At 43.0% G+C, this 110,413-nt stretch overlaps 5 protein-coding genes and 1 pseudogene across 6 annotated transcripts; 1 reads left to right on the plus strand and 5 right to left on the minus strand.

Annotated features, from left to right (window-relative positions):
* Positions 1-24,412: 24,412 nt before the first annotated feature.
* On the minus strand, positions 24,413-61,677 carry cdc73 (cell division cycle 73, Paf1/RNA polymerase II complex component, homolog). The gene is made up of 17 exons (XM_083658817.1): positions 61,544-61,677; positions 60,712-60,817; positions 59,732-59,801; positions 59,407-59,469; positions 58,497-58,549; positions 58,020-58,108; positions 57,189-57,402; positions 55,212-55,310; positions 53,434-53,512; positions 52,491-52,555; positions 33,146-33,203; positions 30,778-30,813; positions 30,451-30,538; positions 29,221-29,382; positions 26,643-26,743; positions 25,631-25,772; positions 24,413-25,446 (listed from the first exon to the last, which is right to left on the minus strand). Exons 1-17 carry the CDS (start codon positions 61,672-61,674, stop codon positions 25,410-25,412), a joined length of 1,593 nt encoding a protein of 530 aa, XP_083514943.1. The 5' UTR covers positions 61,675-61,677; the 3' UTR covers positions 24,413-25,409.
* On the plus strand, positions 41,731-46,358 carry LOC310797202 (beta-1,3-galactosyltransferase 2 pseudogene; annotated as a pseudogene). Its single transcript, XR_014553972.1, has 2 exons — positions 41,731-42,469; positions 44,621-46,358. The product of XR_014553972.1 is annotated as a beta-1,3-galactosyltransferase 2 pseudogene (transcript).
* Positions 61,678-63,257: 1,580 nt separating the features above from the next.
* Positions 63,258-72,317, minus strand: ro60 (Ro60, Y RNA binding protein; the record flags this gene model as incomplete). The annotated part of the gene is made up of 8 exons (XM_083659130.1): positions 63,258-64,897; positions 66,690-66,836; positions 67,455-67,571; positions 70,368-70,484; positions 70,599-70,736; positions 70,859-71,005; positions 71,258-71,478; positions 71,738-72,317. 8 exons carry the CDS (start codon positions 72,315-72,317, stop codon positions 64,745-64,747), a joined length of 1,620 nt encoding a protein of 539 aa, XP_083515256.1. The 3' UTR covers positions 63,258-64,744.
* A 3,330-nt stretch (positions 72,318-75,647) lies between these two features.
* LOC310796998 (regulator of G-protein signaling 21-like) lies at positions 75,648-78,539 on the minus strand. Its single transcript, XM_083659265.1, has 5 exons — positions 78,442-78,539; positions 78,268-78,330; positions 78,089-78,150; positions 77,827-77,993; positions 75,648-77,405 (listed from the first exon to the last, which is right to left on the minus strand). The coding sequence occupies exons 1-5, from the start codon at positions 78,477-78,479 to the stop codon at positions 77,118-77,120; spliced, it is 618 nt and encodes a 205-aa protein (XP_083515391.1). The 5' UTR covers positions 78,480-78,539; the 3' UTR covers positions 75,648-77,117.
* A 7,102-nt stretch (positions 78,540-85,641) lies between these two features.
* On the minus strand, positions 85,642-93,722 carry LOC310796766 (uncharacterized protein). Its single transcript, XM_083659002.1, has 9 exons — positions 93,652-93,722; positions 93,311-93,395; positions 93,045-93,211; positions 92,544-92,716; positions 87,371-87,541; positions 87,205-87,264; positions 87,044-87,105; positions 86,748-86,914; positions 85,642-86,638 (listed from the first exon to the last, which is right to left on the minus strand). The coding sequence occupies exons 1-9, from the start codon at positions 93,682-93,684 to the stop codon at positions 86,453-86,455; spliced, it is 1,104 nt and encodes a 367-aa protein (XP_083515128.1). The 5' UTR covers positions 93,685-93,722; the 3' UTR covers positions 85,642-86,452.
* Positions 93,723-98,317: 4,595 nt separating this feature from the next.
* rgs18 (regulator of G protein signaling 18) lies at positions 98,318-103,550 on the minus strand. Its single transcript, XM_083659112.1, has 5 exons — positions 103,419-103,550; positions 102,739-102,846; positions 102,460-102,521; positions 101,237-101,403; positions 98,318-100,038 (listed from the first exon to the last, which is right to left on the minus strand). Exons 1-5 carry the CDS (start codon positions 103,538-103,540, stop codon positions 99,781-99,783), a joined length of 717 nt encoding a protein of 238 aa, XP_083515238.1. The 5' UTR covers positions 103,541-103,550; the 3' UTR covers positions 98,318-99,780.
* Between the last annotated feature and the right edge of the window lie 6,863 nt (positions 103,551-110,413).

Below are 110,413 nucleotides of genomic sequence, written 5' to 3' on the forward strand. Positions count from 1 at the left end.
CTGCGGCCCACTAGATGGCACTCTGAGCCCACCAGTGGGCCACGACCCAGTGGTTGAGAAACACTGTTGTAGAATAACCTAATCGTGGTCATGTTAAACAAGAACTTCTTCTATTAAACATTATTTATTTGAGACATGGACTGCAGTTCAAATTGCTTTATATACACAGCATACAACAAAATTGCGAGAAACACTACAGAATTTAAGCGACCTTGGGTTCTGTGAAAGGTGCTATATAAATCCACAGCATTCTTATTATAAAAGGAATCCATTCTGATTAGAGGAATATAGCCTACGGTAAAACATTTAAAACACAAGTAACCATACATACAGGGGAGATTTTCAAGTGTTCCCCAATTTTAAACACTAAAGGGTGCACGAAAGAAAGGAAAAAGGGAAAAACACAAGAGGAACAGTGGACACAAGTATCTCCTTTTGCCTGACGCGGCTGGATCTGCCAGTGTTTCATCATTAAGAAGGTGTTAAGAATGCCCCAGACCCTTCTTACAAAACCTTCTTAACGAAAGATCATATTAGCGCTAAGAAGCTTTTGGGAAATGCAGCCTTCTTAACGGAAGATAATTTTAGGCCAAGAAGCAATCGGGAAACGCGTTGGCTTCGTTGGCTTCTTACGGGAGCCTTAAGAAGGGTCAAAGAAGCTTCTTAGCGCTAAGAAGCTTTTGGGAAACGCATGCCTAGGCTAAGAAGCAATTGGGAAGCGTGTTTGCTTCTTAAGGGGGCCTTAAGAAGGGTTAAAGAAGCTTCTTAGCACTAAGAAGCTTTTGGGAAACCCAGCCAAACACAGTGTTTATCCCTATCACATCTATATCTGTACTTCTCATGAGGGAGAGAAGTCTCCCTCAGGAAACCTGGGTTACATCGTAACCATCCGTTTATCTCTATGTAATCTAAACACAGTGTATCTCTATCACATCTATATCCCATAGAGATAAACTCAGTGTTTATTGGGGGGGGGGGGGTATACGCAGTGGAAGTGGTCCCTGGGAAATTTGGTTAATTGGTACATAGTGGTACTTGGTCAGAAAAGTTTGGGAACCCTGGTTTTTGAGTATATAAGGGCTTAGAACACGGGTGTCAAACTAATTTTAGTCCACGGGCCACATGCGACCCAATTTGGTGTCAAGTGGGCCAGACAAAGAAAATCAATAATAACCTCTAAATCAGTGGTTCCCAATCATTTTTGTGTTATGTACCCCTTGAGCTGTTTTACCATGCCGATAGTACCCCCTCACTCATGTGTGTCCATAATTCTCCTAAAGTTGTTATATTAAACTTATATTAAACTTTTAGTAGGCCTCTCTAACACATCTCATTAAATGAAAATAATTTGAATGACTCCTCTTTAACACAATTTTGACAGTTTTCAATTGGGAAAAAGTCGCTAGTTTTTTATCATTTTGGAAATACATTCTAATCCCAATCTTTCCAAGTACCCCCTTCAAGCTGCTCAAGTACCCCTAGGGGTACACGTACCCCTGGTTGGGAATCACTGCTCTAAATGACAAAACCTCCACATTTTTCTGTTTCTTTTAGTGTAAAGAATTACAGGTACATTTAATAACACGTTCTCACATAGGGTTATCTCAGCTACCATCATCATGATCAAATCTACTGTCTGTAACTGTGCATTACAATCAGGGGTGTAGTGAAGGGTAACCGCGGTTTACCCACCCCTTTGAAATGAGGCAGATAGTTTACTCACCTATTTTCAGATCAACTGTATCAATCAATGAGGGCAAACAAGGTGGGTAAACTACTCTTATCACTACACCCCTGATTACAATTGATGGCAACTGTGCAATTCTCTATAGTCAAGCAAAGGTAATGAAAATAGCTGACCTTTAGTGATTAATACAGATAACATAGATAGGCTACTTAATATTTAACTTGCTCCTGAAACCTGGTACCTCTTAGCCTTCACAAGTGCATCACATTGGATTGAGGGACTTCTCCGTGCAATGTTCACACTTTGCAAAGTCATCATTTGGGCCGGATTGGACCCTTTGGGGGGCCGGATCTGGCCCCCGGGCCGCATGTTTGACACCGCTGGCTTAGAACATTATGATGGAAATATGATGGCCACCCCCATGTCATACATCCCCTAGGTCTCTAGTTTGTGGTTGTAAAGTTTCACGAGGCTGTGATTATCCTAGAGGTCACAACAGGTCATTTTAGTGAGGCCAAATTTCAACGGCATGTTTTTGCAGGAAAACAATAATAAAATAAAAATAAATAAATGTCTGTAAAAGGAGACTTGTGGGTACCCATATAACCCATTCTCATTCAGATATCCTGAGATGAGAGGTCAAGGGACCCCTTTGAAAATGGCTATGCCCGTTTTTCCCTCGGCAAAATTTACCCCAAAAAGGCAAACAATATAACACTGTCAGTATTGTTTCAGGTGGCTTTATTTCCAAACTGGTGCAGCTGTTTTTCTATTCAGTTGGTGGTGAGTGGACCCAAAGATAGCCGTTTCTTAACCTCCATGCTGCAGCTAATAGCACCACTCTCCCTAGATACAACACATTGGTAAACTTTTAGAGAAAATTACAATAAAAAAAAATCTTCTTAACATGCATCTGCTACAAGCTGGTGATTTTATAGTTAATATGCCATTTTAGCAACTCTAGCAGGCTATGTATAACTAATAACTAAAATATAAAAATAAAATCCACAAAGTCATGACTTCAAGACCAACAAAGATGTAACCAAAGGTAAATGATGGAGTCATGGGTCTTTAATGTGGTAATTTGATTAAAACATGATTAACATCATATGTGTTAACGGTACTTTGAAAAGTAGATTCAAGAGCAACACTTACCCGAGTAATGTAAGACCGAGGACAACCTAAATGGAATCAGATGACAAAGTACAGCAGTGAATATTTGGAGCAGTTACTGCACTGAGTTTTGCAAGTGAGACCTGCCTCACTACATTTCGGTGCAGCCTGCACAGCTTTTTAAATCTTTTCATGTATTTAATCCTAATTGGAGAGGTAAAGTATCCATTTACAAAACAGGAGACAGCATTTTCATGTTTCGCTTTCATTTAGATCGTTTGTCCTTAATTGTTAACAAGTAGAGTTGCCAGTTGCCTATCCTTTTTCACCAACAGCCATTTTGTGTCTAAAAGGCAGGAAGGAAGTAACACAGGTGCAAGCAAAACACCCTTGGGGGAGGTTTGTTAGTTTGTTAACAGACTAAGAGACTGCATGGTCATGATTCCATCTCATTTAGACTTGACTAGACTAAAACTTTGTGAACCTATTCTCTGTCTGTTGTGGTGTGGTAGGCCTATGTGTTTAGTAAGGAGCTGAGTTATACTTACAGCGAGCCGTAACAGTTATTCTTCGATTAATGCATTGAGCAATAGCAAGATAACTCCCATCGCCGTCGTATAGAGGACACTCAAAATATTCCACCGATCCTTCCCTTACAAGCCGAACTCGAGGAAGTGTTTGTAAGTGGTGATACCGAGCAGTGTCCACAACACAAGACACTGCACCTAAGGATCAGAAATTAAGTTTGTTAAGCCTTTTCTTCAGGAAATCTGTTAAATCTGTTAAAAAATAAATATACTGATTTGCTCGTACTTTTGCAAGTGGGTAGTTCTGACCAAGAGCCATTGCTGTAACACACCACTTGTGCTCCACCCACAAGTTCAAAACTTCCATAGCATTGGTATTTCAAAAACATTATTTCAGTTTCCACAATAGCTCCGTTTATAAGTTTGGGGTGTTCTCCACATCTTTCAACTGAAAAGAAATGAAAAATGTTTTTTACAGTTTAATTTAGTCAGTTTAGGGAAGAAGAAATCACTGTACATTTTATTTGTATCAATGGGCATTTTTCAAATATGCTATATCTTGTTGCACCCTGGAAAATCAATGAAAGATTTGAATTAGGCTAGCTGTGGTATTGAATAACGGATGTAATGTAAAAGGAGCAATACATGTTATGAATTACTTGGTAGATCTGGTCCATTCACACTAGAATCTGAGGCAGAGCCAGTAGAACCTCCTGTAAGATACAGATCAGAAGAAGGTAAGTATAGATATCTGAGATAGTATCAAACTGCAACGGTCTTCAATTTGCATTTCTTCTTGATAATAACTGTCAATGTAATGATTTAGGTTTTCCCCATCGTGCCTTTTTTAAATCAAAGATGAAAGAGACTGTTCTTGCTAAAGGAATGACAAATTTAACTTGCAGTGACCCTGAAATTCATAATATTGTCTTTATCTACAACAATGATTCAAGATTCAAGATTCAAGATTTTTATTGTCACTCCGTAGTACAAGAATCACGTGTGAAATTCTTGTGCTGTAGGCTCCGTTACAACATAGTGCAAAAATTAAAAGATATATAAATAAAACAAGAGGCAACAAGCAATATGTCCAGTAAATGTGAATGACCAACCTCCACCACCAGCAGGTTGTGTCCCACTGCCTGTGGGTAATGCTCCAGCGTCATCTGTTCCCCCCACTTCAGATGTACCAGCACCAGGTCCAGCACTGGTTCCTGCACCAGGTCCAGCACTGGTTCCTGGAGTGAGAGAAAGCCAGCACACCAAATGTCCTTTCACAGGTTTTAACAAGTAATCTGGGCAGCAGCAGCAATGGACATTTCAGCCAACAGGCCTTCCTCAGCCTTTTGCCATCAATTTTATAACTTTTAATCCTAATGTTAATAGGCTATATCTTCACAACATTGTGTACTTACTGCTGCATGGTTGGACTGGGGTCCAGCTACCAGCTATGCAATAAAAGAATGTCTGTGTTCCTTGTACAGCATAGCCATCTTCACAGACATAGGACACTTTCGCAGATTCAACAAACAGGTCTTGGTGTCCATGAATGATTACTGCATGAGGGATTTTGGGGGGTTCATCACATGCAAAACTACTCTCTGTAAAGAAGCAAATCATATGTGAGGACAGGTAGAGGTGCCAAGATAACTTTGCGGTCGACTCAGACAGTAAACATTTGTCACACCGCCAACTAGAGGGCGGGAGTATAGAAGAAACATGGCTGCCACAGAAAAATGTAGAGCAACACATCTCACAGACTTACTCTCACAGATTGGAATTGATGTCCATGTTCCATTTTTGCATTCAGCTGTGGCATCTTTGTTTTTGTCTTCATATCCAGCGTCACATGTAATCCAAATCTTATCTGCGTCATTATACCAGGCACGCTGTCCTTTGTATTCTGCATTGGAGATACTTGGCGGGAGGCAGGACCTTTCATCTGAGAAACACAGAGATTAAAACCACAGTGTGACACAACTTGAATCACAATTTTCATGGACAATTAACACAACCTTTTATGTCCTTATGGACTCGTAGGCTATAGGTCATTTTATGAACTCTGACAATTAATGCCTACAATCTTTGCATACAAAAATGATTGCTGTCTGCTGCCTTCCTTCCTATTGAAATAAAGCAGAAGAGATATTTGTGAAACACTTACCTAAACACTGTGGTGTATGTGACCAGGTGCCATCCTGACATGTGCTTGTTGCCCACCAGCCCTCCACTGCTGGTTTATGTCCATGATCACAGCCATAAGTCAGGACTGTTCCATGAGAATAGCTCTCTTGCACAGGGACCAAAAATCCACCATCCAGACTGGGCGCCTCACAGGGCTCACTTTGTGCTGAAATTAAATGTTAAGCAATAGAATATTAAACATGCTTTTTTGGGACAATTAAAATGGTTCTATTCAATCACAAAAGAGAATTCAACGATCTTACTATTTACTGCTCCAGGAAGCCAAATCAGAAGAACAAACCCAAGGCATCTGAAGCACATTTTGTCAGGGATTAAATCATCCAACAGTCAAGCAGAGCGTCTGGCCGACTTCAGATCAGGACCAGTTAATCATTGAGGACCTTTCCCAAAAACGTTGAATGTAAAGGGTGTTATTGACATGCTGCTGCTTAGTTGCAACACAGAGTTAAAATGCAACATGTACATAAACACATACACACACACACACACACACACACACACACACACACACACACACACACACACACACACACACACACACACACACACAGAGAGAGAGAGAGAGAGAGAGAGAGAGAAGGGGAGGGAGATGCCTAAACTTTCAAAGTTACAGCAATTTTATTTTTTCCCTCTATGAATACTGAATTCAGTGCTTCACATGAGATAACACCTCACTATACAATGGTGATCTGAGAACTTGATCAAATTAGTTCTTAGCAATCCTACGACGTCGTATTGCATCACAGGTCAAACTTGTGTAGGACGGTTGCTTCCCTGTCCTCAGATGATGATACTCTATACCAGAGGTTTTCAAAATGGAGGGCGGGCCTCTCCAAAAGGAGATGACATAGAATAGCCTAAATGTGTGTGATTTGGTAAAAGATAGTTCAGAGATACTAACAGTAGTTTTGGAGAAACAAATAAATGTCTTCAGACAGACACTTTTCTATGTATTTGGTGTAGTCTGAAGTTATGTCAAACAGCAATATCAGGCTAGCTTCTTGACTCAATTGTTGCGGGACAATGAGCAGGACAGTGAGCACTCAATTCCTCACTCAAGGAATTGAGTGAGGGGGCCGTCCTTTTTCCAAGCTTTGTCAGACTTTGAACCCCCCTGTTCTTGGCTATAGGCCAATATATATAATATACATTTGCTGCCTCATTTTGTAGCAGTTGTATGTTTTAGACTCAACACAGTTTGGGTATGTTTTAGGGTGATCGCCTACTTTGGGACACATTGAATGTTGCACAGTGACAGAGCTGAAGGAATGTCTGCTCGAGCAGCGCATGGGAACAGGCAGCTCCATGATGCCGCCTACGCAGGAGACCTGGACAAGCTGAGGAGCCTGCTGCAGGAAGACCCCTACAGAAGGCTTCTCAATGAGTGGTGGTCATGGTGGAGGTGGGGCAAGGGCACCCCTCTGCTGCTCGCAGTCAAGGCGGGTCGTGCTGCCTCTGTGGCCTACCTGCTCAGCCAGGGAGCCCAGGTAGACCTAGCTGATGATGTAAACTGGACGCCTCTCTCCTGGGCTGTGTACCACGGTCACCTGGACTGCATCCGGATCCTCCTGGAAGGCGGGGCCAAACCCAACGGAAGCGTACGCAACCCAGACACCATCAGGTCCCTTGCCACTGTTCCTGTTGTCATGGACTCTCCTCTCTACATCAGCGCACTCGACCACAACCTGGACTGCTTCCGCCTCCTGCTCCAGGCCGCTGTCGTTCTGACCCACGATGTGGCTTCTCGCCTGCTGGGTGAGGTGCTGTGGCACAGATGTGACACGGCCTTCGTCCGGCTGCTCCTGGACCACGGCGCCGACCCGTCCCTGGTGACCACAGAGCAGGCACAGCTGGAGGAGACGGCGGATCCCGGGGAGCTCAGGGTCTTTCTGGAGGCCAAGAGATGTCTGTGATTGTCTGGTCCACAATGTGTCGGATCCGGATCCGAGAAGCGCTGGGCGGACATCGCCTGAGCCAAGTCCACTCTCTACCACTAACCAGGCCCGGCGCCACGAGGGGGGCGCCAGGGGGCTTTGCACCCTCAGTTCAATTTTCTGCCCCCTCACTTGAAAAAAAAAAAAAAAAAAAAATCTTTTTCATCTATGAAGGCCAGTTAGACAATGTTTGTACCTGACATGTTTCGGCTGCTGTTTCTGCAGTCTTCATCAAATTTAATCAGTTTAAGTTGATGTAGGCTACCCCTATAAACATAGCTCTGTTGTTTCAGAATTGGCAGGGAAGCGCTATTTGCTATGCTTTGGTTGTCACAAGGTGTCAGAGATGTAGCTATTTATTACATTTGAACCTCACTGCATCTTGTAGTGATCATGACGTGATTAAAACACACACACACACACACACACACACACACACACACACACACAGAGAGAGAGAGAGACAAATCAGCTGCACCCAAGCACACAGCATGCCTGAACCTGATACGGTCCTCATTCAACCCTCTGAGTCACCGCAGCCCTGCTGCTGAGGAGAGGCTGCATGGCTGCAACATGGACATCACACACATGGACTCTTCAGCTTACTAGACTAACTAGAAGCTCAATTATTACAGCCATTTCGGGTGATTGATTGCTCAAATTGTTCAACAACAGAGGAGAAACACAGCAGCAGTAGGGGTGCCTTGGTGGTACACTGTGTATGTCAGCTGCCTACTGAGGTAAGGCTCATGAGTTCAAGCCCGGGATGTGCACACATCCTTAGACAACAAAAAGGTATATATTACACTTCTAATTAATTGAAGATATTAAAGTGTTAAAATAAATGTTCTTGAATAAACTATACTGCAAGGAGGGTAAGGAGGGTTCCCACAGCAGGTTATGACCCCTGGTCTACCAGAACTGAGACGACTGCACTGACCACTCAGCCACACAGACAAACCCACAGACCTACCTGTCTGTTGTTGGAGGATTGTTTCTGATTGGCTGTTGAATGAAGTAATTACTTTAAAATTAAGGTCAGAAGAAGTGTCACTGTGGCTCACTGGGTTGAGTGTGTACTGCGTACCATGTAAGCTCAGTCCTTCACAGTGACCCAGGTTCAAATCTGGCCTGTGGTTATTTGTTACATGTTCTCTCTCTCCTACACGTCTGTGTCTTTCTCAAATCTCTCACTATACATCTGTATAGTGCCTGAAACAAATGTCTATGTACTTAGTTTTGTGCAGTGCAGTGTTTTTGTTTTTTCTATTCTTTTCCAAGTCTCTTGCTCGATTGAATATTCATGTTCATGGAAAATGTGTGCATTCTGCATGAAAATGTGTGCATTATTAGGGCAGTATGCCCTTGTATGACACTGTTGATGTTTATTATTTAGTTTATCTAACTTTATTTTTATTTTATTTTAACACAATCTTGTGGTTTTAATGTGAACATTGTTCACTGTTTTGTTGTGTGCAGTGTAATTGTTTTGTATTTTCTGTATGTTGCAGGGACCCCAGGAAGAATAGTCTGAGTAGTCAGACTAATGGGGATCCATAATAAACAATAAACAATAAACAATAAACAACACACACACACACACACACACACACACACACACACACACACACACACACACACACACACACACACACACACACACACACACACACACACACACACACAAACACACACCATATTAATGTTGATTTACAGCTAGATGTAACATTTTTTTAGCCTGGCTATGTATTAAAATATCAAGTGCACATTGATTGTTTTAACTGAATGATGGATAAATAAATATTGAAATTCAAGATTTTATTTAGGGCTGCCCATTGAATATTTGCAGCTCTGTGTGTAAAGATACAAACTGCATGAAAGAACAACCAGCTGTTTGTGTTTACAGCCATGTGCAACTAGTTACTAACACATCTTTTGTAATGGTGATTTTAATAATTGAATCCGTATAACATGGTCAGTATTTTCAGGTGGCTTTATTTCCAAACTGGTCCATCTGGTGTTTGTTTTTCTTGGTGAGTGGACCCAAAGATAGCAGTTCCTTATCATGCTGCAGACTTAGCACCTTTGCTGGATACAAGACGGTGGTTTTGGAGACAATTAACAGTTACATCTTTCTTTTAACATAGAAGTGCTGCAAACTGGTGGTTTTATAGTTAATAAGCCATTTTAGCAACTCTAGTATGTATAACTAAAATGTACAAATAAAATCTACAAATAAATGACTTCAAGACTTCATCAAAAAACAACAAAGATGTCCAAGCTAAATAATGGAGTCATGGGTCTTTAATGGGGTAAATTGATTAAAAAATAATTAACATGTGTATGTTATTCATAATTTCTGCCATATAAAATACCTGATAAGAGATATTGCAAGAGGGTAGAGAATGTCAATGTGAATACATGTCTCTTACATTGAAAAGATAGATTCAAGATCAACACTTACCTGATTAATGTCACGCCGATAACAACCTAAATGCAATCAGATGGCAAAGTACAGCAGTGAATATTTGGAGCAGTTTAATGCATTAAGTTTTGTAGTTAACTGAGACGTGACATTTCGGGGTAGCCTGCACAGTTTTTGAAATGTTTTCATGTATTGAATCCTAATTGAGAGGGAAAGTATCAATTTACAAAACAGGAGACAGCATTTTCATGTTTCACTTTAATTTTGATGTTTTGTCCTCAATTGTTAATACCGTAAATGGTGCAGGAGCTTAGTGAATCAGCTGGTTAGCAGATATGACTTGTTAAGAGGCTTTATGGTCCTTCCCCTGCATGATTCCAACCCATTTAGACTTGGTAAAACATTGTGAACCTAAAGTATTCTGTTTCTGTTGTGGGGTGGTATGTGTTAAGTAAGGAGCTGAGTTATACTTACAGTCATGAAGAAAGATTATTATTCCATTACTGCACTCAGCCAAAGCAAATCTGTCCCATTGAGCCTCCATGGGACACCATGAGCAGTGTCTGAGCTTAGGACACTCAAAATATTCAGTCTTTCCTTCCTTTAGATAATGAACTTGAGGAAGTGTTATTAACTGAGGAATACGAGCAGTGTCCACAACACAACGCTCTGCACAAAAGGAACAGAAAATACGTTTGTTAAGCTGTTTTTCTTCTGGAAACCTGTTTGATCTTTGAGGTAAAAAAAAAAAAAGAGTCATGCTTGTACCTTTGCAAGTGGGTAGTTCTGACCAATAGCCATTGCTGTGACACACAACTACTGCTGTACCCACTAGTTCATAACCTTCATTGCATTGGTATTTCAAAGACAGTCTTTTAATTTCCACAACGCCGTTTAAAAGTTCTGAGGTTTCTCCACATCTTTCAACTGAAATGAAATAAAAAATGGTTTTGTAATTAAAAGTCAGTTTCTGTGACTAAAATTAAATGAACTCATCATAGTACAATTTATTTCTATCAATGGACAGTGGTGGAGACAGAATTTAATAAAATGAATTCAAATGCCATCAGCATGTTTTCTATACTGAATTGTTTTTTCCCAAAAACGTCTTGTCGCACCCTGGAAAAATAAATAAAATATTTTAATTTGCTGTGGTATTGAATAACAGTGGAATATAAAATGAGCAATACAAATGTTATGAATTACTTGGTAGGAAAGGTGGTCCATTCACACTGGAATCTGAGGCTGAGCCAGAAGAAACCCCTGTAAGATACAGATCAGATGAAGCTAAGTACACTGTAGATGCCTGAAATAGTATCAAACTACAAATTTGCATTTCTTCTTGATAATAACTGTCAATGTAATGATTTAGGTTTTCCCCATCGTGCCTTTTTTAAATCAAAGATGAAAGAGACTGTTCTTGCTAAAGGAATGAAAATTTAACTCGCAGTGACCCTGAAATTCATAATATTGTCTTTATCTACAACAATGATGATAAATGTGAATGACCAACCTCCACCACCAGCAGGTTGTGTCCCACTGCCTGTGGGTAACGCTCCAGCGTCATCTGTTCCCCCCACTTCAGATGTACCAGCACCAGGTCCAGCACCAGGTCCAGCACCGGTTCCTGCACCAGGCCCAGCACTGGTTCCTGCACCAGGTCCAGCACCAGTTCCTGGAGTGAGAGAAAGTCAGCACACCAAATGTCCTTTCACAGGTTTTAAGAAGTCATCTGGGCAGCAGCAGCAATGGACATTTCAGCCAACAGGCCTTCCTCAGCCTTTTGCCATCAATTTTATAACTTTTAATCCTAATGTTAATAGGCTATATCTTCACAACATTGTGTACTTACTGCTGCATGGTTGGACTGGGGTCCAGCTACCAGCTATGCAATAAAAGAATGTCTGTGTTCCTTCTACAGCATAGCCATCTTCACAGACATAGGACACTTTCGTAGATTCAACAAACAGGTCTTGGTGTCCATGAATGATTACTGCATGAGGGATTTTGGGGGGTTCATCACATGCAGAAATACTCTCTGTAAAGAAGCAAATCAGGACAGGTAGAGGTGCCCAGATAACTTTGCGGTCGACTCAGACAGTAAAGATTTGTCACACCGCCAACTAGAGGGCGGGAGTATAGAAGAAACATGGCTGCCACAGAAAAACGTGGAGCAATACATCTCACAGACTTACTCTCACAGTTTGGCATTGATGTCCATGTTCCATTTTTACATTGAGCTGTGGCATCTTTGTTTTTGTCTTCATATCCAGCGTCACATGTAATCCAAATCTTATCTGTGTCATTATACCAGGCACGCTGTCCTTTGTATTCTGCATTGGAGATACTTGGCGGGAGGCAGGACCTTTCATCTGAGAAACACAGAGATTAAAACCACAGTGTGACACAACTTGAATCACAATTTTCATGGACAATTAACACAACCTTTTATGTCCTTATGGACTCGTAGGCTATAGGTCATTTTATGAACTCTGACAATTAATGCCTACAATCTTTGCATACAAAAATGATTGCTGTCTGCTGCCTTCCTTCCTATTGAAATAAAGCAGAAGAGATATTTGTGAAACACTTACCTAAACACTGTGGTGTATGTGACCAGGTGCCATCCTGACATGTGCTTGTTGCCCACCAGCCCTCCACTGCTGGTTTACGTCCATGATCACAGCCATAAGTCAGGACTGTTCCATGAGAATAGCTCTCTTGCACAGGGACCAAAAATCCACCGTCCAGACTGGGCGCCTCACAGGGCTCACTTTGTGCTGAAATCAAATGTTAAGCAATAGAATATTAAACATGCTTTTTTTGGACAATTAAAATGGTTCTATTCAATCACAAAAGAGAATTCAACAATCTTACTATTTACTGCTCCAGGAAGCCAAATCAGAAGAACAAACCCAAGGCATCTGAAGCACATTTTGTCAGGGATTAAATCATCCAACAGCCAAGCAGAGCGTCTGGCCGACTTCAGATCAGGACCAGTTAATCATTGAGGACCTTTCCCAAAAACGTTGAATGTAAAGTAAACACAGCAGGGTGTTATTGACATGCTGCTGCTTAGTTGCAACACAGAGTTAAAATGCAACATGTACATAAACACACACACACACACACACACACACACACACACACACACACACACACACACACACACACACACACACACACACACACACACACACACACACACACACACACACACACACACACACACACACACACAGAGAGAGAGAGAGAGAGAAGGGGAGAGAGATGCCTAAACTTTCAAAGTTACAGCAATTTTATTTTTTCCCTCTATGAATACTGAATTCAGTGCTTCACATGAGATAAGAACACCTCACTATACAATGGTGATCTGAGAACTTGATCCAATTAGTTCTTAGCAATCCTACGACGTCGTATTGCATCACAGGTCAAACTTGTGTAGGACGGTTGCTTCCCTGTCCTCAGATGATGATACTCTATACCAGAGGTTTTCAAAATGGAGGGCGGGCCTCTCCAAAAGGAGATGACATAGAATAGCCTAAATGTGTGTGATTTGGTAAAAGATAGTTCAGAGATACTAACAGTAGTTTTGGAGAAACAAATAAATGTCTTCAGACAGACACTTTTCTATGTATTTGGTGTAGTCTGAAGTTATGTCAAACAGCAGTATCAGGCTAGCTTCTTGACTCAATTGTTGCGGGACAATGAGCGGGACAGTGAGCACTCAATTCCTCACTCAAGGAATTGAGTGAGGGGGCCGTCCTTTTTCCAAGCTTTGTCAGACTTTGAACCCCCCTGTTCTTGACTATAGGCCAATATATATAATATACATTTGCTGCCTCATTTTGTAGCAGTTGTATGTTTTAGACTCAACACAGTTTGGGTATGTTTTAGGGTGATCGCCTACTTTGGGACACATTGAATGTTGCACAGTGACAGAGCTGAAGGAATGTCTGCTCGAGCAGCGCATGGGAACAGGCAGCTCCATGATGCCGCCTACGCAGGAGACCTGGACAAGCTGAGGAGCCTGCTGCAGGAAGACCCCTACAGAAGGCTTCTCAATGAGTGGTGGTCATGGTGGAGGTGGGGCAAGGGCACCCCTCTGCTGCTCGCAGTCAAGGCGGGTCGTGCTGCCTCTGTGGCCTACCTGCTCAGCCAGGGAGCCCAGGTAGACCTAGCTGATGATGTAAACTGGACGCCTCTCTCCTGGGCTGTGTACCACGGTCACCTGGACTGCATCCGGATCCTCCTAGAAGGCGGGGCCAAACCCAACGGAAGCGTACGCAACCCAGACACCATCAGGTCCCTTGCCACTGTTCCTGTTGTCATGGACTCTCCTCTCTACATCAGCGCACTCGACCGCCACCTGGACTGCTTCCGCCTCCTGCTCCAGGCCGCTGTCGTTCTGACCCACGATGTGGCTTCTCGCCTGCTGGGTGAGGTGCTGTGGCACAGATGTGACACGGCCTTCGTCCAGCTGCTCCTGGACCACGGCGCCGACCCGTCCCTGGTGACCACAGAGCAGGCACAGCTGGAGGAGACGGCGGATCCCGGGGAGCTCAGGGTCTTTCTGGAGGCCAAGAGATGTCTGTGATTGTCTGGTTCACAATGTGTCGGATCCGGATCCGAGAAGCGCTGGGCGGACATCGCCTGAGCCAAGTCCACTCTCTACCACTAACCAGGCCCGGCGCCACGAGGGGGGCGCCAGGGGGCTTTGCACCCTCAGTTCAATTTTCTGCCCCCTCACTTGAAAAAAAAAAAAAAAAAAAAATCTTTTTCATCTATGAAGGCCAGTTAGACAATGTTTGTACCTGACATGTTTCGGCTGCTGTTTCTGCAGTCTTCATCAAATTTGATCAGTTTAAGTTGATGTAGGCTACCCCTATAAACATAGCTCTGTTGTTTCAGAATTGGCAGGGAAGCGCTATTTGCTATGCTTTGGTTGTCACAAGGTGTCAGAGATGTAGCTATTTATTACATTTGAACCTCACTGCATCTTGTAGTGATCATGACGTGATTAAAACACACACACACACACACACACACACACACACACACACACACACACACACACACACACACACACACACACACACACACACACACACACACACACACACAGAGAGAGAGAGAGAGACAAATCAGCTGCACCCAAGCACACAGCATGCCATGAGCAGAAAGATGGAGACAACACATCTGATCACTTTATTTCTTTAATTTAATGAACCTGGCACTGACTGGCTATTATTTTGTTTAGTTTTTTGTCGATTTTTGCAGCAATTGTTTATTCTATGACTTTTCATATAGACATATATGTTCAGAGTGCTCCAGACAGGTCCCGCATTTCACGTTATGCAAAGCTCAGCTCTATTAATGCCTTAATCTGCTGCTGTGAAATAAATGTTTTATTTGATTTTGAATAGTAGTCTTTCTTGTGTTGTTATTGCGCTTTTCAGAGGTTATTATGGTTAAAAAGTCCAGAAATAGGCATAGCGGGTATATAACCTATGTTTTACGATATAAAAATATCATATAAAAAAAAAAAAATAATAAAAAAAAAATCAGCCCCCTCCCCAGTTATAACCGCCCCCTCAGTCATTTGATTCTGGCGCCGGCCCTGCCACTAACACAGGTGATGAGGTACTTCGTGCTCTACCAACACTGCCATGAAGGACTGTCAGTTTATGGCATTTGTGGATTTATTTACCATTGCGGTGCTCACAGAGCAGTGTACTTGGATTTTTGTCCCTGTGTTTTTTTCCCCTCTCATCTCCTGCAAACATTTTAACGTTACATTACCTCGCAATCCGGCTCGATAGATTGAACTATAAACCTCAAACCCATATGAGAGTTAATGATATTCCCGTAAACACTGCAGTGTTCATCCCATGTCTCTTAATTTGTTTGGGAAATGCCCGTGACCAGGGTGGGAATTACACAGAGGCCATGGAGGTCATGGCCTCCGTTGCCCCTCCCTCTGGCCGTGATGCCCTGAGATCCCTAAGGCCACCGTGGCAGTGCCCTGCTATCAGCCTGCTACTGTCAGTTGCTTTACAAGCATCAGTGGTCTCAGACACACATTTCAGACATTTCAGAAAAATCGCTCTTCAGGATGTCAATAGAGCCTTTGTGCTGAATAGCCTTGCCCCTAAAACGACGAAATTCCCACCCAGCCCGTGACAATGATTAACTTTCTTGATTAATGATTAACTACCTTCGATTACAGTCATAGTCATTAGTCATATGACTCTCTCTACAAAAATCTATTTGATTGCTTAGAGTCCACAAATGATTTCCCGAACAGATGGGATCAGAGGTCATGATTTTGAAATACCAAACTATGGTCAAGTCAAATTCAATAAAAATGTACAAAACAAAATAGCAGTTTCTGGTGTTTACCTATTTGATATTGTACTGTCTATGTCTTGGAGGTCCAAGTATCTGTCTCTGATTGCCATCTGCTGGATCCTCATATGCTCAGCATAGTTTTGTTCAGTCCTGTTCACAGATTACTGGACATTTCAGTGCAGCAGATCTACCAGCTCTGGCCTTGCTATCACGAGTACATCTGAAGGAGAGAAGCTACATACAGTAAAGATCTGTCACAAGATTTTACTTCCACAATTTCTCCAAAGTCGTGTCACAGAAGTCACCTCTAAAAGCAGCCTCATATAAATCCTCTCAGAATTGTAAATAGCGCGCTATCTGAGTGTAAATATGACACTATCTTGGCCTTCCACACGGACTGTTGTTGACTGCTTTGCATGTTTCTCCTCGTATCTCAAGGGACGTTCTTTGCTGTACAGATGGGCTGCATATCCATACACACAACATTTACATTTACAACATTTACATAAAGAATATAACATTTACATGTTTTATTCTTTATTGCTTGCGTAGCCTACTGACATGAATGAAAATTAAGAAATCTTCTTATCCACCCACGTTACTTGTATAAGACATGTGCATGGAAGGGATAGCTAGACGTTTTTCAGGACCCAAGTCCTGTAATTGAGAAAAGTTGATCCTGCATGTCAAGTGTTGCCCCCTTTTTCTCCCAATGCATGCTGGGTGAGATTGAATGCACAAAGAAGTTGCACCCTAAACAGGTTTACTACCCTCACTGATTAATGACCTAGAAAAATATTCCTTCACAATTGTACGTGCTTCTTTTTTTTATGTTTGCCCTACAAATTAATCGAAAAAGATTTACATAACTTACACTCAAATACCCTCTCTCATTCTTTATGGACATCTGTGGAGGGATAAGAGGAAAAGCATAGTAATGCTTTTTGATGCCCTCACATGCATCAGTGGCTGTTAATTTTCAGTGTTGGGCAAGTTACTTTCAAAATGTAATATACTACATATTACTAGTGGCTTTCATTTGAAAGTAATAAGTTATTTTACAATATTACTGTCTGTGTAGAGCATTGGTGTAGACTCTACACCAATGCACTGTAGAGTAACTCATTACACTACTTTTGCATTACTTTCACAAAAATAACTGCAGCAGCAGAATGATATCACCGGCCCGGAACCATCCCGAAAAAGAGTTTAAACCATCTTGAAGTCAGTATAAACCGTCCAAAATTATAAATGTTATTTTTTTCCTTTGTTGTTGTAAATTGTGTTACTTGACAGAGTAACTGGTATAATATTACTGAAATCCTATTGGTAATAAGTTATGTTACTGAGTTACTGCTAAAAGTAATATTACATGTAATATGTTCCTTTTGTAATGAGTTACCCCCAACACTGTACACTTTAGCGAAAGCAAAAAATGCGAACTACTTAACAGTTATTCCAAACAGGAATGCCTGAAAGCAGGTTGATGGGAACTGTTTTTTTTTAACTGCTCTGATATGGCTGTACTTTACACTCTGATCTGCTTCAGTCTGACCTGCATTTCAACACTTCCCTGTTAAAGTCACAACACTACAGAAGGATAACTTCCATAAAGTGAAGCAACGCTGGAATAGAACCACAGAAACGAGGCAGGGAACACGCTGTGGAGCAGAGGCTCGCATCAAATTAAAAACCTGGGCACATCTCTCACCAGCTGTCATACGTCTCCAGATAACAGTCCCACGAGGGATACAGTGCAAGTAATCCATCAACACCCACATGCACTCACATGCACACCTGTAACACCCACACAACCAATGATACAAATACACAAACCAGCCAAAACCCCCAATTTCTATGACTCTGACTTTCATGCAAAGGCATCTGTGGGTCTGTTCTGCTAGGAAGCAGGCTGCCTAACAAACATCAAGGGCCACCAGCTGTGGAGGCATCCTGGAAGTTCCATTGGCTAAATGGTCATGTACTTGTTATGGGTTTGAATCTGGACTGGGACCTTTGTCGCATGTCATCCTCTCTCTCCTGTCAGATTCAGCTGGAGGAGAGACTCCACACACCGGCTGACGGAACTTTACACAACTAGTGAGATGCAACTAATCAGATGAGACAGCGCTTTGGAATACAAGCTCCCATTTTGCAAATACAGTATCACTACTGGCTGAGCAAGCTGAGCCAATGCCATCTCTAATGAGAATCTACGTCAGGTTGTGCATTTCATCATCTGGAAGGGATTTGATTATAACTGCCTTGTTGTCGAGGTGCCCTTGTTGTTATTTAATTAAAGTTGAAATGTACTGAAGGCCGACACAGTGAGTCGCATCACCAGGACTGCTCAACCTTACTGTATGTGGTGATTTGAGCTCCGGGTCAGCGAGGCCTCTCTCAGTGGACTTTATCAAGCACAGACGGAGACCAATACCATCCACTGAGATGAACACTGGACCCACAGGACATACTGCATCACTGCCAAGGATGACTTTAGAAACTGACACTGGGTCACAGGGTCAGGTGTTAAACCAAACTCCCCACAGATACCCTGGCTGATAAGAGACCCAAGGATGTCTGGATGCAATCTGCCCTTCTCTCTGTAAGAGACCCCAGAGTCTCCAGAGGCTCACCTCTGTATCGATTTCTCCTTCCACTATCTACTTTACCAAAAGCAATTTGTTGCAATCTCATCCTGCCCTGGTTGATTGATGAGGGGGCTCAGTTGCCAGTTCCATCTACCCTTCGCCCTTGGTTTTCCTCTATCAGCGGATGATGCCTGGTTTTCCTCTATCAGCTGATGATGCCTGGTTTTCCTCTATCAGCTGATGATGCCTGGTTTTCCTCTATCAGCTGATGATGCCTGGTTTTCTTCTATCAGCTGATGATGCCTGCCTTATACAATCCTTCCATTCCCATTGAGTGGATGGAAAATGAGCCAGCTGATGGGAGGATTGCAGACTATGTGTTGTTCTTGTTGTCTGGGGAATGAAAGCCTTGTTCACATCATGATTTAATTTGTCTTGTTTAGCAGCAAAGTGAGAGTGAGGGAAACACGCTAGATTCACGATAATCTATTTGAGTTTGTACCATTGTATATCACTCTGATGTGAAATGGCAACAATGTATCAACTACAAAACAAAGTGTGTGACATGGTAGCACATATATAGAACATCGATCATTTCATCTTTGATCTTTCTGCTTTTTCTATTGAGCCATACAGCCTGGAGGTAACTAGCTTCTGTCTCTTCCACAGTGTGGGTTTAGCAGTGGTGATGAGGTGGTCATCACTCTTCAGCTTCTACAGCCTGTTTGCCGGAAAATACCTACTTTGGTTTAAACGCATACAACCAAGATAGATCGCTGTGCATTTGCTATAAAGTTCCTGTAGTCAGCATACATTTGCAATTTGTCAATGTCTCTATAACAGCTATAACAGCAAACAGTTTCCATATCAAAAATCCATCTGATCTCAGAGCAGATAGCTGTCAACCAAACTTTATAGAAAAGTTAAGAGTGGATTTTTCTACCCCTTTGAAAAGTTCTACTATTTTCATAATTAATCTCTGAGTAGTGGAATGGGAATATCAAGTTCTCTCAGTGGGCTGAGGTTGCCGAGATTAATATTTATTCTTATCAAATTTAGTGCGTATCATTTCTCAGGCACATTCCCTCCCTTCCCACGTTGGCTCCTGTTAACAGGCACAGAAACAAACACGCATAGACACAGTCACATGTCTTCCTGTGTGTTTGCTTCTGGCCGTGTGACTCGATTGTTGCTGTCTGGCAATGCGGTGCAGGAGATGTTGGGAAAGGGTGGCAGGGTGGAAAGGTGTGGGACTGAATCCCTGTGCGTCTCTTTGGACTAGAGATGGAACGATTAAAGTGACCAAAATGATCATGTTTATCAGTATTATCACGTTTTGTTCAAATGTGCCGAAAATGTTCAAAAAGTACTAATACACTCACAGCAATCATTTCACCAAGTTTTATATTGAAAACTCAGACCCAAAAAGGATTAATACACTCACTGAAAATCATTTCTCCAAGGCTGCACGTTTGCATCTGGGAGACGGTTGCCAAGTTTGGTTGATGATGGACAGTATTTACCATGTTTTTCAAAGCACTGTAATCATGGTAACACGGTAATCACGGTACCACGGTTTTAATGATAATGAAAATTTGAAACGGTATGGTTATCGTAAGGAATTTTATCACGGTTATCATTAAAATTGGTTATCGTTACATCCCAACTTTGGACTCTGGAAAGCAAGCAAGGGGCCAGGGGAACAGCCTGCCCCCTTCTGGAGAGCATGGATGCTGATCACAGCCCACAACAAAGTCTTCCCACAAATGCAAATCTGTGAAGTAGCTAACGCTAGACTTGTAGAAATGGTCCAGCTATATTACTGTCTATTTGTGGACAGACAAGTCACTGGAACGGGATGAGCACGATGTGAGGGAGGGAGGAGTGAGGCAGATATGCTCTCCCACCATGAAAGCATTACAAAGAGGAGACAGCTGTAGTTGAACAGCTGTAGTTTGTAGTTTGATAAAGCAGTGGAACATAAGGGTGATGGATGGGTGTATGCAGCTGGCCTTCAACTCTAGTGACCGGAGTTCAATCATTCCAAACTCATGCCAAGAAGGTGCCACCACACACTGTGAGTTTAGGTAGTGGTTCCCAATCTTTTTCTCCGTTAAGGACCCCTAAACTGACACAAATTAAGACCATGGACCACCATTTGGTAAGATTTTCCCCCATCTGATCTGATTTTTTGCTTGTAGATGTTTTATTACAGTAATATGTAACCCATGACAAAATAGTCATACATTCTATCATTGTGTTACTTTATGGTATTATAGTGAAAATGATTATCCCACTTTTGTCTGGGGACCACCTGGAACCACTCAAGGACCCCTGGGGGTCCCTGGACCCTACTTTGAGAACCCCTGAGTTAAAGTTTTAGTTTAGTTTTTTTTAAATGTAACTATGAGCAAAGAGTCGATTCATTTTCTGTTGATCGCCTAATCGATTAATCGTTGCAGCTCTATTTGTATTCCATTTTAACTCTTTGGTTTCTGTCAGTGTGAGATTCATTGCTGTAGTTTAGGTTTAGTTTAAGTGTGAGATTCATTGCTGTCGTTTAGGTTTAGTTTCCAAGGTGGAGAAATATTTCCTTTTCATTTCATTTGATTCAGCCCATGGGACAGAAAACCAATCAGCTGGCCTAAGTGTCATTTCATTGCTCTTAGGAAAGGACAATACTCTGGTGGCCAATGAGGAGGCTCTGCTCTGCACTAACCTTTCGCGGACCACAGCACAGAGATCTCCTCATTGCTTCTCTTGATACAGGAATGCAGAGCCTGAACATTCATGTCTTTCCTCCCATCCACCAAGCTTCATTAACTTGTATCATAGAGCAAATCGCCGTCCTTTAAAAAAAACTGTGTTTAGGAAGTTTGAGATGAGCATGAATATTTGAATTGTTTTATAAAATCACTAGAAACCATTAGAATCAGTTGTTTTGTCTGTGGTAGTAAGCAGATTTGTTTTTCTATGGTGATTTGGAGGTAAACGCTAAACGGGGGAAAAACTCATGCAGCATGTTCATATGCAAACTTCCCTCAAACATTTATTTTGCCACTGGTTTGCCTTAATTGTGTTCTGTGGATATTAACTAGGCCAGTGTTGGTGAGAATAGGGCTGGAATGGGAGGCAGAGCAAGAAAAGTCCTCACATTGTTTCAACTGGCCAAAATGTAGCCAGTATTTTATCCTTTCAAAGTTGCTGCTGCTGAGTATTGTCTTAAGTGACCTGTCTGAGGCAGAGCCGTATAATAGAAGAGTTCTGACATCTCCATTCACTCCAATGGACCAGTTTTTTTCCAGGAAGTAGAAAGTGGAACTCTTCAGTAAAAAAAGCAGCACTGTCGAGTTGCATCAAAATAGACAGTGTTGTACTTTGAAAGGGTTTTTCATCCCTTGAAATGAATCAAATTGTACATTATCTGCTTTATTTTAGCATGCAAAAGTAGCGCGAGACCCATTCCTGGCTGTTCATTGGCTAATGATTCTTGCATTTTGGTCCTCCGCTGACGCCACTCTCTTACTAGAGGACACTAGTCTGAGGGTGTGATTGTCTTTCTGTCAGGCTGACAGTCAAGTGGTATCCCTTTTCTTCATTGAAAGGGGGATCACACATTGATGCAACATTGTAATAGTGAGCTATTATTGGTGATTTGAGTTCATTTGTCACTTTTGTGCATTCACTTGCCAAGACACGCACAGCTGCCAATCCAGCGCTAAACACATTTTCATGTTTTCAATTTTGTTTGAAGTGGATAAATGGATAAAACAAAACCCATTATAAACACTGTAAGTGGGAAATGTCTCTTAAAAGAATTGTATATATACACATTATATACAGGAGTGTGTGTGTAATTTTAGAAAGTCCAAGCTAAGCAAAACATTTTAAAGTCTAAATGCCACATTTAGGTGTCCATTTAGGCAAAAGAGAAAAGAAACTGATCAGCCCTTTCCCCATGTGAACTTGCCGTGTGGCTTAGAGCGCACCTCTTAACCTGCAGCAGCCTTGACGATACGTCTGAACTCATCGCTATTATGGTTTACATTTATGCAAATGCTTACATCTTATCTAGAGCAAGAACAGGGGGAAAGCAATCAAATGCAAATTCCCGGTGCACAGTGAGTCTTCAGTTCAGTCCACTCCAGCCCAGAATATATCACTACTGTACTTCTCCAGTTCCAGCCTGTTTGATCCCGCCTGTATCCCAGATAAGCTCCTGAGTGCGAGCGCGTCCGGCCTGCTTGTCCAAACATTCAAGCAGGGGTGTTGCTGCCTTGCATTATGGTAAATAGTGGAACAATACTTGCTGTGTGCGATGAGGATCCCACTGAGAAATCATTATCAGGCATGACGGGGCTGCAGCTTGCTGCTCTAGCTTAGCTTGTGTTTTGTATGGTGTCACAAGATAAATGATGCACTAAAGGACCATAGACAAACATGTTCAATGTGATCTACATGCCCAGGGTCTATTTTTTATCTTTCTATTAGCAAGACCAAGTCACCAAACACCAGCATTTGACTCATCCTCATCAAATGTACAGAGCGCTTGGTAATATAAATAGCTTAGAGACAGACGTCGGGATACTGTGCGTTGATGGCGAAGTAGTGTTTCCACCCAGTGACTCAGTCTTGCAAAGAAAACAAAGAAACAGCCAACAGACCACAGGGCTGTAGCAGAAGAAAGGCCTCACAGACACTACAGACACTACTGAGCTGGAGAAGGTCAACCCACTGATGGGCCGAAGCTCCTCAAGGAAGACCCTTTCCATTGTAGGAAATGACATTGCCTGCCTTCATGTTTGATCACTGCACAACCACCCTGCTCATCCTAGGACAGTGGTTCCCAACCTTGGGGTCACCTGATTTTTTTTTTTTTTTTTAACACCACACACAACTTTAAACTACCGGAGAGGATTAGGGGCAAAATTATTCGAGTTCTGCGTTTAAATCAGGATTCTGAGAATAAAGTTAGAGGGAAAAAAGTCAGAATTCTGAGTTTAATGAGAATTTTTAAGAAAAAAAAGTCAGAATTCTGAGTTTACAGTCAGAATTAATTTTGACTTTAATCTCGGAATGGAGTACAGTAGTATTACGAAGCAGGACAAAATAGTATTACAAACTATTTACAAATTAATTTTGGGGGCCCTCGATTTTTGTGATGTCAAAATGGGGTCACAAGTCAAAAAAGGTTGGGAACCCCTGTTCTAGGATAGGGATAAGCACACTAATACTTATCCTAGGATAAGGATGTGAACAGTTCATCTTCGCGGTATATCTGACATGACTTCAATGCTGCACGAGTTTTAAATAACACATATCGTGAGAGCACGAGTGGTAACGGTTGACCTTTAGAAGCTCAAACCTCTCACGTCATTGTGAGTTTTCATTTTTAAGTGACTGTCCAGGTTCAATAAAGCAGAAATAAAATAAAAACAATTACATGCCATGCTGATGTGACAATTACAATGGGTGTAATGCACGCACTTATGTACATCAATTACCTGAAACTGGTAATATTACAGGGAATATAACCTTTTGTATTTATAAACCGTTTGCAATAGACAGTACACATTAATTTGTTTCTCTGAGGGTTTATTGTCTATTTTCATGTGAAGACTTAAAGCAATTCTTTCAATGATTTCTGTCAGTTAGCACAACACCGACAAACAACGAAAAAGACTGAACAAGGTCATTGCAGGACCATGACCAGGAGATGTGCTGATCTGGCAAAAAACATGTCAAGGCAAAAACTGAATTAGGACTGAGACGTGATCACAAGAGCATTTTTGTAGAACCAGAGAGTTTTCTAAAAGACCTTTGGCTCTGAGAAGTTTCACCATATTTACATTCGGACCACAAATCTTCAAATGTGGTTGGAACCCTTTTTTTTTTTTATAGATGTATATAACCCATATATATATGAATCAATCCCTATGCACTAAGTCCAAAAGAAAGAAAAGTCCAAAAGTCTTTTCGCACAAAGAAAGAAAACTGTGACAAGGTAGTTACAAAATGTCTGTTCAGCACGAAGGAAGAGAGCCTCATGCTTAGTGACCATATTGTTTGTACCAAGTGTTATTCTAATGTTTCTCTCCATCTAGCCAGTTCCAAGTGGAATTCACAATAATTCATTTTACAAGTGGAAAGAAACACCTCCTTTCCTTTGCCTCCCTCACCATTTCAGATGTTTTCCAGCCCATTATGTTGCTTAATATCTCAATTTGTCTCCATAGTAAGTTGCATTTTTTTTTTGTATAAAACATGGTTTTGGTATATTTAACTAAATGAAAACTTTTGAGGAGCGGGAGAAGAAAAATCCACTATGTGTCTTCTCCAGTGTCCGGAGCAACATATCCATGGCATAGCATCAGGAGTCCTTTGATAAGGGTTGGAAGGAGGAGGGATGGACATGGAGTCCACTGGCTGTCCCATCCTTCTGGTCCTCTGTTAAAATGGGGTTCATGATTGAAGATGGGGGGGCTTGGATGATGGGGGCAAGGGTGGAGCAAAGAGAGTTGGAGGGTAGAGGAATTCATCTGCGGGATCGTTGCAGACACGATGCCATGTCTGGGCTCAGAACCTGAGGTGAGCTTTGTGTTTGACCAAGTATCTGATGAAGAGAAGATAAGGGGGGGGGATGAATTGAGATTGGTGCATAAAGTTGCCATTTATCATTTCAATGACAATGCCATGTACAAAGTAGACTGTGATGTATAAAACCAACACAATCACACAGGCACACAGGCACACACACACACACACACACACACACACACACACACACACGCGCGCACCTGTCAAGGGTTTCCCAAAAGCGCAGGAAGACAGGCCGGTCCAGGTGGCGTCTGTGGTGGCTCAGCTCGAGGACGGTCACATCCCACTTCTGCACGTTGGGGTCTGTCTTTGCCTCGTCGTACTTCAGATGAAAGGCTCGAACTGCAGCGGGGGAAAGAGGCACGCACGCATTCGTAATGCTCTCTACGTTCGGCTAAGGTTCGCGAAGAGTCTGTACAGTCCTATGGGTGCATTCAGGGTTTGGCTCGTGAGCTACACTAGCAGCTCGTTTCAAAACACATTATGAACTGTGAGCAAATGTTCCTCCAATTTTGACATGAGTAGTCAAACAGACTACACAGATTGATTCTTTCTGACTTTACAAGTACAAACTGGTGCTACGCTTCCTACGTCCAAGATTAGTTAAAATGGGTTGGAAATGACACGGGGTGGACTTTTGTTCATTTCTTTCAGACAAGGTACATTTTGCTTGCTAAATAATCATCGGGGTAAGTTGTTAATTTGACAATGTGTGTCAGTTAACTACCGACCTACCAAATAACTCCTCTACAAACTTGATGTTGGGCGTGCAAAAGCAAACTTAAAAGAACTGCAGTGCCGCTTGAACGACCCGCCCCCGGTGGCAGGCTGCCAGTAAGCAGAGCACAAGATTCAGAATTTAATACAGCTTCACAGTAACAAATCGTTCACTGCCAAGTAGATACTGTGTCTGATGTCTGACAGACTAAGCAGAATTTCCCTCTTGACGAAAAATAACATGATATTAAAATAATAATTATGATTGTGACCGGTATAGAGGCAATCCAATAAGCGCCGATATCTCAGTATTATGTCCACATAAAACAACTAAACTGCCGTTTTCCCCGGGAAGTGCTGTCGTACACGTGCGCGCCTGTTCTGAGTAACGGCACTGTGGTTTCGCCCTTGTGCCCAAAACCTTGGTACAGCAATGACACTATGTCAGGTGGAGTCGCGCTCCCTCAGTGCCTTCCTGTTTACTTAACCACTTACTTTTGGCGAAAATGTCAACTGGGGACCCATCAGGCAGCAGCCAAGGCCAGCCCTTGAACTGCCAGGCAGGACCCTGCACAAAAACAGCCACCACACGATCCCTGCAAGAGACACACAGAGGTGATGTAATACTGAAAACAGCCACCACACGATCCCTGCAAGAGACACACAAGAGGTGATGTAATACTGAAGATAAAAGGGACTTGAGCTACAGTGTATCTGTCCCGCAAAACATCAGCATAATACAGTATATTAAACATTAAGTTATTGAAGCTATTTTAAGACAACTAATGCATACATTACTGCAAACATTACTATGTCAACAACATACTAGTCTCTCATAGCACGTGGCATTAATATGAACTGCATAAAGATGATCTTCAAGCGTTGAGGCGTTATAGAAGTTTCAGTTGGTATGCACTTTTAGGCAGCAAGGTTGGCTGGTGGAGTATATATATAAATCTATAAATCATGTATCGCAGTTGCTTTTTATGGAGAACAAGAAGAGTACAATTGACGGCTTCTTTCAACCTCTGAAGGAGCAATATGATTGATTGATTTTCTTTATTTAAGTGTCATGCTTCGAATGAAGCCCAGCCCACATGGGCTTACAGGACACTTTTACTGTTCATTTAAACAAACAATGATCAAAACATAAAACCAACAGAAACACCCAGAATACATACAGTAAAGTTGTACAGCATGAAAACCACCACCTGAACCTACTTAAAGAGCTGTGCTTGCCTTCTATTCCAGGCCCTAGAGATAAAGTTAGCAGTCTTAAATACCTCAGTCTTAAACAACCACTCCAACCTCTGGCCATCATCTGCCCAGAAGAGCTCAGGTCTTTGCTTTTGCATTTCGTCAAATAAGGAAATCCTCAAATCATCATATAAAGTACAATAAAATATGAAATGAAACTCATTTTCAAGATCCTTTAGATCACAGACATTGCATATCCTGTTCTCTTCTGGTATAGCTGTAAACCAATATGTGGTGAATGATGGCGGAGAGCCACGGCGATGTTGGAAGTTTATAACATTAGTAAAAAAAAAAAAAAAAAAAATAACATTTTGGAAAAATGTGTCAGTTTTGGTCCCCTTAGTCATGGGAATATGAATACAAATGTGTATTAAAAAGCTAAAGGATGACTCAACGAGAACAGTCAGCCTATGCAAAAAAACGTGTCTATAAAAGCATATAATTGAACAGAACTTGGCTCACTTGGCTGCAGTGAAAAAGCCAGACTGACCGTGCTGAGGAACCACCGAATCCTCTTTCTGATCCAGGAAAAACCCTGTCAAGTGGTCCAAGTATGACGTTTCCTTCATGTATTGTTCTGGAGTTAATGTGTTCCCAATGTGTTGAGCACATCATGTACCAAAGTGACAGAGCATAAATAAAATGGTAAAATATGGGAAGTGAAACTGAACTGATTCCCCACCCATGGGGCGTCGCAGCCGCGGGTGCTACGGGTGTCACGACACCCGCAATTTTCACAGAAACATGATTCAGTCCCCCCCTTTTCCTGTGGCAGTCACAAAATCGAATGAGCTCTGTGGTCATACACGAAAACCTATTGGTCAAGTTAGATTGATTGAACGGCCATCCAGCCAATCACAGCCATTTGATCAACCCACCAAGCCAGGGAAGAGTAAACAGTTTCGTACGTGCATAAACGTTGTTGGTTCTGTCACTCGCCGCTGGCTGGACAGAGACACATGCCATGAGGAGAGAGACACGCATGCCAACGGTCTGTCACAGTAAAATTATATTATTGTTATTTCTTTCTCCCCACAATAGTTTGATTGAGTTTCATATTTACCGATACTTTCATCCATTGAAATACTTGCAGCCTGTTCCGATGTGATGTCATTTTAAGCGCTATAAGATCCAATGACTTTTCACCCCCCCCCCTTCACTTCATGCTTCAGTCTAGTCTTTCTTTGCATTATGCACATACCAAACATAGCTGTTATTAACCATGTCAACTATGAATATGAAGGTATTTGTACTTCACTGAACTCTCACTGCAATCTTTTTAATTTGAGAATATTTGATGCAGCCCTGTTTATTTTAAATTCAAAAGATACTGATTAATTGCATCAAAGGCATTTTAAAGATGCACACATCATCATGTCTCCTTTCGTGCCAAGATTGTATTAAAAAACAACTTGACAACTGTCAAGCAGTTTTTGTTTATCAGTGCCATCAGCAGCACCTCAACAATACAGTGAGTCACACACACATTCCTGTGAATATAGTGTTGTGGGGTGAAGGGGGCGTGGCGTTACATTGTACTGTACATTTTCAAACTCAATATTATCTGCATATGGTGGTGAAGAAAATGCAGAAATGCACTACATTCATTTTGATTTGGCATGTTATGTCGTGGAGACTGGAACGGGGGCCAAAGTTGCGGTGCTCATGCCCCACCCCTAAAACCCCCACTTGTTTTAGGGGGTTTAGGTGGCTGCTCCACCCCTGTCTCCACCCACCACCCCTCCATCACCACTGCTCCACCCCTGTACCCACCCACCACCCCTCCCATCACCAGTGAGTCAAATGAAACGCTGACCAGTCCTGTGGAGCCAGTTTGAGAGGCTGGTCGATGACGCGGTACGGCACGGTGACGCTCAGTGTCGCCCCCCCAGGCTGGATCTGGTCTTTGCGCCTCTGCAGCAGCACCTCATTGTCCCGCTGGATGCCCTGCTTCTTCTTCTCGTCCGAAGTGACAAACCTGGTAGGGACGGAGTGACAGTCAGACGATCAGAGTAGTTGGGAGAGATATCGCGGCTCGTTCCCGTCCCCTCAGAACAATCCATTTGCCACCAATCATTTTGTACAGTATGAAAAACAACGTTCCACAGACTTGATATTTTGCTATTTTCTGTATCATCTCATTGCGCCCTAGTGGAGTGCTTTCATATCAGCGCGCATTACATTACGCTCTGCTTACTTGTCAATCACCTGACAGCCACAGGAATAAATGGAAGTCTCCACCAAAGATATATACCGTAATCCTTCTAAAACATGTCGCCTTGCACTGCAGACTTTATCGTCACATCCATATAGTATTATGTGACACATCTGTGAGCTGGGACAGCAGCTCCATTTCAAACTAGGGGTAAAACAACAACATTGTATGCAATGCCAAATTTGGGGGGAAATGTAAACTCAGTACAATGACATCGGTACAGTATTCTCCTAGCTACACAGCAAATGAGGAACAATCAGGCTACTCTTGAGTATCTCCTTGAATAAGGGAAATTACATTTAGAGAATATACTGCAAAGGTGCACATTCGGGGCCTTGGTGTGAGATCCTACTTGTTTTATCGTCCATTTCCAGCAGAGCTATTCAACGCTGAAGTCTTGAGTCTTCACTTCCAATTTGAATCTTTTCTGGCTCTGTTCGCCTCACTGGGTGACAAGTCCACAAGCTAAAATGGGACGTTCTTCCTTTGTCCCGACATCACACAGTAAAGCGTGGATAGTGTGGCTGCGAGGTCATGAGAGGTCAGGCTGTAGAATATGGCCATGCACCGTGACACCGCATGATTTACGATTCTAATTATAGAGTAAAAAGACAATTATACCACACAGTGCACCGTGTTGTCATCCATGAACACACACCCATTTATTTCACTCTGTGTGTTTGGGAGGGAATACAAACCGTCTTTTCGCTTTCAAAACCCCTTTGTGTTGTGTTTGCAGATTCTAATTAAATAAGGCATGCGTGTCACACACACGCACACACACAGGAGAAGATAGAGAGGGAAAGATAGGAGGTGATAGATAACACTTACTTGAGGTCCTGCAGAAGCTCCTTAGCGTTGAGCATGGTGATGAGGGAGGTGGTGCCGGCCGGGATGATGACGATGGGAGTCCGGGACCCTGCAAAGAGAAGATCATAGTACAAAGGTCAGTCAGACAGACGGACAGACAGGCAGACAGACAGACAGACAGACAGACAGACAGACACAGACGGACAGACAGACGGACAGACAGACAGACAGACAGACAGACAGACAGACAGACAGACAGACAGGGGATCAGAGAGACAGTCAAATAAAAGCTGTTAGGATGAGAGAGAACAGTAAGACATCGATCCAAGTGGATAAAAAGCAATGTACCTTTCTTCTGGTTTGGCGGAGGTCTGGCTTGTGAAACTGGAGGGGAAGAGAAAGATGCATGAATGCGTACAGACATACAGTATGTACAGGACATTAACAGTTGACAGTAGGGTTGGCACGATGGACGATGGCATCGACCATCGTCAATGGGCCGACCCCCATCGACCTCTGAGCCTTCTACATCGGACCAGCGTGATTAATTATCTGTTCAAATTAACATTTTGCAGTTTTAATCATAAAAAAAGGCCAAGTCCACTCAACCGCGACGCGTGGGCGGCATTAAACAATCGTTCCCTGTCCCCAGTTCAGAGAAGCAGTAACGTCACAAGTCTTCAACTGTGGATTAAACGCCTGTTTCCATGAAGTCGCTCCATTAGATAGGCTGCTGCTGCTGTGTTTCCATCTCTCCTTAACGTAATGTTAGATTCAAAACTGAGCCCACGCGAATCTAACGTTAGCCACCAGTAATTCTGTCCATTTTCTGCCAGCTAGTTAAAATCAACACACACACACACACACACACACACACACGTTTCAAGTTAATGTTATTCGTTTTGTGCCTTTCAATATAGTTTCAATATACTGTTTGAGTGGCCTGGCTCTGTGCTGTAGTAGTAGCCTATCCAAGCCCGCTTGGTCTCTCATGACATGTAGAGATCAGCTGTCCTGTTGTAAACATGAACGCATTGCAGCGGCACAGCCAAACGGCACTGCAACGACTTCATAAATCATTACATGTTTAACGGTGGAACCATGGCGATGGCTATTTGGTCGACATCGCACAACCCTAGTTGGCAGAATGACAGTTTTCAACCATTTTCCACACCAATCATGCTGAATGGCCCCCAATAATCATTGAATTGCAATGCTACTATTGAAGGTATGAACGATCCCTATATTCAATATGGTTTATTGATTTATTGGCGATATCTTGTGTGGAAAAGTGAAAATCCAATTGTGGAAAAAAAGAAATAAAACAGAATATCCACACGTAAAAGACAGCAGTGAGGAGACTAACGGGACAACCCACCAACCGTTTCAGAGAACATCATTTTGAGCAGAAGGTGGTTTTGCCCTGCAGGCTGTTTCCCCCCCGTTTAGTCTGTGAGCGCTCCATTCACCAGGGGGGAATGTCCGCATTCCTTTCCACTGACGATCTTCTCTGTTGACGATCTTTTCTGTAGGCTCGTTTATCAAAGTGAGCTCATCTATTCATCCACATCAGTGCTGTGGTGAAAATGTGCCACAGTCTGCCTGTCGGGCCATCACTCACGGCACAGAGTGATGGCTCACTCTCTCTCTAGCCGTCTCGCACACACGCACACACACACACACACACACACACACACACACACACACACACGCGCACACACCTTCACAAAGCTACAGAGGGTGGTGCAGTATTTCAGCCGGTGGATCGGAGTGGGCATGCGATTCATCACGCCGCACAAAGACTGCGATTGACGGCTTGGAGGGAGGACGCGACCTCCTGTTCTCTGCTCTCACAGTCCCGGTGGAGGCCACGGGCGGAGGCCACGGGCAGAGGCCACGGGCGGAGGCCACGGGCGGAGGCCACGGGCGGAGGCCACGGGCGGAGGCCACGGGCGGAGGCCACGGGCAGAGGCCACAGGCGGAGGCCACAGGCGGAGGCCACGGGCGGAGGCCACGGGCGGAGGCCACGGGCGGGAGCTGTGGATGACTGATACGCGCAGACAGCTGCCAAACATGAGCAGTCAGGCAGCGCTCGGCGGGAGCTCTCTCCGATACCGACGCGTGGGACAGAAATCCCATTTTCGAGCGGCCTCAAGTCAGGTCAAGGTTACGGACGGTAATGGCAGAATGAGTGAGAGTAGTATCCAGAGGCCAGAGCATATAGGGTATTGTAGTCTTTTTAGTAGAGCAACCCGTACCGATTTATAACCACTTCTTTTGAATGAGATGAAGGTACAGCCTGAGGACAGAAGGCAAACATGTGACAGTTTCATCTAATGAAAGTGGCTTAGGAATTTAATAATGAACTGATTAATAATCAGTGTATGCTGTGAAACCATGACTTTTTACAATCAGTGGTTTGAGGGATAAAATAGCACAAGCCTGACTGAGAAACTGTTCATCGGAAGAAAAACAGTGGCCTATTTAATTGGTCACGTTCATCCAGTGGAGCGATTATCTGTGAGGGGGGATGCCTTAAATAGAAAACATGATGGGAGTGGAATACGGATGACACAGTTGTGTTTTAGTCGATGGTAAAGTAAAGCTTCTACCATCATATGTGTGTGTGTGTGTGTGTGTGTGTGTGTGTGTGTGTGGGAAGCGTGTGTGTGTGTGTGTGGGAAGCGTGTGCAGTGCGCCGCACGGGGCTACTGACCTGGACGAGGGACGGGCTGCAGCGCCGGAGTCTGGGCCTTCCTGGCAGACGCTCCTTCCTAAGGAATGAATAGACCCACAGTATACACACACACACACACGGGTCATTACAGAAACATCACCTCCACCATCGCCCTCCAGGGCACTATCATCCTGCCCCATCTCCCTCCAGGGCACTATCACCCCCCCCCCCCCCCCCCCCTGAGTCCTCACGGTCGTAAAGTCACCTTCGAAGCATTTAGTTAGATTATAACGAACTAGTTGTGTGGCTTAGCCTTCCCAAATGTTGAGGGTCGTTTTTTAGAATTTAATACATAGAATTGGGAACGTTACATTCAATTTCATTCAGACTGCCTGTCACTTCCGCGGCGGCAGCCATGTTGACGAGTGAAAAGAACTACAAAGACCATGTACCCACTACTTGCCCAGACGAGCCTGAGCCCGCCTACGGCCGCCGCTGATTCGTCGAGCCGGCATGGCTCGACCAATCATCTTAACTGCCTGTGCGGGTCCAGACCGTCACGGAGAACCAAATGAAATGTGAGTTCACGTGACGGGCGGTTTACCAGGCTACTATCATTCCCCCCCCCCCCCCCCATCTCCCTCCAGGGCACTATCATCCCCCCCCCCCCCCATCTCCCTCCAGGGCACTATCATCCTCCCCCATCTCCCTCCAGGGCACCATCATCCTCCCCCATCTGTCTCCAGGGCACCATCATCCTCCCCCATCTCCCTCCAGGGCACTATCATCCTCCCCCATCTCTCTCCAGGGCACTATCATCCTCCCCCATCTCTCTCCACGGCACCATCATCCTCCCCCATCTCCCTCCAGGGCACCATCATCCTCCCCCATCTCTCTCCAGGGCACTATAGTTATATTTTCAATAGTAAACCGGGGGGTTAAAGGCAACCGCACTGAGGATCACAGTCTTAGTAGCCATCCATCATCCAATGACATTCATTCATTCCCACAGGCCGGGGGGCTCGGCTCACAGAGGAGCTTCAGAAACATGCAGACCTCGTTGGCCTACGGTCACGATGCTTTGCTCGACAATCGATACAGTCACACAAACAGAAGCAGCAACATAGCCGTCAGAAAGTACCACATGATACTTTAAATGGATAACATGTTGCCTCTTCTACAGACAAGAGTACATTTCATTATTCAACCCTAAAAACGTGGATTCCACTTTCAATACATTGTATCCATTTTCCAGCACAAAAAGTGTAAGGAAGGAAGTGCTCATACACACTGAGGAGCCTTCAGGCTCATGGCGTGCTTAGCGGTATGCTTACTTTGAAATGAATATTGGTAACGTATCGTTCCCTACAATACTTGAGGGCACCAACATTTTTCTTTGAATTGGTGGAAGTTTCAAAGCTCGCCGTAAGTGTTCAGCGCGTTTGGCTAGAGTGAAGATATTGCCAAAAATCCCAAAAGGGCAGGCTTAGATTACTATGCAAATATAAGAGACCTGTGGGCATTTTCTGTTATTATGCTCAAGAAGTCCCATGCAATAAATGATTCAACCCATGTTTCCTTAAGTCAAAATAATGAACGGTGTGTGAATATTTCATAAGATTCATTTAAACTGTCCTCCAGCATCAGCAGTTAAAATTCTTCTCGAGGAACCAGCAGGCCGAGTCTCCGTGCTGTCCACGGACACCAGCACACGTCTCTCCTGCCTGGCCAAACCAATGAGAGCAGAGCAGCTGTGTGCCAACGTAGAGTTTGAGCGGATCAGTTTTGAAGATGTCATTGTTTTTAACAATAAATATGAGTTACTTTTTTTAACAAAATAACCTTAACTACCAGGAGGTCTCCGGTCTTTTCCCTCCCCACTATCTGCAGGGAAGAGTCAGCAGTGGTGCAGGATCACTCTTTGTTGTAGTGCGAACTGCTTATCTGCAGCTCAGCAGCAGCATGGGAAGAGCCAGCTGTGCCACTATTACACACTCCACCAAGATATCCTGAGCCTTAGAATATACATATGTAGCTGCATGTATGGGATTGTGAGGTGAAAACAACCAGCATCGGGGCAGGGTAGGGTTGTTGGCACGATGGACGATGGCATCGACTCAAGTCTCAAGTCTCTTATGGATGAGCGTTCTATGATCTGCCGCATGCCATCCGGTCTGCTGAGAACACAGCATAGCTCAAACTAAGGAATTCAAAGCATGTACTGTATTATCCTCACTCCTTTATCTATTAGAATACTGCATCAGCATTGATTGGATGACATTAGTAGACATTTCCTTAATGTTAGTGTACCAAAACAATTAAAAAAATAAAGATTGTTCACAAGTCCCAAACCTCAAGTCCAAGTCAAGTCTCAAGTCTTTGAGGACAAGTCTCAAGTCACTGTGTGTGACTTAAGTGCGACTCAAGTCCAAGTCCCCACCTCTGCCCTGTATACTGCCTTTAAAGTCGCGGTGAACCCGTTCGTCACGTGCATCCGAGTCCGTTTCAGACTGAAAACAAATTGAGAGGCGGACCATATACGTCGTGTCGATGATTTGATAATTCTGAGGACTGGCTTTGGCATTGGCCAATCCTGGCGTGTTCCACCCCCAAATTGGGTGGGATTCAGCATGTTGTCGTGCTACGCGAGTGGGATCCGCGGAGTACCAGGCAGCCACCGGCTTCGTGTGGAACGAGCGGACAATCCGATGCATGGGTGCTCCCCGCCCGCCTGGAATCTCCGAGAGACGACCCCTGACAGCCAGGGAGGCTGTCAGGCTCGGAGGCGCGCGCCATTATCGTTATAAATGTAAATAATATTCCTGGAATGCGTGTTTTAACGAGCCAGTTACATTTCTTTGCATTCTTAGAAATTACCGTTTGATTTAGTTTGCATAATTGCTCAAGTTAGTACTTAGTTTATGGGCTAGAAACTCTGCCAGATGACCGGCACTAGGCGCCATTTTCCCCTTCATTTGGAAGAGGAAATGATCCTGAAATGAAGACTTGATTGACAGCTGCATGTCGTGAAATGATTGGTTGAAATGGGGTAGAAATTTGATAGTACTAGGTGACGTCAGCAAACTGTAAATTACTGTTATCAATGAAATCTTGAAAAATAAACTTTTGATGTGAAAAAAAGAGTGAAAAACTAAAGAAATTAGATTTTTGTGATTTGTTTGGCATACATCCTTAAATAGGTGCACTGCATAGCCAGGTATTTGAACTAAAAGGAAATAAGTCATTTTTGGGTTCAGCTCGACTTTAAGAACCCGCTCAGTTCACTCATTGTTGAGCGCTCAGCTGGCCTACCTACACCATCCTGTGTGTGACTTACTGAAAGTAAGTAGTAGTGGAGCTCAGCTGGCCTACCTACACCATCCTGTGTGTGAGTTACTGAAAGTAAGTAGTGGTGGTAGCAGACAGTGCTCATCGGTAGTGCTACAGTCTGTGTTCTCTGGTTCATTGATTGTAGTGCACTGGCTTAACAATATTCACAATCACCTCTTTTTATATTGATCGCTGTCTATTTCCTTTCCGTTTGTTACAGAAAACACGTGTGTACCTCGAGTACCACACACATCCTGCATTTCATCTTTCATCCTTGTTGTAACCATCTTCCATCATCGTCAAAATAGATGGTTAAACGCTCCTTGGATCCTCGTGTTTGAATGTGCACGACAGTCAGAAGCTCCAAGATCCATCAATTCCCATAATACTCCAAACATGCATTCCACTTCATGTGCACAGAGAGAGAGAGAGGGGGGTGTTCTCTGGTATTACGTTACGGTTACAGTCATCTGTTTGACAAATGGAACCATTTAAAATGGAGTAAATTAGATCATTTTTCAGCCACCCAGGTAATGGGATCCTTTATTGATATTAGCCTGTTATCGACAATATAAAGCGACCCACCTACCACCACCACCACCGCCACCGCCACCAATAGATTATACTGTAATTCTGTGGGGAACACTGCAGGGACTTTCCAAGCCAACTGTGTGAGTCAGATTTTCACAGTGCTGCAATAACACATCCACAGTCCACACTAGGGATGCAGCGGTTTCTGGTTTGAAGGTATACCACGGTTTGAAATAGTCACTCACGGTATCAAAACCACTAAGATTTGCCGTCATACCTTCCCCACGGTATCAGTTGTTTCCCCGAAACAAAGTGCCCAGGTCGCTCGCAGAGTGCAGCTTACTTATAAGAATAGTACTATATTAGTACACATATTTGCCACAGTTAACTGTCACAGTTAATTGTCTTTATATTTTCTCAGTCCATAATTCAGCAAACTATATGTTATTTAAAAATAAAATACATTTTGTTCAATTGCATTTTTTATGCCAACACATAAAGGTCCGCAATACCGCAATGTTTTTGTCCAAGGTTATCATACCGTCAAAAACTCCTACCGCTGCATCCCTAGTCCACACAACACAATAGTCAGCTTGGTTGCTCAATTTACTTCATCAACTTCCATTATGAATTTGGAGCTTGGAAGTAGTAGACACATACAGTACGGTAGATACTATATGTAGGATATATCTTTCACTTACATAAGCAAAAGTCTAATTCCGGATAGAAAAGTAAATGGAACTGGCACATCTGAAAGCTATAGTAATCATGCAGTATGTGAGAGACAGGCATTTTATTGATTTTATTTTATTCGTTTATTTGTCAGGGACAATGCAAGTAGGGATGCACCGATTGCGATTTTGTTGGCCGATTCCGATTTCCGAATAGTCTGACTTGCCGATACCGATTTTTGCCGATTCCGATTTTCTTTCTAAGAACAATAATTGACGGGTTATTTTTTGACGTTTTTTTTTACTTTGCTTTAATAGAAAATTAACATTCATGTCACATTTCTTATCATTTGCATGAGGTAGGACGATCTCACTCAAAAACATCTCAAAATAAAAGTGTTCCAGGTTACTGGACAGAGCTTTTCTTTTTTGTGTAAATACAATGAATATAAAACAATTAATTCCAGTATATCCCACAGCTATCATGCATTTACTTTTCCAAAAGAAAAAACGTGCAACAGAACAGGGGCTTCAGATGGAAAGTAGCCTATGGCTGAATCTGTTACAAAGCATTTCTTCCCCTATGGGGTTTAATGTTTTTTTTGTATATGTCCCTGCCAAATAAACGAATAAAATAAAATAAATAAACGTCAAAATGTTATCCATGGACAAGGAGTTTATAGCCTATAGGTCTGGAGCCCAGAGACCTTCGAAGCCATGCCCACTCTACAGTTGTGGATTTGGCTGTTATTGAGTAGCCTAGATGAGGAAATGAGTTTGAGTTGACTCAGTTTGAATATCGTAGTTTACACACAGTCCGTTTTTTTTAATCCGCCATTCGAAAAAAAATCATCTCGCACAGTAAACCTTGCACACTGGTCCGATGCGTTTTATTATTATGTTCGTCGTTCTATTCGCAATACGAAACAAAAGTCCTCTCCTGGCTGTATCCACGTTACAACGTGACTGGCAGATAGCAGCAGCAGCAGGCAGCGGTGATGTGGAGTGCAGCTGGTCGCGGAAGAGGGGTGAGGTGAAGCGAGCCCCACTCAGACTGGAGTGGACTCCAAACAACCTACCCGGCCCCTCCAGTCCGCGGCTCCACACTGACGAAGACATGCTGTGGCATGTGTGTAGTGGCAGCAACTCATCCGTCTCGGTCTCGCTGCTTTTGGGCGCGCGCACGTCACTTGAAAATCGGCTCACAGAATCGGCATTTTAGAGTGACCGGCGCAGATCACCGATCGAGGCCGATCACGTGGAAATCGGCCATTTCCGGTCACGTGCCGATCGATCGGTGCATCCCTAAATGCAAGGCAACATTGTAACCGGTTACAATAACATGAAACATAATGTGATGCATATAGGATTTCTAGCCTAGGCTCATTTGCAATCCCTGTCCCTGGTTAGGCTTTTCTAATGAAAATATAAACAAAGTATAAAGAAGATCAACTAGAACGACCGCACCGCGGCTATATGTCTCCACCAACAAGTGAGCAGTCGACATCCATGTCTGTCGAGACTTTGACGTTCGAGCCAAATGTGAAGAAATTTCGTCAAGGTGTTAGAGATATGCCGTTACCGAGCTTGAAAATGGCATTCGTGGGGTCACAGTGACCTTGACCTCTTTGACCACCAAAATGTAATCTGTTCATCCTTGAGTCCAAGTGGACGTTTGAGCCTTTGAGGCAAATTAGATGAAATTCCGTCAAGGCGTTCCTCAGATATTGCATTAGAGAACACACAGTTGCACGTTGCGTTTTTATTTCTGTTGCTAGGGAGTTCCAGAAATGTATCCTTTTAACTGAAAAGGATTTCTGACCGAAGGTTGTTTTACGTTGTGCCACTCTACAATTGCCTTTCGCTGATCCCCTTGTGGGAATTCTACTGTTGTTTATTTTTGTGACATATGGGAAAATTACAGTTGGGGCGAGGATATTCAAACATTTAAAAATCTATTTGACTTAACAAAGCTGTCAAATCTGAGCAGCTTGTACTTTTTCAAGATTATACTGTGGTGCCATTTCATTGGTTTTGGATCAATTATTTTGCGTGCTTGTTTGCACAGTGATGTGACAGACTTGACAGTTGACTGTGTCCATACAGTTACACAGTAGGAGACATGGGAGAATATCATGGCATGCATGAACAGTTGAGCTGCCTTGAGGGGTGTGTAGTGTCTTACCATTCTAAAGCAGTTCAAATTTATCTCGACTGTTTTGCATATCTTTTCAAATTTAAGTTGGGAGTCCAAAATGACACCTACACATTTAAAATAGCTGACTTCCTTTATTTCCTCTGGATTAGGGATGTCCGATATTATCGGCCTACCGATATTATCGGCCAATATTAGCATAAAAATTTCATATCGGAAAATATCGGTATCGGTTTTCATGCCGATATATATATTTTTTATTATACAGGGGGAGTCTCACTGAAAGCAATGCTCTGTTTTTCAGGAGTGCCCTGTTCACATTCACACACACATTCATACCTGGAAGCTGACCAGTACAACCACAGTCTGATCTATTAGAGTTTTCTTATTGAAAGACTGTGTATTTTTGTCATACCTGACAGTTTCGACTGCTGCTTCCTGCAGTCTTCCTCAGAGACGTCACGTGATGTTGTTGTGACGTGCTGTATGGCTGATTTATGAAGGGTTGATCTATTGGCCACTGAGCAGCTCCACTGGAGCGGTTGGGGTTAAGGGCCTTGCTCAAGGGCACCTCAGTGGTGGTAATGAGGGAGGGGCAAGCGCTGCCTTTTCCCTTTCTCCACCCAGATTTATCCTGCCGGTCCCGGGGATTGAACCGACGACCTTCTGGTCACAAGCTCGCTTCTCTAACCGTTGGGCCACCACTGCCCCAATAACACTCACAACTTTAACACAACATACCGGTACATATTATATATTAAACTCTTCAGCTACATTAAGCTACATTATGTAACTTGTTACCTGAAATTTTGGTGGAAAAAAAGCCCGCTTATCTGTATCGGTTGATATCGGTATCGGAAAAAATTAAGAGTTGGACATTATCGGATATCGGTAAAAAAGCCAATATCGAACATCCCTACTCTGGATCTATTTTTATCGTAAGCCTATCTTGTGGTTTCCTTCTTATGGGAAAAACACATTGATAGTCTTTTTGAGATTCAAGGTTAAATGGTTGTTTCTGAGCCATTGTGATACAGCCTTCATTTCACTAGTTAATATCTCTGCTGCTTCACAAGGGCTTTTAGCAGAGACATAAATGATTGTGTCATGTCCGTGTAAGAAATGATTGTGCATTAATGGCAACACAGAGATTATATGATCATTAAAAGATATTAGCAAAGGCGTGTTATACCACACCCAGCCTTGGACAATGGACTATAATAACACGTGGTGGTGGCAACGCTGAAAAACATGTGGCTCATGTGGTTTAGTGCAACTAAAGTGTTGCACAGCAACATTAGTTTCACAAAAACGAAACGGGAGCAGTACAGTATGTCTCTTTTGCAACGTACTACTCATTGGGCAATCAGCAGCTCTGCAGGCACAGACCTGTGCAAGTGCTGACCTGATGACTTCTTCCCCTGCACACAAAAAGCGAGATATCCGTTCTTCTTTCTGGAGGGTGGGTGTGAATACAAATAGGTCAGGAGCCCAACCCCCCCCCCCCCCCCCCCCCCTTGCGACAGAGCAGGCGGTGGCGGCAGAGACACAGCATGACGTGTTGGGAGGGAGCGTACTGCCACCGAGCCTGGAGCTGTCCATCACGAACGAACAAACACACAACACGCACACGCAGCGCTGCCTCGTGCCCCTCTTCCTCCTCTCCCACTGTCTTCTCCCCTCCAGCCCTGCCTCATAAAAGGCATAAACTCAGCGGTAGCGCACAGCAGAGTGGAGGGGAGGGGGAGAGAACAGAACAGAACAGCACAGGGGGAGGGAGGTTCATGTGAGAGAGAGCGTGTGAATCAAAGAGGAAGAGCGAGAGGAAGCGAGGTTCGACGAGGCAAACGGGAGGGAGACAAAAAAAAGAGGCTGGGAGCAAAAGAGCTGCTCAGAGAGAGAGAGAGAGAGAGAGAGAGAGAGAGAGAGATGTAACGCTGAAGCACGCACGGCCATCCATACATCAAGCCCATGTAGCCACAGTGCTGCTTTGATATAGGCGAAGAGGACAGGAGAGGACAGGGGAAAGAGAGCCAGGGCTGCAGCAGACTGTCAGCCACACACAGCACAGACTGGCTTCTCTCCTTCGCCTGGAGGCAGCAGCAGCGCGGCACCGCTAGCTGCCGAGCCTCGGGGGACAATGCGCTGAGGCAGGTGGAGAGAGACTGCTGAAAACGCTGGAGCTCTCTCTCTCTCTCCGACACACGTGCTACGCACGCACGCACGCACGCACAGGACGTGTGTCCCGCTCGAGCGCCTGGCAGAGGACCAGAATACATTTCCACCATGGCCAACAAACCAATCAAGAGCACCCTTCCTCTGAGTGACAGAGACAGATGCAGCTTGCTTACGCAGGGGAGGATTTGACACCCGCCGCCGTAGAGGATGAGGAGCCGAGCCGTGGAGACCGAGCTGGATATGAAAGCAGAACGTGGTCGGGCCAACAGCACAGTGGGGGAGAGGGGAGGAGAGAAGAGGTTACGCTGTATATAAACCAAGAGGGCCGTCAAGGTGTGAGGGATTGTAATGCACAGCCAAGGATGGGTGGCAGAAAGACAGACTGGATCTGAAACAGGTGTATATACGCTGTGACGGCTCAGAATACCGACACGCATCAGGAGGACGCTCGCCTACGTTACCGTCTGTGGTGTCGATATTAGTCACGCTACAGAACAGGTACAGTAACAGCAAGATAATGACTCAATATGAGACCCCGTTTTGATTTAGCATGCGAGAGGGGGTGTGCCTATTTATACAGCTTGGTGTATAGGAAACGCTGCTTTTGATTTCTGATGCGTCCGCAGGAGCCCAACATAAGTCTTTTCAGTGCTGCTGCTGTGTGTGTGTGTGTGTGTGTGTGTGTGTGTGGGCTCTCACAAACAGCTCTTTGTCTGCCGGGGGTCCTTTAGGAGGGGAGCGTGTAATTCAGTCGAAAGTGAGGGAACACACTCCACTCCAGGGGGGGGAGCGGCACACAAGCAGAACATAGGCTGATCATTCTACAGCCGCTCCTTATCTGGATTCTGCTCCGTTACCAAAGGAAACGCACAGTGGAGAATATAGGCACCGCTGCTGAATACAGTCTCATTCTAAATAGGGGGAATGGAGACAATACCCCTACATTAACCAAATCAATCTTAAGATTTTTGAGGCTTGAAACGAGTTTAGACAGTGGATGGATGGACAGTGGACACGATAGGCTAATTCACATTAGTTTAATTATATTTGTAATTTGCAAACATGCATTTCTCAAGTAAATGAGAAATGCACGTTCCTTGTTCCTTGAAGGAACAAGGAAGACAAATAAAAACTTTGCATGACTATGTTGGGTCACCAGCCTCCCACACAAATGTCTTAAAATGCAAATGCAAGAACAACTTTAACCCACTTGCTTGCGTTGACCCACGGCGCCAGTGGTTCTCAAAGTGGGGTCCGGGGACCCCCAGGCGTCCTTGAGGGGGTTTCCAGGACGTCCCCAGCAAAAAGCGTAATCATTTATTTTCACTAGAATTCCAACCATAAGTAACACAATGATATGACTATTTTGGTCATGGGTTTCATACACTTTATGTAATAAAATGTCTAAAAGTATGACAACCCTCCCACCAGTCTTGCAGGAGCCGGGTGTTGGGGTCGTTAGGCTGATTGGGTGCACCTGAGCAGAAGACCTTCAGACCATTCAGTCTCTGTCCCTCCTCGCCCATGCATCTTTTGTTCTGTTTAATATAAATTAGACTGTGGTGTCTAGTTATTTTCTCCTCGTTTTAGTTCATAAATTATTGTTTTAACTTTTACTGTGGTGCCCTCATATGTTACAACCCGGCTCAACGAAGGAAGTAGCAAATGAGCTAAGTTAAAACACTAATTTATTAACTCTTAAACAAATGAACAGAACAAAAGGTGCATTGTGGGGAGGGAGAGAGACTGAATGGTTTGAAGGTCTTCTTAAGCTCAATGAGTGCCCTGGGCCCAGGTGCACCCAATGGGGGTCCGTGGTCTAATTTGTGTCACTTTAGGGGTCCTTGACGTGAAAAGGCTTGAGAATCACTGTGCAGTAGAAATAATTCACCATGTCAAAACGTTTTTCCATCATTTTCTTACGTTCAAAACTATTGGTGTTCTAGCTATCGGCAAGCCATCTGTGGTCATTTGGTTAAAGGGATTCTCTCAACCACCTTGCTGCACCACCTTGATCATTTCAAGCAAGGTTTCCCATCAATCAATTACAAAATTGATAATTGATAAAGGTGCTAGATTGAGCACAGTACTAAAAATAAAAAAAATCCTGGGGAGAACAATCATGCTCTTCTAATTGTAGTTACTTTTTATACGGTTATCTTCACCCCTGTTCACACAGGACGCTGAAGCAACGCTCAACCTAAGCTCTACCTACGCTGAACCCACAAGTTTCATTTGGGCGTCCTCGTTAACAGGCGAAGCCGTTCACAGCACCCGCACGCGTGTCACACCGAAGCCATGCTCAAGCGATCGTCTATTCCAAGCGTGACGCGCGCTGAAGCCGAGCATTGATCTGTCAAGCCAGGCATGAAGGCAATGGGAGTCGTGGGCGGGTTCAAGGTGCAGAGTAGGCGCTGAGAGGAAAAGAGAAGGCTTCTTGTGTGAACGGCTCAGCGTGAGCCTGCCTCAAGCTTCAGTTCTGCTTACGTTTTAACATCCTGTGTGAACAAGGGCTTAATTTGACTTCTTCTTGCACACACCCAGTTGAGCTGCCAAAAGCAGTATTTATTTTTGTTGCTGCTGGAGTATACCGATGTAACTTGTGTGATATAATAGCATGTGACGTGTGTGTCCTCTCCTCTCTCCTAGACATATAGCATCGCTGGAGAGATTCAACATGAAAGCTGGCTCACACCTCAGTGGGCTCGTCAGACAACAAGGAAGTGAATTAAGAGTGACACACATGGAGGTGCAACACCAACACTGGGTATAAACTCTTCGGGAAGACCCACCACACACACACACATCACCTTGTCTCCAGGGATCGAGGATTGGTCGGAAGCTGCCAACGACCGACCCGACGAGTAAGACGACCGCTGTCTGACTGAATTAGTGGTGCCGTACTGCCCCTCAAGACACCATGCAGTGGAGGCGACGCCATTGCTGCACACACATGGCAGGACTCCTGTATCTCCTCTCACTGCTTGGGATCGTGGTCTTTCTGGTCCATCAGGAGTGGCTGCCGTGGCGGAGAGGGCATCCTGTGGTCTACGGGGGTGGAGAACCCCACTCCACCAAAGCCAAAGGGAACCTGACCTCCAGACAGTCTCTGTGGAGGTTTGTGATCGTCCCCCGGCCGACGTTCAAGACCGACGGCGCCAACGTCAGCTCCCGCACGGAGGACGACGACGACTCCTCCCCCCAGGGCGAGACGGGTCTTGAGAACTCTCTGGCAGCCAACGCCAGCCAAAGCGAAGAGGGAGGCGTTGGCGGCAAGCTGACGCAAGGGCCTCATCCCTATGTCATTAACGAGCCAGACAAATGTCCAGAGGGCCGACCGGCACCGTTCCTGGTGTTGCTGATAGCCACCGAGGCCCGGCAGGTGGAGGCGAGGAACGCCATACGGCAGACGTGGGGGAACGAGAGCGCCGCTGCAGGCCTAGGGTTCATCAGGCTCTTCCTGCTTGGGACTAATCAAGGGGAGCTGGGACACCTACAGCAAACGATGCTGGAAGCTGAGAGTCAGAGGCATCACGACATCATCCAGCAGGACTTTCTGGATGCCTACAAGAACCTGACCATAAAGACCTTGATGGGGATGAACTGGGTGGCGACGCACTGCCGGCGGGCCAGCTATGTCATGAAGACAGACAGCGACATGTTTGTCAACACAGAGTACCTCGTCCACAAGCTGCTCAGGCCGGAACTGAAGCCCAAGAGGAACTACTTCACGGGCAACAACATGAGGGGCTTCGCGCCCAACCGAAACGCAAACAGCAAGTGGTACATGTCGCCCGAGCTGTACCCGAGCGAGAAGTACCCCACCTTCTGCTCCGGGACGGGCTACGTGTTCTCCGGCGACCTGGCGGGGAAGATCTACGGAGCTTCTCTGAGCATCCGCCGCCTGCATTTGGAGGACGTGTACGTGGGAATATGTCTGGCCAAGCTGCGGATCGAGCCCACGCCGCCGCCCAACGAGTTCCTGTTCAACCACTGGCGGGTGTCTTACTCCAGCTGCAAGTACAGCCACCTGATCACCTCACACGGCTTCCATCCGAGCGAACTACTGAAATACTGGCATCACCTGCAAAGCAACAAGCACAACGCCTGCATCAACTCGGTTAAGGACAAGATAGCCAGGCTGCACACAAACACAGTGACCGGAGAGAAACCCCTTTGATTAAAGTCAAGTTGAAATAAGACTTACGACATTACAGTCAACTCCAAATGTATATATATATATATATATATATATTTGATACAACTGAGGATTTACATGTCTACACTTGTTCCTCTGCGCTTGATATCAAAGGCCTGATCCACACACTATCCACATGGGAGGCCAAAACAAACCTTAGTTTTGCACAAGTGCTGTGTAAAAACGAACAAGTGCTGAAGTGCTTGCAAACTCATACCAATTCTGTACAAACACGAATCAAATGTGTGTATAAGCCTGGATCAAGTCTCCGGAGAGTTTATGTATACAAGCTACTGTATATTAAAAAAACAACAAGAAAGAGCTGGTGTTTGACAGTGTAACGATGTAAGGTCCATCTCCTTCAGACATTTGTGCACAGACAGGCATGCTCAGAAAGGTACTCTTACTGCCAATAAACAGTCATACTTCTGTTATCACATGGTCAACGTTTTATGTCCGTTTCGACATGAAGTTAGCTGCTAGAGACAATAAAGCTTAATTTATACTTATTATAAAGTGTGCTCAGCACATGGTCGCAGACGAAAAAGAAAGTGTCGCTCATGGTGTTGCATTTATACTTCAGAGGACGTTCGCCTCAGTTCAACGGTCACGTGACACTCGAACGCTATAAGCAGCTGCAGAGGGAACCGAAATGCACAGTGAAACCACCTCGGAGGCAAGATGTAACGTACTTGGCTGCAGCCGCATATAAACAGCACACAACCACACAACTCACCTCCTCTCTCTCGGGGAAATTGGTCACAACGTTCTTTGTGATTTTCACGAAGTCATACATCAAGGGCTGATAAAAATAGCGGGGACACGTTCATTCATTTCAATCGAGTGAAAACTAGCAGGTGGACCCCAACCAAAACAAGGAAGTCAAGCGGGTGCCGTCTATATAGCCAATCAGACTTGCGCGATACTATGACGTAGTCAGCGACACTAGACATTTCACTAGGTAGCAGACACTGCTTGCCGACACTTGAAAGTGTCGACTCAAGTCCTCATTTCTGTCGGCGACCGTTTCAAAAGTGTCAGCAGACGAAGCATAAATTGGGCTTTAGACTTACCATAAATGTGGGCATAACCGTTTTCAATGTAATCTCTTTTTAAATGTGTCAAAATGTTAAGAAGAAATTGAGGGGGATGAGATGCTAATATTCAGACTCATATACACTTACAGTATATGTGTATTTAAACATAATAGTATATATCAGACAGTTAACCCGATTTGTAGGCTAGGGAGGGATTCAGCACAGCACCGCCATATTTATTAGACCTATTCGCCTTTGCTTTGAAGAAAGACTGCGGTCTTTTGAGATTCAGAAATGATAGTAGTCAATATTGCAATTGATATTTGATTAGTTCTGCAGTCCTAATAGATCCTTTAGCCCAATGGACTGTTGAGGGGGTAATGAGAATTCTGAGAGGCATTAGCCAACCTCACTTATTGAAAAGCAACCAATCAGTGTTAAGAACTCCTCCTGGATCTGGCAAATCCACTATGTCTACAGGAGAGGTCAGCTTGGCCTCAGTTGGAGCTACACCCTGAGGGGAGATTGATCAACCCTTGGACATGAATACAGTAGTGCAAATATCAGCGAATGGAAGGAGGAAAAGTTCCCACATGGTAGCTTTGCTAAATGTGTGGCTCTTCTGTAGACAGAGCCGGCGGGCATTACATGTGACCGTGGCGGGGGCATGATTTTCAACGTGCTGCAGCTGCAACCCCCCTCCTCCCACCCACCTCTCCCTCACACACACACACCAGGAAATAATAATAATAAATGTAATGGGAATTAGAGGCTACTGTAATATTGTTAAACAAGCAAAGAAGAAAGCGTCCAGTGCACGCAGTAGCCTAAAGCAGTCAATAAACCATCAACACATCAATACATAGCCTAACTTAAGGCCACACAGCTGCTACATTATTAAAAATGTGTTTTTCACTCACCAATGAGGAGGAAAGTGTTGGTATTAAACGTTACTCCGTGTAGCCGACTAGCCGTGGGCTCGTCTGCGATTACATCCAGGTTCAATGTGGTGACAAATTATTTGAGCAGTTCAGTACAGTACGGGGACATGCTTCGGTCTTGATTACCGACCGCAGATAAGCTGAAAACGAGATTTCTAACTCTGCAGGTTGTTGCCGGTACAGTCCGTGCAAGTTTCACTAGTTTGGCCAGCAATATGGTTATCAAGTCAAGTGGCATGCTTATTCATCATTTTTAGTACCAATTAGCCATTTATATTTTGGCAAATGATCTAATTTTGAAACCCTACATCTGAGCAAAACTGGACCAAATGACAATTTATGATTATGAATGAGCCCTGCCAGAAATTCTTGAAGGATATATAAGCAATCAATCAATAATTTTGCTCTCACAATATACAGAGTTGGCTTAGAAAAATCAATGACCTCAATCTAATCCTGGGCCAAAACAGTCTTTGGAAAGAAGAGAAAGAACATTTGGCTTTAACAACGGTAAGGGACAGTGAACATGCGCAGCACTGCACACACACCTGATCAACCTGCACCAGCAATTTGTGCTTAGCTTATTCACTTTCACATGTTGAAATGCTACATTTTAGCATTTTTATATGTCCTCCCCAAAACTTCCAAATACTATGTTCATGTCTGAATTGAAGGTTCCCAAACATTCTTAATCATCAAATGCAAATACTTTTCAAGGCGTTTCCAGGCCCGATTCCCTCAAATTCAAGGACCCAACATGACAGAGCTTGAGACAAAGATCAAGGTTAATTACCGTTACAACACAGATAATTTTTTATCATCAGAACTAGCAGGATAGAATTCACAAAATTTCTGGGATTTCCATGACCTGTGGGAACCCTGTGAATACTATTTTTAAATATAGATTGCGATTCTGCATTTCAGTCTACATTTTGCAAAGAGTGGAAGGGATGTGGCTTTACTCAGTGATAGTATGAGCAAGTGGAAAATTAGTATTACCTATTATCAGAAGAATGATCAATTTAGCTGACACTGACTCCACACTCGAAACTCCCATGACGTCAATAAAAACTGCAAAGATGTATATCGGCCAGTTGCATAAAGATTAGTCTCGCTGGCCAGCCTCTCTTCCTTTCCGTCAGAGAGTCTGGCGTCGCAGGTTTCCATTGTGGGATTGCGAAAAGAAATGGTGTGTTTGGGTTAACCAATCATCCTCGTCTTGGGCGGTGCTTAGCGTTAGTGCCCTTGGAAAATAGTTTCAGGGTGGAACTTGTGTCGGCGGAACATTTACACAGGAGGAGGAGAGCTCACAGGCATAAAGTCACTGTTAGACAGCAAATGTTCTAAACATATTCTCTGGATATCTTTACAACCATCCACCGAAAGTGCCGAGCAGGCCTTCTTTATTGCACAATCCAAATTTTCTTCAAAACTTGCCATTTTCAGCGTGTAGCAATGAGTTAGCCTGTAGGTTTCTGCCGTTAGCTTTCTACGCTAGCTAGTTAGCGTTCGGCGGGAGCATTACAGCGACACACATGGGAGCGGAAGCCGCTCTGATTGACATATGGTCGGAGCCAATGACAGAGCGTGACAGAGCTTGCAAGCGGGGGAGCGGATATCCTGCTGCCACCGAAACAGCCGCTCGAATGGGAGAGCAGCTTTAGAGCAGGGGCGGGCTGATCCCCGTTGCCTGTTTCCACGGCGCCAGACTCTCTGACGGAAAGGAAGAGAGGCTGGCTAGCGAGACTACATAAAGATAGACCTAGTCTCAGACTTAAATATAGACACTTAAACTTGCTGTAGACACTTGTAAATCATTTACCTGTTCCTACTACTTCTTGATTGTTGGAGATCTCTAATGGCTTGTGTTTAATAAGTGTGTTTAGTGACAGAGCACTAAACACACTTCCCTTCAGGCTCTTTCCAAATACAAATATTTATCATCTTGCATGAAACAGCTTCAGTATTTAAACTTCCCACTCGGACAGTTACACCGACTCATTGCCATAACAAAGTTCTTAATAAACTTTTCCTACCTGAAAATAAGTCAGTTGTAATATTTAAAGGAACACTCCGCCCATTTTCAACCAGCTTTGTATCATTAGAACATCAGTAGTATATCAGAAAACTGTAAACGGTTTTGAAGTCTGTCATTTAATTTGACAGTTATTGAGTGTTAAAAGTGTGGACCAGTGACATCACTGGTCCACACTAACTCAAATGAATAACTCATTAACTCAAATCAACTCTCAATAACTGTCAAACTAGATGAATGATGAATAGTTTGACAGTTATTGTAGCAAAGCTTGTTGGCTTGCTGGGGGCAAAGCTTCTGGGCTTGCCTCGTGAAGTGTGCTGGATCGTGGATGAAGGCTCACGGGCTGTGATCAATCAGAATCACGGAGATGGAGATAGGGACCGACATGTCGGTCCTGGGACGCGGTTGAATTACCACTGTTGACCGGTCTGGGTGTAAGGCAGTTAGTCACCAGGGCCTGGCTGGTTGTAAGACAGCAGGGGTTCAATTCGGGTTCAGGATTAGTTGTGCTAATGGTTGACATTATTAGGGTGTAGAGGTATGGAATCTCTGGAATCTCGAAGGAATCAAGCAGGAATCTCTCGGATGTGGTGTAGCGTCACGGAACACTTTGTTTATATGGTCGCGTTCCGGTGTATGACATCACGTCATTGGTGATGTCACAACATTCGAGGGAACTATGACATCATCGGTGTTATGTCTGACATCGCCGATGACCTCACAGGTGAACTCTATGCTATGACATCATTGTCATCGTTGATGATGTCATCATCATTACGTCGTTGGCGCGCCGGCTGGTAGGCATCGACTGCCCCAAGAACAGGCCTGACGGTGGGCCATTATGGACCGTTTCTACAGTTATTGAGAGTTGATTTGAGTTAATGAGTTATTAATTTGAGTTAGTGTGGACCAGTGATGTCACTGGTCCACACTTTAACACTCAATAACTGTCAAATTAAATGACAGACTTCAAAACCGTTTACAGATTTCTGATATACTACTGATGTTCTAATGATACAAAGCTGGTTGAAAATGGGCGGAGTGTTCCTTTAAGTAATCATAATAAGTAGTCTTAATTAGACTGGTTCGAGTCGGACTTGACTACAACACTGCACAATGTAACTTTCTAACCAGAAACCAGAGGTCTTTATGTGCTCAGCTGAGAATTGGTATCCTGCCTCTTGCCATTGAAGTAGGGCGGTTCACAGCTATACCAGAAGAGAACAGGATATGCAATGTCTGTGATCTAAAGGATGTTGAAAATGAGTTTCATTTCATGTTTTATTGTACTTTATATGATGATTTGAGGATTTCCTTATTTGACGAAATGCAAAAGCAAAGACCTGAGCTCTTCTGGGCAGATGATGGCCAGAGGTTGGAGTGGTTGTTTAAGACTGAGGTATTTAAGACTGCTAACTTTATCTCTAGGGCCTGGAATAGAAGGCAAGCACAGCTCTTTAAGTAGGTTCAGGTGGTGGTTTTCATGCTGTACAACTTTACTGTATGTATTCTGGGTGTTTCTGTTGGTTTTATGTTTTGATCATTGTTTGTTTAAATGATGAACAGTAAAAGTGTCCTGTAAGCCCATGTGGGCTGGGCTTCATTTGAAGCATGACACTTAAATAAAGAAAATCAATCAATCAATGTAAATGAAGGGATCATATCACTATGTAAATCTGGCTGAATAGTCAACCATCATTGTGACCCGCAGTGGGAATATCTAAGGGTATGCACTAACAGCATTCTAGCTGCTTATTCAATCTTGACTAGTCATCAAAACTTACGAAAAGTTAATTCTGGTCAACTTTGGACCAGAACACGGGGGGGGGGGGGACAAACACTGCAACTTTAATGTCTAATGTGGTGGGGAGTGGGGAGGAACCAAACGGCAAATGCAGAGCAGAGCCTCTGACACCTTAAGACTGCAGAGGGCACGCGGTCAAAATTACTCAATTGTAGCCAAAATGACTGGTCATGTGCGAGGCCATGCACCTGACATTTGGCGGTGAAAACGCAGATGGTACCACAGCGCCGACATCCAGCATTGCCTGAATGAAGAGGAGCCGAACTACTGGCCGATTCCGGTGGGATTGTTCTGTTCTTGTTGGAAAGCTGAATCGTCCTACCACGCCACATACAGTAAGTGCTGCCGGAGTTTCCAGGCACACGGTTGTCATGAGAAGTGTGAACAACACCAAGGTAAATAAACACTACGTCTGTGGCTCTTGAGTGAACATGTCGGCTCTAAGCCCTAAAGGCTCCCCCTCACACAAACAGCAGAAGAAGAGCAGAGCTTTGGTCTTACCGTCACTGACTTCAGCGTCATGCCGTGGTAGGTGCCCATGGTATCGATCTTGAAGCCCTCCGTTTCTAAGAAAACAACGCAAAATTATTGGCAAAAAGAAATGGTTTGAGTAGTATGTGTAATATTTAATAATAATAAATTGTGACACAACATCATGTTAAAACAAAGTTGTAGGAAAAGTCTTACTTTGTTGAGTGCTAAGTGATTAGCATTATCCACAGTGTATACTAAAGGATTTACATAAAGCAATGGAGTAAATGATCGACCAGGGACACTTGTGAGCAGTTGTAGTCAGCTCACTATATCTCGAGTCAAAGTCGAGTCTCAAGTCCCCAGTGTCCGAGTCCAAGTCACCAAAGAAGAGTCAAGTCCGAGTTCAGAGTTAATTAATGTGAATCGGCATTATCTCCGTGAAGTGAGCAACAATCTCGCACAATTTGACTTCCGGTTTAGCGATTTTAACCCTAACCCTGATCCTAATCGTAAACCTAACCCTAACCCTAAAACAACCTGAAACAACCGCACCCTAAAATTGTTGCTGGCTAAATCCTGCTATCCGCATTTAGGTGGAACACACGTGCCTGCCCTTGCACGAAAATGAATAATGTCACTGTATTAATATAATTTAGCTATCAATATCATATGCCAAATTATTAGGGTTAGGGCCTATTACAAAAAATAATAATGATAATAATACAAAGACAAAAAAAACATTCTTTATCAATTAACAAGTCCAGGTCCTCGTCTCCAACTTCCAAGTCCGAATGCGTGAATGCTCAAGTTCAAGTCATCAGTGCTCACGTCCCAAGTCGAGTCCCAAGTCCTGAAAAGGAGTCCAGGGCTCGGACTCGACTCCAACACTGCTTGTGAGGTGTATTGGATGATTTCGGTGTCAGTTGGTAAACAGCTAAGTGCGTACAGATGCACACATGATAAGACTCACCCTCTTTTCCTTTGAATCGCTCCTGATCGTATCTGTTGTAGGCAGCTGGGACGGGCTGTTTGTTCCTCATGGACGGGTCCTGGAGATGACATACGATGTCATTAAACACAAACAAGTGACTACATGTTGGCAAATGCACTCTCGTCAAACCTTAACAGCCCGTTAGACACTCACCGCTGCTTCAAGGGGTTAAATCATCATTGACCTTTTGCAGATATGCCTCAAGTTAATTTCAAGCTCCATTTCTTTGAGAAATGATACGAGCAAAACGAGGCATTCATAGACTCTATAGCCCTTTTTAGGCATATGGTACGACCAAGCCAGGTGCTTAAATGGGGTTTGTCATGGAGATCATTTAAATCTACAAAACACACCGCAGTCAATTCATTTTTGCAGCACCGGTCAAAGCTTTGAACAAATTCTTCCTTTAGAATATCTATGAAAAATGTATTTCTGCATAACATGATTGTTCTTTACTGGCCTTTTCTTTCCATAATGTATGTGTAAACGTGTAAAGTATTCATGAATGTGACCGAAGCATTATTTTTCCTTTTACAATTACTAGATTGTTTTAATCAAAAGGATATAATCTGAAATCCAACGTGGAGAATATGCATTTGCAGCAATGACCTTGCAGCAATAGCCTACAAACGGCTTGAAGAAACAAAGCAACGGAGAACGAAGCATTAGCCTATTAGCTATTGAACATAACTTTATCCTTAATAAGAAGAAGTATCTTCAAATGTGCAAGTAATGGATGAGGAAAGGCTTCATAGGGGTGCAGTTTGTTTAGGTCCAGGCAAGCAGCCATGAAGTGAGGCTGCGGCACTTATTTTGCGAACTCCTCGGCCTCCATCTGCTGCTGTGCTGGCAGATGAGTCTTTCAGTTAGTAGTTGTTGTGCGGCGGGACACTTACTGCTTACATACTGCCACTTTTCTTGCTCACGAATTTGCCAGTGACAGCAGAAAATGTGTTTTGTAGCACATCTGAAGTGACTCAGCAGTAAAATAATTTTCTCAGACGACTCAGCACAATCAGGTTTACTCGATTCCTATGTGGGAGCACCTCGGCTACAGCCGGGGTGTTTGTTGGTTCATTCACCAGTTTTGTCTTGGGCAACACTTAGGAGAATTACGGTATGCATCGTTTAGGCCAGTGTTTCCCAGAACTGTTTTCTGGGGACCCACTTAAAAGATAGACAAACCATGGCGACCCAATTCACAATAGGCCTTTTTATTCTTATTCGTATTGTTATTTTCTGATTTACCCCCCATTTACTCCAATTGTACTTGGCCAATTCCCCCTGCTGCCCTGGTCGCTAGTACCCCCTCTGCCGATCTGGGGAGAGCCATAGACCTGCTTCCTCCAATACATGTACAGTTGCCAGCCGCTTCTTTTCACCTGACGGCGGGGAGTTTCACCGGCAGGACGTAGCACGTGGGAGGATCACGCTATTCCTACCAGCTCCCTTCCGCCCCGAACAGGCGCCCCGACCGACCAGAGGAGGCGCTAGTGCAGCGACCAGGACACATACCCTCATTCTGGTTTCCCACCCGCGGACACAGCCAATCGTGCCTGTATGGACGCCCGACCAAGCCGGAGGTAACACGGGGGGCTACACTACCCGGACACCCAATTCACAACAAGCCTTATCTATAAATCGTGAGAGGAGCGAATTTGTGCATAAATGAACTGCCATCTCCGCATCACTTCTATCTGTTCAATCTTGAATAGCTAAGATGAGATGCTGAGATGGGCGAAGGATGCTGTCCTTACCACTTGAGTGGCGTTCTGTGCTGGTCTCTGCTCTGGTGCTCGCCCTTCTTCTCTGGCTTTCACCGACTGAAGAATGGCAAAGATGTTTTTGGAGAAGTTCTGCAATTGAGAAAGATGATGTGATAAGTTAAACATCTCAGCAAAAAAATAGGTTGTCTCTGGTTTCATCACCATTTGGTGTAACACAACAGGACAAACAAATACAAAAAAAAAATCTGTCTCTGGCAAAAGGTTGCATTGTAATCAGACAGTGAACACACAAAACTCTCATGCATGGAATACACCTGTTGTTCATTTTGGACATAAAAAAAACAAGAACATCCTTGACATTTATTACCAAGCACTTTCAACACACAGTATACTACAGCTGAGGACACCTTGATGCAACACTGCCATCTATAGGCACATCAGAGCTGTAACATGCCATGATGAGGTGAAGTTGGCAGGTAAAAGGGGGAGTGAAATATTAAAGAGGATAATTCACTCATACGGGGCACTCTATAATAATGTTTCCTCTTGTTGGAACTGCGAAGAATAAAGCACTGACCCAGAGCTGCGCTAGATAACTGTTTATTATACAAACTTCACCTACTGACATGAGGGCGAGTAGATAATAACCGGATGTTAATTTGTTGTAGAATTATCCCCATATGGGAATTCTCTGATCTCATATTTAGAGTGAATATAGGCCAATTTCCGTCCGGGGCCAATGGATTGGCACATCTCCAATTAAAAACGTGTCTTTTCAACAAGATGAGACTAGGTTCTGTGTCTGTACGTGGTTCTGCTCAGTTGGGATAAGTGAAAACTTGCTCTGAAAATATAAGCATTAATTAATCACCTCCCTATAGAGGGTATGCATGTGATGTCACAGAGGCAGAAGTCACTGTGGGGTCACGCCCACTGAGTCACAGCAAGACTGAGCTTGAATGCAGTAATCAGCCTAGATAACGGACACCTGCTGCTCAGGGAGGAATTTGACACTCATTTTGACACTCGTTCCCGATTGAGGGGGCGTGTTCCAGTGGGTGTGCATACCCTCTATATGGAATGCATTTATATAGCGCTTTTATTCAAAGTGCTTTACAATATGTCTACATTCAGCCATTCATGCACACATTCATACACTGATGGTGGCAAGCTGGCAGTGGCACAACCATTGAGAGTAACTTGGTGTTCATTATCTTGCCCCAAGGACACTTTGACATGCCGGGGATCGATCCACCGACCTTCGCTATTTGCACCTGTATGTCAATTACGTCGAATTTAAAATGTCTGAACACGTCTAACGTATGCACAATGCCTAATGTTTAATTGTATGTTTAATAAGGTACATGCTATTTGCACTGTATGTCAAATACGTCGAATTAAAATGTCCGAACACGTCTAACGTATGCACATGACATGTGCACCTATGTGCAATGAATATGCCACTGACTTGTCTTATCGCTATTCTGCCTCATTGCCTATTGCTGCTTAGTATTGCTTATTGATGCCTATTTCTTATTGCCTATTGCTCATTGCTTGTTGCCTATTTGTACTATGTCGTAAACGGAGTCCACAGCACAAGAATTTCACACGTGATACTTGTACCATGGAGTGACAATAAAAATCTTGAATCTTGAATCTTAAGTGATTAGTGGATGACCCGCTTTACCTCCTGACTGAGTCACAGCCCCCCCCCTTCGCTATGCAAAGAGTGATGTTAAAATAAACCATTTAAATTGGGGTGAGGGGGGGGGGCATTGGAACTGGATAACCTTGGCCTTCATAATAATGCGATGTAGTATGTTGCAACTGTCCTACAGCCATGTTAATACCCATGTCATTGACTTGCATGCTACATTATACAGTATTGTCAGTATGGACAGTACTGGAACATGATTTTGTACAGGACACGATCATGAATTAGAGTATGTTTTAGTAGGGAAAGAACATTGTGATTGGATATGATTGGCCTGGGGTTGACTGACTGACCTTTCCGGTGCTCTGGAGAATGGTGGTCCTGGTCCTCCAGACCCTCTCACGGCTGACGATATCCCTGGTGACATCCACCTCTGCGTCCACAAAGCTCCTCTGCTTCAGGGTGATGTCCTCATCCAAATCGGTTTTGATGGTGGAACGCTTCTTGGCCATGATCTTGGCCTTGATGGCAGCGATCTTCTCCACCGACATGGCTTCAGACAGTGATCTGGACACAGGAGGGATGGTTTGATCCTGTACACAGCTCAGTTCTACAGCAGTGGTTCTCAAACTTTTATCTTCAGTACCCCCTTTCCCTGATTTCTGAATTCAAGTACCCCCTTTACCCGACTACAACATTTTGCTTAGAAAACTGCACGAGAAAACTATAGCATATATGATGCAATGAATTAATGATAACCCACCTTTTGAAGAATATAACATTACAAAATAAGAAATTGAGTGAAAGAGTTGCAATTAGTGCCTCCTGTCCTGAGCATATTTATTTTAACATTACCGGTACATTTATTTCCATGATTTATTCTTACAATTTTCCATTTTCCCCATTCTCTCAAGTACCCCCTGTAGTACCTCCATGTAGCCCTAGGGGTACGCGTACCCCAGTATCGGAACCACTGTACTACAGGAACCCGTCTGTGGGTGCCAGTGTGCACTGTGCAGCAGTTCCACAAATAACTTTCAGTCCATTCTGGAACTGTGTGTGCTGCATGTTGGACGCCTACCAAGACTAATCCCAATGGTGAAATAATTTACTTTGAATACTGTGTTCATGAGGAAAGCATGTTATATATAGTATCAAATGATACTGGGGAAATTCTATTTTACCTGATCTGGTCAGTTTGCACACTGCCTTCTTTGTGGCCCTCCAGACGTGCAGCCAGACGCTCCTTGTCCAGACGCACTCGTTCTTCATCCTTTAAAAGAAATCGCAGTGCACATGCCGTTTAACAAATCTAGTCTAGATCAGTCAAAGATACACAGACTGCACATATAGCTAATCTGAAATTATTCATCATCTGATGTGAAATTGTGATAAGGTCCATAAGAACAAAACAAAAATCCCAATCATACCTTTGGATTGTTCACTTTACCGTCAGATTCTAAACTTTGTGCAATTTCAAGACATTAAATGAAGCATACATTAAATCTGCAATGCTCTGATTATTTCCTTGTCTTTGGGCTGATTGTGCTCTCACTTCTCACTAAATGCTGCATGGTACATGATGCAGCTGCACCGACAAGGAGGGGGAGAGAATGTGATTTCAAGTTATTGGGTGTTGAGAATATCCACAATCAATTTACCTCAAACCTCGGCTTTTTGGCTTCAGAAGAAACTTCATCAGCTGCTCTTTTGACTGAGGAGCAGAACAAAGCAAAACGACTATTTCACTCTGCAAAGTCCAAGATGGTTGAGTCAAAGCTTTTCTTTCTTTTCTTTAGAGAATGCTTTAACTGTGACAAAACAAACACTGCAGTGTAGCAGTGTAAAAGGCTTTTACAAGGCTGCACATCTTACGCCTGTTTTTGTTGTATTGTTAATACTAGAAAAGTAACCGCCAGGCACCGCTATGCCTAACGATGGCCAAACCCAAACCAAACTGCGAATGGAATCGCTTGTCAATAACAAGGCAACAAAACCGCCCCATTGTTTAAGAGTTTGGCATACAGCCAAGAGTGAACGGCCCGTATCGTGCTTATATTGTCTTACAGTAGCCTATATACTGTATCATATACAATAAAGATTTAATAGCTTGATCAATTCAGTTAACGTTGGAGAGAGGGTGGGGGGGAATAAAATAAAGCAAAAGACTGCAGCCCTCCCACGTTGATATATCCTGATTTTCATTCGTGTGAAATGAATTCATTACCACTGGGTCAGTAGTACATCAAAGGATGTGTTTCTGCGGCCCAGTGGGAATTCAAAGAAGAAGAAAAAAATTGATTTTGAGTGCTAGAAACTAGCAAAGATTTGCCCTTGCACTAAGACTTGGGCCTAAGATATGGCCCTGTCTTTGGTGTGCGAACGAGCTGCAGTGCCCAGCCCCGCCTCTCCGCATTGCTGTCTTCAGAGCAACAAGGAACACACACACATGACAGAAAATATGATATCCTGGCGGAGATCATAATTAATGATTGATCAATGCTCAAAAAATAATAAATTAAGGGGGTATGTCTGGTTCTTACAACCTCCTGTAACAAAGTTCAAACATACCTTGCGTTGGTCGTTGCAACCCGATTTCTATGGGGGCGCTTCTGTCGATACTTCCTGAAGTAGCTGTGAATGGAAAGGGAGTAGAGATTGCATTAATTAGTCGCCCATTGGTCCAACTACTAGTTGGTTCTTATTGATAAGGCTCCAGTCCATCAATGAAACCAGTCACCATCACAATGTTTTGACGCATATTATTGATTATTGATTATTGATGCATCAATAACTATAACTATGGGGACAACATGCAACAAACTACATTACTGCAATGACACACATTAAGCAAATACAATTCTAAAGACTCAAAATACTCCATAATAATACTTACGAGTCTCGCCATTGAGATACGACAGCAAGCCTTTTCGATCCGGTCTTCTGACAACTGGGATGTTCTCTGTCTATAGAGAATGTTAAATCATTAAATCATGTTTTAACCCAATACAATAGACAACATCAATTCATTTTTTTTACTCAATACAATTCCAGATATATTTAGAAAATACCATGAATTAGGCCAGTTCAGTCATTAACCATGGGCCAAAAAACAGGCAGATATACAAGTCTGTGCTCAAATTGATATGATGACAACAGTGAGTGCGTTTACATGGACATGAGTATCCCGGATATGATCGGGGCATTAAAGTATCACATTTTTGTGTTTACGCATGTAAACATCATATCCTGATTTCAGAAACTTGGATAAGCCTGGTTTTGAGAAACCCGATTATGCTAGCTTGAGTACTCCAAAAGAAACCAGGATACTGGTGCATGTATACATCTTATCTTGGTTTCTGACTGTTGCCGATGAGATTTCTCTTTTGGGTATGAAATAATCAAATATACTTGGCAGTTTAGATGGGAGAAAGCTATTCACGTCTGCAGTATACAGAGAGGATGAAGGTGTTGTGTGACTAATTGAAAGAAAAGAGCAGTGTGCCGCTGCGCACGAACGGGGACAGACCACCGTGAAGAGGGAATCCCACACAGTCTTGGGCAGAAAAAAGGTGTATGACGTGACGCAACGCACTGAATACGAGCGAGGTGCAGGTGATGCCTTTGTGTTGTACACGTTACAGGCACCTGCGCAAATAGCAGTAACGAGTAACCGGGATACTAGTACTTATCATGTATACGGGGATATTAATAACCCGATGTCTCAGTGTTCCGTGTAAATGCCATATCCCAGATATGATAAAAACCAGGATAACTCATAGCTGGGATACTCATATCAAAGTCCGTGAAAACTTTATGACACATTTACTGGCAGTGAAAAGGGCACGACAATGTGGATCATTCCAAGTCACTTACTGCAGCTCTCCGCACATAGGATGGATGAGGCAGATGCACATTGTTGAGCAAGAACAAGATAGAGTCGAGAGTGTAGTACTCTTTGGGCTGACCCTCTTTTCCAGTTCTGGGGATAGAAACACAAACAAAACAGGTCCTTAAACTTAATCAAATGTGTAGTTTAAGCGGTCGTCCTTGTACATAACACATAACGTTATACAAAATGCACACAGATTGATTGCAGGTTACAACATGTAACGTTATGTTTTAAACACATACTAATAGTAACGTTAATCACTAGCGTTAGTGGTCTAGTACCATAGGGGCTAGTCTAGTACTTGCGTGGTCAACTAATCATGACAGATCATCACGTAAACACGCAACTAGCATACCGTGCAGCTAAGGTACTAATCTAACTACATATAGATCAATGTAATAGCCGCTACGTGAGGAAAGTTGTCTTTATCCTAGCCATTAAGGGGCAAACAAGTATTTCCCGTGGAGCGAGCCACTGAACCCAAACTTACAGAGTTAGCTTGTATCACAACATGCCTGACTGTAGCAACTTACGCTACATTAACGGTTACACATATCACAAAGAAATACCATCAGCTAAAGTTACAAGGAGATATGTGATCTTCATAAAGACTAGCAAAACAAGCACTATGGCCTACAGCACAATGCCAAAGTACCATGTAAAAGCAAGCAGAAAGTTTTAAGTACAAGGAGAGAAATAAGATTAGCAATGTAGCATCTGCTAGCTAGCAAGCAGCCACTAGCAGCACCAGGCAGAGCAGCTTGAGTTGCGGGCCTACAGAAGCGATCTGTATATCCTCTCTCAACAGTGACATACCCCCAAATGATGTAGTTGGTCTTGACATTTTTTGGCCAGGAGAACTCTCCAAATATAACCTCATCTCCTTTAGCGACTATTTCCTTTTTCTGGATGTTGTACTGACGAAGAACACTCAACACGTCCGCCATCTTCACGCGTCTTCATGAAGTGTGTGTTTGCAAAGCCCCCAATTATCAACATCATGTGGACTCAAAGGATGCCTGATCACATTTTGACTTAGTTTGACCTGTTTCCCTTGAACCGATACCGTATGTCTATAACGTTAATTAATTGGTTCAAGAGGGCATATATTTATTTTATAGACGGTTTTCACAGAATTGTCGGTCCCTCCTGCTCTGCCTTAATGTTTGTAGATGATATTATAATGTATGAGATGTCGTGTAATAGCAACTGCAACAGGGAGTGAGCTGGGGTTCAATTTAGAATGTTTTTGTTGTCAAGTTAAAACCGTCTATATTCTACTTTGCATAAGGTCTATTTTAGTCTACTGAACTAGCAATCTCGCGCGCTATGCAGCCGGCGCAGCGCGTATAGTCAAGAGAAGGCGTTTTGGGATGATTCATTCATTCATTCATATTCATTCATTCATTCAGTTAGTCAGTCTGTCAGTCAGGATGGAATGGATAACGGTGATGTCATCATCAGTGATGATGTCATCAGGATCAGAAGTGCTAATTGGGCTGTTGAAACGGTGATGTCATCAGTGCCAAACTTGAGCTGTTGTTTCCTAGGGCTTGAGTTGCATGAGGTCGCCTACATGATGCACTTTGCACTTGGACTGTTTTTTTTTCCTTGTTAGAGAAAAATCTGTCTTTAATTGTGCCTCTTCCAAACTATACCAGAATCCTTACATTTTACGATTTAAAAAGTGAGACTGAGATAGAAAATATACATAAACTTTTTTTTTTAACAAATAACATATTTGCATTGGCGGAACCTGTCGAGTCGAGGTCTAAAGTTGTTTTTGTTTTGTGTTTTATACATCCCCCAATGAAAAACGAAAGTATCAAGGGACTTGATAATTTCATGTTTCATGTTTTATGACCCTAAATTCCCAGCATGTCTCCCCCCCTGAAATGCAAAATTATTTCAGTTTCCATCAAATAGCTGCGCTTGTTAAAATGAATCAAAACTGAAGGCACATAAACTTTGGTCCAACCGAGTAGCTCTTGAGTAAACTGTCACATGACAATGAAATCACACAACTCTGCTAATTGCTTTTCTTTACACCTGGTTTTTAAATGCAACCTGCATCTGGATAATGGCCACATACAAACCAGGTGTAAATGGGGTGTAAAAGATCTGAACACAATGTGAGCCAGATGTGGTGAGAAGATCTGATCACGATGGATTTACACCTTGCATTAGCATGCATTTCCCCTTATCCAGATAACTTATCTGGATACAGGTCACATTTAAAAAAACAGGTGTAAATGGGGTGTTTCTGATTCCAGAGTGACACTACCTATCGTAGGTTTTTTGCCAAGATTCCTTTACACATTCTTGCCACATTGAAAGAAAAGCTATTCAATACCAATGTGACTCAAATATGGGAAATGGGGAAAAAATACAATTGCAATATTCCAAGAGCGACAAAAAGTGTTTATTAGGGGTTTGGTTTACAACGCCACTACAGTCAAGTAGCCTACTGTACATGTTAAGCAAGATTGCATACGACAATAATGGGAATCAAATTGAAGCATCTCACACAATGTCAACCTTTGGACAACATAGCATTCAGGATCATAATTATATTTTCAGCTTTTGTTGCATTTGACCTTTATCAAAACACCCGAGGCAAAGCCTGGGAGCATGTAAACAATTTAAACATTTTATAACATTGCAAATAATACCATGTATGGACAAAGGATACCTCAGAGTAACATGGTCTGGATTTATATTTTCTTCATAAAGGGTCCAGAACTGATGAGGGACAAGTTCAGTAAACTAGTGCACCTCCCTATGTAATCATAAATACTGTTGTTCAATTAGACATGGAGCTATTCAGTTGTTTTTCCCTAACTTGAATTGACCCCCAACACTACACATATTTTAACATTGTGTATTCAGTATTTGAAGAAATATAAAGCACTGTAATTTAAATATCTGTAGTGTTACACATTACAAAATGTACATTCAGTTGTATCTATTACACTGGGAAGGTAGCAGTAGCAATATGTACAGTATGTTAAAATACAGAAACCTCACTATGCTAGCAGCTTCAGTCTTGGTAAACTGTTGTTAAATAGCTTTGATTTGGCCTTTCTGAACATAATACAGCGATAGAAAAAGTCTATTTGTGATGCATGATCAACTTAGTGAACTCTCACTTACAGTCCCAATATTGGCATCAGTTTCCAAATGAAAACCCAAAATAACCTTCATTCATCATCACATAGGAGCACTGAGGGTATTATTTTACTATATCATTTTAAAATTTCTCAATTTGAACAAATAGAAACACAATATCGGAATGGGGGAGGTGCTAATACATTAGCTAAGAATTTTGACAATGCCAAAGGCAAAAGCGATATCATTGGGGGTTTCTATTAGTCGCCTGTAAGCAATAGTTTTGTAAGAACTTTTCTGACCAAATCAAATCAAGGGTTTTTACAGAATACCCTAAAAGAAAAACAGTGGTTTGCTGTTGCCTCTTGGTGCTTTCCATTTTACTTTAACAACTCTGTACAATGGGACAGGCTTCAAAAGGTTCAAAAAGGCCTCTACCTTCACATCAAACTAAGTAAACCTACAGCTGTACCAAGCCTCCATTATTATACAGGTCTCCTACTACATACACCACTGCTCTTTGCTCAAAATGACTCCATCTGTCATTATACAGTGTGCTGCTACATTAAACCTCTTAACAGTGTTGTGATATGGCAGATCAGTTCCTTCCCAAATTTCTGGAAAATAAATGCACATAACATTTCCATTGTGTTGTCCAGCCCGCTGGACACTGCCAACTGATTTGCGACACACACACACACACACACACACACACACACACACACACACACACACACACACACACACACACACACACACACACACACACAAAATCATAATTGTAAATGATGTCAACATCTTTTGGATTAGTGCTGTTTTCGGGCACCCTACATGCTAAGTGAGCCAGGTTTGTCCACTTTGTGCCACACTGTATTTGATACTCCATCATCATGAATGTGGCTCAGTGTGTCAGATCAGATCCTGGGCCAGGCTACGGATGACGTTCACAGCTCCAAGGTCGAAGCCACAGATGCTCAGTAAGCCCCTGTCTTCTGTGTCTGCCAGGGCGTGGCCATTGGAAGTCAGCCCGCACATCACCAACTTAGAGCACACTCCTGACTTCTATGGGTGAAATACAAAGAAAGGGTTAATATTATGTTTCTAGCAAAAGCTGTCGTTGGGGGAGAGAGAGGGGAAAAAACGCACGCACACAAATAATAATGACCAAAAGAAAAAGAAAAACTAGAACGACCGCAACGCGGACTTATGCCTCCGCCATTAGTTCATTCTACAGTCCAAATCGCCATTTGAGGCAAATTGGAAGAAATTCCGTCAAGGCGCTCCTGAGATGTTGCGTTACAGAGTTTGAAAATTGGGTGTGAGAGGTCACAGTGACCTTGAACTTTGACCACCAAAATGTCCTTGTGTCCAAGTGGATGTTTGAGGCAAATTCGAAGAAATTCCATCAAGACATTCCTGAGATATCGCATTAACAAGCTTGAAAATGGCATTCGAGAGGTCACAGTGACCTTGACCTTTGATAACCAAAATGGAATCAGTTCATCCTTGCGTCCAAGTCGATGTTTGAGCCAAATCAGAAGAAATTCTATCAAGCCGTTCTTGAGATATTGCGTTAACGAACTTGGGAATGGCGTTCATGAGGTCATAGTGACCTTGAAGTTTGACCACCAAAATGTAATCAGTTCATCCTTGAGTCCAAGTCGATGTTTGAGACAAATTTGATGAAATTCCGTCAAGGCATTCCTGAGATTTCGCATTAACAAGCTTGAAAATGGCGTTCGAGAGGTCACAGTGACCTTGAAGTTTGACCACCAAAATGTAATCAGTTCATCCTTGAGTCCAAGTCGATGTTTGAGACAAATTTGATGAAATTCCGTCAAGGCATTCCTGAGATTTCGCGTTAACAAGCTTGAAAATGGCGTTCGAGAGGTCACAGTGACCTTGACCTTTGACCACCAACATCTAATCAGTTCATCCTTGAGTCCAAGTCGATGTTTGAGGCAAATGTGATGAAATACCGTCAAGGCATTCCTGAGATATCGCGTTAACAAGCTTGAAAATGGCGTTCGAGAGGTCACAGTGACCTTGACCTTTGACCATCAAAATCTAATCAGTTCATCCTTGAGTCCAAGTCGATGTTTGAGGCAAATTTGATTAAATTCCGCCAAGGCATTCCTGAGATATCGCGTTAACAAGCTTGAAAATGGCGTTCGAGAGGTCACAGTGACCTTGACCTTTGACCACCAACATCTAATCAGTTCATCCTGGAGTCCAAGTCGATGTTTGAGGCAAATTTGATAAAATTCTGCCAAGGCATTCCTGAGATATCGCGTTAACAATCGAGAGGTCACAGTGACCTTGACCTTTGACCACCAAAAACTAATCAGATCATCCTTGAGTCTAAGTGGATGTTTAAGGCAAATTTGATGAAATTCCGTCAAGGCGTTCCTCAGATATCGCGTTAACGAACCTCATACAGACATACAACCCGGATCCATAATGCCTCCGGCCTGGCTATCGCCGGCGGAGGCATAAAAAAATCCAGGTATTAGATTTGTCAATACATTTTAGAATCTCAAGATCAAGGCTTAAAAACATCTACTTTTCAATGGACTGGATAAAGAATATGACTTACACAAGAGTGAGAATAACAGTCCATTAACTCACTTATAACACATACCTTACGTTGTCATCAGAGAAGAGAATTCTATATCAAAAGTTGTGGTCTACCAGCATATTAGTCAAATGCTAAAGTCATTCAGGATATTGCGCCAGGGCACCAGCTTTCATATTAACTAAGTTTGAAAGGTAATTTTGTTCATCTTGCCTGAATAAATTAAATACCCTGCCCAAGGAGACATGAATGAATGAATGAATGAATGAATGAACCAACCTTTCTGTGCTTCTTTAGAGTCTCCACTGGGCTGGCAGTGCACGTCCAACACGGGTTGTTGGTCAATACGATGAACACATCCACCGCTTTCCCATTCTCTGTTGCCCATTTGATGGGCAGAGTGCAGTCTGTGCTCCCACTGGGGATCTGGAACACATGGTGGACATCATCAAAACTAGAGCTGCATCGATTAGTCGATCGACAGAAAATTAATAACAAACGTTTTTTAAATAATCGATTAATCGTTTAGAATCATTTTTAAGAATGGACTACAAAAATGATCTTGTTCCAGCTTCTTAAATGTGAATATTTTCTGGTTTCTTTAGTCTTCTATGACGGTAAACTGATTATCTTTGGGTTGTGGACTGTTGGTCAGGACAAAAAAAGACATTTGAGGATGTCGTCTTGGGCTTTGGGGAAAAAGTGATCGGCATTTTTCACCATTTTATAGACCAAACGACTAATTGATTAGTCAAGAAAATAATCGACAGATTAATCGATATTGAAAATAATCGTTTGTTGCAGCCCTACTAGAAACGGCAGTCATAGAGCAAAAGTGTTCAGTGAAGTCAATGGGAACATGGTCAGGTGGCCTAACCGCTACTTTTAAATGCATCAGCCTCAAACCGCTCGGTGTGTAATGGTTCCTAATGATGGGTTATAAAAACAAAAAGTGTGCCAGGACCTGTCAATCATTTCTCATTTTTTGATGCTCTAAGTCTAAGTAACATGCCTTACCGTAACCAGTTAAGTAACATGCCTTACCTTAACCAGTTCAATTGTGGCTTCAGCGAGAGTCATGCCAGCAGAGATGGTGCATGGGAACAACGCTCCTTCAGAATAGGCCAGGACCTGCGCGTCTGCTTCTGTCCTCGCAATAACCTGTGTCACACACACACAAAGTCCTACTGCAGTGCATGCATGACATAACCATTTTATAGTGTCACACAGCTTGCTTCACAACTACACTACTAGAAATTGTGCAAATCCTCCTGCGTGCTAGAATGATCATTCTAATGCCATGTCCCACAGCTAGGACTTCCTGGGCGGTCTGTGGACTCAGGATGATGATGGCACTGTGGAAGGAATGTTGCAGGAATCCACAGTATGTGTCAACAGGCTCATTCCTTGACCCTGGCTTTCTCCAGAGATGGCACGGCCCTTCTCATGCTTCCAGACACAGCTGTTCTGACTGCAACACCAGACAGTTACCCTCACACTGCGCCGTCATCTAGCACTAGTCTTGTGTTACCATGGTAATGTTATCTAGCACTATTGTCTTACCATGGTAATGTTATCTAGCACTATTGTCTTACCATGGTAATGTTATCTAGCACTATTGTCTTACCATGGTAATGTTATCTAGCACTAGTCTTGTCTTACCATGGTCATGTTATCTAGCACTATTGTCTTACCATGGTCATGTTATCTAGCACTAGTCTTGTCTTACCATGGTCATGTTATCTAGCACTATTGTCTTACCATGGTCATGTTATCTAGCACTATTGTCTTACCATGGTAATGTTATCTAGCACTAGTCTTGTCTTACCATGGTCATGTTATCTAGCACTATTGTCTTACCATGGTCATGTTATCTAGCACTATTGTCTTACCATGGTAATGTTATCTAGCACTAGTCTTGTCTTACCATGGTCATGTTATCTAGCACTATTGTCTTACCATGGTCATGTTATCTAGCACTATTGTCTTACCATGGTAATGTTATTTAGCACTAGTCTTGTCTTACCATGGTAATGTTATCTAGCACTAGTCTTGTCTTACCATGGTAATGTTATCTAGCACTATTGTCTTACCATGGTAATGTTATCTAGCACTAGTCTTGTCTTACCATGGTAATGTTATCTAGCACTATTGTCTTACCATGGTAATGTTATCTAGCACTATTGTCTTACCATGGTCATGTTATCTAGCACTATTGTCTTACCATGGTAATGTTATTTAGCACTAGTCTTGTCTTACCATGGTAATGTTATCTAGCACTAGTCTTGTCTTACCATGGTAATGTTATCTAGCACTATTGTCTTACCATGGTAATGTTATCTAGCACTAGTCTTGTCTTACCATGGTAATGTTATCTAGCACTATTGTCTTACCATGGTAATGTTATCTAGCACTATTGTCTTACCATGGTAATGTTATCTAGCACTAGTCTTGTCTTACCATGGTAATGTTATTTAGCACTAGTCTTGTCTTACCATGGTCATGTTATCTAGCACTATTGTCTTACCATGGTCATGTTATCTAGCACTATTGTCTTACCATGGTAATGTTATCTAGCACTAGTCTTGTCTTACCATGGTCATGTTATCTAGCACTATTGTCTTACCATGGTCATGTTATCTAGCACTATTGTCTTACCATGGTAATGTTATCTAGCACTAGTCTTGTCTTACCATGGTCATGTTATCTAGCACTATTGTCTTACCATGGTCATGTTATCTAGCACTATTGTCTTACCATGGTAATGTTATTTAGCACTAGTCTTGTCTTACCATGGTAATGTTATCTAGCACTAGTCTTGTCTTACCATGGTAATGTTATCTAGCACTATTGTCTTACCATGGTAATGTTATCTAGCACTAGTCTTGTCTTACCATGGTAATGTTATCTAGCACTATTGTCTTACCATGGTAATGTTATCTAGCACTATTGTCTTACCATGGTAATGTTATCTAGCACTAGTCTTGTCTTACCATGGTAATGTTATCTAGCACTAATGTCTTACCATGGTAATGTTATCTAGCACTATTGTCTTACCATGGTAATGTTATCTAGCACTATTGTCTTACCATGGTAATGTTATTTAGCACTAATGTCTTACCATGGTAATGTTATCTAGCACTATTGTCTTACCATGGTAATGTTATCTAGCACTATTGTCTTACCATGGTAATGTTATCTAGCAGTAGTCTTGTCTTACCATGGTAATGTTATTTAGCACTAGTCTTTTCTTACCATGGTAATGTTATATAGCACTATTGTCTTACCATGGTAATGTTATTTAGCACTAGTCTTGTCTTACCATGGTAATGTTATTTAGCACTATTGTCTTACCATGGTAATGTTATTTAGCACTATTGTCTTACCATGGTAATGTTATCTAGCAGTAGTCTTGTCTTACCATGGTAATGTTATTTAGCACTATTGTCTTACCATGGTAATGTTATCTAGCACTAGTCTTGTCTTACCATGGTAATGTTATTTAGCACTATTGTCTTACCATGGTAATGTTATCTAGCACTAGTCTTGTGTTACCATGGTAATGTTATTTAGCACTATTGTCTTACCATGGTAATGTTATCTAGCACTAGTCTTGTCTTACCATGGTAATGTTATTTAGCACTATTGTCTTACCATGGTAATGTTATCTAGCACTAGTCTTGTCTTACCATGGTAATGGTATTTAGCACTAGTCTTGTCTTACCATGGTAATGTTATCTAGCACTATTGTCTTACCATGGTAATGTTATCTAGCACTATTGTCTTACCATGGTAATGTTATCTAGCAGTAGTCTTGTCTTACCATGGTAATGTTATCTAGCAGTAGTCTTGTCTTACCATGGTAATGTTATCTAGCAGTAGTCTTGTCTTACCATGGTAATGTTATCTAGCACTATTGTCTTACCATGGTAATGTTATCTAGCACTATTGTCTTACCATGGTAATGGCCGCAGCAGCGACAGCGGTGCTAACCGATGTCCCCGGGACGACGCTGCTCAGCGATGTGCTGACGTCCACCGCCACTGCAAAGCGTTTACCCACAGGCTCCACGTTCTGCGGGCAAAACCACAAAGGAACAAGAGATCATTTGTGTTACAGTAGCACATGCTTTTCGGCGGTGGTCTTCTTTAATGGTCAGTCAGAAGTTCAAGAATCAAAAGAGCTTACCTTAAAACACTTGTAAAAGGCAGAGTCCAAGGCTTTGAGGATGCTGCTGTCTGCTTCCCATTTGGTTTTACCTCGATAGCCTTGGCCTCTTTTGTAGTTTTCAGAAGCCAGGAGGATGCTGTAAGGGTGGATCTTCGCCTGGAGATTTTAAAAGAGACGCCAAATACTTAAATGGTGACTACCATTTGATACGACACACTTTCATTCTGTTAACTGTAAACGATAGCACGTTTGAGTTGAATGAGCCAGACTTGACTTACCTTCTTTAATAAGGTCTCGTCATGGATTCTGTCACAAACAGCTGCCATCTCTGAGCTCCCTGGCTCCAGAATTTTGTCCGCCGTCATCTTGCCCAAGATATTTAACAGTGATCCGAGAGGCATTTCCTTCAACAAAGATCTCCATACCTAACAAAAGAAAGAAAGGAAGAAAGTAAACACATGAAATCCATTCCAATTTGGATAAAGTGCCACAATTAAATTGATACGTCAGATTGTGGCAATAAAAGACATTTCTAATCATATGGAATACCATCACATCATTTGAGTGTGGTGTAATTTTTATACTGGATAAATGCAGCTCAGAAAAGAATGGCAATATGCAGTAATTCATCACTTTATCCAAGTCTCGATGCTGAACGATGATAAAAGACAACGCACTTGTTTGGACTTCAGGTGGTCGGTCAGTAGCTGTTCCCTCTCCAGTTTGTGCTCCTCTATTAGATGGATGACCTCGGTTTCATCACAGCTGTGCTTGACCTTCTCCACCACTTCAAGATACGACAACAATTTGACGACCTCTTCTGAGTTCTCTTTGTCTGCGTATGCAACCTGGACTTCTTTCCACCCTTTCGTTACATATTTACTGATCAATGCAGTTGCTGAAAGCACAATAAATATGGACATTGTCATCTCACCCGAGCTGTGTCTCTTCAGCTTCCAAAATAATAAAAGGAACCAAAACAGCCAAGTCCTAACAGCTAAAAGTAGTTAATATGAGTGAATGTGCATCTTGAACAAGAGAACATTTAGCACACAAAAAAAGAAGAAAAAAATGCATGATCTCACAGCACATCAGTCTGGAGGACCAGCTGTTTGTAAAAGAAAACATCGATGTATACTGTCTGTGTGTAAGCTCACTTTCACAAGCTGGCTTGGTGTGGGAGAGCCGCAGCAGATCCTGGTGGGACCAGCCCTGTCTCTGCTTGCATTTGGTCACAGCCAGAGCCAGGCTCATGGGGTCCTGCTCATTGTACCAATCGGACACTGCTTTCCTCAGCGCACGTCCCCAAATCCCACACTTCATGCCCTCTTTCAGCTCCTTCTTGTACTGGATGAAGGAGAAGAGGTGGTCGGGGACCCGACAGACATACTTCAGGGCTTTGAACGCCGCCTGCCTGGTCTTCAGCTCAGAGTGCTGGGAGCACAGAGCCAGGGCAAACAGAGAGGGGTTGAGTCTGACGGCTCGCCCGTCCTGTGTGAACCTCCTGATCTCCTCCACCACCTCAGAGCCCCGGCCCTCCTGAAGCAGGGACATCAGGGCTTCGGCGCTCTCCATGCTGAGGCGGCACTCCTCTCTGGCAGTATAGATGTCTCCCTGCGAGCCGTAGCAGAGGAAACGGCACAGCTTGGCCTTGTCGCTCAGCTCCCACGGACAACCATCACCTGTTGAGTTCAGGTTGTGGTTGCCCGCTGCCGCAGTACTTCCCAAAGGCTCCATTTTTAACACTCAAGAAGAACTGTAACAGACATTGTAGATAGGACAAGTGAGTACTTCTTTCATCCACTGGCCACTGTGATTGGTAGATCTGCCATTAACCAACCCTTTAAACTTCCTCCACCAGGAGAACGCTGAGGACATGTGAAGGTGTGTCATCTTATGTCAATGGATCAGGCAATTAGCAAAAACGTTAAAGTTACCTTACAATAACCTAACAGTAGCCATGATGAGAGGTAATTTGAGTGCTTCAGTCAATTGTTGAAGGAAACGACTCACTACATACAAGCTCGCTGCTGTCTGTAAACCTGCAAGATGACGTTGAGCTGACAACGTTACTTGTTGGCTAACTCGACTGACAGAAATAGCTTCAAGCAGATTACAGCCGATGATACATAATGCAGATAATAATGGGACTAACTTGCAGCTGCATTGGGCTGTTCATTCATAGCATATGATCTTGTAGCAGGTGTAACAATCTACACCAACTTTAGACCACACAATGTGTGACATTAGAGCGGCCATGACAACCGTTGCGTTTCATTAAGAAACATGGACTGCTAATTGCTAACTTAGTTAGCTAACTAATTGGCACTCCAGGTTTGCTAACGAAACGCTAACATTAGCTAGCTTCAGCAAATCAAAGACAATCTGAGTAATGCAGGAGCGAAGAAACTTAGCAAACTAGCTTAGCTGATTCTAACATTAATATTAGCTGCAGTCGTCTAGCAAAAATATCCAGCCTACACTTAACATTTAGGCAGCAGAGAAGTGTTAGCTGGATGCTTGCTAACGTGATCATAAACCGCACAGCAACATCCTCGGCTGGGCTGATGCGGTGTCTTGGATGGGCAGCTGTTTCCTTAGCTAAAATGTGTTCGCTTTCTGCCAACGTAAATTTAGCGGTAAGTTATGATAAACGCATTTGACTTTAATAAATAATATAGTATTCTCATTTTGTTTTGTATTCAAACTTACGGCAATTTATGTGTACAGGAGACAGGAAGTTCTGTGGTGTTGATGTAGCATCACAGAAGTCCCCCCTGGAATCCGACGGTCAGGCGGGCGAGGTGGATGCTGGGATGCAGTGAGTGCCCCCCTCTGCAATCAGTAAGTAACACACTGCCACCACCTGGCCAATTTTGGTTGTTACTGTAATACGATTAATCTTCACTTGCTTTACATTTGGCTGATAATAAGTATAACATGTTAAAAAAAAAAAAAAAAAAAAAAAAAACCTAACCCTAACCCCTAACCCTAACCCTAACCCTAATAATACCACATCTGCACCTGGTGCCACTTCAAACTGGCAAACTGTTACTATTGATCTGTTGAGAGATAATTCAGTTTTTCTGAATTCTGAAGTTGATGGTTTGATGGTGCTGCTGAGTCATAATGCCAGCACTTTGAGGAATCCATAAATACCTTCAATCTAAATTATGTTAATTATGGTGATTATTTGTTGATAAGTAAAAACTTGCATACGGTAAACATCAAATGGGATAGTGACTTATTGTGAATACTTTAGCTGCAAGTAAATTATTGTGTTGGGCATGTCAGTTAACCTACTGTACTGTACCTGTTCTCATTGTGTCCAGACTGTGTCCTTTTCCTGAACTGTATGAATCCTATATTGTCCAAGACAAGTCCCTTTTCTCTATACACCCAGTCCAGCATGACAATGGATGGGAGGCATCAGTGTAAACTGTTGGGGAAAATCAATTTGGATCAATCATGGGGTAATAAAGTATCGATCCAAACAATCTACATGGTTTGCCTTTCAACCCCCCCCCCCCCCCCCCGAAGAGTATATGGATAACCCAAATACTATAGGCTACAGTAGCCTATAACTGAGCACTTAACTTAATTCATAAAACTGTAAAAACAACTGAATACATTGAGTGTATGTGCTCCCATCAGTTCCCCTGATGCTCACAGTGTTTGAAGGCTCATTGTTTCATTGTTTTAACTCCAAGTCAAGTCAAGTCAAGTCAAATTTATTTATATAGCACCTTTCATACACAAAGGCAATTCAAGGTGCTTTACAAAAAAATAATTGAAAAAACAAGCAGCAAAGCAATGCATATATAAAAAACACAGCCGACAGTTTTAGTTAGAATATATACTCAAATTAACAAACATGAAACATTATTTCTGTTTTAAATAAGTTACAAGGCATTCTTCAGTCTTATTTTTGGTTGTTTGTTTGTTACATGTTGTGGGAATTTCAAAAATGCATCAAACATTTTGAGCTTTACCAGTTACAATCGGCTAACTTGGTTCTGCACCAATTTGGTCTTGTTACAATGTGCCTAACATGGACCTCACTTTTGAACTCCAGACAATTCCTCCATCAGTGAGGACTAGCCTAGCTATCCTAGCCATCAGCCTCCATGGATGAGACTTATACTAATCATTTGGATCCTGAGTTGAAATTGTTTGTCAAGATCTACTTATTTTTGTAATTCTGGACTTTGTCCCCTCAGTTTGAATGGGCACAATGAAAGTGCCTGCTTTTCTTATTCCTCTCACCACCAGAGGACATTGCGGTTCAATCTATTAAATGCAGCAGTGTTGTGAAGCAATAGACTTCAGAAGCCCACCCTGAAGTACTGGCACAGTAATTGCCTGTATGCTTGTTTGTTTATTTCATCTTTTAGTTGAAGACATTTTTCCACTCTAAAAGGGACGGATGCAGTTACAGTTAGACTGCCGAAATTGTTTGTTTGTGGTTGAGTTTCTGGAGAAAATTGACTCAAAGAAGTTAATTTGAGACATACTGTGATTTCTCCTTCAAAGAGATTATTTTCCATCCTCCTACACATGAACTGTTATAGCCTCATTCTTGATGTTGAAGGATATTTACTAGCGTTCATGTCAGAGTCAAATGGTTCTTTGAGGCTAATCTAAGAATCATAATAACATACGGTTATTTTATCAGGAATGATAGAAGATGTTGTCTGTGATTCCAATTCATTCAGCACTACCGGTGGTTACAATTAATTTCCGTTTGTCTGGTGTCAGCATTGCAATTTCACCTGTTTCTTAGGCTATACTCTCTGGCCAAGAAGCAAGTCAGTATCACATGAAAATGAGACTAAAATTGAATTTTCCCCACACTCCATCAGGTGGCAGTAACACATCATGTGTAAGGATGCAAGCTGTGTTTTTGACACACGAGCGACACAGCCTTGAATCTTTGTCTATTTTGCAACTTGCTTCTCTTGATCTTGAGCAACAATTCATCAGTTAATTGCCTCAAAACCATTATATTACGATGCTCCATCATGAATACATATACTGATAGAGAAAATTTACATCACATTAGCCTTTATTTGGACAATCACTAGTTATTAATATATTCATATACATTTCCATTGTAGTTACATATAGTTATGACACAGACATACTTCATAGTTAGATGACCTGTGTACATACACAGATAGACATCATATTTGGATAACCTGTGTACATACACAGACAGACGTATTTAGATAACTTGTACCATACATTTGCAGCTCCTCTCGATCGCACACTGTGCCCTGTCACCTTGCCACGGTGCTCTCTTTGCAGGGCCAGAATAACAGATAGGTTGAGTCTACATAATGGCCTTCCAGTGTGCGTCAAGACATGTAATCTGATGTGCGTCAAGACATGTAATCTGATGTGTGTCCTATAAGTATCTTTGAGTATCTGTTCAATGTATGTAAGCCTGTGTATCCATCCGTGAATATACAAGAGTGCATCTCTTGGCCAAGATCTGTGTTCAATACATCATATCAGACGACTTCTTCTGACTCCTGGCTCCATCATTTCATTTCAACTGGTTTCCTTTAAGTGGTTCACTGTTTACATTTTGGCTGTGGAATTTCATTCTCTATCATATACACATACTTTGAATTATTTTATTATTTTTATTGAACCTTTAGTTAACCAGGTAAAAGACTCATTGAGATTTAAAATCTCTTTTTCAAGAGGAACCTGGCCAAGAGGGAAGGATAAAAAAACACACATTTAGGTTCCATACAGACACACAAATAAACATTTGAAGAGGGAGACTTGAAATTACATAAGTAATGAGTCAAGTACAGCAACAAGTTCCAATACTTCCACGTTCCAAGTCCTTTAAAACTGAACCAAAGGCGTCATATGAAATTAGTGCTGGCAATTTTAAGTCTTTCTGGAAGGTGTTCCAGGTAAAATACATTCAAACATATTGTCCACATAGGCTATACAAACTTGGGAAAGAGGTTACAGTCCTCAGTCCTGCTGCAAGCATGTGCATTTATGCTACTCTTGTGGTCGTTCAATATTCACATTCAAGATTCACATCCAAGTTTAGATGCAGACGTGGTCTTACTCTGCCAGTAGTACCACAGGATCAAAGAACAACTACCGTAGTCTTGTAGATGCCCTAGTGTCCATTGTGCCCCAGCTGCTTAGGTTTGATCCAGGGATGCTGCCTTTCAGCAGGGCTGGCCCTATAGGCATAAGCAAACTAATTGCCCACTTAGGGCCCCCCAAGAGTGCTTGAAATATGTCAATGGTAATCATACAAAAGCACAATATTGTGTTGTACAGGCTAGCTGTACAGGTTTACTGTCCTTCACAGTCCTCTCCTCTGTGTTGATCAAATCTTGCATACAGGCTTGGGCCCCCTGTCTTTCAGTCTGGCACCACATACAGTATAGTCACTGCTTTGTGAAGAGGCGTTTGTGGCAAGGGGAAGTGTCTAGACAGCGTCTATCAATAGCCTCTGACCCTGCAGTGGTGCAATGGCTTATTCCAACAGCACCGGTGGTTTCAGTCCCCGTGTCCGGGAGTCAAGCTGTCCTGCAGGCCGTCCTGGTTCCTGTCCTGTATTAGATCGCCAGAGCTCTTGATCCGAAAGGCTTTGCGGTGCTTCACGAGGCTCCTGGGCTTAGGAGGACCATCAGACAACTCTTTGTACTGGTCAGACTGAACGAAGCGTCTGAAGCAGTCATTCTCCATTAGGCTGTAGATCCTCTTCTGTGCAGCAGCAAAACATGATGCAGTTGGTTGCTGGAGAGTCTGGGCGATGGTATCTCTTGTGTAGAAATCCAAGTTGATCTGAAAAGATGCATAAAGGATTGCAATCAAAAGCTATGGACAAGTAGAATCATACTCAGAAATGAATAATGAAGATGTTTCTATGGTATGGTTTATCTAATGTAGGCTACATCTGTGCAACAATTTGTATAATTACCCGAAAGTAACTTGTTGTTTAGTTGATTTATTTTCACGTGTGCCTTTTTAAAGGACTTTTACTGTTTGAGTAATTTTCCAGACAATTACACTTACTCTGACTCTGCTGTGTGCGAAGTAAAATATGTTTTGTAACACTGGAATTCTCAATCAAAAAGAGAACAAACCAGCACGCTAAATGTCCTTTGCAAAGTTTAATAGGCGTCTCATCTGGGACAGACAGCAGCAGCAAAAATCCTTCTTCAGCTCTGAAATTGTCCCCTGCATTCATACAGCTTGTTTTTACCTCTTTAGGCGACTCAGGCCTGAGGAACTCTTCATAAATACTTCTTGCTCTCCAGGTTAGCTCCTCTGCACCAGTCAGAGTTTTGAACTCTTCACATTTGAGCCAGAAGTCCAGGTTCTCCTCACAGAACTCCGATGCCAGGAAGTCCCGGAACGCCGCTCGTCCACCTTGTAGGAGAGATAACAGAATAATAACTCAATTAAAAAAGCCACCAACAGCCATGATATTATTATTGTATTGCTTGAAAGAAGATGGGAATTACCTTTGCGGGAAAGGACTGTTTTCAGACATTCTCCCTGTACTCTTGTGTCAGTTATTGACTGACTGCAGAGGCAGGAGAAGGAAGTTTTTATTTGCTCTAGCCTATAATTGATGGAAGCTTCAAAGATAATATATCACACAAAACATTACAAAACAAACACGATCAAATTCAATTCATACCTCTTGTCTTTCCGTGGCGTTGGAGTGCGGATTAAGTCATTTAATGATTTCCATCCATTGTGTCTACAAGTGAGGATCACAACACGAATATTATTGATAACGCTCCGAGGAACATGATGCCAGCTGCTAATAGAAATACTTCCAAATAAGCCTGATCACATGACATCTACTTACACTCTCTTTGTCTCCTGGAGGTCCCGGACCTCATTCATTCTTCTGCCACTGTGTTATTTATGCGTGATGCTGGTGCGTCCTTCAAGGAAGCTTTCTTGTTTCCTTGTGCTTCACCTTCCCTGTTGATAAGGTAGCTGCAAAACCGGCCAATCCAATGGCCTCCCCGCCTACATCCCGATTGGCTCTTGTCGCCAATCAGGGCCAAAGCCCCGGTGCAGACTGTCATCCACCAGTGATGACAAGTTACACACCCTGAGCTACAATTCCATACATTTCTTAACTGGTGTTCTTATCTGTCTTCACCCCGTGTTTACAAGCCTGTTTGTTACATAAATAGAAGGATGAATGCTAATTGCGTCAGACCTTATGCCCCTGCTTATTGCGTAATATGACCGTGTGTCACCACCACCCCACACCACATTCTCCACAGTTAAATGCATTACACAGGGCTGTGAAAATCAGTTGCTTTGCACGTCATTCGGCTCTGGAAGTGTCAGCTCTACATGACCATATAACCTTATATGTTCATTCTGTCTCGAAGCATTGTATCGTCTCTTTCACACTTTCTGGTCCAGAAGAACCACAGCTTTTAGAGGAAAAAAAACAGAATATTTATCGACAACATATTAAAAACGTTTCACATTGTCAATATGAAGTAAAAGAAAAAAAACTAGCTTCGCTTTCTAAACTCCCCGACGGTATTGCCACTTCACATACAATCACATACCACCTTTGAAACATTTTAATTTGTAATTTAATAAAGACGCATTCCTTGATCATCTTTGAAATTCTCATAAGTCATAACACATGTATGTGTATTTCAAACTGGCAAAGCATCATTCTGTTAGCAGGAACAGACACAAACTCTCTTTGCCATTGCTACGATGCAAACCAAGCATTAGTGAAAGGCGTTGTCTTCATCATAACTGTCTGGCAGGGAGTTGTATTTAGCGCAAGATGAAGAAACTGTGGTTAAAATGGCCATTGTGTTTATTCACAAACCATCCAGTGGTTTTAAAAGGAGGAAGTTGCAGGGAGATTTGCTCAGCATTCCTTGGCAACAGTTGAATTCACACACAGATGAGGTTTTGTTCTCTCTCGTGTTTTGGCCACAAGCTCACCTGCTCGATTAGGTAATGAAAATATCCGCGAATAGAATTTTAAGGTGATAGATTAGATCAGGGGTTTTCAAAGTCTGAGGCTGTGGGCCTCCCCTCACACACCTTACTTGCTTGAGTTTCACCAAGTTCCTGGATGCCTATGGGAGAGTGATTATGTTATTTGATCCCAACAATTATGTGCTCTCAACAATTGAGACAAGACAGCTTCAGACTATAAAAAAAACGGTCTGTCTGAACGCATTTATTTGTTTCTGACTCTGAGAAAGTGGGAAAAACAGTAAAATTCCTCAATACTATTGTAGCTCTGAACTATCTCTTTAACCAAATCACACACACTTTGCTATTCTATGTGATCTCCTTTTGATAAATAATGTTATTACTAAGGCCCACTTTGAAATCCTATGGACACCTCATTTGAACTTTTAGGTAGGCGCTTGACTCTGTGTCGATGCTCTGTGTATGAAGCTGCAGGGTGACATAACTTCCTTCTGGCACTTTTCCAAAAACATTCAAAAGCGGCCAGAAAGCGAGGAAGCTGGATTTGCCAGATGATCACGATCACATGAGAAAGCGGCCAATGAGAAGACATGTTTAAGAAGGCTTTACTGCATGCCTATCAGGATTGTTCTATAAATAGACTGCCATAGAGCTAAAAATAAGAAAGCTCAGTATGGTGGAATGTGTTGAATAGGAACTAGTTTCGGACAGGAGTGCAGATACAATTCACATATCGGCCTAACCTGAATGCACAGATAGGTAGTTGAGATACTAGAGAGTTCAAACTTGCAGTGTTGCAAGTGTCATATTCAGGTGAATGATGACGCATAACCAGACCAACCTCTCTTAAACAGGAGAGAGTTCAGTGTAAGACTATTTTTGTAACCTGAACCTGGGGAGCAAGTTAGACTTTAATGATACTTATATGAGGCAAGATTAAGTCTGTCTTGCTCTCCAGCTTCAGGTTACAGGAAGCAAGAGAGATTTTAATGATGAGGCAAAGATATGGGTCAAATTGTTTCACCGCTGGTTCAGATATTACAGCTCTTACATGGCAAACAACATCCATCTTAACTAGAGGCCATCCTGCGATAGGATCACCACCAGCCGTTGAATGAGGCCCACGGGGGTTGCAGTGTGTGTGTGTGTGTGTGTGTGTGTGTGTTCGTGTGCGTGTGTCTGTCTGTCTGTCTCTTTTGCCAGTGCCAGGAGTCTTAACCCTAACATACATGTCTTTTTGGTGGTGGGAGGAAACCGGAGCACCCGGAGAAAACCCACACGAACATGGGGAGAACATGCAAACTCCACATTGAAAAGACCTGGGACAGACCGGGGTTCGAACCCGGGACCTTCTTGCTGTGAGAAGGCAACAGTACTAACCACTGAGCCACCATGTCGTGCCACGAGTGTGATAGCATCAAAACCGTGCAAGATGCAGTCACGAAACTTTACAGCTGAGACCACAATGAAGGCCGTGATCGAAAGGTCCCCCCCACACACACAGACAGACAGACAGACAGACACACACACACACACACACACACACACACACACACACACACACACACACACACACACACACACTTGCAGCTATCTTAGTACATAATGGTTTCCTTCGCCCCCCTACATACAACCTATATCCAATGCTAACCTATAACCCTTAAAACAAGCTCTAAACATACAAACAGCCCTTTGAAGGTGTGTGAGAAAGTGAGGACCAAAATGTCCTCACTCAAATTGGTCCTCACTAATATATAGCTACACACACACGCACACGCACGCACACGCGTGGTCAGATGCCCTGTGAATTTTCGTTTCATTAAAATGTTTGTTGTTGTTGACGGTCTTATATTTTATTCACTACAATTCAATTTCCCATGATAATTCCCTCACAGAAGGCTATCCAGCATCTCTCCTTAGACTTTGCTTCCTACCTCTCGTCAACCATTAGCCTGTCTTCCATTGATCAGTATGGGCCTATGGCTCGTCTGTACCTGTGATGCTGCAGCCACCGACTGTTTGCCTCAGAAATGCTTGTAGAACCCCCTGACTCTGCTTTGACATTACTGAGAATTTAAGGCGGCTCAAAAAGTCAACGAGACGACAATTTCCCTGCGGGAAATCCGTCAAGTTTCACCCTGTCAAAGGTCACAAAAATCGAGGAAGCAGCATTGAGAGCCAATTGCTTCACCACATCCCCTTTTGCGCACACACACACACACACACACACACACACACACACACACACACACACACACACACACACACACACACACACACACAAGGAATAATGCTTCTGCAAACACACTGGCATTCCATTAAATAATAGCTCATATGCTGCAATAAATTCACTACAGTCATTTCATTTTTCTGCCAAAAGTGCTTTCAGCAAGGTGACAAGAACGTCCTTTGTATTTTTCACAAAGCGAGTTGTTGGCTGTCGTTTGACGGAGATACTACTGAGGTGTTAGGACTGACTGAGACAGTTGGACCACAGCCTGCTGACTATAGTCACCATTTCCTTATTTGTATTCGTAACCAGATTCAACCGAGATAAAATGGTCATATGACCGTGAGGCCGGGCTGGTTGAGTCAAAAGAAGCGAAACCTCATCAGAGAGACAGGATGTGCGAGTTTGTCACAGGCTATATGACATATATCTACAAATCATTGATGTAAAATATGCATGCTAATGATACTGGTAACATCCGCTGTAGCCTAATGCTGAATGTGCCCTAACCCTAACTCTAACCCCAATACCAAAAAGAAGCACAAGCACAAGAGTTTTGTCAATCTTGCTCATGAGAGTGCCAAACTGTGTCACGAGACACCAGTCATCCTCTTTGAACCACATGGGCTATACAGTAAGTCATTGGATTACTGTTAGCTGCACCAGTTAAACAAAGGAAGCTTTGTTCTCAGGTGAAAATGTCCCATAGCTGTCTGGAAATTTCCCAACAGATACAAATTTCAGATATTTCAATTTCAATGATTATGTTAAAAGACTTTCCCCTACGGCATGGACAATTAGATCACCATGAAATTAAACTACCATTTCTAGTCTTTGAGACGATAGTCTCAATGTCCTAGTTCAATCAGCAGGCAGAGCACTGCAGGGTTCTGTATTGAACAAAGCTAAACACTGTGGCAATCTGGGTTTTCATACTTACACCCAACTTTATAATTCATGTGTCTCCCCGGTGTCGGACTACGCCTCTGGTGTTTGGGGTTTCCGTGAACACTCAGTCTGTGACACTGTGCATCTTAGAGCCATTCTTATTTTCTGGGAGTTCATAAACTCACCCCAATCTTGGCCATTAGTGGCGACATGACATGGGATGGGAATCCTCAAGCATCCACAGGCCGTCTGTGTAAATAAGAATTTGTTCTTACTGACTTGCCTGTCTAAATAAAGGTTAAATAAAAATAAAAATAAAAAAAGCATCAGACACAAGGGTCAAATGCTTCGACTTTGGAATAGGCTGGTAAGAATGTCTGACCAGAGACTCACTAAAAATATATTTAATTGGGACATTGCCAATAGTCACCCTTGGGCAAATGAATTGAAATCCATATTTTACTCAAACGACTTGTCTTTTATTTTTCATAACAAGCTACTTTGTGACACCCGAGAGACTATGAGTAATATGTTCAGTATGTATAAAAATAAATGGTCTGTCGACCTATGGTATAAACCAAAATTAAGAACTTATCAGCTCATAAAAGACAGTTACAGTGTAGAGGCCTATGTGAAGTTTGACTTGAACAGACAAAAAAGATCCCTGTGTGCTCAACTGCGCTCTGGAACTCTTCCATTAGCACTAGAGACTGGTAGGTATAAAGCAACCCCTGAAGAAGATAGACTCTGTTCACTATGTGAATTACGCGAAATTGAAAATTAAATTCATTTCCTGTTCTACTGTACTGCTTATGGACCGCTAGGGAAGTACTCTTTAGTAAAATGTCCTCCATTTATGCTGATTTCTTTGAATTGGACGATTAAGTGAAACTTGAGTTATGCTTTAAAAAAGGAACCTTCCCCACAGCAGAGTTTATTTGTAAAGCTTGGGAGAAAAGACAAAACTCTTTGTTTAGTAATTGATGTATTGCTCTGTATTGCTGTCTGAGCAGTACAATGTCCTACAATATTTTTTTTTTTATTGTACCACTGTACATGTGTCAATGTTGTATTACTATTGTATTTTAGTGTGTGTCTTGGAAACCCGTTTGGGTTGGGCTCGACGAGGGCATGACACCTTAATAAATCAATCAATCAATCAATCAATCAATCAATCATTAGATTTATTTTAAGGCCTGTGTTTTGACATGTAAGAATTTGTATATATGATTTTTTCCAAATGGCCGTACAAAAATAACAAAGATTACAATCACGTTAGACTATTCCTATCCAGGGTCACAGGGGGCTGGCGCCTATCCCAGCATGCATTGGGTGGAAAGTAGGAGACACCCTGAACAGGTCGCCAGTTCATGGCACCACAGGGTTAACGCACTCTCAGACAGTCACAGTCATTGATGTCTATGGGCAATTTAGAGTCTCCAGTCCACCTGACTTATGTATTGGGGGGACATGCAAACTCCACGCTGGCTCAGTGGTTAGCACTGTTGCCTCACAGCAAGAAGGTCCCCGGTTTGAACCCCGGTCTGTCGAAGGTTCTTTCTGTGTGGAGTTTGCATGTTCTCCCCGTGTTTGTGTAGGTTTCCTCCAGGTGTTCCGGTTTCCTCCCATCATCAAAGACATGTATGTTAATACTCCTGTCAGAGCCCCTGTCCAAGGTACTGGCAAAAAGAACTGGAGTTGGTCCCTTGGCGCTGCACTGCTCCTATAGTTGTAGGAAGGTTCCTAGTAGAGCTATGGTTCCCAAACTGGGCAATGTGTACCCCTAGCAGTACATGGAGGTACTACAGGGGGTTCTTGGGGGGGAAATTGGGTACTGATGCCAAAAATGTTTAGGATGAGTCAAATGCAGAGGATGAATTTCCCCATTGGGATAATAAAGGATAACTTAACTTAACTTAACAATTTAATTTAACTTGACTTAACTTAACACACAGGAAGGGCTGGAAATGAAACTGCTGTGAGACAACCCTGCTAAACACTGAGCTGCTCTTCTGCCTTCATGTGAATTCACTGTCTTGCAAATGAAAAGTTGTAAAGTTTTTCCACTTGGCCATCACCGCGGCCACAGGAGCAGTATTATGCAAAACTAACACATGATCAAATATGTGTCCCAATTAACGCCATTTTTTTAAGCATATAATGCAAATTCAGGCTGTGTCTGAGTCCACAGGGGTTGTTTAGTTTATTATTTTAGATCACACACTGAGAAAACTTTACATAATTGTATTGAAGTCCTAGCTCGTGGGAGTCACACAGCATACAGCAGAGGTTACTCTGATGGTTGGTGGCGATGATGCTGATGATAAGGGTGACGGTGACCCCGTCTAAAAGTAGAATTTTCTTAACACCAACGATAACAGGTTCATATATCCTGTATACGCCCTGTGCCCTCGATTTGAGCAGTGATACTGGCTCTATCTGACTGAACCTCATGATGATGATCTCATGCTGCACTGCTCTCTCTTGGCTTATGCAACTTCCTCCTCAATGTTCTACCTTAATAATGAAGTGAGTAAACTACATAAAATGCCCTGTCACCTCATACTCAGCTTTAAGTCTTATTTCTCCATAAAAGGGGCTGAGATCAATCCAGTTTACTGGAATTACTGGCATCAAGAGAAATTATCTCACTGCATTTGGCACTTGTTTGCTGAAAGATAATATTTCAACATTCAATACGTGATTGACTTGTTACCAGCCAGGACCGCGTTGGATTGTTTTCAACTTGAGTCTGTGTGTGTGTGAGAGAAAGAGAGAATACCTGTGTGTATCTTCCCTGTTCCTCTGAAGTTTAATTCTTCTGACAAATTTTCAGTTGACTTTAGTCTTTTGCTTGTGTTTTCTCAGCTTAGCTTTCTGAGCTGTCTGCCTGTCTGTTTCATGCAAACAGATTGTCATTTCATTGTACATTCCTTCAGTAAAATGAGACAAGTTTTAGTCGTATATGTCATTTATTTATTAAATATGTACAGATCTATATACTTTGTACATTCACATTCACACTGGGTGGAATTCCTCTTTAACATTGAGCTTAATAACAGATACAATATATTATAATGCAGTGGCTCTCAACATGGGGTCCGGGGACCATCAGGGGACCTTGAGCAGGTTCCAGGGTGTCTCCAGCAATTTGATGAATTGTTAAGCTTCACCGTTATTTAATTTACAAGAAGTTAACACCATTAGCGAATGTGGAATAATGACCGTTTTGGTCATGGTTTCACTGATATTTTTCTACCTACAAATACAGGTGGAATTCTGGACAATATCTAGCATATCTAGCAAATCAAAAATATTCTCAGATTTGGGTCCAATTAAAAATCTCATCAAATAGGAGTCTGTGGCCCTACAGAAGACTAAATTAAGTCGTCCTTGATATGAAAGAGGTTAAAGTAACGGTAGCATCAAAGCTGTTTGAGAAAAGCATGACTTTAGGTCACAAAATGGCCAATCAGTGTGTTGAAAAAGACGTGTCGGGGGTTGAGTTTTGAAGTGTATATTATCCCAACTGTAAGTAGCTCGGTAGCAATTCATGAGAGTTTGGTCAGAATTGCGTGATGGAAAAGAGGGCCCAGGTTGAAAATGGCTGGAGTCACGTCTTGAAGAATCACCGCCAGCGGCACCAGGATGGGCAAACACCCAGACGCGTTCCCCTCAGCTGCTCCCAGGTCGCTCCGCACAGCAGTCCAGCCCTGCATGGGCTCAGCCTGGCAGTCCAGCATCTGTACAAACACAACGTCTCTGGTGTTTTCTCTCACGCCTTCACTTGTCCCGACGTGGAGTCCAGTAAAGTCCGATAGATGTCGGACCTGAGGAAACGGGGGTACGAGTCTCTCTCCATCAGGCCGTAGACGATCCTCTGCGCCTCGTCGAAACACACTGTGGTGTGCACCTTCACGTTCCGCCTGATCAGATCCCTGGTCTTGTGATCAATGTTAATCTGGAGGCAGAGGAGATGTATTATGAGGAACTGTGAATACTTGAAGAAGCGGTTTTGGTGGTGTGTGTGTGTGTGTGTATAAATCTCCAATATGAATCTCTGTACATACCTCTCTCGTTGCCTCGGCTTGGATGTAGTGTTTGAAGATCTTTTTGGCCCTGGAGGACATCCTGAAGGAAGACTTGGTTTTCTTATAGTCCTCACACACCAGCCAAAACTCAATGTTTTCATCACTGAACTCTGACTTCAAGAAGGCCTGGAATGTCATAATGCCATCTAAACAGGGACATATGAGCAACAATTAGTCAGTGTTGAAGAAGAATACTGACTGTGTGCATCAACTCCAAGGGCAAAGTTAAGGTCAGGACTAGTAAGGACTTCTGGGACAGCGTATTGATATCTTACATTTTGATGCTAGAAGTCTCTCCAGGGAGTGCGACCACTGGGACATCTCCTCAAACGAAAGCCTGCGAGAGAGAGCAACACGACGGGTTCAGGTATGAAATTGGATGCTTAGAGTTTTCCCTGGAGACATTTCAGACACTGAAGAGACTTTGTTCACTCACCCTTCAGCCTTCGAGGCCTGAGAAGATTTGCACTGCAGGCGAGACTTTAGGTTTCCTCCCCTGAAACACAGACGGAGTAGGTGACTCACACGGACACAAACCGATAGAATCCTCTGACATGTTCTTCTCATACTTGATGGTTGATCAACACTTTAAAAGTACTTACTTGGAATTCCTCCTCTTCTTGTCCTCAGCATCCATGTTGAGGTGCTGCAGCTCCCTCGGCGGTGATGTGACCAGACTTGGCATGAGGTTGATGCAGAAGCATGGACCTCTTGTCTCTTCGTGTACGTTAGGCTCTTCTCTCTCAGTGAGCTGTGAGACCTTCAGGCTGCCACTGCGCGTTTGTGCATCAAACTGGCTCAGCATCGACATATATAGTGCAGCAGCATGCTGCTGTGAGGTGAGTGTCGCGTCACGATATCATTCTGGACTAACCACAGAAATAGAGGAAGTCGATGATGACGCGAGCTGCCTCGCACTGCGTCTGCGTCTGCCTGCGTCGCTCTGTGTTGTTCTGAAACCTGCACAGGTCATCGCTTGTTTGCTTTAAAGCTTGGGGATGCAAATGGGGCCAGTGGAAAATTCAGCTGCAGATAGGCAAATGGCGAGCTTTGCTCTGTGTGCTCTGTCTTCGAGAACCAGTCCAGTGCCATAGACCCTTTTCACGGGGGCCATTTTGTGTTGAAAAGGCAGAATAAACACAGGTGTAAGCAAAACAATGAGGGTTTCTGGGGCGTCTGTGGCTCAGGAGGTAGAGCGCGTCGTCCACTAACCAGAAGGTCGGTGGTTCGATCCCCGGCTGTCCAGTCCGCATGTCGAAGTGTCCGTGGGCAAGACACTGAACCCCAAATTGCTCCCGATGGCTGTGCCAGCACCCTGCGTGGCAGCTGGCCGCCCTTGGTGGGCAAATGTAGGCACATTGTAAAGCGATTTGGATAAAAGCGCTATATAAATGCAGTCCATTTACCAGTTTCCAAATTCCAAGGGTCTATTGTTTCAGTTTTTGAAAAGATTTTTTTAACTAAAAGTGAAAGTTATTTCTGAGCGGTGGGGAAATTTCAGCACATCCTGTCAACAGAACCATTCATCTACTCAGGCTTTTGGATGAGACTGCCAGAGACTTTGATGTAACCGTCACAGGCCAAACAATTACCCAGAAAGGAAATGAATGAATGACACGTATGTTTGCCTCTGAGCAGTACATAAGTGCAATATCATCATGACTGATAAAAGTACCGTCATGAATATAGTATAGAAAGAAAGGAAGATGAGAAGTTCCCTGACTTATCAGCAAATAGTTTACTGTAGATGAAGATAGCCTCATATTGCAGTGTGAGGGACCGGTCTGTTCCTCAACACTGAAACTCCTCATTGTCAGGTGAAAAGAAGTGATTGGCGACTGCACATGTATCAGAGGAAGCATGTGCTAGTCTACGGTTCTCCCCTGATCGGCAGAGGAGATGGAGCAATGACCGGGACAGCAGGGGGAATTGGCCAAGTACAATTGGGGAGAAATGGGAGAAGATCCGGGGATATAATGTATATATATCTCTCTCTAAATGGTAAATGGTCTGCATTTATATAGCGCTTTTATCCAAAGCGCTTTACAATCAGTAGGTAGTCTACATTCACCCATTCATACACCAATGGCGGCAGGCTACCACGCAGGGTGCCTACACACCATCGGGAGCAAGGAGGGTTAAGTGTCTTGCCCAAGGACACAACGACAGCAGCTGGGAGGGAGCGGGGATCGAACCGCCAACCCTTGCGTCATTGGCCGACCCGCTCTACCTCCTGAGCTAAAGCCGCCCCTCTCTCTATATATATCTCTCTCTCTCTCTCTCTCTCTCTCTCTCTCTCTCTCTCTCTCTCTCTCTCTCTCTCTCTCTCTCTCTCTCTCTCTCTCTCTCTCTCTCTCTCTCTCTCTCTCTCTCTCTCTCTCTCTCTCTCTCTATATATATATATATATATATATATATATATATATGTGTGTGAACCTTCCTAAACTGGTAATGTTGGAAATATTTAGTACTCTCAAACTTGAACCACGTTGTCACCATATCTTCAAGTTCATCTCAGTTTACCTCACCAGAAACATGTAGCCTTGGCATTCAGAGTGCAGCTGTTGACATTGAGGTGACAGAAACTGCTCTCTGACAGACTCTTTTTTTTATCGGGCACAACAGCAGTGTGTGTGTGTTTCCTTCATTAACTGCTGTCGCTCAAAGCACCACGATGGAGTTTTAGTTGGCTACTCGTCGCTACACCTCAGCAGTATGAATAAGATGAAACTTCATCGCTACACCTCACCAGTATGAATAAGATGAAACTTCATTGCTACACCTCACCAGTATTCATTCATTCATTCATTCATTCAATCTTTATTTAAACTCGAAAATTCATTGAGGACGAGCCTAATTTGCAATGATGTCGAGTATGACACAGTAAAAAAAACATACTAAATACAATAAAATACAAGATGCAAACAGTGGTGTTTGAACAGTGTATACAGTCAATCAAAACAACTGCAGATTATGGAGGGGAAATGGTTGGTGATTAGAGATTTAAACTGACCGAAGGATACAAAAGTATGAATGGTGTTCCATGTTTGAGGTGCACAATAGTTAAAAGCAGTTTTCCCAAGGTCATTATGAACATTTGGTATTTTAAAAGTGAGCCAATTGTTGGCTCGTGTGCCATAAGGGCCAGAGTTCTGCTTGAATAACAAAGTGAGGTAATTTGGGCAGTCTCCAATTAAGGCTTTATATAAAAACATTAATATTATGAATAAGATGAAACTTGGCTACTCATCGCTACACCTCACCAGTATGAATAAGATTAAATTTAATCACTACACCTCACCAGTATGAATAAGATTAAACTTCATCACTACACCTCACCAGTATGAATAAGATGAAACTTGCGGGTTGTCAAACAAGATTTTTTCATTGACATGATCTAACGAACATTACCCCGCCTCCACCCACAAAGAGGTGAATGTCACCAGGGGAGTCGTCAAACCCAGAGGAAGTTGTGGTTAGGTCTGCAGAAGAGAACAGCCCCAAGCGCTAGTGCAGCCCAACTGAAAATAAATCCCCCACTACATTCAGTGCCATCAAAACAAACAGAACAAAATGTTCACCTAACGCTCAGCATGGTCACATGTGACAAACCAAGCTCTTAACCGACTTCCACTTTCCATACGCAGATAAACAAATGAGACATCGGACGACACTTTAGGACCATACAGTATGTACGAAGGAAAGATTATATCAATACTAGGCCGATGCATCACACATATACTAAACGCCGTAACATCATACAAAAAAAGGGATGTCTTTATTTTGGAATTCCAGCTCAGAGCCATGCATGTTATTTCAGGATGCAGAGTATTCTTAGATGATTATTCATACATTGTATGATACTGATGAAAAATTAAAGTATCACTTCATATTCTATTAATGCAAGATCCCCCCCCCCCCCCACAACAATAACTTGCCCCACAGTTACCCTCTCTTGTGAATCTGTGTCAGTTTATTATGGTGTTCTCTTTTGGGTTGTATTTGCATGCCAGGTATCTTTTATGTATTACGTAAGCATGAGAAATGGCACACATCGTGTCCTCACTACAAGGGACATTTGTTTGTTGTTAGAGCATGTCAGCATTCCAAAGTGTATGTGTGTGTACACACACACACACACACACACACACACACACACACACACACACACACACACACACACACACACACACGAGACTTAAAAAAAAGAAGGAAAAAAGGTGGATTAAAAATATATATTTTTTCAATGCTTTTTTAAAGGTTTTGGTTGAGTGAAATGTTCTATGGTCTGTCCTGTTTTTAAATATAGCTGAATCGTTTGGTTTAACGAAGTAAAACTATTTTCATGAGCATTTTACGAAAAGTCTATGGGAAAATAAATGGCCGATGAAAGGTCTCTGGTATGCATGCTGAAGCAGGAAGTGACATCGACTTTGGCTCCCATATCCCTTATTGGACACTCCCCTTGCCTCTCTGCCAGCCGGACTATGATTGGCCTGAAGCCACATGCCCATATACCCAACCTACCTTTGTAGGTGGCCCAATAACTGATTTTGTGTGTGGATGTATGATTGGTTGCCCCCTTTTCCCTTTTTTTTTAAACCATCTTGAATTTTTTTCTACTATCCTATTTAAACATTGTTTGTAATACATTTCACTATGACCCTGATGAAGGTCACAATCCGAAATGCGTTAATAGAATAAAGTTGTTACTACATCATAATACTACAAGTGTTGCTGGAGTCTTGACCTCTTTAGACCTCTTTCCCTCCTCCATGCAGCTTGAAAGTAGCTAAAGTTGTGCCAGAAACGCAAAAGTGATAGCATAACAATTGTACTTTACAAGCTACACTTTCAGAAGGATATTTACATATAGACATTTTCATTAGTCCAGATTAAAAATTCTGCTCCTATGATGAATGAAAACATGAAACCAAATGTCTATAGAAGCGCGCCCACCCTGTCTGGTATTTCAAGCAGGTCTAATAGATTTCCTCTTCACATTGAGCTTGGCAGACAACACCCGCAAATGGCTTTGTGAAACCGCACAAAGTCAGAGGAAGTTGCTTCAGAGGCGCTGGGGAGTGTTGCCTTTGTCAGTCCCTTCTTCTCATCTACAGGTGTTGCTTGAAGGACTCTGTTGCCATCTGGTGTTTGTTTGACCGCTCACCATAGCCTATAGTCCACAGGCTAGACTTCATGATTTGCATGACATTCAAAACGACCACACCCAAATGTCAAGTAGGTACGACTGAGTCGATTTTGCCATTTGATAATTTAAAACAGGCCATTTGCATTTGACAGAATCCAAACCTGACACAGAATTTTAACAATAAACTTGTATATTTATTTCCATGCGAAAGTTCAATTAGGCTACTCAGAACATCTTAGAATTTATATTTGAATAACCAAATCTACGGTAATTGGGGAAAATGTTGGTGATACTATTTACAATAAGGAATTGGTTTTATTATTAAATGAATGGTTGGGGGATAGAAAAGCATGATTAGGAAAGAAGTATGTGCACAATCTCTCTTATTTCTTTTTTTTTTTTTAACATGAACATAATTACAGGGATGAAGTATAATACAAGGCTGAATCTCTCTTGAGCTGTAACTGACTACTGAATCACACAGGTATAGAAAAAGCTATTTCTGCGACACTATCTGCATGGCATAAACCCGTTATCCATACTGGAATCAAAGAGTGGTAGCTGAGAGTTTGAGAGAAGATCTTGGGCGCCTGTTTGAGAGGCTGCCGTTTTGAAACAGTCACCTTGACTCTGCTCTCCTCAGCAGTCCCTGGTAGATGTCGGATTTGAGGAAACGTGGGTAGCAATCCCTGGCCATCAGGCTGTAGATGAGCTTCTGCGCCGTATCAAACGAAGTCAGGGTCGGATGGGAGATGTTCTTGGTTATGTTTTCTCTGGTGCCACAATCTATGTTGATCTGAAATCAAACGACATCGACATCAAACAACACGGCCCGGGGGGCATGTCACCCGGGGGCATGTCATGTTAACTCGCTGACCTCATTGCGTCTGTCTCCATGCCCTCGGCTCTGAATTCACAAATCACAAGCTACATGGGTGCAGCTGAGGTGAAATTCTGTAGATTTACAAAAGGCAGTGTTGTTGTTTATTTCCAAATCAAATCCTTGAGTGAACCTCTTGGATGTACTTGCAAAGTTGGAACTTGGAACTTCCCAGGTGGTCTGTCATGGCTGTCATGAGAGGTTTCCTGAGCGTTTGTGTTTGTGAAAAGTCAGTTATCTTTACCTGTCTGGGCGCCTCCGTTTGGACGAACTCTGAGTAGATCCTGTTGGCGGAGGAGATCATCTCTGGGTCGGTCTTGGTCTTTTTGTACTCCTCACATGCCAGCCAAAACAGTATGTTCTCCTCACTGTACTCCGACCTCAGGAACTCACGGAAAGCGATCTGTCCAGCTGGGCATGACAGAGGAGGAGACGTGGGTAGTGAGAGTATATAGAGAGAGGCAACCAGGCTCAATTAAGTATCAGTGAAGTAAGATATATAGCTTTCACCTTTACACCCGAGGAGTCTGTCCACAGACTCGCTCCATGTCTCAACATCCTCAAGTGGGTCCTTGGGAAAGCAACACAATCTACCCTTGAAAAGAACATCAAGATCTATCACTAGCCCGGTTATCTGTGAACTGCACAGTGCGTGCCTCTCATAAACACATTTGCATGCAAAATCATAAATCATTTCAGGTATGTCATGCATTATGTTCTGAGGCGATTTGTCAAAACGCTGTCAGAGTTAGCGCTTGGGAGCCACCTCCAAGCCTCGCTACTAGCAAGTAGCAACTTAACCTTTTTGGTAGTAATAATAATAGATGGTACGATGCAAAGGTGAGACTTACAGCGAGCGCAAAACTCCCTGGTATTTTCCACATTGCTGCTGTTAAGCTGTAGCCTGTTGAAAATGGAAAAGGCCCCCGGAATCAAATATGCAGTAACTCACTTTATGGCCATCTCCACGTCCTCTGAGAAGGGAGAGAGAGATAAGGTCCTGCCAGAGCCAAGGTGGGATTGTGATTGTTTGGAAACGAGGGAGTCAAGTGTCTGGACCAATCTAAATGAGCTCCCCCAACATGAATGGAACATATGGAAATCAGAATGCAAAGTGTTGTTGTCGGGAGAGACCGGGCATCTCCTCTGGGCAGAGAGAGAGAGAGAGAGCTGCTGTGATTTAAGGAGTGCCCCCGTCGTTTCACCTCTCGACGGGGGCACCCTGACCAAAATGCTATTCACGGTATCCGTTCACCAGTTGCGTATCTAAATAAGAACTATAATTAGGAAATAGCGTATTGCTTATGAATCTCGTTAAAGAATATGATAATGAAATGACCTGCTGTGGCGCGCAGCAGCAAGTGACACACATAGAAGAACGTTTAAGGGTCAGGAAGCCTCCGGGCGAGATCCTGACCATAAACAAATGTGCCATTAATGAAACAAGGCCGTACTACATCCTTGCATTTGCCTAGCTGCTGTGACCCCTAGCTGCTGTGGCCCCTAGCTGCCGTGGCCCCTAGCTGCCGTGGCTCCCAGCTGCCGTGGCCCCTAGCTGCCGTGGCCCCTAGCTGCTGTGGCCCCTTGTTCATCATGGTAAGAAAAGGGAAAACACTGTTTCCACACCCTGTGTCACGCTGGGCCTTCTTAACTGCAGACCCTTGTTACTGAAAGGCTGCGATTCTGCTGCGAAAACAATGATGTAATCTGACGGAAAATGTGTGCGTGTTCATAAATTAGTCAAACTGTACGTGCAAATCAGCACATTGGCTTTGAATTACGAAAAGATCTGTGTGAAGCCTACTCAAGTCTGGCAAACTAAGACCATTATTCTTGTAAAAAAAAATAGATAAAAGGGTGGATCCACACAGTGGTGTAATCATCAGATCAATCAAAAGTTGAGTCAGAAGGTGCCGTCGGGCAAAGTTCTCGTATGTCACTCCTATTTGTGTGTTTAAATTCCACCCGTTGATGCGGACTTATCACTGTTTTAATCAAGATCACTCGATGTAGTCTTCATTTAGAGGCTGTTTGATTGCATTTGCATTTTTGTTGATCCCCATAAGAGGATTTACATAATGATGACATATTCTTTTGATTTCAAATAGATCACACATGCAAAAGAGTGCATGGGGATTTATAGATATTTGTGCCTTGCCGGAGAACACACTAAGCCGTTGTCAGCCAGGTAAGTCATGTAAGACGCCATACGATCATGAGTCATGACTAGGCTTTGTGTGGAGGAGCGTCCTCTTTGAGGTCGTGTCACGTGTTGGGTGACAGCGCGCTTGTGCAGTAGCAGCCTATGTGCAGTAGGCATGAGCACACATGTCCAGAGTCAGCACTTGACCTGAGTTGACCCTCCTCACCATCGGTGGGGATGTAATGTGCAGACAGGCAAACAAAACAAACCCAGAATGCAAATCAGCAGGTGATGGAAAAGGCCATCTCTATTTGCATGCGTGTGTAGACACACCAAGTCGAGATATTTGTTTTTCAAAGAAGGCCGGGGAGATGGAGGCTGATTCTATGCAGGCTGCTTTCTCTTACTGTGACTTTAGCCTAGACTCTCATCTTCAAGCATCCAATGTGATTCATTCACACTTCACACCTGACTCACTGCAAACCTGAAGAGATTCACTTGATTGAACAGCTTCTGTGTTTCACACTCACGTCTATACGTCCATAACATGATGTGAATGGGTTCAGACTCAAGAGTTGTTCTCACAGTGATACTTACCCTTTCTTTCTTTCTTTCTTTCTTTCTTTCTTTCTTTCTTTCTTTCTTTCTTTCTTTCTTTCTTTCTTTCTCTTTCTTTCTTTCTAATATAATTTTATGAGCTGATGATGTCATTTTACCTGACAAATGATGTATTTGTGGTTTTATGTGAAGCACAATGAATTTGCCTTGCGTATGAAAATGTGCTATATAAAGTTTGACTTGCCTTCATACCAAATGATGGCGGAAGCATTTTCCTGCTCAAACACAGGGTGGCGCTGTAAGTCCTCTCCAAGGCCCCCATCTCTATTCACATCTCCTTCAATGTCACCCCCCTCCCTCCGACCCCCCCACCCCCGGGGTAAGATCTCTAAGCCAATCACTAATCTCCCAACTTTAAATCAAATGTTGAGCCGCTGAAATGAGTTCAATAAGCATGCAATTGGTATAATGAGAAAGACAAAGTTCTCATATTTCATCTCTCTCTCTCTCCCTCTGTGTGTCTCTCTCTCTCTGTTTCTGGAGACAGATATAGATTATGAAAGCAGCGGGCAGTGGAGATCCTGAAGTGACCCTTCTTCCTCTTTTCTTTTACCTCGCGCATTCTCACCTGTTTCATAGTCATTTCCGTCTAATATCCTAATCATAAGAACGAGTCCAGGGCAGCCGTCCCAGATTCAATCTCACTGAAGAACACGGTGACAAATCACAATCAAATTGAGCGCCGGGAATTGATTTTTATATTATATCTTAATAGAACAAACTTGTTCCATACAGCCTGCCATAGACCTCAAAATGTCCTCAGTATTTGTGTGTGGCATTTAGTTAAGCGAAATAGTGAATTTTGAAGTAAGGAAAAACAATAATTAATTTCTTGATCATGTTTCTCTTCCTGCCATGCAGCTGACACAGATCCTGCCTCACAGGCCGAATATGAATTTCTGGGTGCTATTTAGCCTCAGGCCTGCAGAGATAGTTCTCTTCTCCAACTCTTCTTTGAAGCAGGTTCATCCATCGTGGAGATACGTCCTCCTGAGCATGGCCACTTCCTGAAGGAAGGGAAAGTGTCAGGTGGGATGGTTTGTTGTTCAGATAAAGAAACAGGAAGGTATTGTGTGTAGGATGAAAGGGGCCCAACTCTCTCAAGATGTTCAAACATATAACTTAGTTGGCCTTCAGAGCGAAATTGCACTGTAATCCATTTAGTTGTGCCGATATTGTGGCAGGCCCTCTGCGCCGAGTGCCAACGGATTTGTAAAGTGGAAATTTCACAACTCGATTTCCGAGCCCCCCAAGTCAGCAAGTCTATTACAAAATTTGGTTCCCGTAGAGACGGAAAAAACAATCTGATGGGATGTTTGTTTTGTTTGTTTGTGGAGGGGGGGGGGGGGGGGACTTGATCTGGGGGTCCGTGAAAAGATTTGGGAACCCGCGCCCAAGGGTGTCCGTCAAAGTGTTACACAACCAGGTGTCAATAGAATATGGTAGTGTTACAAAGTGTTACACAACAGGTGTCAATATGGTAGGGGAGTTTTTGGTCGTTTTATTGATCATTTTTCACCCTTTTATGAAGAGATATTATAAACTGTAAATCATCCATCACCAGAGTCCTAACAAGAAGCTGAACATGAGCCAAAAGCAATCCACTGCCATGTGATGGGATTGAGGCGTCATTTACTAAAAGAAAATCAATTTGTTTGAGAATTTCAGCGTAAATGTCCATTTTTCAAGTCCTTTTGCCTTAAACTTGCTGTGGATATACTGGTCATCTTCCCAATACAACCCTCCTATCCCCAGGCATGCTCAGTTTCTCTTTTGTTTCCCTTGAGCATCCACTCTACACAGCTTTGAAATCAGAAGGAACTTTTTTTTTTATTAATAGCAAGTTTAACTTTAGTTTAAGTTTTGGCTGATTTCATGGGCTTTCAGCACAGTCACAAATACCAATGGGAAGATATGAGCAAGAATTCTGGCAACAAATTCTTAGCGGGCTGCGGCAACTAATCTTTAGCTGTGACGAATTTGGCAGGCCAACTGAGCTACCTTTGTTAGTACATAATTAAGTTTTTTTCCCAGTCTCTCTCTCGGACCGTCGTGTGTGAGGAGACAGTATTGCAGTATGCAGCCAAGTGCCTTCTATTGATGCATAATCAATGTGAACTGTAAGATATTCCTTTTAGGTTTTTGTAGACGACAGTAACTTAGGCTGAGTTGGGCTTCATCACTCCAAAGGCTACTGGAACTCCTGATGTATGTTAATGACCATTATCAGCCCTGTGTGTGTGTGTGTGTGTGTGTGTGTGTGTGTGTGTGTGTGTGTGTGTGTGTGTGTGTGTGTGTGTGTGTGTGTGTGTGTGTGTGTGTGTGTGCACGTGTGCGCGTGTGTGTGCGTGTGTGTGTGAGCATGTGGCGCACACGAGCCATTACCGTAGGCATTAGCCCACAGGGCATTATGCTTGTACATATGTACCCTTCCCTCTGCAGTCTGCATATTCAGGAGGGTGGGGGGAAACTCAGAGGGATCAGTGACAGATTGAAATGATTACATATTTTGTCTTTGTAAGAAATATGGGCCATGCATACATATAACCATAACATGAATAATTCTGTCCCAGAGTGGTGATAGTTAGTTGATAAGGTCTATAAATTTTTCAGCGATTTGAAATAGGGAGTTCCAAATTTTCACATTTTTACCCACTGGTGTAGTATATGCACACATTTTGGATCCATCCATAGGTGTGGTCCTGCAAACTAATTAATGACAGCAAAGGACTCCTTAAAAAGGCTTTTGTAAGAAAGTGTTTATTAGAATAATTACTCACAGATTATGTACATTTTACAACAGCAAAGCCACACTTATGATCATTTAATACTTAACTATAATAAGAATGCAAAGTGTCTGTGTGTGTGTGTGTGTGTGTGTGTGTGTGTGTGTGTGTGTGTGTGTGTGTGTGTGTGTGTGTGTGTGTGTGTGTGTGTGTGTGTGTGTGCCATTTTACGTGTGATCGGGCTGAATCTTTCAGGAAGTGTAAAGAGCACCCCTGCGGGTGACCTAATGGAGCTGGATTCTTTAATTAGGTCATTAGGGCCTACTACTTGCCCTAATTACCTAATGATGTGATGTCACTCAAGCAATGATGACATCATCTGGTGACATCATCACTGATGACATCACTCACTGATTGAATGATCAAGTGACATCATCAATTGCTTTGGAGACCACTGTGTTCCAGACCAGGGGGGGGTGGTCTAACTCCCACGGGTCCACTAGTATTATTAGGTTACAGTGGTAGCAAAGTGAAAAACAGTTATTGTGCTAATTAATGTCATGTTAGTATTCAGACAGGATCTATGCATTTTCTGCCTCAGGAAATAGAATATTTTAATTGACATCAGAAATGTAACATCTCCTTAGTAAAGCCCTCATTAAAGTTGCAGTGTATGGAGTCGTCATATATGGGATAATACGGCTTTCATTGCAAGTGAATCTGGAGGGGGCTGGACATTGGGGTACAATGATTAATACATTTTAATGATATGAGTCAAATTAGCTTACAAGAAATAGATCAAGATGATTCATATTCTATATCGCACTACTGGTGGATTCAATCAACTGAAGTCTAACGCCTCTGATTTCAGCAAGTCTCTGTGGTCGCATAGGGTATTCACGACTGCATTTTAGAAGTCATTGACTACTCCCAAAAGGTAGTCGACTAGTCATCATGCGAGTTATCATATTTTTTTTCACCCAATAAAAATGATCAATTCTCATCCAAAAGGTCTCAAAAACAGCCAGTAAAGGGTTAACTAATGTAGGCGGGACCAACCTGGGGGTGTGTGAAATAGCAGTCTTCGATTGGCTCTGAGAGGCTGTTTACAAATGAGCCGCTAAACCCCAGCAACTTGTCTGAGCAGGAGATAGTGACTATTTGACTGCAGTAAGAACAAATCTGTTTTAAATATATTTATTTATATTTTAAAACCACAGATGAACGATTAGTCGACTATGATGCACAGTGTCGGCTAACCATACAGACAACTAGGGCTTTTTTACAGACTAGTCAAATAGTCGACTATCAAAACCAGTTGTCTGTATGGTTAGCTGGTTACTGTATGTAGCTATAGAGTAACTTCAGCAGTAATATTGTCATGGATCACGCAAAGTTGTATCCACAAGATTCAGAGTGCAGTACCTCTGATGTAGATGATGGGTAGTTTAAGTACACACTGCTTTTGGAGTTAAAATAGGTTATCTCCACACCTACGATGACCAGACTGAAGACTCAGCTGTGGCCTCGCCTCTGTCGTTGAACACACAGGAGCGTGACCTCCTGCGGTACATGGTGGCGGGGCCCTTCCGCTTGGCCAGGCGCAGGTAAGTGTCAGAGGTCAGGAACCTGGGGTAGCAGTCCTTTTTCATCAGGCTGTAGACTTTCACCTGGGCCGCTTCAAAGCAGCTCTTGGTGGGCTGTGTTATGCTCTTCTGGATGTCCGTCTTGGTGGCGTAGTCAATGTTGACCTGAGTGAGAGGTGAGATCATGACACAGTAAGATCAACGCGAGACAGCATGCAGAATAAGTGTCAGTCACATCTGCTAGAATACCTCAGAATACACACATGGAGTTGCATTATATCATTTCACACAGTTTAGTCTATATCTGCGATCTATCGATAATGCGTTCTTGTATGTTTTTTCCCACGGCGTTGGGCCAGCACCACTGCGCTGTGGACTTAAAGGGTTGCGCTTGTTGTGTCCTCCATGGTGCATGTGACAGTATTTAATGGCCAAAGTGCAAATCAAAAACAAAAGAACACAAGGACAGAGGAAGGATAAAGATCCCAGAGGTTTTCTTGCCAACGGTGACTTGGCTGACTAGAACGACTAGATTCAGAAGTCTGTATTGAGTTGATTTTCTGGCTGCTAGCTTTGGGAGAGAGTTGTACGTGCTAGATGCTGATTGAGCTGATCACAATCATGGAGTCCCACATTGTGAATGATCTTTCAGTGAACAGCCTATTCTTCCTTGAAAAGTCTTGTGCCGCAGAAGTGAAGCTATATATAGCTCATGGCAACAACAAATAATGACAACCACTCTGAAGATATTCTTGTGCATTGCTAATACCACACACCATCATGGGCAGAACTCAGTAGTGTGTACAAGATGTTTCTCCTGAGGTGCACTGATTTGCATTTACGGTAGATCTCTTTGGAAATGAGTCGAGCGGACATAGGCTTTCTTGTGACTGTAGGACAAAGACTCTTCTCTTTTACATATTTACACATGACATGCAGGCCTATACATCTTAGACTGAAAGTGTGTGGGTGGACCTCTCTCTAGCTCTGTAGCGGCAAGTCGAAACCCCAAACCTGACACGTCTAACGGTCACATCTGTTTTCAGGCCCTGAGAGCATAATGTGTAATCGCATGGTGGCCGCGTCTGAAACCACAACCAGCTCGCACACAAGTATCCAGGCCTGTTCTGCAGCAGCGGCGCCTGCACTGCACGCATGACCTCAGCAAGCACTGTTTTCAACCTGCTGCAGGCTCATGGCTACGCAGTGCATCAGTTCGCACCTTCAACGGCCCCCAGAGAATGTCTAAGACAATGGTAGAGAACTGGTGTTGTTCCAGCCTCCCACTTTGTAGCCTGTTTTGCAGCAGAACATGGCAGCTTTATAGTATAGCTTATGCTCAGTAATCATGCCGTGTCCTTACCTCTTTAGGGGCCTCTGAGTCAATAAAGACAGTATAAATATATTTGGCTTTGGACAGCAGCTTGGTCTTCGAATCAATGGTCTTGTATTCTTCGCAGGCCAGCCAGAACTCGATGTTCTCCTCGCTGAACTGTGTCCGGAGGAACTGAGAGAAGGTTTCCACCCCGTCTGGATCAGAGGAAGGTGAGAGACGTTATTGTCAACCGCTGTGTTCCCTGGGTTCCACTTTAGCTACTCGAGTGGCGCCAACAAAGAAAATGGGTTTGGACAGCATAGCGCACACAGCTGTTATACTACCTGGTAAAAACCAAACCTGGAATTTCTCTGAGATCGGAGTGTTGTAGGATGTGTAAATGGAGAAAACCTTCTCAACTCATAACTAAAAATGGGCTTGATGTACTCCTTTATACAGTTTCAATGTATAAGAGTGTTCAATCATCCAATCCCCCAAAACAACTCAAAACAATGGAATCAATACCAACAGGAGGATACACTGTTTCACATTGGCTTGGCAATTGGTCATTTTTGACATTAGCGCTACTCGCATAATCAGCTGTGCTGCTCAGCCCACAAATGCAGCATCCTGACAAATGAGACTTGAGCGTTGTAAAGGGAAATGAACAGGCTTTCATATACGATAAGATACAATACTGCAGATACAGTGACAGCAGAGATACGATCATCCAAACACAAGTTCCCAAACCTTTTTTGACGAGTTTATGTTAAATGACTTGATGATATGGCGGGGATACTGACCGTGTGCAAACTAAGCAAAGTGGTTGGAAAGCATGTGAAGTGAACTAAGCGTGACACTATTGTGGTACTCAAAAAAACATTTGCGCAAGTTTGGCAGGTCTGCATATGTGTCGCTTTTAAACACTGCAGCACCTGCCCCTCGAAAGGTCTCTGCACAGTAGTGTCTGTGTCACAGTGTGGCTCAATAAGTGTTGTCAGATGATGTGCTTCAAATGGTTCAATTTGCCAATGCTACTTATGAGTGTATGAGGAAGTTGAGCAGCTTCTGTATTCCTATCTACGTCAACCAACACAAAAAGATGTAGTGAAACCTCCACTGCTCTTTCCATTAGCCATTTATTGCCCCATATGGCACTCCACGACACAGCAGTTTCCTATTCAAATACGGCAACTTGTTTGACAGAGGAGGAAACTTTGGAGACAGAAATTTGCCACAGTGATTTGAGATATTTTGGGCTATAATCTGACCTGAATGCTTCAGCAATTCTTCAAAGGAGTCACTCCATTTCAAAGCTTCCTCCGGTGAGATACTGCAAAAAATAAAATAAAAAAATCAGAGATTTTGTCAGCTTTTGCCTAATGGTGCAGCAAAAGAATTTTGGATTCTTATTGAAAAGTCGATAGTCCCCATGTCTCTTGTAGCGTCCAATGATCCATGGAACTTCTCGGAAATTGAGGGTAGCCTAATAAAGAAACAATTTGCAAAATGACATTGCCTGTACATGAAAATATTGGATGTTGCCTCACTTTCTGGATGCTGCTGTGTTTGTCCTTTTATCTGGACCGACGTTTTCATGGGAGCCTGACCTGGTGAGAAAGAGGCTTAGTCGGCTCTTCCTCTCCTTGTCTTTCAGTCTGCAAAGTAAAAAATGTGCGTCAAGTCTCACATACAGTATGCTGTCTGTGCAGGTGCCTCAAGTCTCACACGCTGTCTGTGCAGCTGCAACCCAGTCAGGGCGCTATTTTCCGAACCAACCATTTATCACTGTACCCACACAGACATTTATAAAGTGATTCACATGATGCCCTACAAAACAAGCCATTCTTGTGTCGTCTCCATCACACTTCTGCAAGATAAAAGCCAACTATGCAGGTTCTCACTAAAGGTCAGCAGCAGCGGGGAGGCTGTTGATGACAGCAGCCTTGAGAAGTCTAGCAGCTCCACTGGCTTTCAATCACACTCAGACAAGGTACAACAACACCACACACAAACAGTACACATCTCCAGTGATGGCTTTATGCAATAACTTCGAAATATAGCAAGCAACTGTTGTTGAATTACTTATTATTGTGATAAATATTTGGACTACTCAAATTTCTGACCCCTGGCTGAAAGACAAATCCTAAAAAGAACTAAAACAAAATTAAAACTTTCCCCCTTCCACATGATGAAGGCATTTGAAAATAAATCAACTTCACACACCAACCTGGTAGTATCGTCTTTCATCCTTGCTGTCTGCAGGTCTTCTGGACCAAGCATTTTGAAATACGCTTCCTCCTTTGGGGCCAGAAAGTTGAATTGAGGAAATAGAAAGAGAAGCGTCTCCATGCTGCTGTGTCTGTGCTCGGCGTACGTAACACCAGGCCGCAAGCTCTCTGACAAGTTTTAACCCCTGATTCGTTGCGCCACCTCATGCTTTATAGCTAAACCCTGTTCGCATTTCATTTCCCATATACCTTTTGCTCTACTTCCTGCCGCGGGGAAACCACTCAGTTGCTTACAGCTCCATCAGTGACAGAGAAACCCCCCCTGGGCTTCCTGTCTGTTGCGAAATTCTAAGTAAGTTGTTGCAGTTGTTTACTTTGAATTTCGCAAAAGATCTGATTGGCTTCACTCATTCACACTTAAGTGGTCCATAAATGGTAACACAACTTTATTTTCATTTTCATTTTCATTTATATTTATAAAGGGACAGATAACATAATTATAGCATTTGCCAACGCCTGATGACATGTATCATAGCATTTATAGCCAAGCACCTGTTAAAAGCAAAGTACAGTAAAAGGCAGTAAAATACACAGTAAACATAAACAAGGATATAAAATCATCAAACTTCATTATTGAGACACATTATTGACATGTTAGCAGAATGCACGGAAGCAACTTTTGACCTTATAACCCAGGCATCATAGTGCTGATATCATCATGAAATCATCTCCAAATCACACATAGCCTTGTTCCTTTTTTTAAACAGATTGTAGTGGCTTATAAAGGCCGTTTTAATGTTTAATTAGACTCTCATGCATGTAATGCGATTATGTGGGTGAAATTGTCATAAATGAATCACATCAGCATTGTTGACGGAGTGGATTTAAATAATTAGGTTATAATCCGACATAAAATGACATCATAATCACCCTGTTCAACAACAAAATTGCCCATGGCTTTAACAACATGAAACATTTGAGCTTAATTTTGGGATTCTGACAGCACATGTCTGTGTTGTTGAAGTGCAGGCTTCTAGACAGTATGAGGTGGCGGGTGCAGGGTTAGCCTGTGCCCCAGCCAGCAGCTATAGGCCAGACGCGGCAGAGATAGAGAGAATGAAATGTAATGAATAATAAAATGTGTCGGCGCAGTGTCGGCCTCGGCTCTTTCCACAACATCAGAGCTTTAATGGAGAAAGACAAACTCACTGTGACACGGCCCAGAGCAACGGGGAATAGGTGCATTCTGGGGCAGATGGAGACAAATGTGATGTCTCTGTTTGAGGGAGAGAGAGAGGGAGGGGAGAGAGAGCTTCAAAACGGCATCTTTGCCAACACAAAACAGAAGACCGTGACCATAATAATATTTCTCTAGTCGCTGACACAACAACTAAGGAACCTAAGAGCCTTGAAAGAAAGAGCAACGGATGCTTCTCCTTCTTCTATGAAATATTTGACTGGTACCATAAGGCCTACAAAATAACCCTTCAGCCGGAGCATTTTCGGCTGCTCGGAGACCTCTCTGGGCTTCCCTGCAGCTGTGCAACAGTCTCTGATACTGGGGGTAACTGTTGCCAAAAAACTTATTTTCAAAGAATGGAAGTCCCCCTCTTCACCTTCTTTCCAACTGTGGCTGATGGACATGATCTCTGTTATAAGGATGGAGAGGCTCAGATCTCTGAGAACCAACAAACTTGAAAAGTTTCTGGCTATTTGGGACCCATTTCTAGCCTACATCGATGAGGTTGGGGACGGCGAGTGACTTGCCCGGCTGGCTCCTGTTGGACACTTTCTGTGGGACCCCATGCGTGACATCTATGACAAGCACATAAGCACCCTATATGGATGGTAGCATCACATTATGACTGTTGATATTATACGTATGTTTTTTTCTTTCTTTTCCTTTGTCTGAGCTTGTTTTGTGTTTTGTTCATATATTGTCAAAATTGAAAATAAAATATACAAAGAAATAAAAAGAATTGACATGCTCCTCTGAGGGGATCCATGGCCGTCAAGCTAAAAATAAGACTTTTTCTCGCTTCCTGAAAAGTTGACATTTGGAAGATACAAAGTTTTTGCACAACAACAGAAAAGCTAGTATGATAGCATAGGCCTATCTAACTTCTTAAAGGTCACATAACACCCGGGCCAAATCCAAACCTTTCCATCCTCACATTAACATTAACACACATTGATTCAATCCATATAATAATCCATAGTGATACATCCAGAACTGTAAATGGCTGTATGCAGCAACAAACTGTAGCGTGTCATCTTCCTTCAGGTAAACATTGGGTCACAACCAAATTAAATGGCCGCCATACAGTATGCATTTGCCTCTTCTATATCAACTGGAGCGATACGCCACAAGATAACCACCAAAAACTTTCATTTCGAAACTTTTCATTGAAACTTTTCATTTGATCATATACAAGGGATCAGGCGAGCAGCATTTTGGTAAACGAACCAAATCATCACTGCGTGGCAAAGGCAATGGAACCCTATGGAGCCCAAGTGGCGCGAGGCTTGAATGTCTGACTCTAGCCAGCTAACACTGTTTACATTTAAAAACCTGCAACAGTTCACACAACTTTAACACGACATGCATATATTATACTGTACATCAAACTCTTGAGCTCAGAATGTCAAAATATAAGCGATGTGATGTATAGTTTTTGAGATATTAACGTTTGTTTGGCACAACTCATACTATTAACTGCCACGGGGTTCTGCATTTCTGGGTGTCAAGTGACGTCATGCTGATTCGTCCTATATTGTAAAATGAGATCATTTTGTTAGTGAAGTGCTGAGGAAGTAGAGGGGGGCAACGGGGTGCTAGAGGAGAGCTACTTGAAAAGCAGTTTAGCCCCGTCGTGTAGCCTAACTAGTTTGGTTGAAATGCCAATGCTGAGCATGGTTGACCAAACACTCTTTGCACAAAACAGAGTAGCCAGCAGCCACATATTATATCTGCTCCATGTAAATTGTGAAATTGCAATGTCCACGTCAGTTCCTAATTTCTCAACATTATATAGTCAAAGTGCACCAGGCCTACCGCGCACTTCTTCTTCTTCTTCTTGTTCCTGTATTACCGCAGCACTACCCAGAGCTGTATAGTAGAAGAGTTGCGACATCTCCGTTCACTCCAATGGACCAGTTTTTTACTCTCAAGAGTTCCCGGAAGTAAGGTTCTGGATTAAGCAGCGCTGTCGAGTTGCAGCAAAATGGACAGTTTGTGATGTACTTTGAAAGCGTCCGACGTTTAAAGAATCAAATTGTACACTATCTGCTTTATTTTAGCATTCAAAAGTAGCGTGAGCCTCCTTCCTGGCTATTCATTGGCTACTGAGTCACGCATTTTGGACTTGCGCTGATGCCACTCTCTTACTAGATTGCTCTGGCACTACCTAAACTGCATGTGTCGACGCTGATTATGCAAATCACGCTCTACGATCGAGTGTGGCTGGGACATGGCTCTCTGAAAAGGGGGAAGTGATGGAGTTGAAACTGCAAAGTGCTGACATGGGTGATGGGGGGGGGGGGGCAGGCGGCGAGCTGGCTACTTCCTGTCTGCACGCTGTGTGTGTTCACATAGGTCAATGAAGTCTGTCTGGGAGGCTGGGTGGAAACAAAGAAAAGTCAGCTAAGAAAACATGAACAAAACACTAAAGTCAGCTGATGAAAATTTGTCATAGGAAATCAACCTCAGACACACACACACACACACGCGCGCGTGCACGCACACACACACACACACACACACACACACACACACACACACACACACACACACACACACACACAACTTCCTCAAAAACACACATGTCTAATTTGTGATGTTCCCTTTGTGCCTGTGTTCAAATGTCAAATGAACAATATGCCTGAGTGGGGGGTTGCTTTCATCTTCATGTGTCATGTAAAAATGGGTTGGTGCAGGAGTGATGAACAGAAAGATGTTTGGATGCTCCCTGCAGAGGCTGGGCATCAATGACAACCTCTCAGAGCCCCCAGGGGCCTTGATCTTCCCAAAGAGGCTATATCACACCTAGAGGCCCTGCTGAACAAGACCCTCTGTTTCCTTATTTAGACATTCTATTTAATGACAAGGCAGGAGCTCGGAATCATGATGTTCAACTGACTTTTTGTTAATTTATTTATTTATTTAATCAAAATTGAGCAATCTACACATCCTCAATCATGTTAATGTTACAGAGGGTAGTGCAGCCTGTAAGGTTGTAATAGTGATGTGCAAGTCAGAAAATAGGGAATCTTTTAAAGTTAATGACGCATCATTTTACTTTCTCCACTTTCTTTCACAATCGGATCACCATCTAAATAATTTGCCCAATGTAGTTGCTAGCACTAGTTACAGGATATAGGATATATAAATAGCATCAGATATGGCATATAACAATCTTTGAGTGCGTTTATGTAGTTACTGTTGCTAGTGTAGGCAGGTCAAAACTTTAGCCTACAGCTGACACTCAAACAAGAGTGTCAAGCAGATATCGCTAAAACTATACCGCTTTGCCATTGTGAGTGAGACGTAGCTGAAGAGTTTGATGTATAATAATTATGGATATAAACCAGTGAATTAATATAGATGGTTTATGGTTGGGAAATTGTTAAACCAACATGACTTGAATAAGATGGGATAATGCAAAGTTTTTTTACCCTTTAAAATGAAATTGCCATGCCAAAACTGATTACATTTGATGCAGTCTAGTCTAAATTATGCGTAAAATCCATCTTGATAATTAAATTTGACCGTTAAATCATATTCATCCAGTGTCATTGAAACTGGAGTTTCCTCAGTCAGACACAGTAGAGCCCGATCTCACTACTCGGTTAGGGCCAATTTGTTGTTATCCCAAGATGTTGACATTTTACATTCGGGGTACCATGGGGATCATTCAGAGTACCACGGGGATCATTCAGGGTACCATGGGGATCATTCAGCGTACCACGGGGATCATTCAGAGTACCACGGGGCTCATTCAGAGTACCACAGGGATCATTCAGAGTACCATGGGGCTCATTCAGAGTACCACGGGGATCATTCAGAGTACCATGGGGATCATTCAGAGTACTACGGGGATCATTCAGAGTACCATGGGGATCATTCAGATTACCACAGGGATCATTCCGAGTACCATGGGGATCATTCCGAGTACCATGGGGATCATTCAGATTACCACAGGGAACTTTCAGAGTACCATGGGGATCATTCAGAGTACTACGGGGATCATTCAGAGTACCATGGGGATCATTCAGAGTACTACGGGGATCATTCAGATTACCACAGGGAACTTTCAGAGTACCATGGGGATCATTCAGAGTACCATGGGGAACTTTCAGATTACCACAGGAAACTTTCAGAGTACCATGGGGATCATTCAGATTACCACAGGGAACTTTCAGAGTACCATGGGGATCATTCAGATTACCATGGGGAATTTTGAGAGTACCATGGGGATCATTCAGATTACCACAGGGAACTTTCAGAGTACCATGGGGATCATTCAGAGTACCATGGGGAACTTTCAGAGTACCATGGGGATCATTCAGATTACCATGGGGAACTTTCAGAGTACCATGGGGATCATTCAGATTACCACAGGGAACTTTCAGAGTACCATGGGGATCATTCAGATTACCATGGGGAACTTTCAGAGTACCATGGGGATCATTCAGATTACCATGGGGAACATTCAGAGTACCATGGGGAACTTTCAGAGTACCATGGGGAACATTCAGAGTACCACGGGGAACATTCAGAGTACCATGGGGAACATTCAGAGTACCATGGGGAACATTCAGAGTACCATGGGGATGCAGGCTTCATTGAGGGATAAAGATAGATTTCACTAGATAACCGTTTTGACAGCTGGGACGCCAAACCTTTACACGCGATATCTCAGAACTGCACTCGACCCAGATAAGATCCTATAAGTCCAACAAGTGTCCAACAAAATTGGGTTAGTTGGCACACCCACCGGACAAGGGCTAGGCCAGTGGTTCTCAAAAAGTGAGGTCTGGGGACCCCCAGGGGTTCTTAAGGGGGTTCCAAGGGGTCGCCAGCAAAAAGGTGAACCATTTATTTTCACTATCCATCCATAACACAATGACAGAATCTATGACTATTTTCGTTATGGGTTTCATACACTTTCCGTAATAAAACATCTAAAAGCAAAAATCTTTATTAGTGGGGGACCCTGAGACAAAATCGTACTAAATGGGGGTCCGTGGTCTAATTTGTGTCAGTTTAGGGGTCTTTGACGTGAAAAAGTTTGAGAACTACTGGGATAAGGTCTGACAATACAGACCAGAGTGGTTGTGGTTGTTTTTGATCTTTGTATGTTACAGTGAATCATCAGTGTGCTAGCTGGAAGATGGTATGTGCTAGCTGGAAGACAGAGTATTTCTCCACATTAAGAAGAAAAAACAACAACACTGGAACTCTAAATTGGTTTTCTCGGGTCTGGCTCGTTCACCTGTTTTGCCATCACGCATGATGGGATCTCCCTCAGGCTTTACAGGCAGGTTGACAGCTTCCAGGAACTGAGCGCTCTGCTTTCAAGCCGAGAAGCAGCCAGCAGATACATGCCAAGATGGCTGCTCACTGGTGACATCATTTCCTTTTCAGAAAGTCAAACAGGGTAACAGCTTGCCGCGTTAGGTGCAAAGTGGTCTGCTATCTCACGGTAGCGAGTAAACAGTGGTGTGAATGGGGGATGCACAGGAAAGAAAGAAGAAAAAAAAACGTTGCTGCGGTGTTATGTGAAATGGCTATGATCAGGGAAATGACTCATCACCACATTCAGAAGCTATCACCTTTCTTTCTGTGTTGAAGTGATAGTATGACAGCTGGCAATAGGTGCCTTACACATTTTCACTTTTCGAAATGGACGATTCTGTCCCCATCACTTTAAAGCAGAATTTGTTAAAAAATGTGCAGAAAAATAACCAATACATATTAACTGGGCTGACTGAC

Source organism: Poromitra crassiceps (assembly GCF_964638095.1).
Source record: "Poromitra crassiceps genome assembly, chromosome: 23".
Taxonomy (NCBI): Eukaryota; Metazoa; Chordata; class Actinopteri; order Beryciformes; family Melamphaidae; genus Poromitra; species Poromitra crassiceps.

Excerpts from the sequence above, each read along its gene's own strand:
- cdc73 (XM_083658817.1), bottom strand. The coding sequence starts at position 61,674 with ATGGCGGACGTGTTGAGTGTTCTTCGTCAGTACAACATCCAGAAAAAG. Across the intron at positions 52,556-53,433 it reads GCGATTCAAAGGAAAAGAGG|AAACGGAGGGCTTCAAGATC; the intron begins GTGAGTCTTATC and ends TTGTTTTCTTAG. Across the intron at positions 26,744-29,220 it reads AAACTGGCTCCACAGGACTG|GGATCGTGTGGTGGCTGTTT; the intron begins GTCAGCGTTTCA and ends TGTCTCTTGCAG.
- LOC310796998 (XM_083659265.1), bottom strand. The coding sequence starts at position 78,479 with ATGAATGAGGTCCGGGACCTCCAGGAGACAAAGAGAGT. Across the intron at positions 78,151-78,267 it reads ACGCCACGGAAAGACAAGAG|TCAGTCAATAACTGACACAA; the intron begins GTATGAATTGAA and ends CTGCCTCTGCAG. Across the intron at positions 77,406-77,826 it reads GGCCTGAGTCGCCTAAAGAG|ATCAACTTGGATTTCTACAC; the intron begins GTAAAAACAAGC and ends GCATCTTTTCAG.
- LOC310796766 (XM_083659002.1), bottom strand. The coding sequence starts at position 93,684 with ATGTGGAAAATACCAGGGAGTTTTGCGCTCGCT. Across the intron at positions 87,106-87,204 it reads CAGGCCTCGAAGGCTGAAGG|GCTTTCGTTTGAGGAGATGT; the intron begins GTGAGTGAACAA and ends TCTCTCTCGCAG. Across the intron at positions 86,639-86,747 it reads AAGCCGAGGCAACGAGAGAG|ATTAACATTGATCACAAGAC; the intron begins GTATGTACAGAG and ends CTCTGCCTCCAG.
- rgs18 (XM_083659112.1), bottom strand. The coding sequence starts at position 103,540 with ATGGAGACGCTTCTCTTTCTATTTCCTCAATTCAACTTTCTGGCCCCA. Across the intron at positions 102,847-103,418 it reads ATGAAAGACGATACTACCAG|ACTGAAAGACAAGGAGAGGA; the intron begins GTTGGTGTGTGA and ends TTTACTTTGCAG. Across the intron at positions 101,404-102,459 it reads AGAATTGCTGAAGCATTCAG|ACGGGGTGGAAACCTTCTCT; the intron begins GTCAGATTATAG and ends CCTCTGATCCAG.